The following is a 144,179-nucleotide window of genomic DNA, read 5'->3' as shown; positions in this document are numbered from 1 at the left end:
GACATCACAGTGAAAAAACGGTACCCTCTGCCGCTTATCACCGAGTTGTTTGACTGCGTCAGTGGAGCCACCATTTTTACAAAGTTAGATTTAAGGAGAGCTTATAATCTCATCCGAATCCGAAAGGGAGACGAGTGGAAGACCGCTTTTAACACCCGTGATGGACATTATGAGTACCTTGTCATGCCCTTTGGACTCACAATGCTCCAGTGGTATTTCAACACTTCGTGAATGAAATCTTTAGGGACATTCTCTATCGACACGTTGTGGTTTATCTCGAGGATATTCTTATCTTTGTGAATGATCTGGAGGAACATCGGTTCTGGGTGAAAGAAGTTTTGTCCCGTCTTCGTATCAATCATCTGTATTGCAAACTGGAAAAGTGTGTCTTTGAAGTTAAATCCATCCCATTCCTGGGGTATATTGTGTCCGGTTCTGGCCTGGAGATGGATCCCGAGAAGCTTCAAGCTATCCAAGATTAGCCGATTCCTGTAACCCTCAAAGGCATCCAGAGATTTCATGGTTTCGCCAACTATTACAGGAAATTTATTAGAGACTTCTCCACCATCGCAGCACCTATTACTGCGCTTACAAAGAAAGGTGCTAATCCTTCCAAGTGGTCAGAAGAAGCCGTTCAAGCCTTCCATCAGTTGAAACAGAGGTTCGTCTCAGCTCCAGTATTAAAACAGCCAGATACTAGCTCACCCTTTACCCTAGAGGTGGATGCCTCTTCTGTTGGAATGGGCGCAGTCCTGTCTCAAAGAGCCAATGATGGTCATCTACATCCCTGTGGGTTTTTCTCTCTGAAGTTTTCCCCGGCTGAGCGTAACTATGCCATTGGTGACCAAGAGCTTTTGGCTATCAAATTTGCACTGGAGGAGTGGAGATATTTGTTAGAAGGCGCTTCTCATACCATCACCATTCTGACGGATCACAAGAACCTTTTGTATTTAAAAAACGCTCAGTGTCTTAACCCTCATCAAGCCAAGTGGGCACTCTTTTTCTCCAGATTTGACTTCAAACTTCAGTTTTGTCCTGGGTCACAGAATCGTAAGGCTGATGCCCTCTCCCGCTCTTGGGAGCAAGAAAATGAGTCTGAGTCTACTGACAAGCATTACATTATTGATTCGGTGGCGTTCTCCACAGTGAGGATGGACTCTATGCCCCCATCAGGGAAAAGTTTCGTAAAGCCGGCTCTCAGAAGGAAGCTCTTGCATTGGGCACATTCCTCCCGCTTCGCTGGACACACAGGCATTCAGAAGACCTTAGAATTTGTTTCCAGATCATACTGGTGGCCGACCCTGAAGGACATTACTGAGTTTGTTGCGTCATGTCCAAAATGTGCTCAACACAAAGTGCCCCGCCAGTCACCCATTGGGCAACTGGTTCCGTTATCTGTTCCTCATCATCCGTGGACTCACTTATCTATGGATTTCATCACGGATCTCCCCATGTGTAAGAAGTTTAACACCATCTGGGTGGTAGTTGACCGGTTCACCAAGATGGCTCATTTCATTCCTCTCACCGGTCTTCCATCAGCTTCGAAGTTGGCACAAGTCTTCATCCAAGAAATTTTTTAGATTACATGGTCTTCCAGAGGAGATCATTTCCGACAGAGGTGTTCAGTTTGTGGCCAAGTTCTGGCGAAGTCTCTGCCAGGCTCTCCAAGTCAAGTTGAAATTCTCTACAGCCTATCACCCCCAAACCAATGGGCAAACTGAGAGGGTGAATCAGGACTTGTAGGCCTTCCTCCGTATCTATGTATCATCTTCCCAAGATGATTGGGTTCAACTTCTGGCTGAATTTTGCCACAACAATCAGTACCATTCTTCATCTTCCTCTACACCATTCTTCACCAACTATGGGTTTCACCCAAAAGTTCCAGAGTTCCAACCGCTTCCAACAACATCAGTGCCTGCAGCTGATATCACACTTCGGCAGTTTTCAGATAACTGGAAGAAGGTTCGAGTAGCTCTTCTGGAAGCGTCCTCCAGGTACAAGAGGTTTGCGGATAAGAAGCGTAGGGCAATTCCTGCTCTTAAAGTTGGTGATCGTGTCTGGTTGTCTACAAAAAAATCTAAGATTGAGGGTACCAAGCATGAAGTTTGCCCCCCGCTATATCGGACCTTTCCTGATTGAACTAATTAATCCAGTGTTTTACAAACTTCAGCTACCTCCATTTCTGAAAGTTCCTAAGACAATCCATGTTTCTTTCCTCAAGCCAGTAATTCTGAATCGCTTTCACTCAGCGCTTCCCTCTACTCCTAAAGTCCAGACTCAACGTGGTGTTGAGTATGAGGTTGCCAAGATCCTAGATTCACGCCTCAGATATGGTCATCTTCAATATCTGATTGATTGGAAGGGCTACGGTCCTGAGGAACGTTCCTGGACGAATGCATCAGATGTCCATGCTCCTAAATTGGTCCGGGATTTCCATGCCAGATTTCCTCGGAAACCTAAGAAGTGTCCTGGGGCCACTCCTAAAGGAGGGGGGGGGGTGCTGTCACGATCCGGGTGTCTGGTCGCCATTTTCTACCAGTTAGGTGTCTCCTGAGATTGGCTCAGCATGCCAGGCCCGGGTCATAACTATGTTTTGTTTTACATTTAATTTTTATGTTACCTGCAGTGCCGGCTCAGCGGCTTCTTAGTGTTTTCACTTAGCTGGATATGGCGCTCTTAGCCCCGTCACGGCCGTCACCGCCGCACCCGCGATCTTGCCGCATGGAGACTCTTTCTGCAAGCAGGTGAGGATGTGGGCCTACGCTTGGGCTCCATAATGGTCCAGATTTCGGCCGTGTCCATTTTCTTCCAGAAACAATTGGCTGCTCTCCCTAAGGTGCAGACATTCTTGAAAGCGGTTCTGCACATCCAACCACCCTTTGTGCCTCCTTGGGATCTTAATGTGGTGCCGCAGTTTCTGCAATCGGTTTGGTTAGAGCCTTTACAGGAGGTGGACGTCAAGTTTCTTACTTGGAAGGTGGTCACGCTGTTGGCATTGGCATCTGCTAGACATGTCTCCTAATTGGGGGCATTGTCCTGCAAGAGCCCCTACTTGATTTTCCACAAAAATAGAGCTGAACTCAGAACGCGTCAACAATTTCTTCCAAAGGTTGTGTCAAATTTTCATATCAACCAACCTATTGTGGTGCCAGTGGCTACTGACTCCTCAATTACCTCAAAGTCCTTGGATGTTGTGAGGGCTTTGAAGATTTATGTGAAAAGAACTTCTCGTCACAGGAAGTCGGATGCTCTGTTTGTCCTTTATGATCTGTCAGGTCCGGGTGTTTTTGTGAATCCGTTAACCCGGGACCAACCACAGGTGTAGGTGCTGGGGTATGAAGAAAGCAGGGAGGACGAAGAAAGTTCCGTTTCATATATTTATTAAAAATAACAATTCAGTAAAGAGTTAAATGACAAGTTGTTAATCATCATATTATACTGAAGTATTGCAGGAATGGCAGAAATAATATGCAGGATAAATCTCAAAAACAAATAAAAGAAATGTTCATGGAACTGTATATAAAACAAGCTGATGAATAAATGTTGAATTGTCCAAATATAAACAAGCTTTGATGCTGAACTGCAGAATGTGTTTAACTGGGTAATGCAGACATGAAGAAATAACTGTAAGGATTTGCAATGAAGTTTTGAGAGTTAACTGAGAGGCTGTGAAGAATTGTCCTTGTTATGGTAACATAGAAAATAAAAGTACTGAATTGGGTTACTTGCGGGTTCCGGAGATCACTGTGAAAACTGTAGTAGATGACAAGGTGATGAACGGGTTAAATGCAGAGTAGAACAAACGAACAGCTGAGGGTAGTGGAAACTTTGTATGGTTGATGGCAGGCAGACAAGGTAACCTCATGCAAGACTCTGGGAATCCAACTGTTTCCAGTAGGTGTGCAATTAACTGACAGCACAGCGGAGAGCCGGTGAATCTTTAGCAGTGAAGGCTGCAGACGGACCTCTGGGAACGGAGGCGATATCTGGACCACGGGAATCACACAGGAAGGCACGGAGAGAGCTCAGAGCTAGAGCACAGCGTTGAAACAACAAAGCACTGGCCCAGAGTAACATAATCCCAGCCTACTTAAAGGCAGCACAAGCACGGGATTGGCTTACACCTGCCCACAGGTGTTTTCACAAGTGCTCTGTATTACCTATTTGGTCTCCAACATGGCCACCTCCTATACAGCAGACACACCGCAGTGCCTTAGGCCATTTGGTCCCCGCACTCTCAGTTCCCAGAATCTGCATTACCTGTGCCACTGATCACGCCGCGTCCCCACACGGGCACACAGCACCGCGAGCAACCGCACTGGCAACGGACGAACCCCAGAACCCACAGAGGTGAGAGACCGGTTCGTGACAGTACCCCCTCTTCTAAGGGTGGTCTCCGAACACCTTTGAACCTTATCAGGATTTTTGGAGAAGTATTTCTGTACCAGTCTTGGAGCATGAACATCTTCAGAAAAAACCCAGGATATCTCCTCCGGACCGTAACCCTTCCAGTCGACCAAAAACTGTAAACGTCCATATCGGGAACGTGAGTCCACAATCTCTTTAACTTCAAATTCCTCATCCTGCAAAGAGTGAACTTTAGGAGATTTGGACTGGGTAAGTATGGAATTTATTGAGAATCAAAGGTTTCAATAAAGATGTATGAAAGGCGTTAGGAATTCTCAAAGACGGTGGCAACTTGACTTTGTATGACACAGGGTTGAGTACCTTTACAATGGGAAATGGACCAATAAACTTGGGAGCAAATTTCTTAGAAGGAACTTTGAACCTGAGATTGCGCGTAGAAATCCAAACTTGGTCTCCCACCTTGTAATTCGGTACAGCTTTACGTTTTCTATCTGCAAAAGATTTATAACGAGCGGAAGTTTTGACCAACGACTTACGCACACAACTCCAGATTCTAGATAGACGTTGAAGCTCTTGATCTGCTGCTGGAACCTCTAGGGCTGGCACTGGATGGAACTCTGGCACACGAGGATGAAAGCCGAAATTAATATAAAAGGGCGTAGATTCTGAAGACGAATGGAAGAGATTATTATGAGCAAATTCTGCCAATGGAAGATAATCAACCCAGTCATTCTGTGAAGACGATATATATAGCCGGAGAAATGTTTCAAGGTCTTGGTTTACTCTCTCAGTTTGTCCATCTGTCTGAGGATGTTATGCAGAAGAAAAATTCAACTTGACATTTAAAGGTGAACAAAGCGACTTCCAAAACTTGGCCACAAACTGTGTTCCCCAATCAGAGATGATCTCTCGAGGAAGGCCATGCAACTTGAAGATTTCAGAGATGAACAATCTGGCTAGTAAAGGGGCTGATGGTAACCCAGTTAATGGAATGAAATGTGCCTTTTTCGAAAATCGATCCACTATCACCCAAATGGTATTTCGCCCTTTTGATGGAGGTAGATCGGTCACGAAATTCATTGAGATATGAGTCCATGGTTGTTTGGGTATGGATAATGGATGTAATAAACCTGGTGGAGAACTTCTTGGACTCTTATGTTGGGCACATTTAGGACATGCTGCTATAAACTCTTGGACATTGGCTTTGAGACGTGGCCACCAATAAGACTGTTGAATAAATTTGAGAGTCTTTAGAACCCCAGGATGACCCATGAAGGAAGAGGAGTGAGCCCAGGTAAGCAGCCGTTTACGAAGATTTGTGGCGACAAAGGTCTTGCCAGGCGGAGGAACTGGAGAGGTTCGAGTCATTAAAAAGGACGTAGGATTCACAATGGCTTGATTCGTGGTAGCATCATTTAATTCAGAAGAAGCAAAGGACCGAGAAAGGGCATCTGCCTTTTTGTTCTGAGACCCTGGTCGATAGGTGAGCTTGAAATTGAATCGTGTGAAGAAAAGCGCCCATCTAGCTTGTCGTGGATTTAAGCACTGAGCTGACTGCAGATATAGAAGATTCTTATGATCAGTATAAACTGCAATGCGATGTTGTGCTCCTTCTAGAAGGTATCTCCACTCCTCAAATGCCAACTTGATGGCAAGTAATTCTTGCTCACCGATTGCATAATTACGTTCGGCCGGGAGGAACTTACGGGAGAAATATCCGCAGGGATGGACCTTTTTATCTTCAAAGACTTGTGACAACACAGCTCCTACTGCTTCTGTAGATGCATCCACCTCTAGTAGAAAGGGACGATTCAAATCAGGCTGTCGAAGAATGGGGGCTGACACAAAGGCTTGCTTTAAATCAAAGAAGGCTTTGATTGCTTCAGAAGACCAGTTCGTAGGATTTGCTCCCTTGCGAGTTAGGGCTGTAATGGGAGCAGCTAACGTAGAATAATTCTTAATGAATCTCCTATAGAAATTAGCAAAGCCAAGAAATCGCTGAATCCCCTTGAGAGTCGTAGGAGTGGTCCAATCTCGGATAGCTTGTACCTTACCGGGATCCATACATAGCTCTGATCCAGAAATGATGTAACCAAGGAACGGTATGGAAGATACTTCAAAGGTGCACTTCTCTAACTTACAATAAAGTTGATTTTTCCTCAGACGTGTCAGTACCTCTTTAACTTGGTGACGGTGAGACTTTAGATCCTTAGAGAATATTAGGATATCATCCAGGTACACTACTAGACACTTGTAGAGAAGATCACGAAAAAGTTCATTCACATAGCTTTGAAAAACTGCAGGTGCATTACAAAGACCAAAACGCATTACAAGGTATTCGTAATGCCCATCCCGGGTATTAAAAGCAGTCTTCCACTCGTCCCCTGCCCGGATGCGGATTAAATTGTAGGCCCCTCGGAGATCCAATTTTGTAAACACAGTAGCTCCCTTTACCCGATCAAATAATTCTGGAATTAAGGGTAATGGGTACTTGTTTTTCACAGTGATCTCATTGAGTCCACGGTAATCTATGCATGGTCGTAACCCACCGTCCTTCTTCTTAACGAAAAAGAATCCGGCTCCTGCAGGTGAAGAAGATGGTCTGATAAATCCTTTGGTTAGATTTTCCTGTATATAATCAGACATAGCTTGCGTCTCTGGGATGGATAGCGGATAAATTCGTCCCCTAGGAGGGGTTTTGCCCGGAACCAGGACGATTGGGCAGTCCCATTCGCGATGAGGAGGTAGAGAGTCTGCTGCTTATTTACTGAAAATATCCGCAAAGGATTGATACACCGGAGGTAGGTCGGGAAGGCTAATTGACCGGAGAGGTACAATTGAGGCTAAACAGTCCTTGGTACAAGATTTACCCCACGAAAGGACTTCCATGGTTTGCCAATTAAGTTGAGGATTATGTTTCTGCAGCCAAGGTAAACCAAGTATCACATCTTGAGAGGCTTTGGGAATCACGTAGAAGGAGATGTATTCGGAATGGAGCACACCAACTTTCATCTTGAGACATACGGTTCGATGAGTAATTATACCATCTGGAATTCGACTTCCATCCACTGCTGTAACAGCAAGTGCTGCTTCCAGAGGCATGGTTTGAACTTTAGACCGTGAGACAAAGGCTGAGGAGATGAAGTTCTTGGCTGCCCCGGAATCTAGGAGAGCTGAAACTTTCACTGTAGAACTTGGAACTTCTAATTGAATAGACAAGGTCGGCTCTTTCCCAGAACGTGATTCTAAAGTAACTCCTAGCTTAACCTCTCTTGAATAAGCTAGGAGCGAGAGTTTCCCGGTCGGAGTTTGCAGAATTTAACTAAATGTTCGGAGGACCCACAGTACATGCAGAGGTTACCCTGTCGACGACGAAGTCGTTCCTCCTCTGTGAGGCGAGAGCGCCCAATCTGCATAGGTTCTTCTGTCGTTACCGGAGACTGTGATGAATAATCTTGTCGAGGCCTAGGATGATAACGTGGACTGGATCGCTCTGCCCTGGATTTCTCTAAACATCGCTCCCTGTAGCGTAGGTCAAGTTTGTTACAGAGAGAAATCAATTCATCCAGTGTAGTTGGCACATCCCGGATAGTTAAATCATCCTTGATTCTCTCTGAAAGTCCATTCCAAAACGCGGCGATCAGGGCCTCCTCATTCCAGTTTAACTCTGAAGACAACGTGCGAAACTGAATAATATATTGACTGACAGGACGTAAACCTTGACGTAGACGGAGAATCTCCAAAGATGCTGAGGTGGTCCTGCCTGGTTCGTCAAAGATTCTCTGGAAGGATGATACGAACTCCTTGTAATTAGAGAGGATAGGATCACCTCTTTCCCATAATGGTGATGCCCACTCCAGAGCCTGACCGGAGAGGAGGGCAATAATATATGCAACCTTAGAACGAGCTGATGGGAAACTGGCGGACAACAGTTCGAACTGGATCTCGCATTGATTCAGGAATCCTCTGCAAAGTTTTGGAGTTCCGTCAAACTTACTCGGAGAGGGTAACTGCAAGCGGGACGTAGGCAGCGTCACAGGAGAAGCTGTAGTGGTAACTGGGACAACCGGAGTTGGAAACTGGACTTGAGACGTTTTAATAGCCGTATGAAGAGTCTCTAAACGGTCTGCCATAGTTTGCATAAACTGCACTATTTGTGTCTGTATAGACTCCTGGTTTTCCAGACGGGAAAGGATATCTGACGTAGCACCGCCTCCTGCGAATTGGTCACTTGACGGATCCATGTGGCCAGTGCTTACTGTCAGGTCCGGGTGTTTTTGTGAATCCGTTAACCCGGGACCAACCACAGGTGTAGGTGCTGGGGTATGAAGAAAGCAGGGAGGACGAAGAAAGTTCCGTTTCATATATTTATTAAAAATAACAATTCAGTAAAGAGTTAAATGACAAGTTGTTAATCATCATATTATACTGAAGTATTGCAGGAATGGCAGAAATAATATGCAGGATAAATCTCAAAAACAAATAAAAGAAATGTTCATGGAACTGTATATAAAACAAGCTGATGAATAAATGTTGAATTGTCCAAATATAAACAAGTTTTGATGCTGAACTGCAGAATGTGTTTAACTGGGTGATGCAGACATGAAGAAATAACTGTAAGGATTTGCAATGAAGTTTTGAGAGTTAACTGAGAGGCTGTGAAGAATTATCCTTGTTATGGTAACATAGAAAATAAAAGTACTGAATTGGGTTACTTGCGGGTTCCGGAGATCACTGTGAAAACTGTAGTAGATGACAAGGTGATGAACGGGTTAAATGCAGAGTAGAACAAATGAACAGCTGAGGGTAGTGGAATCCTCCAAACTTTGTATGGTTGATGGCAGGCAGACAAGGTAACCTCATGCAAGACTCTGGGAATCCAACTGTTTCCAGTAGGTGTGCAATTAACTGACAGCACAGCGGAGAGCCGTGGATCTTTAGCAGTGAAGGATGTAGACGGACCTCTGGGGACGGAGGCGATATCTGGACCACGGGAATCACACAGGAATGCACGGAGAGAGCTCAGAGCTAGAGCACAGCGTTGATACAACAAAGCACTGGCCCAGAGTAACATAATCCCAGCCTACTTAAAGGCAGCACAGGCACGGGATTGGCTTACACCTGCCCACAGGTGTTTTCACAAGTGCTCTGTATTACCTATTTGGTCTCCAACATGGCCACCTCCTATACAGCAGACACACCGCAGTGCCTTAGGCCATTTGGTCCCCGCACTCTCAGTTCCCAGAATCTGCATTACCTGTGCCACTGATCACGCCGCGTCCCCACACGGGCACACAGCACCGCGAGCAACCGCACTGGCAACGGACGAACCCCAGAACCCACAGAGGTGAGAGACCGGTTCGTGACATGATCCCAACAAGGTTGGGTGTCCTGCTTTTAAGCAGACGATTTCTCGCTGGATCAGGTTCACTATCCAGCATGCATATTCTACGGCAGGCTTGCCGTGTCCAAAATCGGTTAAGGCCCACTCTACTCGTAAAGTGGGTTCCTCCTGGGCGGCTGACCGGGGTGTCTCGGCTTTACAGCTTTGCCGAGCAGCTACTTGGTCAGGGTCGAACACGTTTGCCAAGTTCTACAAGTTCGATACTTTGGCCTCTGAGGACCTAAAGTTTGGTCAATCTGTTCTACAGGAACCTCAGCACTCTCCCTCCCGTACTGGGAGCTTTGGTATATCCCCATGGTACCAAATGGAACCCCAGCATCCTCTAGGACGTAAGAGAAAATAGGATTTTAATTACCTACCGGTAAATCCTTTGCTAGTAGTCCGTAGAGGATGCTGGGCGCCTGCCCAGTGCTTCGTATTTCTGCATTGTTACTTAGTTGTCACGATCCGGGTGTCTGGTCGCCATTTTCTACCAGTTAGGTGTCTCCTGAGATTGGCTCAGCGTGCCAGGCCCGGGTCATAACTATGTTTTGTTTTACATTTCATTTTTATGTTACCTGCAGTGCCGGCTCAGCGGCCTTCTTAGTGTTTTCACTTAGCCGGGTATGGCGCTCTTAGCCTCATCGCGGCCGTCACCGCCGCACCCGCGATCTTGCCGCATGGAGACTAAGTATGGCGTCTTCTGTGAGCCGCGGCCACCGCTGTCATCTCTGTGGCCGCTGTGCGTGGAGTTTTCTGCTGCTGCAGCCTTCGCCGCCTTTGTTGTTTGGCACATGGTTATTTCCCCTTCAAACTCAGTCATGGGTGCAGCCATGTTGGATAAAGTCACGTGTCATTCTTCTTACCAATCCGCAGCGCTGCTGGTGCCTGTGTCAAGCTGTCAGCCAGCCAATGCCTGTTCACCAGTGGGTATAAATATCCTGTTTCAACATCCAGGAAGTTGTCAGTGCTTCAATTGTCTTTCCAGTGATTCCAGTCTTCAGCTTCACTAGAGACTCCCCAGTGTCTACACTCTGCAGTACAGCTTGACTCCGTTGTGTTTACTCTCTGTGGTGCAGCCTGCTTCTCCTGTGATAACTCTCTGCGGTGCAGCCTGCTTCTCCTGTGATAACTCTCTGCGGTGCAGCCTGCTTCTCCTGTGATAACTCTCTGCGGTGCAGTCTGCTTTTCCTGTGATAACTCTCTGCGGTGTAGCCTGCTTCTCCTGTGATAACTCTCTGCGGTGCAGCCTGCTTTTCCTGTGATAACTCTGCGGTGCAGCCTGCTTTTCCTGTGATAACTCTCTGCGGTGCAGTCTGCTTTTCCTGTGATAACTCTCTGCGGTGCAGTCTGCCTCTCCTGTGATAACTCTCAGTGGTGCAGCCTGCTTTTCCTGTGATAACTCTCTGCAGTGCAGTCTGCCTCTCCTGTGATAACTCTCAGTGGTGCAGCCTGCTTTTCCTGTGATAACTCTCTGCAGTGCAGTCTGCTTTTCCTGTAATAACTCTCTGCGGTGCAGTCTGCCTCTCCTGCGATAACTCTCTGCGGTGCAGCCTGCTTTTCCTGTGATAACTCTGCGGTGCAGTCTGCCTCTCCTGTGATAACTCTCAGTGGTGCAGCCTGCTTCTCCTGTGATAACCCTCAGTGGTGCAGCCTGACTTTCCTGCTATTTGCACCCTGTGTTAGTAGAGTATATGCTTTGGCTATGTCACGAACCGGTCTCTCACCTCTGTGGGTTCTGGGGTTCGTCCGTTGCCAGTGCGGTTGTTTGCGGTGCTGTGTGCCCGTGTGGGGACGCGGCGTGATCAGTGGCACAGGTAATGCAGATTCTGGGAACTGAGAGTGCGGGGACCAAATGGCCTAAGGTACTGCGGTGTATCTGCTGTATAGGAGGTGGCCATGTTGGAGACCAAATAGGTAATACAGAGCACTTGTGAAAACACCTGTGGGCAGGTGTAAGCCAATCCCGTGCTTGTGCTGCCTTTAAGTAGGCTGGGATTATGTTACTCTGGGCCAGTGCTTTGTTGTATCAACGCTGTGCTCTAGCTCTGAGCTCTCTCCGTGCATTCCTGTGTGATTCCCGTGGTCCAGATATCGCCTCCGTTCCCAGAGGTCCGTCTGCAGCCTTCACTGCTAAAGATCCACCGGCTCTCCGCTGTGCTGTCAGTTAATTGCACACCTACTGGAAACAGTTGGATTCCCAGAGTCTTGCATCAGGTTACCTTGTCTGCCTGCCATCAACCATACAAAGTTTGGAGGATTCCACTACCCTCAGCTGTTCGTTTGTTCTACTCTGCATTTAACCCGTTCATCACCTTGTCATCTACTACAGTTTTCACAGTGATCTCCGGAACCCGCAAGTAACCCAATTCAGTACTTTTATTTTCTATGTTACCATAACAAGGATAATTCTTCACAGCCTCTCAGTTAACTCTCAAAACTTCATTGCAAATCCTTATAGTTATTTCTTCATGTCTGCATTACCCAGTTAAACACATTCTGCAGTTCAGCATCAAAGCTTGTTTATATTTGGACAATTCAACATTTATTCATCAGCTTGTTTTATATACAGTTCCATGAACATTTCTTTTATTTGTTTTTGAGATTTATCCTGCATTTTATTTCTGCCATTCCTGCAATACTTCAGTATAATATGATGATTAACAACTTGTCATTTAACTCTTTACTGAATTGTTATTTTTAATAAATATATGAAACGGAACTTTCTTCGTCCTCCCTGCTTTCTTCATACCCCAGCACCTATACCTGTGGTTGGTCCCGGGTTAACGGATTCACAAAAACACCCGGACCTGACAGTAAGCACTGGCCACATGGATCCGTCAAGTGACCAATTCGCAGGAGGCGGTGCTACGTCAGATATCCTTTCCCGTCTGGAAAACCAGGAGTCTATACAGACACAAATAGTGCAGTTTATGCAAACTATGGCAGACCGTTTAGAGACTCTACGGGGTATATGCAATTGCGGTCGAATTCCCGAAATTGTCGCATTTCGGGTCATTTTCGCCCCAAAAAAAAATTCGCCTATGCAATTCAGTGCTTTCCGACCAAAAAACGGACTTTCAAAATTCGACTTTTTGAAATTCGAATTTTTGCAAATTCGACTTTTCTGCAATGAAACAAGTGCTGCAATTCGACAAAAGCATATTCAATTCAAGTTTGGAAATTCGACAGCAGTGCTTTTAGACAGCAAATTCGTCATTTTCAATCCGCCACACTTTGGAGGGTGAAAACAATAAAAAAAAATTTAAACATGTTTTTTTTTTTAGGAATAGCATATCTATTTATATTAGAAGGGATTAGGTATTTTTTTTTTCTTTTTGGAGGCACAAATATTATTTATATATTTTTTAAAATATTATTTATTTATTTTTATTGCTGGAACGGTAAAATCCTTAAAAAAAATGGCGTGGGGTCCCCCCTCCAAAGCATAACCAGCCTCGGCTCTTCGAGCTGGTCCTGGTTCTAAAAATGCGGGGGAAAAATTGACAGGGGATCCCCCGTATTTTTAAAACCAGCACCGGGCTCTGCGCCTGGTGCTGGTGCCAAAAATACGGGGGACAAAACGAGCAGGGGTCCCCCGTATTTTTCACACCAGCATCGGGCTCCACTAGCTGGACAGATAATGCCACAGCCGGGGGTCACTTTTATGCCGTGCCCTGCGGCCGTGGCATTAACTACCCAACTAGTCACCCCTGGCCGGGGTACCCTGGGGGAGTGGGGACCCCTTCAATCAAGGGGTCCCCCCCCCAGCCACCCAAGGGCCAGGGGTGAAGCCCGAGGCTGTCCCCCCCATCCAATGGGCTGCGGATGGGGGGGCTGATAGCCTTTTGTGATAATGAAAAGAATATTGTTTTTCCAGCAGTACTACAAGTCCCAGCAAGCCTCCCCCGCAAGCTGGTACTTGGAGAACCACAAGTACCAGCATGCGGGAGAAAAACGGGCCCGCTGGTACCTGTAGTACTACTGGGAAAAAAATACCCAAATAAAAACAGGACACACACACCGTGACAGTAAAACTTTATTCCATACGTCGACACACACATACTTACCTATGTTCACACGCCGACATCGGTCCTCTTCTCCATGTAGAATCCACGGATACCTGAAAAGAAAAGTTCAATATACTCACCTCAGCCATGGACCAGAGATAAATCCACGGACTTGGCAAAATAACAAATTGCAAATACCCGACCAGCGGACTGAAAGTGGTCCCATGCTGACACATGAGACCCCTTTCCACGAATGAGACCTGTCAGTGACAGCTGTCACAGAAAGGTCTCTAAAGCCAATCAGGAAGCGCAACTTCGTTGCGCTCACCTGATTGGCTGTGCGCTGTCTGTGCTGTGACAGCGCATCGCAAAGCCGCTCCATTATATTCAATGGTGGGAACTTAGCGGCTAGCGGTGAGGTCACCCGCCGGTCAGCGGCTGACCGCGGGTAACCCCCCCGCTAGCCGCTAAGTTCCCACCATTGAAACTAATGGAGCGGCTTTGCGATGCGCTGTCACAGCACAGACAGCACACAGCCAATCAGGTGAGCGCCACGGAAGTAGCGCTTCCTGATTGGCTGAAGGGACTTCAGTGACAGGAGTCACGTGATGTCCCGGCATTCGGGAGAAAGGGGTCTGATGTGTCAGCATGGGACCCCTTTCAGTCCGGTATGGAGCGGGTGTTCGGTTTGTTTTTTTAACAAGTTCGTGGATTATCTCTGGACGTGGATGTACCTCTGGACGCTGGAAGGTGAGTATAATTTTTTCACAGGTACCCTCGGATCGTCGGAGACCGTGGCAGTCGGCGTGTCAACATAGGTAAGTATGTGTGTGTCGGTAGTGTGTAATAAAGTTTTACTATCAAGGTGTCTGTGTCCTGTTTTTATTTGGGTATTTTTTTTCCAGTAGTACTACAGGTACCAGCGGGCCCGTTTTTCTCCCGCATGCTGGTACTTGTGGTTCTCCAAGTACCAGCTTGCGGGGGGGAGGCTTGCTGGGACTTGTAGTACTACTGGGAAAAACAATATCTTTTTATTATCACAAAAGGCTATCAGCCCCCCCATCCGCAGCCCATTGGATGGGGGGGGGGGACAGCCTCGGGCTTCACCCCTGGCCCTTGGGTGGCTGGGGGGGGGACCCCTTGATTGTAGGGGTCCCCACTCCCCCAGGGTACCCCGGCCAGGGGTGACTAGTTGGGTAGTTAATGCCACGGCCGCAGGGCACGGCATAAAAGTGACCCCCGGCTGTGGCATTATCTGTCCAGCTAGTGGAGCCCGATGCTGGTGTTAAAAATACGGGGGACCCCTACTCTTTTTGTCCCCCGTATTTTTGGCACCAGCACCAGGCGCAGAGCCCGGTGCTGGTTTTAAAAATACGGGGGATCCCTGCCCAATTTTTCCCCGCATTTTTAGAACCAGGACCAGCTCGAAAAGCCCGAGGCTGGTTATGCTTTGGAGGGGGGACCCCACGCCATTTTTTTTCTGGGTTTTTCCCGTTTTTTTAAATCGCGGCAAAATCCGCCAAATCGGCCGATTTTCGCCCGCGGGTCTGTCGAATCCTTTTTTCATTGAATATGGTGAATTCCGGCAGCCACCTGCCGGAATTCACCTGTCGAATTGAGTCGAATTAAAAAACGGCGAAAAATTGCCGCGATTCGCCGTGAATTGCATATACCCCTACATACGGCTATTAAACCGTCTCAAGTCCAGATTCCAACTCCGGTTGTCCCAGTTACCCCTACAGCTTCTCCTGTGACGCTGCCTACGTCCCGCTTGCAGTTACCCTCTCCGAGTAAGTTTGACGGAACTCCAAAACTTTGCAGAGGATTCCTGAATCAATGCGAGATCCAGTTCGAACTGTTGTCCGCCAGTTTCCCATCAGCTCGTTCTAAGGTTGCATATATTATTGCCCTCCTCTCCGTTCAGGCTCTGGAGTGAGCATCACCATTATGGGAAAGAGGTGATCCTATCCTCTCTAATTACAAGGAGTTCGTATCATCCTTCCGGAGAATCTTTGACGAACCAGGTAGGACCACCTCAGCATCTTTGGAGATTCTCCGTCTACGTCAAGGTTTACGTCCTGTCAGTCAATAGATTATTCAGTTTCGCACGTTGTCTTCAGAGTTAAACTGGAATGAGGAGGCCCTGATCGCCGCGTTTTGGAATGGACTTTCAGAGAGAATCAAGGATGATTTAACTATCCGGGATGTGCCAACTAAACTGGATGAATTGATTTCTCTCTGTAACAAACTTGACATACGCTACAGGGAGCGATGTTTAGAGAAATCCAGGGCAGAGCGATCCAGTCCACGTTATCATCCTAGGCCTCGACAAGATTCTTCATCACAGTCTCCGGTAACGACAGAAGAACCTATGCAGATTGGGCGCTCTCGCCTCACAGAGGAGGAACGACTTCGTCGTCGACAGGGTAACCTCTGCATGTACTGTGGGTCCTCCGAACATTTAGTTAAATTCTGAAAACTCCGACCGGGAAACTCTCGCTCCTAGCTTATTCAAGAGAGGTTAAGCTAGGAGTTACTTTAGAATCACGTTCTGGGAAAGAGCCGACCTTGTCTATTCAATTAGAAGTTCCAAGTTCTACAGTGAAAGTTTCAGCTCTCCTAGATTCCGGGGCAGCCGAGAACTTCATCTCCTCAGCCTTTGTCTTACGGTCTAAAGTTCAAACCATGCCTCTGGAAGCAGCAGTTGCTGTTACAGCAGTGGATGGAAGTCGAATTCCAGATGGTATAATTACTCATCGAACCGTATGTCTCAAGATGAAAGTTGGTGTGCTCCATTCCGAATACATCTCCTTCTACGTGATTCCCAAAGCCTCTCAAGATGTGATACTTGGTTTACCTTGGCTGCAGAAACATAATCCTCAACTTAATTGGCAAACCATGGAAGTCCTTTCGTGGGGTAAATCTTGTACCAAGGACTGTTTAGCCTCAATTGTACCTCTCCGGTCAATTAGCCTTCCCGACCTACCTCCGGTGTATCAATCCTTTGCGGATGTTTTCAGTAAACAAGCAGCAGACTCTCTACCTCCTCATCGCGAATGGGACCGCCCAATCGTCCTGGTTCCGGGCAAAACCCCTCCTAGGGGATGAATTTATCCGCTATCCATCCCAGAGACGCAAGCTATGTCTGATTATATACAGGAAAATCTAACCAAAGGATTTATCAGACCATCTTCTTCACCTGCAGGAGCCGGATTCTTTTTCGTTAAGAAGGACGGTGGGTTACGACCATGCATAGATTACCGTGGACTCAATGAGATCACTGTGAAAAACAAGTACCCATTACCCTTAATTCCAGAATTATTTGATCGGGCAAAGGGAGCTACTGTGTTTACAAAATTGGATCTCCGAGGGGCCTACAATTTAATCCGCATCCGGGCAGGGGACGAGTGGAAGACTGCTTTTAATACCCGGGATGGGCATTACGAATACCTTGTAATGCCTTTTGGTCTTTGTAATGCACCTGCAGTTTTTCAAAGCTATGTGAATTAACTTTTACGTGATCTTCTCTACAAGTGTCTAGTAGTGTACCTGGATGATATCCTAATATTCTCTAAGGATCTAAAGTCTCACCGTCACCAAGTTAAAGAGGTACTGACACGTCTGAGGAAAAATCAACTTTATTGTAAGTTAGAGAAGTGCACCTTTGAAGTATCTTCCATACCGTTCCTTGGTTACATCATTTCTGGATCAGAGCTATGTATGGATCCCGGTAAGGTACAAGCTATCCGAGATTGGACCACTCCTACGACTCTCAAGGGGATTCAGCGATTTCTTGGCTTTGCTAATTTCTATAGGAGATTCATTAAGAATTATTCTACGTTAGCTGCTCCCATTACAGCCCTAACTCGCAAGGGAGCAAATCCTACGAACTGGTCTTCTGAAGCAATCAAAGCCTTCTCTGATTTAAAGCAAGCCTTTGTGTCAGCCCCCATTCTTCGACAGCCTGATTTGAATCGTCTCTTTCTACTAGAGGTGGATGCATCTACAGAAGCAGTAGGAGCTGTGTTGTCACAAGTCTTTGAAGATAAAAAGGTCCATCCCTGCGGATATTTCTCCCAAGTTCCTCCCGGCCGAACGTAATTATGCAATCAGTGAGCAAGAATTACTTGCCATCAAGTTGGCATTTGAGGAGTGGAGATACCTTCTAGAAGGAGCACAACATCGCATTACAGTTTATACTGATCATAAGAATCTTCTATATCTGCAGTCAGCTCAGTGCTTGAATCCACGACAAGCTAGATGGGCGCTTTTCTTCACACGATTCAATTTCAAGCTCACCTGTCGACCAGGGTCTCAGAACAAAAAGGCAGATGCCCTTTCTCGGTCCTTTGCTTCTTCTGAATTAAATGATGCTACCACGAATCAAGCCATTGTGAATCCTACGTCCTTTTTAATGACTCGAACCTCTCCAGTTCCTCCGCCTGGCAAGACCTTTGTCGCCACAAATCTTCGTAAACGGCTGCTTACCTGGGCTCACTCCTCTTCCTTCATGGGTCATCCTGGGGTTCTAAAGACTCTCAAATTTATTCAACAGTCTTATTGGTGGCCACGTCTCAAAGCCAATGTCCAAGAGTTTATAGCAGCATGTCCTAAATGTGCCCAACATAAGAGTCCAAGAAGTTCTCCACCAGGTTTATTACATCCATTATCCATACCCAAACAACCATGGACTCATATCTCAATGGATTTCGTGACCGATCTACCTCCATCAAAAGGGCGAAATACCATTTGGGTGATAGTGGATCGATTTTCTAAAATGGCACATTTCATTCCATTAACTGGGTTACCATCAGCCCCTTTACTAGCCAGATTGTTCATCTCTGAAATCTTCAAGTTGCATGGCCTTCCTCGAGAGATCATCTCTGATCGGGGAACACAGTTTGTGGCCAAGTTTTGGAGGTCGCTTTGTTCATCTTTAAATGTCAAGTTGAATTTTTCTTCTGCATATCATCCTCAGACAGATGGACAAACAGAGAGTAAACCAAGACCTTGAAACATTTCTCCGGCTATATATATATATATATATATATCGTCCTCACAGAATGACTGGGTTGATTATCTTCCATTGGCAGAATTTGCTCATAATAATCTCTTCCATTCGTCTTCAGAATCTACGCCCTTTTATATTAACTTCGGCTTTCATCCTCGTGTGCCAGAGTTCCATCCATTGCCAGCCCTAGAGGTTCCAGCAGCAGATCAAGAGCTTCAACGTCTATCTAGAATCTGGAGTTGTGTGCGTAAGTCGTTGGTCAAAACTTCCGCTCGTTATAAATCTTTTGCAGATAGAAAACGTAAAGCTGTACCGAATTACAAGGTGGGAGACCAAATTTGGATTTCTACGCGCAATCTCAGGTTCAAAGTTCCTTCTAAGAAATTTGCTCCCAAGTTTATTGGTCCATTTCCCATTGTAAAGGTACTCAACCCTGTGTCATACAAAGTCAAGTTGCCACCGTCTTTGAGAATTCCTAACGCCTTTCATACATCTTTATTGAAACCTTTGATTCTCAATAAATTCCGTACTACCCAGTCCAAATCTCCTAAAGTTCACTCTTTGCAGGATGAGGAATTTGAAGTTAAAGAGATTGTGGACTCACGTTCCCGATATGGACGTTTTCAGTTTTTGGTCGACTGGAAGGGTTACGGTCCGGAGGAGAGATCCTGGGTTTTTATCCTGATAAGGTTCAAAGGTGTTCGGAGACCACCCTTAGAAGAGGGGGTACAGTCACGAACCGGTCTCTCACCTCTGTGGGTTCTGGGGTTCGTCCGTTGCCAGTGCGGTTGCTCGTGGTGCTGTGTGCCCGTGTGGAGACGCGGCGTGATCAGTGGCACAGGTAATGCAGATTCTGGGAACTGAGAGTGCGGGGACCAAATGGCCTAAGGCACTGCGGTGTGTCTGCTGTATAGGAGGTGGCCATGTTGGAGACCAAATAGGTAATACAGAGCACTTGTGAAAACACCTGTGGGCAGGTGTAAGCCAATCCCGTGCTTGTGCTGCCTTTAAGTAGGCTGGGATTATGTTACTCTGGGCCAGTGCTTTGTTGTATCAACGCTGTGCTCTAGCTCTGAGCTCTCTCCGTGCATTCCTGTGTGATTCCCGTGGTCCAGATATCGCCTCCGTTCCCAGAGGTCCGTCTGCAGCCTTCACTGCTAAAGATCCACCGGCTCTCCGCTGTGCTGTCAGTTAATTGCACACCTACTGGAAACAGTTGGATTCCCAGAGCCTTGCATGAGGTTACCTTGTCTGCCTGCCATCAACCATACAAAGTTTGGAGGATTCCACTACCCTCAGCTGTTCGTTTGTTCTACTCTGCATTTAACCCGTTCATCACCTTGTCATCTACTACAGTTTTCACAGTGATCTCCGGAACCCGCAAGTAACCCAATTCAGTACTTTTATTTTCTATGTTACCATAACACGGATAATTCTTCACAGCCTCTCAGTTAACTCTCAAAACTTCATTGCAAATCCTTACAGTTATTTCTTCATGTCTGCATTACCCAGTTAAACACATTCTGCAGTTCAGCATCAAAGCTTGTTTATATTTGGACAATTCAACATTTATTCATCAGCTTGTTTTATATACAGTTCCATGAACATTTCTTTTATTTGTTTTTGAGATTTATCCTGCATATTATTTCTGCCATTCCTGCAATACTTCAGTATAATATGATGATTAACAACTTGTCATTTAACTCTTTACTGAATTGTTATTTTTAATAAATATATGAAACTGAACTTTCTATGTCCTCCCTGCTTTCTTCATACCCCAGCACCTACACCTGTGGTTGGTCCCGGGTTAACGGATTCACAAAAACACCCGGACCTGACAGGCTATCAGTAGCTTCTCCAGCGGAACTCTATTCACATTAACCTCAGAATTCAACAATACAGCTAAGTGCTGTTCCTGCGCTCTCTAGCATAATTCTACTATTTCACCAACGATCTCAAGCATCATTAAATACCCTAAATTAATTCCCAAGTTACTGGTTTCCAACCAGTAGGAATCCAGAGACTCTCCTAATAGTTCTTGTTTTGTCCTTTTTCATGACTTTTATTATTTAAAGAAAACCCTCAAAGATACCTCTAGTTGTCGTGGTCACGCCTTCGGGCATTGGTGCTGCAGCCTCTGCGCATGTTTAGGAGTCCTATCTCACCTCCTAAGTTTAAGTACCCGTCAGCCCCTACAACTGAGGCTTCCCGCTACCAACACCAGCCCTCAGTTGTGACATTGGTTAAGTATTGTTGGTTCAGTCGTTGCTGAATCGTTTCAAGTTGGTTAGCTTGGCTTTCCTTTTGTTATGTGTGAGTTGGTGTGAATCTCACCACTATCTGTGTATTTCCTTCTCTCAAAGGGTGGGATGTACTAAGGGAAAAATGCGGTAAAACCCCTATTATCGGGGGTTATACTGCATTTTCAAATGTACTAAGACCCCACTGCCCATTTTTCACCGCCCAGGGTATCACCATCTCTGGATGGCGATAACCTATAGAAGCCTATGGGCTTATCGCCGGCCGCCGCCCCCTCCTCGGCATACCTTCCTCCAGGCAACCCTGGTCCCGGAAGGTAATCTCCTCCTCCCCCTAGCAACGCAGCTGGAGGTCCAGCCTGCTGCCTTTTTCCCGGCAGCTCAGCAGCTGAAATGAGAGCCGGGGGAGGTGACGGAGACCCCCCCCCCCCACACACACACACACACACCACCTTACAGGTATCGCGGGGAGCCCCATCACCGCATTGCAATGTTGATCACATGTTAGTACATATGCTATCAACATCGCTGCGATGGACAGTGATGTATGTTAATACATCCTGCCCGAAGTATGTCCGTCTCCTCAGGCAGTTTCTAGACTGTGGGCGGGATGTACTAAAGGGAAAATGCGGTAAAACCCCCGTTTTCGGGGGTTTTACCGCATTTTCATATGTACTAAGGCCCCACCGCTGGGATTACGCCGCCGGGGGTATCACAATCTTTTGATGGTGATACCCCATAGAAGCCTATGGGCTTCTTACCACCGCCGCCGACCTGCGCCGCTCACGACGATCTCTCTACCCACGGGCCCCCTCCTCCTTCTTCCCCGTAGCACTGCCTTGTCTCCTTTCAGCTGCAGGGGGGAGAAGGAGGATCACGGGGACTCCCTGCACGTCACCTCCCGGGGCTGGGAGGCGACGGAAGCTGCCACAAACCTTGTCCTGCGGACCATCACTGATCGCAGGACACCCCTGGCATCGCTCTGTGATACTAATCGCATGTTAGTACATATGCGATTAGCATCATTGCGTTGACCAGCGATGACCCGCGATCAGTGACAGTACATCCCACCCTGAGGGCGGGATGTACTAAGTGGAAAATGCGGTAAACCCCGTTTACAGCATTTTCCTGATGTACTATCCCCCGGCCGCCAGGTCAGCGCGGCGGTTCGCCAGCTTTAGCTGGCGATAGTCCATAGAAGCCTATGGGCTTCTCTCTGCGGCGCTGTGTGAGGGAGGATCCCTCCCAGCATGCCCTGCGGCCGCCCCCGTCACCCCGCGCATGCGCAGACTGACTTCTGGGGCCGAATCCCGGAAGTCAGGCTGCCGCTGTGCATCGCGGAGGACAGCTCTTATCGGAAGAGCTGTCCTCCGCAATGCTGATCGCATACGTTAGCACATATGCGATCAGCATCGTGGCGCAGGGCGGCGATGTACATTAGTACATCCCGCCCTGAGTCTGGTAGGAGGGGCATAGAGGGAGGAGCCAGCCGACACTATTAAACTCTTAAAGTGCCCATGGCTCCTACTGGACCCGTCTATACCCCATGGTACTAAATGGAGCCCCAGCATCCTCTACGGACGAGAAAAGGATTTATCGGTAGGTAATTAAAATCCTATTTTTGGTTCTAATTGCATACATCATTGCTCTGTAATAAGTGCGTGCTGCACTCCAGATTAGCTGCTGGCCCACAAACTGCGATTGGCTCTGGCAGCGCCAACTTCAAAATGCAGCTGCTGTCTCTCAATGGCTGGCTGCTGGTCCATGATCTGGTGCACAGCTCCACCAGGGTGCGGGCCTACGACTTCAGTCCTTAGTAGCCCGACGCCTACCTGTCTCCTCCCCAGGACTCCAGGCTTGGTAACCCCTCCGGGACTCCCAGCCTGGCAGCTCCCGCCTCCCTGTCCCTTCCCCGGGACACCCAGCCTGGCAGCTCCCGCCTCCCTGTCCCTTCCCCAGTACACCTAGCCTGGCAGCTCCCGCCACCCTGTACACTCCCCGGGACACCCAGCCTGGCAGCTCCCGCATCCCTGTCCCTTCCCCAGTACACCTAGCCTGGCAGCTCCCCGCCTCCCTGTCCCCACCCCTGGACTCCCAGCCTGGCAGCGCCTCCCTGTCCCCCTCCCCGGGACACCCAGCCTGGCAGCTCCCGCCTCCCTGTCCCTTCCCCAGTACACCTACCCTGGCAGCTCCCGCCACCCTGTACACTCCCCGGGACTCCCAGCCTGGCAGCACCTCCCTGTCCCCTCCCCAGTACACCTACCCTGGCAGCTCCCGCCACCCTGTACACTCCCCGGGACTCCCAGCCTGGCAGCTCCCTGCCCCCACCCCTGGACTCGCTGCCCGGCAGTTCACGCCTCCCTGTCCCCTCCCCGGGACTCCCAGCCTGGCAGCACCTCCCTGTCCCTCCCCGGGACTCCCAGCCCGGCAGCTCCCCACCTCCCTATCACCGCCCCTGGCTTCCGGCGGAGAGACCTCCCTCCCTCTGTCCGTCTCTCACCGACACCTAACAGAATCCTGGGGTGATGCGGCCGGACAGTGAGCCAGACCCGGGCAGAACAGCAGCAGCAGCAGGTGAGGGGGAGAGCCGGCTGCACTCATTACACTCATACACTGCAGTATTGTCCCCATTCATTCCCTTAGCGCCATGTACCAAGGGGCTTGCATGTTATTCCTACTGTATTCCTGCATTATAGCAACTCTACCAGCTATCATCTCCCATCAGTGTATATACAGCATCTATATGCCTCACATAAGGGTACATACAGCATCTCTACCAGCGATCATCTCACATCAGTGTGTAGCTATATACAGCATCTCTACTATCCATCATCTCACATCAGTGTTTATACAGCATCTGTATGCCCCACATAAGTGTATGTACAGCATCTATACCAGTCATCTCACATCAGTGTATAACAACATACAGCATCTCTACCAGCCATCATCTCACATCATTGTATAACTGTATACAGCATCTCTAATATCCATCATCTCACATCAGTGTTTATACAGCATCTGTATGCCCCACATAAGTGTATGTACAGCATCTCTACCAGCGATAACTACATACAGCATCTCTACCAGCGATCATCTCACATCAGTGTATAACTACATACAGCATCTCTACCAGCGATCATCTCACATCATTGTATAACTATATACAGCATCTCTACTATCCATCATCTCACATCAGTGTTTATACAGCATCTGTATGCCCCACATAAGTGTATGTACAGCGGCCCTCATTCCGAGTTGATCGGTCGCAAGGCGAATTTAGCAGAGTTACACACGCTAAGCCGCCGCCTACTGGGAGTGAATCTTAGCTTCTTAAAATTGCGACCGATGTATTCGCAATATTGCGATTACTAACTACTTAGCAGTTTCAGAGTAGCTTCAGACTTACTCTGCCTGTGCGATCAGTTCAGTGCTTGTCGTTCCTGTTTGACGTCACAAACACACCCAGCGTTCGCCCAGGCACTCCCACCGTTTCTCCGGCCACTCCTGCGTTTTTTCCGGAAACGGTAGCGTTTTCAGCCACACGCCCCTGAAACGCCGTGTTTCCGCCCAGTAACACCCATTTCCTGTCAATCACATTACGATCGCCGGAGCGATGAAAAAGCCGTGAGTAAAATTACTTTCTACATAGCAAAGTTACTTGGCGCAGTCGCAGTGCGAACATTGCGCATGCGTACTAAGCGGATTTTCATTGCGATGCGATGAAAAATACCGAGCGAACAACTCGGAATGAGGGCCAGCATTTCTACCAGTCATCTCACATCAGTGTGTAGCTATATACAGCATCTTTACTATCCATCACCTCACATCATTGTATACTATATACAGCATATATACTATCCATCATCTCACATCAGTGACCCACATAAGTGTATGTACAGCATCTCTACCAGTCATATCATATCAGTGTATAACTATATACAGCATCTCTACTGTCCATCATCTCAAATCAGTGTATATATAGCATCTGTATGCCTCACATAAGTTTATATACAGCATCTCTACCAGCCATCATCTCACATCATTGTATAACTGTATACAGCATCTCTACTATCCATCATCTCACAGTGTATATACAGCATCTGTATGCCTCACATAAGTATATATACAGCATCTCTACCAGTCATCTTGCATTACTGTATAACTATATATGGCAACTTTACTATCCATCATCTCACATCAGTGTATATACAGCATCTGTATGCCTCATATGATTGTATATGCAGCATCTCTACCAGTCATCATCTCACATCAGTGTGTAACTATATAAAGCAAATCTATTATCCATCATCTCACATCAGTGTATATACAGCATCTCTACCAGCCATCATATCACATCAGTGTATAACTATATACAGCAGCTCTGTCAATCATCTCACATCAGTGTATATACAGCATCTGTATGACTCACATAAGTATATATACAGCATCTCTACCAGTCATCTTACATAAGTGTATCACTATATATGGCAACTCTACTATCCTTCATCTCACATCAGTGTATATACAGCATCTGTATGCCTCACATGAGGGTATATCCAGCATCTCTACCAGCCATCTCACATCAGTGTATAACTATATACAGCTACTGCACTATCCATCATCTCACATCAGTGTATATACAGCACCTGTATGCCTCACATAATTTTATATACAGCATCTCTACCAGTCATCAGCTCACATCAGTGTGTAACTATATACAGGTTGAGTATCTCTTATCCAAAATGCTTGGGACCAGAGGTATTTTGGATATCGTATTTTTCCGTATTTTGGAATAATTGCATACCATAATGAGATATCATGGGGATGGGACCTAAATCTAAGCACAGAATGCATTTATGTTTCACATACACCTTATACACACAGCCTGAAGGTCATTTAATACAATATTTTTAATAACTTTGTGTATTAAACAAAGTTTGTGTACATTGAGCCATCAGAAAACAAAGGTTTCACTATCTCACTCTCACTCAAAAAAGTCTGTATTTCGTAATATTCCGTATTTCGGAATATTTGGATATGGGATACTCAACCTGTACAGCAACTCTACTATCCATCATCTCACATCAGTATATAACTATACAGCATCTATATACTATTCATCATCTCACATAAGTGTATATACAGCATCTGTATGCCTCACATGAGTGTATATACATTGTCTCTACTATCCATCCTCTCACATCAGTGTATACCTATATACAGTGCCTTGCTAAAGTATACACCCCCCCCCCCCCCCCTTTGCATTTTTCATGTTTTGTTGCCGCACAACCTGGATTGTTTGAAGGTTTACATCATTTCATTCACAGAACATGCCTACAACTTTGAAGATGTGCTTTTTTTAATTGTGAAGCAAACAACAAATAGGGCAAAATGACAGAAAACTTCAGCGTGTATAACTATTCACCCCCCTAAAGTCAGTACTTTGTAGAGCCACCTTTTGCTGCAATTACAGCTGTAAGTTACTTTGGATAAGTCTCTATGAGCTTGCCACATCTTGCCACTCTAAAGCATCTCTATTATCCATCATCTCACATCAATGTATATACAGCATCTGTATGCCTCACATAAGTGTATATACAGCATCTCTATCATCTCACATCACAGCATCTATATACTATTCATCATCTCACATCAGTGTATATACAGTATCTGTATGCCTCACATAAGTGTATATACAGTATCTCTACTATCCATCATCTCACATCATTGTGTGGCTATATACAGCATCTGTATGCTTCACATTAGTGTATATACAGCAACTCTACTATCCATCATACCACATGAGTGTATATACAGCATCTATACTATCCATCATCTCACATCAGTATATAACTATATACAGCACCTATATACTATCCATCATCTCACATCAGTGTATATACAGCATCTGTATGTCACATCTCACATCAGTGTTTATACAGCATCTGTATGTCACATCTCACATCAGTGTATATACAGCATCTGTATGTCACATCAGTATATATACAGCATCTGTATGTCACATCAGTGTATAGACAGCATCTGTATGTCACATCTCACATCAGTGTATAGACAGCATCTGTATGTCACATCTCACATCAGTGTATAGACAGCATCTGTATGTCACATCTCACATCAGTGTATATACAGCATCTGTATGTCACATCTCACATCAGTGTATATACAGCATCTGTATGTCACAGCTCACATCAGTGTATATACAGCATCTGTATGTTACAGCTCACATCAATGTATATACAGCATCTGTATGTCACATCTCACATCAGTGTATAGACAGCATCTGTATGTCACATCTCACATCAGTGTATATACAGCATCTGTATGTCACAGCTCACATCAGTGTATATACAGCATCTGTATGTCACATGTCAAATGTAAAATGTAGTAAAAAATACAGAAGATCCTGTTTTATGGGTTTTTACCACATTTCGTATTTTCCGATCCAGAATGCGATGAATTCGGGAGCTTGGATCCAGTGGGTAACGCCATCTTTGGGTGGCATTACGAGAGGGCATCAAGAGAGGAGGAGACACGTGTCACCTCCTCTCTAGCTGGCAGAGCAATAGACTCTGGGCAGTAGGGTCACTAGGAGGCCGTAGCGCTTTCCTAGAGTCTAGTGCGCATGTACAGGTCTTCGGGGAAACGATGTGGCGGCCATTTTCCCAGTGATTTTCCTACTGCGCATGTGCAAAACACCAGGAGAATGTATACCACACCATTTTCCCAGTGGTCCCGCTGCTGCTGCCGACGCAGGACTCTGGAGAGTATGTATTAATAAAATAGGTACAGTGTGGGCCCCCTGGACCCTGGGTGCCCATATGCATCGCACACACTGCACCCATAATAGATACGCCAGTGGGCGTTCCCCAGTAAAAGCCTGTGGACTTCTTTCCGTGATTTCCCTGAGAAGAATCCAATTGGATCCCTCCCAGCACCTCCCGCAGCCGCTGAGACACTCTGCACATGTGCAGAGGGATTCCCGGGGCCTAAACCAGGAAGCCCGACATCGCAAGGGGCAGATCTTATCGGGAGAGCTGTCCTTTGTGATACTAGTCACATATAAAAGTACACATGCGATTAGTATGTCCACAGTAAGTGGCAGGTTGCACCGCGTTGCGGATTGAGGATGCGGTGCTTAGTACATCCCGCCCAATGAGTGGTAATTATAATAAAGAATTAGTTTGTGAATAAACTCTATTTTCTAATGTGTCTAAGTAAAGAAAATAGCGCTGTTAGCTACTGAGCATTATAACAGCGCTATCAGTAACATTCGCAATGAGTTTTATATAGCTTAAACTCATCGCTATATGGGCCCTTTTGTCAGTTATGTGTAATACCACTTTCAGACAGAAAAGTTCCGGGTCGTTTTGCCGGGACCTGCCTGACGACTTCCCCCCCCCCCTTTCACACAGACATGCAAATTACCGGGTCGAGAATTTCGACCCGGTAATTTGTAGATCAACACAGGTATTTTGTCTGTGTGAAAGGATCAACACGGGTAGATTCCAGGGTCGAAGTCCCGGGAATTTCAACATGGGTTGATCCTTTCACACAGAAAAAGAACCCATGTGTTTCATGAAATTACCGGGTGGAACTGCTTCACCCAGTAATTCCAGTTTCTGTCTGATACACCTTTCAGACAGAACATGAAATTACCGGGTGAAGCAGTTCCACCCGGTAATTTCATTAAACACACGGGTCCTTTTTCTGTGTGAAAGGGTCAACCCGTGTTGTAATTCTCGGGACTTTGACCCTGGAATTTACCAGGGTCGGAGACACGGGAATTATGACACGGGTTGACCCTTTCACACAGACAAAATACACGTGTTGATCTGCAAATTACCGGGTCTAAATTCTCGACCTGGTAATTTGCATGTCTGTGTGAAAGGGGGGGGAGTCAGGCAGGTCCCGGCAAATCGACCCGGGACTTTCACACTTTTCTGTCTGAAAAGGGTATTAAAGGGGTATTAATCAGCCAACACTGGGACCAATTTATCGACAGGTTTTAACTATTTTAAAATCGTTGCAAATATTATCTGTAGCTTTTCCAAAGTCTCTCTGCTCACTATAATATATGACTGTGGTTGTCATGGTAATCACTGTGCAGAAATCTAGATCTTTAATAGCCTGAACTATACTATATATAGTGCTTTTGTTGAATGGCCTCGGTTGGTGTCCTCTTGTAAATTATTTCAGGCAGCTATCACATTTTCTTACATGGATATTACACAATGGGGGTCATTCCGAGTTGATCGCTTGCTAGCTACTTTTAGCAGCCGTGCAAACGCATAGTTGCCGCCCACGGGGGAGTGTATTTTCGCTTTGCAAGTGTGCGATCGCATGTGCAGCCGAGTGGTACGAAAAAGTTTTTTGCAGTTTCTGAGTAGGTCTGGACTTACTCAGCCGCTGCGATCACTTCAATCTTTTTGGTCCCGGAATTGACGTCAGACACCCGCCCTGCAGACGCTTGGACACGCCTGCGTTTTTCCAAACACTCCCAGAAAACGGTCAGTTGACACCCATAAACGCCCTCTTCCTGTCAGTCTCCTTGCGATCGGCTGTGCGAATGGATTCTTCGTTAAATCCATCGGCCAGCAATGATCCGCCTTGTACCCGTACGACGCGCCTGCGCATTGCGCTGCATACGCATGCGCAGTAGTAACCTGTTCACTGCACTGCGAAAAACGTCAGCGAGCGATCAACTCGGAATGACCCCCAATATGGGCAATGTTTATGATTTGCAATGATCTTACAGTAATAGGCTTCTGAGTTAATAGCTGTGAGCAGGATTTTATTTATTGCTACAGAATATAAGGACATCATCAATAGATTACATGGGAACGCGTTTATTATAATGTGCACCACAAGCCTTAGTAAATGTCTGCACACAAATGGTTACTTTTTCATATACTGTTCCAGTATTGAGGATTCATTTACATTATTTTTCTTCCTCAGAGCGTGGACTTTGCCATGGTGCATCCAGTCTATGGATTACTGCCACACATTTTCCTCATTGCCATTCTAAATAAGTCTGTGTCTGCTGTCGGCCATGGCTCCCCACTGTCCTGTGATTATCGAAGGATCAATCTCCCAGCCAATCACCTGCCATACTACCTGCACAACAACCGACACGTGGCTGACGCCTGCCGACAAGACCCGCTCTGTCCTTTTGGAGTAAGTTCTATAAAACATACAGAAGCTGCTAGCCTGTATCTATGCGTGTTCTGTCAAATGTACGGTCCAGTGACGAATATACCATGTGTCACGCTGGCGTGCTTTCACACATATTACTCTGTAAACTAGTGTTCATTTACCTCATGGTTGCATCGATGTAGCCATTGGCACCAGTTGTGAATTTAGGGCGGTCTTTGGATCAGAAGAGCCAATATTAAGCAGGGTTATATCTCACCATGAAAGCTGCAGTGGGGGCCACGGTTATGGGGCCCAGAGGAGATGGGTGAACATCAGGAGTTCTGCTACCGCCTATACCCTCTATCAGGGGATGGGATTGATATCTTGGCATACAGGATGCTGGCGGTCAGAATACCAACCGCGGCACCCCAATGATCAGAGTCCCGATATACTTACCCTCCCCCAGTGGTCCCCTAACCCTAACCCTCCCTCTCCGAAACCTAAACTTAACTGCCCCCCCCCACCAGCACCGCAGCATAACCCTATCCCTTTGGGTGCTGCCTAAACATATCCCCACCTACCCTCAGCCCAAACCTAACCTTCCCCCTCCCTGCATCCTAACCTTTACCCTTAGATGTATCCTGGATCTAACCCCAGCAGCCTAAGCCTATCCTCCCCGGTCCCACAGCCTAACCCCAACCCTCTCCCCGCAGCCTAACCCTAACCTCCCCATCCCGCAGCCTAACCCTAACCACCCCAATCCCACATCTTAACCCTCTCCCCGCAGCCTAAACCTAACCCTCTCCCCGCAGCCTAATCCTAACCTCCCCGGTCCCACATCCTAACCCTAACCTCCCTGTCCCACAGCCTAACCCTAACCTCCCCGGTCCCACAGCCTAACCCTAACCTCCCCATCCCACAGCCTAACCCTAACCTCCTCGTCCCACAGCCTAACCCTAACCTCCCCAGTCCCACAGATTAACCCTCTCCTCGCAGCCTAATCCTAACCTTCTCCCCGCAGCCTAATCCTAACCTCCCCAGTCGTGCAGGCTAACCCTAACCTCCCCGGTCCCGCAGCCTAACCTTCTCCCTGCAGCCTAAATCTAACCTCCCCCGCGCTGCGGATTACCTCGACCCAGCAGTGTATCGATGGGGATCCCGGGTGTTGGGTTGCCAGCGCCGGCATTCCGATCAGTGTGGGGATTCCAGCGTCGGTATTTTGACAGCCAGGATCCCGACCGCTGGGATCATGACTGGATCCCCTCTATCAGTGGGGAAGACGTATGGCACTTCATATGCTGTGTAAGTACATATGCCCTGACAGAATGTTAGCATGCCCTAAAAGCAAAACGGTGGCAGGGCATGCTGGGATTTTTAGTTGCATTGAGGACCAGTATATAAACTGATATCAAATGTTCCAGCGACATAATATGAACGCAGAGCAAATAACATGTGTTTGCCAAGGTGTTGTGGACCTACGGCCTTGCCCTGCCATCTGGCTGTTAGGTCATGCTGGTACTTACAGTTCTTCAGCAGCTAGACATGTTGCCTATACTTCCTTTCCTCAGCCTATTCTTATTTGTGACCACCAGGGGGCAGTGGGATATTGGTTTAAATTGGAGGATACATTGATCTGTGATTACAAATATATACATAGTAAAAGATCTAAAATTCATTTATGTTTTTAGGAATACCTGACGCAGCTAGACTCTTGCTGGGGTTATGAAAAATCTTGCAAGAAAGAGAAGAGCTTCAGTTACCCGATATGTGACAAGGTGGACTTTGGTTGGTAGGTTATCATTTTATAGTGGAAGACTTTAAACGTTTCTTACTTTTTGCTTAATAAGAGACGGATATAATAAATGTTTTTATGCCTTATGAGCTGTAAAACTTTACACTGTTCTGTAATCTCTCTTATCTTCTCTCCTTTCTGTAGTTTTATTATATTTATGGTATTTATACTGGGCATTTGTTGCTATGTTTTACTGTATCTGTGGGCTGCTTTAGTTTTGAGATGGACACTTGCAGGGCTGCCATCAGGGGGGACTGGTGTCCTGGGCCCGGATAGTGAGGGGGCCCGCTCTTGGCAGTGTCGGATCCAGGGTGGAGTGGCCATACACAAAGCCACAAGTTAGTGAAGTAGTCACCCAGCTGCAGCTCCGGGCAGAGGGGTGAGCCCAGGGAGCTGCCGCTGTAGCCACATACACAGTGAGAGGAGCCTTTGGCACCCCTGCAGAAGCAGGAGCATTCTACTGATGACACCCCCCATCACAGCTTCTTCCAGCTCCTGTCCGCCTGCATGCATTGCTTCATACTGTCCGGCAAATGCTCCAGTGAAGCAGCTCCCCGCCTTCGAAACCCGCCAGCCTGTTAGCTCAGCAGTGAGGGATAGAAGAGCAGGACAGAGTGCATTGGTAAGAGACGAGAGCGGGAGAAAGGTGACCCACTCAGAGGGGCTGCCTATTTGGTTAGTCCCGGGCCCAGCAATTTCTGAGGGCAGCCTGGTCACATCGTAACCTGCCAGACTATGGTGCGTGCTATACGAGCCATCGCTTGATATCCAGCTGTGTATAAAGTGACCGATAAAGCAAACTTTTTCACATCCCCCAGTGCTTAAGTGGAAGTGGTGCTGCGCTGGTGCTTTACATTGGTGCTTTTATAATTAACAATTACCGTTTAATTGAATGGATAACCTGTTTTTCTCTAACGTCCTAGTGGATGCTGGGGACTCCGTAAGGACCATGGGGATAGACTGGCTCCGCAGGAGACATGGGCACTTTAAGAAAGAATTTAGGTTCTGGTGTGCCCTGGCTCCTCCCTCTATGCCACTCCTCCAGACCTCAGTTTGATACTGTGCCCAGACGAGCTGGGTGCTTTTCAGTGAGCTCTCCTGAGTTCGCTGAGAGAAAGTATTTTGTTAGGTTTTTTATTTTCAGGGAGCTCCGCTGGCAACAGACTCCCTGCATCGTGGGACAGAGGGGAGAGAAGCAGCCCTACTCTCTGAAGCTAGGTCCTGCTTTTTAGGCTACTGGACACCATTAGCTCCAGAGGGATCGTACGCAGGATCTCACCCTCGCCGTCCGATCTCAGAGCCGCGCCACCGTCCCCCTCGCAGAGCCGGAAGACAGAAGCCGGGTGAGTATGAGGAGCAAGAAGACTTCAAATCGGCGGCAGAAGACTCCGTTCTTCACTGAGGTAACGCACAGCACTGCAGCTGTGCGCCGTTGCTCCCACACACCTCACATACTCCGGTCACTGTAAGGGTGCAGGGCGCAGGGGGGGGGGGGGGGGGGGGGGGGCAAAAGTAAACATATATACAGTTGGGCACTGTATATATGTATGAGCCCCCGCCAAGAAAATGCATATTTAAGCGGGACAGAGGCCCGCCGTCGAGGGGGCGGGGCTTCTTCCTCAGCACTCACCAGCGCCATTTTTTTCTCCACAGCTCCGCTGAGAGGAAGCTCCCCTGCATATTCACGGTAGAAGAGGGTAAAAAGAGAGGGGGGGGCACATAAATTAGGCGCAAAAACACAATATAAACAGCAGCTACTGGGTTAACATTAAGTTACTGTGTTATTCCTGGGTTATAGCGCTGGGGTGTGTGCTGGCATACTCTCTCTCTGTCTCTCCAAAGGGCTTTGTGGGGGAACTGTCTTCAAAAAGGGCATTCCCTGTGTGTGTGGTGTGTCGGTACGCTTGTGTCGACATGTCTGATGAGGAAGGCTATGTGGAAGCAGAGCGGGAGCAAATGAATGTGGTGTCTCCGCCGCCGACACCGCCGGCGATCGCGTCGGCTTGGATGTGTAGTGCTGTAGCAGCGTGGACGGACACCCTGTCTGAGGAACTTGATACCTTAGACAAGGATACTATATTATTGACCCTGGGGCACATTAAAGACGCTGTCCTATATATGAGAGATGCTCAAAGAGACATTAGTCTACTGGGTTCTAGAATAAATGCTATGTCGATTTCTGCCAGAAGGGTCCTGTGGACTCGGCAGTGGACAGGTGATGCCGACTCAAAAAGGCATATGGAGGTTTTACCTTACAAGGGTGAGGAATTGTTTGGGGAGGGTCTCTCGGACCTGGTCTCCACAGCTACTGCTGGAAAGTCAAATTTTTTGCCATATGTTTCCTCACAGCCTAAGAGAGCACCGTATTATCAAATGCAGTCCTTTCGATCACAGAAAAACAAGAAAGTCCGAGGTGCGTCTTTTCTTGCCAGGGGCAGGGGCAGAGGAAAGAAGCTGCACAACACAGCTAGTTCCCAGGAACAGAAGTCCTCCCCGGCCTCTACAAAATCCACCGCATGACGCTGGGGCTCCACAAGCGGAGCTAGGCCCGGTGGGGGCACGTCTTCGAAATTTCAGCCACAAGTGGGTTCACTCCCAGTTGGATCCCTGGGCAATAGATATTGTGTCTCAGGGATACAAGCTGGAATTCGAGGAGATGCCCCCGCACCGATACCTCAAATCGGCCCTGCCAGCTTCCCCCCACGAGAGGGAAATAGTGTTAACTGCAATTCACAAATTGTATCTTCAACAGGTGGTGGTCAAGGTTCCCCTCCTTCAACAAGGAAGGGGTTATTATTCGACCCTGTTTGTAGTCCCGAAACCGGACGGTTCGGTCAGACCCATATTGAATTTAAAATCCCTGAACATATACCGGAAAGGTTCAAGTTCAAGATGGAATCGCTGAGAGCAGTCATCGCAAGCCTGGAAGGGGGGGATTTTATGGTGTCTTTGGACATAAAGGATGCATACCTTCATGTCCCCATTTATCCACCTCATCAGGCGTACCTCAGATTTTTGGTACAGGATTGTCATTACCAATTTCAGACGTTGCCGTTTGGTCTCTCCACGGCACCGAGAATATTTACCAAGGTAATGGCGGAGATGATGGTACTCCTGCGGAAGCATGGAGTCACAATTATCCCATACTTGGACGATCTCCTCATAAAAGCGAGATCAAGAGAGCAGTTGCTGATCTGCGTAGCACTTTCTCTGGAAGTGTTACGGCAACACAACTGGATTCTAAATATTCCAAAGTCGCAGTTGGTTCCTACGACTCGTCTGCCTTTCCTGGGCATGTTTCTAGACACAGACCAGAAAAGGGTTTATCTCCCGATGGAGAAAGCTCAGGAACTCATGACACTGGTCAGGAACCTATTAAAACCAAAACAGGTGTCAGTGCATCACTGCACTCGTGTCCTGGGAAAGATGGTGGCATCATACGAGGCCATTCCCTTCGGCAGGTTCCATGCGAGGACTTTTCAGTGGGACTTACTGGACAAGTGGTCCGGATCACATCTTCAGATGCATCGGTTAATCACCCTATCCCCCAGGGCCAGGGTATCACTCCTGTGGTGGCTGCAGAGCGCTCACCTTCTTGAGGGCCGCAGATTCGGCATTCAGGACTGGGTCCTGGTGGCCACGGACGCAAGCCTCCGAGGTTGGGGTGCAGTCACACAGGGAAGAAAATTCCAAGGTCTGTGGTCAAGTCAAGAGACTTGCCTTCACATCAACATCCTGGAACTAAGGGCCATATACAATGCCCTACGTCAAGCGGAGACTCTGCTTCGCGACCAACCGGTTCTGATTCAGTCAGACAACATCACCGCAGTGACTCATGTAAACCACCAAGGCGGCACAAGGAGCAGAGTGGCGATGGCGGAAGCCACCAGAATTCTTCGCTGGGCGGAGAATCACGTAAGCGCACTGTCAGCAGTGTTCATCCCGGGAGTGGACAACTGGGAAGCAGACTTCCTCAGCAGACACGACCTCCACCCGGGAGAGTGGGGACTTCATCAGGAAGTCTTCGCACAGATTACAAGTCGGTGGGAACTGCCACAGGTGGACATGATGGCATCCCGCCTCAACAAAAAGCTACAGAGGTATTGCGCCAGGTCAAATAGCTGTGGACGCCCTTTTGACACCGTGGGTGTTCCAGTCGGTCTATGTATTTCCTCCTCTTCCTCTCATACCCAAGGTGCTGAGGATAATAAGAAAAAGAGGAGTGAGAACAATACTCATTGTTCCAGATTGGCCAAGAAGGACTTGGTATCCAGATCTGCAAGAAATGCTCACAGAGGACCCGTGGCCTTTTCCTCTAAGACAGGACTTGTTGCAACAGGGGCCCTGTCTGTTCCAAGACTTACTGCGGCTGCGTTTGATGGCATGGCGGTTGAACGCCGGATTCTAGCAGAGAAAGGCATTCCGGATGAGGTCATTCCTACGCTGATAAAGGCTAAGAAGGACGTGACAGCTCAACATTATCACCGTATATGGCGAAAATATGTTGCTTGGTGTGAGGCCAGAAATGCTCCTACGGAGGAATTCCAGCTGGGCCGTTTCCTTCACTTCCTACAGTCCGGAGTGAATTTGGGGTTCCATTAAGGTCCAGATTTCGGCCCTATCCATTTTCTTTCAAAAAGAGTTGGCTTCTCTACCTGAAGTTCAGACGTTTGTAAAGGGAGTGCTGCATATTCAGCCCCCTTTTGCGCCTCCAGTGGCACCTTGGGATCTTAACGTGGTGTTGAGTTTCTTGAAATCCCACTGGTTTGAACCACTCAAAACGGTGGAGTTTAAATATCTCACGTGGACGGTGGTCATGCTATTAGCCTTGGCTTCGGCTAGGCGTGTGTCAGAGTTGGCGGCTTTGTCACTTAAAAGCCCCTATCTGGTTTTCCATGCGGATAGAACAGAATTGCGGACCCGTCCACAATTTCTGCCGAAAGTGGTTTCATCCTTTCATATAAACCAACCTATTGTGGTGCCTGTGGCTACTACTGACTTGGAGGATTCCGAGTTACTTGATGTGGTCAGGGCTTTGAAGGTTTATGTAGCCAGAACGGCTAGGGTCAGGAAAACAGAGTCTTTGTTTATCCTGTATGCTTCCAACAAGCTTGGTGCTCCTGCTTCAAAGCAAACTATTGCTCGCTGGATCTGTAACACGATTCAGCAGGCTCATTCTGCGGCTGGATTGCCGCTGCCAAAATCAGTTAAGGCCCATTCCACTAGGAAGGTGGGCTCTTCTTGGGCGGCTGCCCGAGGGGTCTCGGCATTACAGCTTTGCCGAGCGGCTACTTGGTCAGGTTCAAACACTTTTGCAAAGTTCTACAAGTTTGATACCCTGGCTGAGGAGGACCTTGTGTTTGCTCAATCGGTGCTGCAGAGTCATCCGCACTCTCCCGCCCATTTGGGAGCTTTGGTATAATCCCCATGGTCCTTACGGAGTCCCCAGCATTCACTAGGACGTTAGAGAAAATAAGATTTTACTTACCGGTAAATCTATTTCTCGTAGTCCGTAGTGGATGCTGGGCGCCCGTCCTAAGTGCGGAATTCTTCTGCAATACTTGTATATAGTTATTGCTTCAATAAGGGTTATGTTATGGTTGCATCAGGGTTGACCTGATGCTCTGTTGTTTATCATACTGTTAACTGGTTGTTTTCACTTGTTATACGGTGTGATTGGTGTGGCTGGTATGAATCTTGCCCTGGATTACCAAAATCCTTTCCTTGTACTGTCAGCTCTTCTGGGAACAGTTTCTCTAACTGAGGTCTGGAGGAGGGGCATAGAGGGAGGAGCCAGTGCACACCAGGTAGTACTAAATTCTTTCTTAAAGTGCCCATGTCTCCTGCGGAGCCCGTCTATCCCCATGGTCCTTACGGAGTCCCCAGCATCCACTACGGACTACGAGAAATAGATTTACCGGTAAGTAAAATCTTATTATGTCAATCTTAGCATTAATCTTATTGCACATTTTAATCACTATAACCACATTCTCACTATAAATAAAACAGTAGTTTTACTAAACAACTCTACGAAAGAGGCATCTGCCAAAGTCATAGTATTCACAAGAGAAGTTATTTACTAAAACTGTGGGTTTGTTTAAATATTTGTCACTTTTTTTTATTAGCAGTTACGTAATGAATAATACAAATGTCTAATGTAGAAACACTTTAAGATCCACAAAACACAATTTATTTTCTCCAATAAACTTGGGAATGTAATAATGATTCTTTAGTCCTGACGTGTTGCAGCCCTGTACCATACCATTCCGCACTGCCCCCACCCTCCGGTAGCTACTTCCAGGCAAGAAGTTATTCCCCAGGGGGTGGGGGCATAGAAGTCGGGGACAGAATGTTTAAAGTGTTTTTGAAGAATTTTATTAGCTACTAAAATTGCAAGTATTTCACTTTCACGTTAATGTGATTCTATTTTTGCAGGGCCAAAAACTTGGAAGGCGCTCAAGAAATATTTTGGAGGCAAGCGGACTTCGGTTATGTGAAAGAGAGACTGGGTGAAACACAAATGTTATGCCGTCCTAAGGAGAAGGTCTGTATCCCTATGTGCGTCCTTTTGTTCTCTGTGTGCTGGCGATATATCTTCTAACCATTATTTATCAATATTACCCTAGGGAGATTCCATGTTGGCCTGTTCCACCAACCTCCAGCACTGCAGGGCAACCAACTTTTACCTGGACTTGAGAAATCCTAAAAGAAGCAACGACAGGTTATAGATGTTTAATATTTCATAAAGGAATTTATTAATACTTGGTGATGTAGTGCTAGGTAAAGAACGCTTCGCTTACTGCCCGCCTGCTACTGGTGTAGTGTAAATAGTTGTTAAAGAGTTACCTGCTCACTGAAATTACAGATGCTTGAGTCCTACTACTGCCCATCCTCCTTTTTCAAGAGGATCATAAAGAAATGTCTAAAACTGCTCATCTGTCAGTAGTTACAATACTTTATAGAGCTTGAAGATACTGCATTAGAGAGGACATAGCCTGCAGACAACATGGATACTACACTGCATGGTGTGGGTCCCTTATAAATATATATTAATATATATAGTAAATACTGAGAGTTCATACAGCATAATCCAGCGGATTCCATTGTGGTGAATGCACCATAGTCCTGGGAATGCAGTATAATGTAACATATGTATAATAATAAAACATATGATGGTTATCCTGTCTATAAAGATGTGTACACTGACATCTAGCCTCCCTGCACATTAAACAGCCCTTCTGGTCACGCCATGCTGTGGCATGAATCGGTAGAGCCGAGCGTCTTTTCTTGGACTTTTTCAATTAAAATGCGTCTTATTTACAAAACTATGGGACTATAATGCACAAGCAGCTTTTGCTGACTTAAATGATATGTAGCATGCCTATATTCTATGTGTGACCACGGCTGTATCTGCATACAAAATGGTACTCTATTGTGTTTTCCTAGAAAGTAACGTAGCATTTCGTATGCAGATACAGGTACGGTCGTGTATTATTTTAATCAGCAGAGTCCGCTTGTGCGTCCTATTCGCATTAGCAATGCGTATAAGACGCATTATTGGCATCTCCCACTACGTTGCGTATTGAGGCAAGATATATGAGGGCACATCTGTATATACTACACTAACGCTTTGTGCATGTGATGTACAACCCCTGTACGCATCAGCCACTGTCTTAAACGCAATTAGAACTGCATTCCGTCTTTTAAAGACCAGCTGCATTTTGAAAACAACAATACATTATATCTGTGACCCCGACTGTTCATTTTGATTGGCAGGAGGGTGAATCTTGTTGTAGTTTTATAGAAACAAACCAAGCACCCATATGCATATATGTTCCTGCTCTACCCGCTTACACACCCTTTAATAGAGTGACAACATATTGGCCCTCATTCCGAGTTGTTCGCTCGGTAATTTTCTGTGCATTGCAGCGATTTTCCGCTAATTGCGCATGCGCAATGTTCGCACCGCGACTGCGCCAAGTAAATTTGCTAAGAAGTTAGGTATTTTACTCACGGCATTACGAGGTTTTTTCTTCGTTCTGGTGATCGTAATGTGATTGACAGGAAGTGGGTGTTTCTGGGCGGAAACTGACCGTTTTATGGGAGTGTGTGAAAAAACGCTGCCGTTTCTGGGAAAAACGCGGGAGTGGCTGAAGAAACGGGGGAGTGTCTGGGCGAACTCTGGGTGTGTTTGTGACGTCAAACCAGGAACGACAAGCACTGAACTGATCGCACTGGAAGAGTAAGTCTCGAGCTACTCAGAAACTGCACAGAGAAATCTTTTCGCAATTTTGAGAATCTTTCGTTCGCAATTCTGCTAAGCTAAGATACACTCCCAGAGGGCGGCGGCTTAGCGTGTGCAATGCTGCTAAAAGCGGCTAGCGAGCGAACAACTCGGAATGAGGGCCATAATTCATAAGGTCTAGAACCTGAAATTAGTGGAGGGGGAGGTGCTTTCAGGTATTGGGGCAAATGAGTTTTTCTCCTGTACGCCTGTGTACCAGTCCGACCCCTCGTATAGAACCCATTACTCTAAGAAGAACCCGCACAATGTCCAGTATAGCCGTGGAACTCCTCCCTGGCCCGCAGCCCTGCAAACCTTGCTGTACTCACTGCTGCCTCGGTCAGGGATTAGCAAACTCCTGAAATGTGAGTACAGTGAGCACTACAAGGGTACAGAGAAACCTGATCGGTGTGATCGCCATGACATCCCATTAGTGTTCTCAACAACCTTGCGCTGTTCACTAAAAGTCCTGTCTTTATAGGGTAGCTGCTCTGAAGTCTTATAGTGTCGCTGCCATCGTGCCTTCCCTCGTTTCAGCTGCTGGATTAAAAGAACTCACCTGTATTTGTATTTAATATTATTGCCCCTTTAAATCAAGCGTCGAATACTGCCAGAGACGTGACAGCTGCGAACAGCGCCACTTATACCTCTTTCATACCAAAAATGCAGGGTCTTACGCGGGAATACGGTCCCCAGATCATGCAGGGACATTCCCGGGTAAGACGCCTTGCACACCGCAGTCAGCAGCCCAGCATATTGCCGGGTTGCTGATGTCAGCGGTGACGGCGCTAGAGATCACATGATCTCCAAGCACCGCCTGTACATAGAGAGTGAACGGGAGCCGGGGCGCATTGACCCGGCTCCCGTTCACACCGCAAAGTGAGCCAAGTTGAACACGGGTTCAACCCTGGTCAAGAGCAGGGTTGAAATACTGGGTCACTGGACCCGGTATTTCAACCCCGGTACCCTTTCATACCGCACATGAACATGGGTTATGCGCGTTCATGTGCCAATAACCCGTGTTCAGAGGTGCTGGTGTGAAAGGGGTATTAGTAAAGTTAGCCCCAAGGAGCCAGTAAAAGTTGGATGAGATGTGGCAGGCAACTTTCATTGCAGGAATGGTCCCTTTATTGGTCCTTTTTAGGAATAGCTAGGAAAGGTAAAGTAAGGGCCGAGCACATTCTGCTCCATGACCCCCAATGTTACACATTTAGGGGGTAATTCCAAGTTGATCGCAACAGGAAATTTTTTAGCAGTTGGGCAAAACCATGTGCACTGCAGGGGAGTGCACATGGTTTTGCCCAACTGCTAAAAATATTCCTGCTGCGATCAACTTGGAATTACCCCCTTAGGGTGGTGCTGTTTAAATGTACTTAGGACAGGATATATTTCCGGGGAATGGACAATTCTTGAATCTGAGAGTGGCGTGAAAAATGGAATCAGAGTATTCTGTAATTTCTAAGGATAATTTATCCATTTGGGACAATGTTTTAGATTGGAGCCTATTTATTTAACCTTACTTTGCCCACAATCTTGCTTGTCTTCTGTTGATGTTAATTGATGTTCATTTGCATAGCTGCATATTTATATCAAACAATTTTTTTGTGCATAATAACTTTTACCTATATGTGATACTGATCATTTAAAGCGTTTCTCTATTTTAGATTTAAGGAGGACTTCTTACGAGAAGGTGAGATTGGAGGCCATTGTGACCTTGACTCACAGAAGTTGCTGTCTCAAGGTCAACGTAAGAGCCCTCTACAGTCCTGGTATGTTTGGTCCTTATCTTTGCATTCTCTTCACCCTATAGATAGATTTTTAACTTGGGCTCACCCAGCATTATCTTAAGGCCATTCCTATCCTCTATAACAGTGGTTCCCAACCTCGGTCCTCTAGTACCCCCAACAGTTCATGTTTTCCAGGTCACCTAGCAGTTGAACAGGTGTATTCGTTACTCACTGACACATTTTAAAAGAACCACAGGTGGAGCAAATTATTTCACTTGCAATCCTGTGAGGAGACCTGGAAAACATAAACTGTTGGGGTACTTGAGGACCTAGGGGGTAATTCAGACCTGATCGCTTCTGTTCGTTTTCGAACAGCGGCCGATCAGGTCTGTACTGCGCATGCGTATGCACCGCAATGCAACGGCTCCTCGGACGACTGCACCGGGCATCAGTGCATAGCGAAGGGATGGTGTGAAAAATGCGATTGCACGGGCGATTGCAAGGTGACTGACAGGAAGAGGCCGTTTGTGGGTGGCAACTGACCATTTTGTAGGAGTGTCCGGGAAAACACAGGAGGGACCTGGCGTTTGGAGGGAGGTATTCTGACATCAGCTCCGGCCCCGATCATCGCAGTGGCTGAGTAAGTCCTGGGCTGAGCAGAGACTGCACAAACTCATGTTTGTTCAGCTCTCCAACTAATGCGATCGCACACCTGCACACAGCAAATACCATCCCCCTGTAGGCGGCGACTACCTGATCGCAGGAATGCAAAAACCACACCCTAGGGATCAGGTCTGAATTACCCCCTAAGTTTGGAAACCACTGCTCTATAATAAAAGGCTAACGCTGATCCTCACCTCTGTGGGGGAATTCAAGTGTTTTGCACACCAGCAGCCACAAGGTGGCACCCGACGGAGCAATTCAAGTGTTACTCCGTTCGGGCATGCGCAGCCACCGCCGCTAACGTTACTGTTATGATGTTCCATCATTTTGACGGTTTGGTAATTAGTTGTTTTAGATTTGACTAATATGTAAATCAGGATTAAGGATTAAACAGTAATTCCTCTATTTGCATTTGCTCATTTGACGCTATTCGTGGCCACCGTACATATGTACTTACATGATCATTACATGGCTTGCTGAACTACCAGAACTCGGTGTGCCGGTACCGTTAGACGTTGACCTAATTGGCACTTACCCTTTAACAGTGTTTTTTTATTTTATTTTTTCATTCTTCCCTCCCTTAAAATCAAAAGAAAGACACTTGTAATTAAACACCAGAGGTATAAATCAAAGTCGGTCCTGAGAAGTTCTAATTAATTTCTTTACACGTACCGTAGACAGAAATCAATTCAAGTCTTTGGAGTTTCAGTTTAGCAGGTTATTGATTGTGTGAATTGCAAACTGCTAAACATGCTTTTGGAAGACAAATATTTAGCATAATAAGAATTGTGGTTGTTGAGTTCTTGCAGAAGGTTTAAGTGTTCTGCAGTTTGTTCTGAAAGTAGATGAAAAACAAACAAACATGAAAACCCCAAAACATGTGAATAAAAGCAGCCTGTACAGGTGGGAACGCTTCTAAGATTAAACGTTCCTGGGTAACGTTACCTTTAAGATGCAAATTATATTTATTATTTAATAAGATAATAGTTAAAAGCCCATCTGGCCCAGGTACCTGGGTGAGAATATGGTGAGCTGTGGGAAGGGGGGGTGTCATTACTCACACAGCAGCTGCCAGGTTTCTCGAGGCTCTGTGTTAGAGAGAGAGAGAGAGAGAGAGAGAGATAGATAGATAGATAGATAGATAGATAGATAGATAGATAACCCGTATATCTGTAATGGACAGGCTATAATGATGCTGCACTATATACACCGGTACTGTGACATGTAAGCTCACCAGTCCCCTCATAGTTCCCAGCCAGTCTGGGGGTAGAGGACACCAGTAGCCACCAGCAGCTGGCCGGAGGGGTCTGGGCATGGCCTATGGGAGATGTGGCAGGGGTGAGCACAGGACCCCACTCCTTCTCCAGCGCGCAGTATATATAAAGCAGCTGAACCAGTTATCTGCCCCCTCCTCACTTGCATTATCTGCAGCCGCAGCACTGACCCCTCCTACTCCTGATCAACGCACTGCTCACCACACAGGGTCTCGCTTCTTCCTGCTGGACTGATTCACCTTCTCCCCGGCCAATAGGTGGCCACACGTGTCCCCGGTGCCTCCTCTCTGACCGGCTGCGGTGGCTCCTGTATCTGTTTTCTGGTTACTGCTACTACTTGTTTGCGAGTCCCGTTATGGCAATTAACCTGGGGTTGCAGCATAGTATATGGAGGAGGGGGTGCAGAGTATGCGGTATATGGCAGGAGCAGTAAATGGTGGGGGGTGCAGAATATGGAAGAAGATGGGGGTGCAAGTGTATATAGGGGCAGTATGTGGTGGAGGGTGCAGTTTACATAGGGTGTGTGTCGTCGTCCCCCACGAAGGGAGCTCCATTGGGTACCCTCCACCAGCGGCACCACAGAGGTGAGGAGCAGTGTTAGCCTTTTGTATCGGTCATTATAAATGGTAACTACCACCCAAAAACCTACCTGACTCCCTCTCCCCAGCACCCTCTCTATATGCAGCAAGAGTGAAACAGTGAGATCGGTATTTTTAATTAATTAGCAGCAGGCTGTAACATCTCTCTGCATTATCACTTTCACCTGTGGTGGCCTCTAGTGGTGAGGTGAGGAGCAGTCTAGCCTTTTATTATATAGGATTTATATAGCACACATACATTATGCAGCATTTTACAGAGAGAATTTCAGACATTCACATCTGTTCCTGCACCAGTGGAGCTTACAGTCTAAATTTCCTAACAAACAGACGTGCACACACACTGGTGTTAATAATTAACCTACCTGCATATTTCTGAAGTGTGGAAAGAAACCAGAGCTCCTGGAGGAAATCCATACAAACACAGGGAGAACATACAAACTCCACATAGTGCTTTGGTCTGGAAGTGAACTCATGGCCTCAGTTATGTGACGCAGTAATGCTAGCCACTACGCCAACTGTCCTGCCCAATGTAAAACATTTTTAGGCGACTTCTCTTTTGCGCACCCATGTTTTGCTGACGTAGTGCTCCCAGTATAATGGAAAAGAACCCAATAGCATCTCACTTGACTCGTTCTACTTTATATATAAAAAAAACAAGTATATAATAAAAAGAATTTAATTTAAAAAAAGTTGTTGTTTTTTTCTCCATTCCAGACACTGACTTCTGCACTTTATTTTATGTCGCAGTAAATTAACATTGTTCTCTTCTGACAACTAAGCTTTGGGTGCGGCTACTATCTCATATTTCTTTTATAGCTGTACAATGGACTGCGTTGAGCTCTGAGGGATGCTCAGTACCTTTGTAATGGAGCTTGTACCTGTCTCCGTCTATAACATACTTGCCTACACTCCCAGAATGAAAATCGTGTGGCACTCCCATCTCTCCAGAATAGTGGGCAAGTCTCCTGAAGCTGTGTGAAGTGAGAACACCCGGTGGATGAGGGCGCAATTCGCGCCGAGTCACGTAATCTCGGAATTTCATAATGTGGGTGTGGCCACGATGATGTGATCCTCAGACACGCCCTCTGCATACCCCCTTTTTCTGCATCACACCCCTGCACCACCCCTTATGTTAAGCCATGCCCCTACACCGCCTCCCGGGCCTTCTCTCTCACGTGTTGGAAATGCTCTTTTGTCTTCAGTTTGAGTTATTGCTTTTGGAAAGTCTCTTGCCTGCTGCAGGGGGTTGGATATGAAATCCCAGCAGTCGGGATCCCGACAGTCAGAATCCCGGCGGATCGCATTATTTTTACCTTAACTGACCCCTCCTGCAGCCTAACCCTAACCTTCCCCCTAGTGCCTAACCCCAACCTCTGTACTTCCATCTGGGGTCCTTTGGGATCTGTCTGTCTGTATTCTGAGCCTCATATAGAAAGTGGTTTCCTGTCTATAGACAGACAGTTAAAAGATAGACAGTCATTAGTTAGACACTATATGATAGACTAAGGGTGGGCAACATGCGGCCCGCGGGCCAGATGCGGCCCGCGAACCGATCCTGCCTGGCCCGCTGTCCCCCACCAGTGCGCAATGACAAGCGGCCCGACTGGCTGAGCCGCTTCTCATTGCGCTACAGCAGCTCCGAGAGATGCAGCGCCGCTGAGGAAATCCCGGTCACGTCACAGGGGCTGCTGACCGGGATTTCCTTTCCGACGTCTCAGGCGCTGGGCGGTGCGGGGGGCGGATCCACATCAACAAGAGTGTGGATCTGTACAGTGGCCAGCGGATCTCTCATGCGGGCAGCGTGCAGCGGGAGCTGAGCTCTCCAGCGGGCAGCGGATCATCTGGGCAGCGGGAGCTGATCTGTCCTTAAAAAAAACAAACTCAAAGGTTGGTAGATTCATAGCTGGTGCTGCCTGTTGAGGGGGGCTGGGGTCCCGAGTAGGGGGAGGAAACAGCAACCTGTGTCCAGGGAGGGAGGGAGTCTGTTGTTTAAAAGCTGCTATATGGGTCCAGGGGAGGGGGGTGGGCGGCATAGAGACTACCATATGAGTTCAGGGGAGAGGGGGGGATAGAGAATGCCCGATCCCACCCACTCTGCCGCCAGAGCCCAGACACCACCCCCTCAGGTAACACTGAGCGTCCCAACAACAGGTGCGCAGTTTACAGTGCAGCCTGACCAGTGACCACCCCCTACCCCTGATGGAGTGTGAGCCGCGGGCAATACTGCCCGATCCTCCTGTTGCCGCCGGAGTTAATGGTGAGCCGCGGGCTGTAATGCCTGACCCCCCTTCCCATATCCATGTCGCTGCTGCAATTTAAAGCCGTCCTCCTGATCTTGAGCATGTGACCCACAGGCTGTAACGCCCTATCCCGCCGCAGGAGTTTACTGTGAGGTTGAGCCGTTATGCCCGAGCCCACTCCCCCTCTCACTGCCAGCACAGCATCTTAAAATCCAACCCACCCCAAAAGCTTATAGTGACCTGTGGGCTGTAATGCCCCACACCCGCCCCCACTCCTCCCTGCCACAACTTAAAGTCTACCCCCACCAAAGCTGACAGAGAGCCATGTCTGTAACGCCCGATTACCCCCCTCCTCTCAAAGTTGTGTGTAAAAGGGGGCTCTGTCTGCCGTAATATGTAAAAGGAGGGACTCTGCCTGCCGTAATGTGTAAAAGGGGGCTCTGTCTGCCGTAATGTGTAAAAGGGGGCTCTACCTGCCGTAATGTGTAAAAGGGACCTCTACCTACTGTGCAGAGTAATTTGAATAATAGAGGCTGTTGTGCAGCCTAATATGAATCTGTATTGTTTTGTGGCCACGCCCCTTCCCCATGAAGCCACACCCCTATATTTTTGGCACATGCCTATGGCGGCCCTCGAATACTCATTGGAAAATGTTAAGTGGCCCTTCAGCTGAAATAATTGCCCACCCCTGTGATAGACAGTCAAAAGTCAGACAGGTTTAAAAGTCAGACACATAAGTCAGGGTTAAAAAAATTTAAAAACACAAAAAAACAAATAATTTTTTTTTGTGACGGACTTTTGACCCTGTCGGACTTTTGACTGTCGACCGTATAGTGTCTAACTAATGACTGTCTATCTTTTAACTGTCTATGAGCTATACCACACCCATAGAAAGTTACAGGTGATTGGGTTTATACAGTATAAGAATGAACAAGCGGTAATACACTTGTCTGTCACACAGGTATTGGGAATAAACAACTTGTCAGACTCTTGAGGTATTGCATTGCACTAAATGTAGGCTTGCGATTACATCAGCCATACATGTTGTTTCTTTTCTATTGTTTAGGAGTTGAAATATTTCAGTTTTTCATGTTTAGTCATTTAAGGAAAGGTTGCAAAATATTTTTTTGATTTGACATAGGACTTACAAATGGTTCAGGCCATAGCCGCAACCATTGTGTACAATATATTGGATGGTTCCTGTGCTGGGGGTGGTAGGATATATGTGTTAGTAACACTGCAATGGAATTCAGAATCAGGTGATACACCGCATATTAATTCCCTGCTTTACCACACTCCTACATCCTATTATATTACCTGCTAATCTCCAAGGCTTCAAGTGTGTCCTCTAATATCACATCTTCATTCAAGCCTATCAACCCTTGTGATTCCACTGCCTTTGAGGTCATCTCTCCTCTCCAAATAGTGCCACCCTGTTTGTGTGTGACCCCTCCCTCTGGGATAGTGGCTCTAAACCTGGGCTACACACTGTGATGTTCAGGGGCACAACAATACAGGTAGGGCAATGGGTTGGCGCTCCTACACCACATAGGATATGCAAGTATTGACCAAAGAATTACTTAAATGACCAGAATAGGTTTAAATGTTACACAAAATGTATTTTACAGCAATGTACTTACAGATAAAACAGCATAAAATCATATTAATGAGGTGATCACTCCTCATCTCGCCATATTAAGGTGCTGCGGTGGGCAAATGCCAGCAAAGCATGTGGGCTAGGTAACTCTGTGCCACTGCAGAAAGTCCCCCTTGTAGCATGCAGTCCATGCAACACGTTTCGGTTTATAGCAAAGTACTTCTTCAGGTACAAATAGCATGCTTCTGGTTTATTCAAGTATTTATACCCTGATACAGGAAACTGGAGAACACTCCTATCTGAGGCTGATTTTGCGGTTCTCGGACCAGAAGTGACGTTTGCATTTCAAAAGATGTCAACTTCAAGTAATTACAGGAAGTTTGTGCATTCCATTTGCTGGCCATTTTGATAATATGCGTTTCACCTCATGTACTTAACAAAGTGGGATTGTGTGCTCCAACTGGCGGCTATCTTTAAAACTGCGTTCCGGAAACCATTGTGTGGTACTTTTTTCCTGGCAATTACAACAAAATGATGAGTTCTAACTGGTGGCCATTTTTAGGGTTTGCGTTCCAAAAACCCATTCTACTGTATAGTGCTAACTTTTGAAATGTAGGAAATGCAATTTCTTCATTCTGCCAGCATATATTCAGAAAGGTCTCTGATAAAAAGTGTTTTCTTCCACCGATTTTTCCACATAATGCGCCTTTGTGACTATGGACCTTATTCAGAGATGAACGCAGATTGCTGCATACGCAGACAGATCTGTGTCCATCTCCTCACATGCTGGGGGCCACCCAGCATGTGTGATGGGCCGCCACACAATGAGTTGCAGACGCATCAAATTAAGGTTAGGGGTTGTGGGGCGCTGTCAGGCGGTCCGCCACCATTTTTTAAATCAGAGCAGCTGCGTGTGATGTCATGCAGCCGGCCTGGAAACTCTCCCTGCCCACCCCCGTTCGGCCCACCCCCGATCAGCCCACCATGCCCCCCCCCCAACACCGCATAACTACCCCACCGATGTCAATCACATTGCAGCAGCATCCTTCCGTGATGCGGCCGTGTTAGCTCGCGCAGGCGTGATGTGGCCACAGCACATGTGCAGTTTGCCAAAGAAGACGAACTGCGCTTCAGGCTGCATCAGTGACGAACTCTGAATCGGCCCCCATGACTTCAGCCTACGATATTGCCCGTATTCCTGTAACTGGAAGACCTTAACAGAACTTTAAAAAAAATACCAAGAAAGCATATGTATACCATACTTTTATTGTTTATTTATTATTATTATTTTTCCTTAAATTGTAATATGGGACAAATATATATTTCGTTTATTCTATTCTTGTCCAACGTTTTAGGAGTGAGTTACAGCTCTGACTTCTTTTACTTCTAGGTTTGCAGAGCTGCAGATATACACCTCCTTAGCATTCAGACCAGTAGAAGATGGACACTGTGACCTTATCATAGAAAAACCAACTTATTTTATGAAGTTGGATGCAGGTAATATCTTTTGTGAATAATTTATAGCCAATATCTGACATCTATATAGGCTTTCTAAGTATATAGTCAGAGGTGAAGCTATGCTGAAAAAAGAGGTTAGATGTATAGGGGTATATTCAATAACTGTCGGAAAGACGGCAGCTTCCGACAGTTTTAGGTCGGAAGGGGTTCCGACCTATTCATTAGGGCCCTGTTTATTCCGACAAGTCTGGAAACCCGACTTGTCGGAATGAACGCTGATCAGCGTGCATTGTTGGAAGCGGGGCCAAACCCAACAGGTTTTAGCCCCGTTTCCGAAATCTCAATATGACTTTAAAAAAAGTCGGATTGAGATGAGGGATCTGAGAGCAGGAGACAGGGGGGGGGGGGAGCAGTGTGGCAGCGGGGAGAGCAGGAACCCAGCGGCAGCGTCCACCCGGCTCCAGCAAGCGAGGTCCCGCTTGCTGGAGCCGGGTGGACGCCGCCGCGAGCCTCCGCTGATGCATCCGCTGCTCGCCCCGTCTCCTCCTCTCCGTCTCCCCTCCTCCGCTACTTTCCCGCTGCTGCCCCCACTGCTGCAAACACGGCAGCCGCTTACAGCTCTCCCCACCCCCCACCCTTCCCGGCGCCGCTGCTGTCAGCGCACCCGGCAGCCGCTGACAGCAGCGTCAGGACAAGACACCGGGAGCGGCCAAATCCGACAGTCGGATTTGGCCGCTCTTTGAATAGGGGTTGTCGGGTCCATTCCGACAACTGCATGTCGGAATGGACCCGACTCTTATTGAATATACCCCATAGTGTTCATTCCATCACCCTGCACCCAAAGGTGAGGAGGGCATATTTTAATTAAAATTGTAAGCCGGGTACACATTGGAGCAACAGGCAACCAGCCTGATTTAAGGAACAATTTCATTTCAGCCTGCTTGCCACTACACACTACACGATTTAATGACCATTGGAACGATGCATCGTTCCATCCTTCATTAGCATACACCAAGTCACATTCCACATTATCTGGTTGGCAGTACAGCATGGCCAAGCGGGCGATATCGCATATGACCACCGGAGCGCACAAATCACCCATAGACACTTGGCGATGTAGACTATTTGTTGTTACACAACGCCAAATCGTCCCAATATCACTCCAGTGTGTACCCAGCTTTAGACGGGATTTATCGCAACAGCTGCTGTTGCTGAAATGATACATGAAGTATAAAATTTTGCCCTTAAAAAATATACAATTTTGCCCTTTCAAATTAAAATATGCCCGCCCTCACTAATTAGGCACAGGGTGCTATAATGAACACTAGATGTACGCTTTTAGCGTATGGTTTCACATGCATATCACGCATACACTAATGAGCCAAAACATTATGACTACTGCCTCGTGTGCTTATCCTTTCTTAATTTAATAATCTTCAACTGTACCACATCCAGCAGTCTTCTGCCACCTGATACTTATTCCAGTGTCGTCTGCTGATGTAACTATGTTTATTTACCCTGTACTTGTCCTATATTGTCGTCAACTGAAAGTTGCTGTTTTCCTGTTTATGTACTCTGTAATTGGGCTCTGCGGAACCCTTGTGGCGCCATATAAATAAAGGATAATAATAAAATAATAATACTGCACTATGAAGCAAATGACATTGACTATCTCATAACAACAGTGCATGTCAGGTTTGGGGATATATTAGATGGTAAACTGACAATAGGTACTTGCAGTCAATGTGTTGAGTACAGAAGATATGGCCTAGGGTAAAGAGTTGAGTGACTTTGATGAGGATTAAATCATAATGGCCAGATGATTGGGTCAGAGCATTTCTGAAATGGCAAGTCTTGTAGGGTGCTTAAGATCAGGCATGGTGAGTACCTGCCAACAATGGTAACAGGAAGAAAAAAACAGAAAGTGCTGTCTGGGTGTTGGGCATCCAGTACTCATTAATGCAAGAGGTCAGCTATCCATACTATCCAGTCTGGTATTGTGACACTCTAAACTGGACCACCTTAATTTGTACTACACAGGGTATGCATTGCAGGCAACTGTCGGACTGGATAAGACATGAGTAAGGTCCCCTAATTGTCCCCTTGCTGAGCTTCGATTACTACCCATCCTGTTAATGCTGAAGGGGTTAACACTCCCTTCTGCTGTTGCCTGGGAGACGCCGGCAGGACCAGTGAGCAGACAGGCACTAGGACCTTTGGACTTACATATAATGGAGGAGGGAGTGAGAAGGCTGATGGAGTTTTGATTGACTGTGGCAGAGCGGGAAAAAGAGGAGGCGGGGTTCGCACCAGTGTGTATGAGAGGAGACACGCTGTGGAGAGCGGAGCTGCTGCTGAGGAGACCGCTGTGAGGAGACACGCTGTGGAGAGCGGAGCCGCTGCTGAGGAGACCGCTGTGAGGAGACACGCTGTGGAGAGCGGAGCCGCTGCTGAGGAGACCGCTGTGAGGAGACACGCTGTGGAGAGCGGAACCGCTGCTGAAGAGACCGCTGTGAGGAGACATGCTGTGGAGAGTGGAGCTGCCGCTGAGGAGACAGCTGTGAGGAGACACGCTGAGGAGACCGCTGGGAGGAGACACGCCGTGTTGAGCGGAGCTGCCGCTGAGGAGACCGCTGTGAGAGCCGCCAGCCGCTGCAGTGACACCAGCCTGCCCGGTACTGAGAGAAGCTGCCGGGAAAGGTCTCAGGTGATAGAGGGGAGTGGGTGAGGCCGCTGATAGCAGGTACCTACCTCTGACGCACAGACACTCCAGCTAATACCCCCAGTTAGAAACCTAGTCACCCAGCTCCGCATACACAGCTGAATAGGGGTCAGGTGAGAGAGAGAGAGAGAGAGACGCTCTTCCTTTTACTTGGCAGACACAGCTATCAAGAGTACTGGACAGGGGGTGTGGCCTAGCTGCAGATCTGGGCAGACGTGTTGCATTGGAGCTCCTGCCTTACGCCCATATAAACTGATATCCTGCTGCTCTTTAGTGATCTTGGGGACCCCCCTTTATCAGCTGGGGTATACCTGCATCGGGCAGTGAGGTCCGCGGAGCCGGCGGGCGTCTCCTACACCCGTGCGGGTTGCGGCCTTCTGACCCAGGTGAAGCCGGGACCTCCATTTTACTGCTGCCCCGGAGGAGGAGGCCTTGGTTGACTGGAGTTCGCCGCAGAGGGTGCCCCCACACATCGGGACTCTACTCCCTGAAAGACGCCTCACTTTATTGCTAGGCGGGAGGTGAGTGTTACCCGCTGCGCCCTTACCTTGGACAGAGGCCCGCCGGACACCGCCGTTGCGCTGAGGGGAGCCGAGGGCGGGTGGACTCTGCCGCTCTCTCCAGCCGAGGCTGCTTCGCCCGCTCACCGACGCCAGGACTGGGGGATCCCGGCCTGGGCACCGCACGGCGCCAGCCACTGCACCAGATCCTGTCTGCTCGATTGGCGGCCTCCGGGGGCCTAGACGGCCGGGAGCTTCCACGGAGGTCTGGCGGCGCCATTTTGATTACTGGCATTGCGCCCACACCTGGACCCCACTGCTTCTACCGCTGCCTGGGGAAACTTTATTAGTGCCTTTGTCCCCCGGACACTCTCTGGGGCCACACCAGCTACTCTCTTCAAAAAACAAACAAACAAAAAAATAATAATAAAAATAATAATAAAAAAAAAAATTATTATTACTTAAAATAAATAAAAAGGAGGCGTGGCTTAGCGGTGAAACAGGTCAGGGCTACAACACCTACCCCCGTTGCAGCCCCTACAACCCTCCTGCTACTGCACGTGGTACTGGGGGACCCCAGGGAGGCCCACGGCACTCTTCATACCACAGTCTACAGTGCATGGGGAGAGCCCGGCCCTCTGATCCTGCGGCTGCTTCCACACTCTCCATTAGGTCCACTGGGCCCTCTCTGCTGAGAAATTGATGACATCTACCCACAGGAGTCGGGCACGCTGCTGTACCCATAAGATGTAGGCACCTTTTCAATGTATCTCCCCCGAAACTCCCCGCAATCATTTTAGCTGATACAATCACGCACGTGGCATAGAGGATATATACCGTTCTGGGCCTTAGACGACATCCTCCTTTCTACTGGGGTTCTTCTACTTTCTCAAGGTGATACAAGATGGCTCCAAAAAAGAATAAAGCCTCCAAGTCAATCTCTCAAGTTGCATTTTTCAAGCCCTCCCCATATCGTAATAAGTCTCAAGGGTCTGGGGCTTCTGCCACTGGATCGGATCCCCCACCTACGACTTCCTCACCCTCATCTCAGGATTCCCCCTCCCCCCCACACCTGGAGGACAGCGAAGCCTTAACGGTGGGCGCCATGAAGCTTTTGTTACACCAGTTTAAAGATGAAGTGGCGTCAGAATTCCGTACTATGCTGCAATCCTGCCAGCGCTCCGTTGAAGACTTGGGCGAGAAGACCGGACATTTGGAAACAAAGATGGGAGAGGTGGTGGGCTCTCATAATACCCTTATCGACTCTCATGATTCTCTTGAGGGGGAAGTGGCGGCTCTGCGGGATAAAGTAGCAGACTTGGAGGACCGCTCACGCAGAAATAATCTCAAGCTGAGAGGGGTTCCTGAATCCGTATCTAATAGCAGCCTGCAGGACTATACAATCGAAATATTCAAGAAGCTGCTACCCTCAGCTACATCTGCGGACTTGTTATTGGACCGCATTCATAGAGTTCCGAAGGCCCGCAGCGCTCCTGAAGGTGCGTCGAGGGATGTCTTAATGAGAATCCATTTCTTCCATATTAAAGAATCCCTGCTTAAAGCGGCTAGACCTGCCTCTGACACGGTGAAAGCTTTGGGCCAGCTTCAACTTTTTGGAGATCTATCACAATACACCCTGATCAGGAGGCGTTCCTTTCAGCCCGTCACCACGGCCCTTCGGAAAGCTGGAATCATATATAGATGGGGTTTCCCCACGCGTTTATTGATTTCTAGAGAAGGTTCAACTATTGTGGTGTCTTCGGTCGAGGACGGTATGAAACTTCTTCATAAATGGAATATTGCTGGAGATCAAAGAGCTGGCTCCCCTGACCGCCGACTTCAGCCGGACTGGTCGACGGCTGGGAAGTAGGCCCTCCCCACTGCGGTACTTTCCCTGCCAAGAATGGCCATCTATAGGACTTGCGTTGTCTCTACAAGATAGTTAGTTGTTGGGTCACGGGTTTCGGGTCTGGTTTGTAAGCTCCCCTTTGAGCCGTCTTATTGCTGTAATTACAGTATTACTCTTTGCCGGTTCCGGGACCCTGTGACTCATTACAAATTAGTCTATCATTCCATTCTTAACGACATCTCTTTGTTATGCCATGTGCGATTGTCTGTTTATAATGTTTACACAATTTTGGTTATTTGATTGCGGGGAGGTTGGCCACTAACCCCCCAACCTCGCTGGGTGAGGCGCTGTATGTTTTGGCGTCTTACTATGACTTCGTCTCTACACGAAGTCGGCTTTCTTTGTTTCTCTAACGTCCTAGTGGATGCTGGGGACTCCGAAAGGACCATGGGGAATAGCGGCTCCGCAGGAGACTGGGCACATCTAAAGAAAGCTTTAGGACTATCTGGTGTGCACTGGCTCCTCCCCCTATGACCCTCCTCCAAGCCTCAGTTAGATCTCTGTGCCCGAACGAGAAGGGTGCACACTAGGGGCTCTCCTGAGCTTCTTAGTGAAAGTTTTAGTTAAGGTTTTTTATTTTCAGTGAGACCTGCTGGCAACAGGCTCACTGCATCGAGGGACTAAGGGGAGAAGAAGCGAACTCACCTGCGTGCAGAGTGGATTGGGCTTCTTAGGCTACTGGACATTAGCTCCAGAGGGACGATCACAGGCCCAGCTTGGATGGGTCCCAGAGCCGCGCCGCCGGCCCCCTTACAGAGCCAGAAGGCAGAAGAGGTCCGGAAAATCGGCGGCAGAAGACGTCCTGTCTTCAACAAGGTAGCGCACAGCACTGCAGCTGTGCGCCATTGCTCTCAGCACACTTCACACTCCGGTCACTGAGGGTGCAGGGCGCTGGGGGGGGGCGCCCTGAGACGCAATAATAAACACCTTGGATGGCAAAAAATGCATCACATATAGCTCCTGGGCTATATGGATGCATTTAACCCCTGCCAAAATACATAAAAAAACGGGAGATAAGGCCGCCGATAAGGGGGCGGAGCCTATCTCCTCAGCACACTGGCGCCATTTTCCCTCACAGCTCCGTTGGAGGGAAGCTCCCTGGCTCTCCCCTGCAGTCACTACACTACAGAAAGGGTTAAAAAAGAGAGGGGGCACAAATTAGGCGCAGTATTAACTATACAGCAGCTATAAGGGGAAAAACACTTATATAAGGTTATCCCTGTATATATATAGCGCTCTGGTGTGTGCTGGCAAACTCTCCCTCTGTCTCCCCAAAGGGCTAGTGGGGTCCTGTCCTCTATCAGAGCATTCCCTGTGTGTGTGCTGTATGTCGGTACTTTTGTGTCGACATGTATGAGGAGAAAAATGATGTGGAGACGGAGCAGATTGCCTGTAATAGTGATGTCACTCCCTAGGAGGTCGACACCTGAGTGGATGAACTGTTGGAAGAAATTACGTGACAGTGTCAGCTCTGTATAAAAGACAGTGGTTGACATGAGACAGCCGGCTACTCAGCTTGTGCCTGTCCAGACGTCTCATAGGCCGTCAGGGGCTATAAAGCGCCCGTTACCTCAGATGGCAGATATAGACGCCGACACGGATACTGACTCCAGTGTCGACGGTGAAGAGACAAATGTGACTTCCAGTAGGGCCACACATTACATGATTGAGGCAATGAAAAATGTTTTACACATTTCTGATAATACGAGTACCACCAAAAAAAAAAGGGGTATTATGTTCGGTGAGGAAAAACTACCTGTAGTTTTCCTAAATCTGAGAAATTAAATGAGGTGTGTGATGATGCATGGGTTTCCCCCGATAATAATTTCTAAAATGTTATTGGCATTATATCCTTTCCCGCCAGAGGTTAGGGTGCGTTGGGAAACACCCCCTAGGGTGGATAAAGCGCTCACACGCTTGTAAGGGCTCTATCCTCTCCTGAGATGGCCGCCCTTAAGGATCCTGCTGATAGAAAGCAGGAGGGTATCCTAAAATGTATTTACACACATACTGGTGTTATACTGCGACCAGCAATCGCCTCAGCCTGGATGTGCAGTGCTGGGTTGGCGTGGTCGGATTCCCTGACTGAAAATATTGATACCCTAGATAGGGACAGTATATTTTTGCCTATAGAGCATTTGAAAGATGCATTTCTATATATGCGTGATGCACAGCGGAATATTTGCCGACTGGCATCAAGTCTAAGTGCGTTGTCCATTTCTACCAGTAGAGGGTTATGGACACGTCAGTGGTCAGGTGAGGCGTATTCCAAACGGCATTTGGAAGTATTGCCTTATTAAGGGGAGGAGTTATTTGGGGTCGGTCTTTCAGACCTGGTGGCCACGGCAACAGCTGGGAAATCCACGTTTGTACCCCAGGTCGCCTCTCAACATGAGAAGACGCCGTATTATCAGGCGCAGTCTTTTCGTGGATAAGCGGGCAAAAGGTTCCTCATTTCTGCCCCGTGACAGAGGGAGAGGAAAAAGGCTGCAGAAATCAGCTAGTTCCCAGGAACAGAAACCCTCTCCCGCCTCTGCCAAGCCCTCAGTATACGCTGGGGCTTTACAAGCAGAATCAGGCATGGTGGGGGGGCCCGTCTCAATGAATTTCAGCGCGCAGTGGGCTCACTCGCAAGTAGACCCCTGGATCCTTCAGGTGATATCTCAGGGGTACAAATTAGAATTCGAGACGTCTCCCCCTCGCCGTTTCCTAAAGTCGGCTTTACCGATGTCTCCTTCTGACAGGGAGACAGTTTTGAAAGCCATTCACAAGCTGTATTCCCAGCAGGTGATAATCAATATACCCCTCCTGCAACAGGGAACAGGGTATTATTCCACACTGTTGTGGTACCGAAGCCGGACGGCTCGGTGAGACCGATTCTAAATCTAAAATATTTGAACACTTACATACAGAGGTTCAAATTCAAGATTGAGTCACTCAGAGCAGTGATTGCGAACCTGGAAGAAGGGGACTACATGATGTCTCGGGACATCAAGGATGCTTACCTTCATGTCAAAATTTACCCTTCTCACCAAGGGTACCTCAGGTTTATGGTACAGAACTGTCACTATCAGTTCAGACGCAGCCGTATGGATGGTCCACGGCACCCCGGGTCTTTACCAAGGTAATGGCCGAAATGATGATATTCCTTCAAAGGAAGGGAATTTTAGTTATCCCTTACTTGGACAATTCCCTGATAAGGGTAAGATCCAGGGAACAGTTGGAGGTCGGTGTAGCACTATCTCAGGTAGTGTTGCTGCAGCGCGGTTGGATTCTCAATATTCCAAAATCGCAGCTGGTTCCGACGACTTGTCTTCTGTTCCTAGGGATGATCCTGGACACAGTCCAGAAAAAGGTGTTTCTCCCGGAGGAGAAAGCCAGGGAGTTATCCGAGCTAGTCAGGAACCTCCTAAAACCGAGCCAAGTCTCAGTGCATCAATGCACAAGGGTTCTGGGTAAAATGGTGGCTTCCTACGAAGCAATCCCATTCGGCAGATTCCACGCAAGAACTTCCCAGTGGGACCTGCTGGACAAATGGTCCGGGTCGCATCTTCAGATGCATCAGCGGATAACCCTGTCACCAAGGACAAGGGTGTCCCTCCTGTGGTGGTTGCAGAGTGCTCATCTTCTAGAGGGCCGCAGATTCGGCATTCAGGACTGGGTCCTGGTAACCACGGATGCCAGCCTGCGAGGCTGGGGAGCAGTCACACAGGGAAGGAATATCCAGGACTTAGGGTCAAGCCTGGAGACATCACTTCACATAAATATCCTGAAGCTAAGGGACATTTACAATGCTCTAAGCTTAGCAAGACCTCTGCTTCAAGGTCAGCCGGTGTTGATCCAGTCGGACAACATCACGGCAGTCACCCACGTAAACAGACAGGGTGGCACAAGAAGTAGGAGGGCAATGGCAGAAGCTGCAAGGATTCTTCGCTGGGCGGAAAATCATGGGATAGCACTGTCAGCAGTATTCATTCCGGGAGTGGACAACTGGGAAGCAGACTTCCTCAGCACGACCTCCACCCGGGAGAGTGGGGACTTCACCCAGAAGTCTTCCACATGATTATAAACCGTTGGGAAAAACTCGACAGGTATTGCGTCAGGTCCAGGGACCCTCAGGCAATAGCTGTAGACGCCCTGGTAACACCGTGGGTGTACCAGTCAGGGTATGTGTTCCCTCCTCTGCCTCTCATACCCAAGGTACTGAGATTGATAAGATGGTGAGGAGTAAGCACTATATTCGTGGCTCCGGATTGGCCAAGAAGGACTTGGTAACCGGAACTTCAAGAGATGCTCACGGAGGATCCGTGGCCTCTACCTCTAAGAAGGGACCTGCTCCAGCAAGGACCCTGTCTGTTCCAAGACTTACCGCGGCTGCGTTTGACGGCATGGCGGTTGAACGCCGGATCCTGAAGGAAAAAGGGCATTCCGGATGAAGTCATCCCTATCCTGATCAAAGCCAGGAAGGATGTAACCGCAAAAACATTATCACCGCAATTGGCGAAAATATGTTGCGTGGTGCGAGGCCAGTAAGGCCCGACGGTGGAAATTCAACTGGGTCGATTCCTACATTTCCTGCAAACAGGAGTGTCTATGGGCCTGAAATTGGGGTCCATTAAGGTTCAAATTTCGGCCCTGTCAATTTTCTTCCAAAAAGAACTAGCTTCAGTCCCTGAAGTTCAGACGTTTGTAAAAGGAGTACTGCATATACAGCCTCCTTTTGTGCCTCCAGTGGCACTTTGGGATCTCAATGTAGTTTTGGGTTCCAAAAGTCACATTGGTTTGAACCACTTAAATCTGTGGAGTTACAATATCTCACAGGGAAAGTGGTCATGCTGTTGGCCCTGGCCTGAGCCAGGCGCGTGTCAGAATTGGCGGCTTTATCCTGAAAAAGCCCTTATCTGATGTTCCATTCGGACAGGGCGAAATTGAGGACTCGTCCTCAGTTTCTCCCTAAGGTGGTTTCAGCGTTTTCACCTGAACCAACCTATTTGTGGTGCCTGCGGCTACTAGGGACTTGGAGGATTCCAAGTTGCTGGACGTAGTCAGGGCCCTGAAAATATATGTTTCCAGGAGGGCTGGAGTCAGAAAATCTGACTCGCTGTTTATCCTGTATGCACCCAACAAGCTGGGTGCTCCTGCTTCTAAGCAGACGATTGCTCGTTGGATTTGTAGTACAATTCAGCTTTCACATTCTGTGGCAGGCCTGCCACAGCCAAAATCTGTAAAAGCCCATTCCACACGGAAAGTGGGCTCATCTTGGGCGGCTGCCCGAGGGGTCTCGGCTTTACAACTTTGCCGAGCTGCTACTTGGTCAGGGGCAAACACGTTTGCTAAATTCTACAAATTTGATACCCTGGCTGAGGAGGACCTGGAGTTCTCTCATTCGGTGCTGCAGAGTCATCCGCACTCTCCCGCCCGTTTGGGAGCTTTGGTATAATCCCCATGGTCCTTTCGGAGTCCCCAGCATCCACTAGGACGTTAGAGAAAATAAGAATTTACTTACCGATAATTCTATTTCTCATAGTCCGTAGTGGATGCTGGGCGCCCATCCCAAGTGCGGATTGTCTGCATTACTTGTACATAGTTATTGTTACAAAAATCGGGTTATTATTGTTGTGAGCCATCTTTCAGAGGCTCCTCTGTTATCATGCTGTTAACTGGGTTCAGATCACAGGTTATACGGTGTGATTGGTGTGGCTGGTATGAGTCTCACCCGGGATTCAAAATCCTTCCTTATTGTGTACGCTCGTCCGGGCACAGTATCCTAACTGAGGCTTGGAGGAGGGTCATAGGGGGAGGAGCCAGTGCACACCAGATAGTCCTAAAGCTTTCTTTAGATGTGCCCAGTCTCCTGCGGAGCCGCTATTCCCCATGGTCCTTTCGGAGTCCCCAGCATCCACTACGGACTATGAGAAATAGAATTATCGGTAAGTAAATTCTTATTTTTGTGTACTGTATCTCTTTCCTCTCTCTCTTTGTCCTCCCCTGTGTGTCTCCCTTTGTGTCTCGCCCCTTCCCCCCCCCCCCCCCATGCTTTTTTTTTTTCTTTCACTCTGTGTTCAGGGTACTGTACCTCTTTATTGGTATTTTTTGGCTTCAGCGGATGCTCCTCCTCCTGGTTAATTTATCATGGATAATTTGGTATCACTGAATGTAAAGGGATTGAATTCCCCACAGAAGCGTAAATTGGCCTTATCTTCCTTCTACAAACTGAAGGCAAAGGTGGTCGCTGTCCAGGAAACTCATTTTAGGAAATTAGACCCCCCCAGATTCTGCGATAATCATTTCCCCACCTGCTATATGGCTAATGGTCCTGTAAAAAAGGCCGGAGTGGCTATACTGTTCTCTCGTGACTGCCCATTCACTCTCGAATCCCAACTAGTAGACCCCGAAGGCAGGTATTTAATATTAATTGGACAGCTCGAGGATACTACTGTTACCTTGGCTTCCTGCTACGCACCTAACTCCGGTCAACTCTCATTTTGTAGAAAACTATTCTCCCTGATACAGAAACACGCTAAAGGTGCCGTCATGCTTCTGGGGGACTTCAACTTAGTTGTAGACCCTTCTGTAGATAGATCTCTCCCCACTAGAAGCCCCTTAGCTAAACCCAGAACCTCCCCTGTTTATACCCTTGGGCTTCGACAATTGCTAGGAGAGTACGATCTCTACGATACGTGGAGAACTAAACATCCTACAGTTAGGGATTACTCCTTTTATTCGCATGTCCACTCCTCATATTCTAGAATCGATCTAGTTCTGACTGACAGAATGTCACTGCCGGCCATCATGAAAATTGATATATTACCAATGACATGGTCGGATCATTCTCCACTGAGGGTGGTGTGGAAATTTGGGGACCGTAGAGTCTCACCGGGCCCTTGGAGACTAGGAAATTTCCTGTTATGCCATCAGGAAGCTTCACTTGCCATGCAGCAAACCTTAAAGCTATATTTAGAAACTAACAAACCCGAAGATACTTCGGTCTTTAATAATTGGTGCTCTTGTAAAGCTGTAATGCGGGGGGCTGCCATTCAGGCCGCTTCACGATTAAAACGCTCCCAAAATGCTGAACGTCTTTCGGCTGAAAGAGAGGTTGCAAAATTAGAATTAGCCAATAAAGCTGACCCGCAGAATAGAACTGCCTTTAAGCTTTTGCTTGCCGCAAGGGAAAGGGTGAACATTTTTTCGCTTCGGGAAGTACACCGCAATCTTGCCCGATTAAATCAGAGATTTTACGTATTTGGAAATAAGGCAGGGCGTCTCTTGGCATGGAAACTGCGAGGCCAGCGAGCTAAGGCCAGACTTCATTTTGTCTATTCCCCTACGGGCTCTAGAGTCTCTGACCCTTATAATATAGCAGACACCTTTGCAGAGTATTACTCCCGACTCTACAACCTACAGGCAGATACTAATACTCCCCAACCCATTGAAGCTGAAATCCAGTCCTTTCTAAAAGACCTGTCCCTACCGACACTGAACTCCGAGGCCTGCCTGTCCCTCAGCTCACCCTGGACTATCCCTGAACTTGAGGCAGCTATTGACGGTCTTCCACGTGATAAAGCGCCTGGGCCAGATGGATTTCCGTCTAATTTCTACAAAACTTATAAAGCAGATTTGGCACCAGTGTTATTGGCGGTTTTCAACGAGGCGTCGGAGTCTGGGAGGTTCCCGAGAGAAATGCTTGAAGCGCGGATAGTTGCTATCCCTAAGCCAATTTTAGTGATCCCATTGATGTGGCAATTCTAAACTCTCCACAATCTGATAACACTCATTCGTAACAGATGCCCTATATCTATTTATCTACATACCTTTATGTTACAATTTCTGAGTGAGGTATTCCCCTGCATATAGGGTTTTTTCTTCTTTTTTTGACACATGGGCTAACAGCAGAAGGGATAAGTCACGTATACACTGTGATTTACTGCACAACTCCTTGGTACTTTCCCATGAACAGCATTGCTCTATAATTAGTACTACAAAGGGAAAATGTCTCTCCAAATATGTTACTAACTGTTTTTCATTGATATAATTTCCCCCATTTGTGGGCACAATAAGAATTAATGAGGCCTTGATTTTTTGGTGTATAGCTGAGAGTGCTATCATTGTGGTTTAAAGGCTTTTTCTTTATTACCATTATTGCAACCACTCTGTGGAACATGAATTAAGGAGTTATGCTCTCCTCGTATACAACTGAAAGTGTTACCATTGTGGCTGAACGGTCTTTTACTCTTGCTACTATTATTACTACCACTCAGTTGAAGTTGCTACATAAGGGCCCTCATTCCGAGTTGTTCGCTCGTTCTTTTTCATCGCATCGCAGTGAAAATCCGCTTAGTACGCATGCGCAAAGTTCGCACTGCGACTGCGCCAAGTAACTTTACTATGAAGAAAGTATTTTTACTCATGGCTTTTTCTTCGCTCCGGCGATCGTAATGTGATTGACAGGAAATGGGTGTTACTGGGCGGAAACACGGCGTTTCAGGGGCGTGTGGCTGAAAACGCTACCGTTTCCGGAAAAAACGCAGGAGTGGCCGGAGAAACGGTGGGAGTGCCTGGGCGAACGCTGGGTGTGTTTGTGACGTCAACCAGGAACGACAAGCACTGAACTGATCGCACAGGCAGAGTAAGTCTGGAGCTACTCTGAAACTGCTAAGTAGTTAGTAATCGCAATATTGCGAATACATCGGTCGCAATTTTAAGAAGCTAAGATTCACTCCCAGTAGGCGGCGGCTTAGCGTGTGTAACTCTGCTAAATTCGCCTTGCGACCGATCAACTCGGAATGAGGGCCAATATGTAGTTTTTCCCACATATTGCAGCTACAACTATTCATTCTGGCAAAATTACAAAAATTGTATCTTTTTGTATAAAAAGGGTTATGAGACATAATACCTGTAGACCAACCTTTTCTGTTACAGTTGTTGCTTTCAAAAGGGTTACGAGACACAACACCTGTAGATCAACCCTTTCTGTTGCAATTATTGCTTTCAAACCAGTGAGACACCTGGATAAGCAGGCTGCCCATATGAATTGATGAATTGTTATGAAAGAAAAAAAACAAAAGTATATATACCTCTCATGCCGTTTCATGTGACTGCTGCCACGTAACCAGTGTATTTCTGAGAAAAGACACATGTGACTTATACTACAAAATCCATTGAGGATCCCATATATATTATTATAACATCAATGTGTCAGTATATAACCTCTTTCTGAAATGCACTGTCCACAATTTGTTGGAAATGTAAGTATTGTATTCTCGTACTGAGCTATTTAATATTTAATATTCAGTTCCTACAATTAATAAGTTTTATTAAAATGTAATAAGGAGTACTGATTATTAATTTACTCCTTTAAGGAATATACATGCATATATATATAAAAAGCATTATTCCTTTCTTCACAAATACTATTGTTTAATACTGTTACACTTTTTTTAAAGAAAATATTTAATAAAAGTTATGTTTTAATTAACTAATTTTTCAAATTCAACAAAAGAGTGCACCACAAAGAAAGCCTTCTTGGAGCAGGTCTTTCTTATTACCTGCTCATTAGCTCAAATTCTACATTGTAGTTTGCTTTCTGGTGCACCTCCAGCATAAATAGAATACAGAGTATCTTACTGGAAATAACTTTCTAAAAATTGCTGGTTAATAAATCTATGTGACTGAATCACATCATGTGCATAATCTACCCAGGGCTCACCCCCTATTTGTTGTACTAATATTAATATAGCCTGCAACTGCCAGCTGTGCTTAAATTCTTACGGCTTTGACTGAAACTGATCTTTAGTTGCATTCTCATTGCTGCCTGTATGTTATCGGTCCTCTGACCTACTCATCTGCAATCACCTGAGTGCATGTTTCACACCTACCTGCTTTTAAGTTGGAGACTGCATGAATTTGTTAAGCGCCTCCCACTGTGACTGCTTTAATGTTGGCAGTATAATCGACAGAGTTCTATGCTTGCTGCTTGCAACCAACTCACTTACCTGTCTGTTTGGATACGTTATCACATACTGACTGAATTTAGTTGAGTACTTGCATACCCCGTCCGCTTTGCATGCAACAGTACTCTTCATACTGGGCCTCAGTTACTGACTGCCAGCAACTAACTTTTAACGTTGAGCCTGCAATTAATATCTTTTACGCTTCTGAACTTTAGTATATTCCTACTGCTTCTGAACTTGAACTTTTAACTATGTATAGACATTGGTTAGGATAACTTGTATCTTGAGAAGGGTTAAACTGCTACCCATAGGATGTTTAGAGTCACTTCACGTGATTAATATCTTAGTGTAAAGGAAATTTCATGCTGATATTTGCAATACTACTGTTCAAGTTTGTATTTGCCTCTTAACTAATTAATTCCACAGCGGTGACCATTCTGATCCTGAGTAATAAATCTTTCTGTCACCGTCCTAACGTGTGGTGACTATTTTGTGTTGGGTCATCTGGGGTGGGGTTTCCTCGTCCCTCTGCCTAGGGTACCCGCAGTGAGATCCGGTTCAGGAGGTGATTCCGGGTGAAGAATCCAGGTACGTCCACTGACACCTGCACTCGCAACAACACTCCACCGATACTTACCTGTTACAGTATGAACCAACAGAAGGGGCTTCTGTGGCACAAATCGCAGAAAACTTTACTGATGGGGATGTTAAGCCGCTGGTCAGTCACAATGCTCATGCTGACACCTGTGAACCAGCTAAAGTGACCTACATGGGCATATGAGCATCGCAGTTGGACCTTGTATCAATGGAAGAAGGTCATCTAGCCTGATTGCCCCTTTTCTGTTGTAGCATGTGAATGGGGTACATGTGCCTTGTTACCTAAAGAAGGGATGGCACCAGGATGCATTGTGGGAAGAAAACAAGCTAGTGAAGGGACTGTGGTGCTTTGACATCCTGGGAAACCCTGGGTCCGGCCATTCTTCTGAACATTAATTTGACGCTTCCCACTTACCAAAACATCGTTGTGGACCAGGTACATCCTTTCCTAAAGGTGGTAATCACTGATGGCAGGACACTGTGCCTTTGCCACACTGCACGGATTGTTCAAGAATGGTTTGACGAACACAATGAAGGGTTCAAGGTGGCCTCCAAATTCACCACCTCTCAGTTCAAACAGGCATCTCTGGTATGTGTTGAACAACAAGTCCAATCTGTGGTAGATTTACCTCACAACTCACATGAGTAAAAGGGTCTGCTGGTAACATCCATGTACCGGATACCACAAGATGCCTGGTATCCGTTCACATGGTCGACCATGTTATGGTCGACAGTCATTAGGTCGACCACTATTGGTCGACATTGACATGGTCGACATGGACACATGGTCGACACATGAAAATGGTCGACACATGAAAGGTCGACATGAGTTTTTTTACTTTTTTTTCTTTTGGGGAACTTTTCCATACTTTACGATCCACGTGGACTACGATTGGAACGGTAATCTGTGCCGAGCGAAGCGGTAGCGGAGCGAAGGCACCATGCCCGAAGCATGGCGAGCGAAGCGAGCTATGCGAGGGGACGCGGTGCACTAATTGGGGTTCCCAGTCACTTTACGCAAAAAACTACACCAAAAAAAGTAAAAAAAAAACATGTCGACCTTTTCATGTGTCGACCTTTTCATGTGTCGACCTTTCATGTGTCGACCATGTCAATGTCGACCAATAGTGGTTGACCTAATGACTGTCGACCATAACATGGTCGACCATTCATACCGGAACCAAGATGCCTTCAGCGGTCTTCTAGAGTCTGTGATTTTGCGGATAAGAGTTGGTTTGGCAGCACACAGAGGAGCAGTGGCATATAAGACTGTCTGTCAATCATAATGCTTTGGCTCATTACTGTGTAAGCAATACATACTGTATTTCCTTCACGTTTGTAGCATATCTAAATGTACACCCTGAAGTGTCATGCCGATTTATACCAGTTGAAAAGTAGAAGTTTAAGAGTAAAGGGTTAAACAGTTATGGTAAGACCCTCAACTTTTGGTGATTATTGCAACAAAACATTTATCTGTAGAAGTTCATATGTGTAAACACCTATTAATTATTATTCTTATTTTTTTTATTTACAGGTGTGAATATGTACCACCACTTTTGTGACTTTGTAAATCTTTATATAACGCAACATATTAACAACTCTTTCAGCACGGACGTCCATATAGTCATGTGGGACACTGTAAGTAGATTGTCTTTATGTGTAGGAAAATGTGAAACAGAGTTTATGCTGTGACAAATGTGTAGTTCAGTTTCAAACAGTGAAAGCAACAGTGTCTCTCTTCAGAAGTTGTATTACTGTTATGTTGCATGCTTGTACATAAATACACTAGGCTAGGGAACAGCAACTGAAATAGCACAATCAAACAAATATTTGGATTCTTATACTGCGCACAAAGCAGTTACACAGGTCTTTTAGTGAAATTGTATCACCCAATACTACAAAATACAACAACGATGGTAAAAGGTCACCGACAAAATCTGTAAGCGCCTATGGATTTTATCGGTGACTTTTTACCATCGTTGAATATAAAATAGGTTAAAGTGTAAATAGTGTCATAATATAGAGGTCTAAAATGACCTCATGTATGGGGAATATGTACTAAGCCTTGGGAAGTGATAAAGTAGAGAGAAATAAAGTACCAACCAATCAACAAATCCTTTAACCTTTAAAATAGAAGTTAGGAGCTGATATTTTACCTCTCTCCACTTTATCACTCTCCAAAGCTTAGTAGTACATCTCCCCATAAAGAGAACATATATACATAAAAGAGACTGTCATTGTGCTAAAATATATATAATTAATTAATTTGTATTTATTTGTGCTAATGTGTAGAATATAAAATAATTTAAGCTTTCACGCTTCAGACAAATAGTGGGGGCAGCCATTTTGTTGGCTATACAGATGTAGCCATGCTTGTCTTTGCTGCGATTCAGCATGCTGCAACACGGCTTGCTGCATGGCATGCCAGACTGCGACTATTCGCAGCCATCAATAGCTCCATTAATTCCTAATGGAATTAATGAAGCGATCACCGGCTGCAAATAGCCATGCTATGCAGCAAGCCGTGATGCAACATGCCGCATTGCAGTAAGAGGAGCATGGCTACATCTGTACCACCATTTAGTCCAGCGGTTCTCAAACTGTGCCGTGGCACCCTAGGGTGCTGCAGCTCACTTATAGTGGTGCCGCAGCCTTATTGGTTTTGTCAAGACCCAAATGAAATTATTTCAGTTAACAAGTTAGCCATAGCTAGTACAGCATGCAGCTTCAGCTCCACCCCCTCCATTCTTCTCCTGCTGCTAGCGACCAAAGAGACGAGGCGTCAGGTGAGCGAGCCTCTCCCAGTCATGTGAGTATTGACTGTAGCCAACATGGAGGATGGGAGCTGCGGAATCTCTATGTGAGCCCTGGGGTTAATGCATATGGTTCACACTGTCTGACCCCTGAACGGCTGTCATGAGGCACCATTCCAGGCTTCCAGCACCGCCGCCTATCCAGGATGTGTAGTAGCCTCCGGCTCCTGCTCTGATATCCTCCACTTCTATGTCGGAGCTAGGCACACAGTGCACCTGAATAAAAAGACCACCCCCCATCAGCAGTAAGCAAGGCTGCCTGGCGTTTGAGTTTGGCATAACAGCACAAGCAGCATCAGCTACTAACCTTCACATTCTACAGCAGGAAACTGGCAAGGGGTACTATTATGCCATTGTAGGTTATTTATGTGGGGCACTATTGTGTGGGCATATCCAGTACTATTTTTCTGGAAAAATAGGTTCAGGAACTACGGATCTGGGGGTGGAGCTATTGAATAAAGCTATATATAATTAAGATGACAGAAATAAAACTTATCATATGGAAAATCCATTTTGGCCCAGGGGAGGTTAAGGAACTCTGAACCCTATTCCGGTTGGATCGCAACTCGCACTCCAACCTCAAAAACTACAATGATGATGCAGGCGCCCCTGAGTAAATGCGAACACCTCGGCCTGCCAATCAGGCAGAGGCGTTCATGGGGCGGGAGGGGGGCTGCAACGCACTGCTTGTCCTAGTCGAAACCTTTGCGGGGGCGGCGTTAGTGGAACGGAGGCATGACAGGGCAAACGGGGCACGGCATGGCCGTGATCAGGGGCGGCTGTGCGACATCACACGCAGCCGCTCCGATCACAACGATGGCGGCAGTCCAGGAGTCATCAAGAAATTCTGCGATAATGCTGAAATTGCGAGGCGATTGCAGTTTCAGCGTGGTCGCAGGGGGGGGGGGGGGGGCGACGTGTTAGCATGCTGGGCGACCTTGCCCTGCGATTGGCGGCCCCCAGCACATGCGAACATAAGGATTGCAGCTTCTGATAATCCTTACTGAATAGGGTCCTCTGTTCCTGATTATGTCATATTTATTAAGAGGTCCAGGAACTGAGTTCCTGCTGTAGAATAGCACTGGGCATGTCTATGTGGTATGACACTATGGAGCCCATGTTGGGTATTTCTGGGGCTGGGGCTGTAATGTGACCATAAAATTAAATTAATAAATGTATTATTGAGTATCTCAATAGGATATTTTTTAGGGGAAGATTCTATTAAATGCTACACTCATAAGACCTTTATCTTATTTTTGCTAGTGCTACATTAGCGTGAGAATTTAAAATGGAACCTCCGTACTAATTGAATTTACCCTTTGGTCTAGGGGCGCCACAAAATAATTAGGAGATAATAAGGGTACCATGAACTGAGAAAGTCTGAGGAACACTGATTTAATCTACTAATGAACTAGGAACGAGTCTCTCACTGAATCAGAAAGGACATATGGGCCAAATACCTTTCTGCTGCGGGGTACACTGGGCTCCACAAGGATAGACATAGGGGTGTAGAGTAGGATCTTGATCCGAGGCACCAACAGGCTGAAAACTTTGACTGTTCCCAGAATGCATAGCGCCGCCTCCTCTATAACCCCGCCTCCCTGCACAGGTGCTCAGTTTTGTAGTTGGTGCCGCAGATAGCAGGCACATAACAGAGGGGCTGCTCTGGGCAGCCCTAAGAAGAGCTTTTTGAGAAGAAAAGTGAAGACTTCAAGGGCTGCAGCAGTGTGTATATGTCTTTTGACATTCAGTGCTGCAGCTCTATCTCTCCAGCGGCGCTGTACACTCCCGAGCCCTGGTTTCCGGGTAACTACAGCAGGAGGCTCCGGTTTTCTTCCATGGTCAGGCACACACGACGGGGGCTCTCCGGGATCGCGTGGCCGCGCTTCGGGAGGTAGTGAGTGGGTCCCGCTTGCGGGACCCGTACTTTATCACGATCCGACGCGGTTAGTGGAAGGCAGGCCGCGCTTGCGGTGGTCACTGGCAGTAAAGGCGATCCCACTAGATCACCAGGGCATGGGTGCAGGTCAGGTTTTCCCTCAAATCCGTTTTAATAGTAGCCCACAGGGGTTCACTACGGCTGGCCGGCGGTCGGGCTCCCGGCGACCAGCATACCGGCGCCGGGAGGCCGACCGCCGGCTTACCGACAGTGTGGCGAGCGCAAATGAGCCCCTTGCGGGCTCGCTGCGCTCGCCACGCTACGGGCACGGTGGTGCGCTACGCGCGACACACTATTTTATTCTCCCTCTATGGGGGTCGTGGACCCCCACGAGGGAAAATAAGTGTCGGTATGCCGGCTGTCGGGCTCCCGGCGCCGGTATACTGAGCGCCGGGAGCCTGACCGCCGGCATACAGAAGACCACCCGCCCACAGTACCCGGTGGTTTTGCCAGCAGGGGGATAAGGCTTAGACCTGGAGCCTCTCCCCCAGCCCCAGGGCGCCATTTCCAGCAAATGTTCCCGCCCTGGAGCTGCATATCTGTCTCTCCCTCACTCCCTGTCAGTGTCTGGGCGCCATTCTCTCAGCTACACTGTTCCTGGGACTGCTTGGGCAAATCCTCCTGTGTAAAGCCGCCTGGTTGTCAGCGCTGTGACTTTACATGACACTTAAGTATTCTACCTGCCTATTTGACAGTGTTAGTTAAGAAAGAGTGCACTTAGTCAGGGTTTTCTAGTACAATTACCCTGTGATATACATCCAGTTCTTACTGTGCAGTGTTATATCTACTGACTACATAGCTACATAAGGTGGTCCAGTGCAGTATTATTGTTAGTAATAACCTGTGCATTGTACAACTGTGACTATATGTGTGTGCATTAGATAGCTGAGTGGTTTCCATTTCGTGTCTCTCACTCAACTTGCTATCCCTATATTCTATAATCTGAGGGGGCTTGGTGCGTCAGGTTTTATATTTATGTAGGATTTTCACAAGATATACTTTAATACGTATTTTTCTCTGTGATTTTAGTCACCACATCTCTCCTATATCTCTGCTTGTGCTGACTACACTGCGCACGGGTTTGGGTAAGAGGTATTGTGCTGCTGCCAATTGTACTGTGTTACCTGATACTGCAAGTTATATCATGTCTGCTTCTGAAGGTAACGGTTCTGGGGCGGAACACACTGCAGGTGTTGCTGAAGCCACAGATCCATATGAGGAGAATATAGCAGCTGTGGGCTCTGGTTCTGGGGGCTCCTTGCCCCCCAGTGGGACTGTGGCAACGGAGGTACATAATGACCCGCCGTGGGCTGCTTTTTCCACGCTTCTGCATACGCTAGTAAATAAACGAACACCCCCTATGGGACCCCCTATGCCGGTGCAACCGTATGTGGTCCCTGCAGCTAACCCGCCGTGGGCGGACAATTTATCTGCTCAATTGAAGAAGTTGAACCAGTCCCTGACTACTAAAAAGTCTGACCCTCGCTTGCCAAGCCCAAGGGGTGCTCTAAGCGAGCTCTTATATCCTCACAATCCACTGCTGTCACTGACACCTCGTCTGATGAAGATGGCACTTACACTGACCCCACAGATTCTGACACAGATACTGCTGATGGGGAGGGTAGTTCACATGTGGATGTTCCTGATCTTTTGGAGGCTATTAAGTTGATTTTACAGATTACGGATGATCCCGAGCCATCCGTCCCTCCTAAGAAACCAGATAGGTTCAAGCGTCAGAAGGTGGTTAAACAAGTTTTACCTCACTCTGACCACCTAGTGGATATATGTCAGGAATCCTGGGAAAACCCGGGTAGGAAGTTTGTGCCTCAAAAGAAGATGCTGGCTCGCTATCCCCTCGCGCCAGAACTGTCTAAAAATTGGGAAACGCCTCCTCCAGTGGACTCACATGTGGCTAGGATGGTGGTTTCCTCAGCTCTACCTGTCACTACCGTCACGTCTCTAAAAGAGCCTATGGATAAACGTGTGGAGGGTTGTCTGAAAGCGATTTACACCCTCACGGGTGATGCGCAAAGGCCCACTATTGCAGCTACATGGGCTGCAGAGGCTATTGAAGCATGGGCCTTGGAGTTAGAATCTGAAATCTCTTCTGACCATGCTAGACAATGCTTGTCATATATTGTCACAGCTTCTCACTATATTAAAGAGGCGGCTTCTGATGCCGGTATCCTAGCAGTTAAGGCCTCTATTACATCAGTCCTGGCTCGCCGGATATTGTGGCTGAGATCCTGGTCTGTGGATCTGGACTCTAGAAAAACCCTGGAGGTACTCCTTTTCAAGGGAGATATTCTGTTTGGGGAGGACTTAAATAAGATTGTGGCTGACTTGGCTACTGCCAAAACTGCCTGTCTGCCAAGTACCGCTCCTTCTGTGTCAAAGGCTAAAGGTACTTCCTTTTGCCCCTTTCGTCCTTCAGGTAAAGCAAAAGGCCAGGCGTACAACAAGCAGGCCCGCACTTCCAAACCTGGTAAGCCAAATCCCAAAAGAGCCTGGGCGGCCCATCAGCTAGCTTCCAAGACCGATAAGCCTACCGCATGACGGGGCGGGCCTCCCCCTGGGGGATCCCAGGGTGGGGGCCAGCTTCTAGGGTATACCCAGGAATGATGCCTGGGTACGGGAAGTCGTCACTCGAGGTTACGCCATAGCCTTCAAAAACTGACCCCCTCATCGATTTTGCCGGACAGACGCCACGTTGGACCAGACAAAGGCAAACACTCTACATTCGGTGGTACAGACCCTCCTGGAGTCATAGTACAGTTGCCTCTTGCGCAGAGGGGCCAGGGGTACTATTCTCCGCTGTTTCTAGTCCCGAAACCGAATGGGTCCTCCCGGCCCATTCTCAACCTCAAGGAATTGAACAGGTTTGTGAAGGTTTCCAAGTTCCGTATGGAAACCCTTCGCTCTATAGTTCTGGCCTTGGAACCTGGGGACTACATGGTCTCCCTGGACATACAGGATGCTTACCTGCATATTCCTATAGCAGCGTCACATCAGCAATACCTGAGGTTTGCGATTGGCAACCTCCATTACCAGTTTCGGGCGTTACCTTTTGGTTTAACTACGGGTCCGCGAGTCTTCACCAAAGTTATGACGGTGGTACTCCGCCGTCAAGGGGTCAGGATACTGCCGTATCTGGACGACTTGTTAATCCTGGCAAATTCCTCAGAACTTCTTCTACGTCATCTGGATATGACTGTCCGGTTTCTACAAGCCCACGGGTGGCTCATCAACTGGAAGAAATTCTCCCTGGTCCCTGCTCAGAGCATGGTGCACCTGGGAGCGCTATTGGACACTCACAACCAGAGGTTGTTCTTGTCTCAGGAGAAAGTCCTGAAGCTTCAGGACAGGATTCGTTGCTTCCTTTCTCGTCCGCAAGTGTCGATACATTCGGTGATGCAGGTGCTGGGCCTCACGGTATCAGCATTTGACATGGTGGAGTATGCTCAATTCCATTCTTGCCCCCTCCAGAGGCTGATTCTAGCCAAGTGGGACGGCCTGCCTCACCGGATCAGGTCTCACATGATCTCATTGACTCCGGAGGTCCGTCTGTCGCTGCTCTGGTGGCTCCAGGACCGACAATTGTGCAGGGGCCATCCCTTCTGGATATCCAACTGGGTCCTGTTGACGACAGATGCCATTCTAAGAGGTTGGGGCGCGGTGCTGGAGCAACACTCCCTTCAGGGTCGGTGGACCAAGGAGGAATCCCTCCTCTCGATCAACATTCTGGAATTGCGGGCGGTCTTCAATGCGTTGAGTCTGGCCCAGCATTTAATTCAGAACCGTCCTGTTCAAGTACAGTCGGACAACGCCACCACAGTGGCTTACATTAATCATCAAGGCGGCACTCGAAGCCGTTTTGGCAATGAAGGAAGTCTCACGGATTCTACATTGGGTGGAACGCCATCTACCGGCCATATCGGCAATATTCATTCCGGGAGTCCTGAATTGGGAAGCGGACTTTCTCAGTCGTCAGGACGTACATGCCGGCGAGTGGGGCCTCCATCCAGAAGTGTTTCAACTCCTAGTGGAAAAGTGGGGCCTTCCAGACGTAGATCTGATGGCGTCTCGACACAATCACAAGGTTACGGTCTTCAGAGCAAGGACAAGGGATCCTCAAGCAGCATTCGTGGATGCGCTGGCGGTGCCGTGGAGGTTTCGGCTGCCGTACGTGTTCCCTCCGGTGTCACTCCTGCCCAGGGTAATTAGGAAGTTCAAGCAAGAAAAAGGATATCTGCTTCTCATAGCTCCAGCGTGGCCCAGACGGCACTGGTTCTCAGACCTGCAAGGCCTATCGTCAGAGCGTCCAATTCTAGTTCCACAACGCCCAGACCTCCTCGTTCAGGGCCCCTGTGTCTACCAGGAACTAGCCCGGCTGTCTTTGACGGCGTGGCTCTTGAAGCTTCCGTCTTAAGGGCTAAAGGGTTTTCTGAGGCGGTCATTCAAACTATGTTGCGGGCCCGGAAACCGGCTTCGGCTCGGATTTACTATAGGGTCTGGCATTCTTACTTTGTTTGGTGCGCATCTAACGATTATGACGCTTCCAAGTTTAGTATAGCCAAGTTGTTGGCTTTACTTCAGCAGGGCCTGGACTTAGGCCTGCGTCTGGCCTCCCTCAAGGTTCAAATATCTGCCTTGTCAGTGTGGTTTCAGAGAAATATTGCGACCTTACCTGATGTGCATACCTTTACTCAGGGTGTGTTGCGTATCCAACCTCCATATGTCCCGCCTGTGGCTCCTTGGGACTTGTCGGTGGTTTTAGAGGTGTTACAAGAGTCTCCGTTTGAACCTCTTGGTTCAGATGATTTAAAGTGGCTTTCCCTTAAGGTGGTGTTTCTGCTGGCTATTGCTTCAGCTAGAAGAGTGTCGGATTTGGGTGCCTTGTCCTGTAGTTTCCCATATCTGATATTTCACCGTGACCGAGCGGTTCTTAGGACTCGTCCCGGATATTTACCTAAGGTGGTTTCTTCGTTCCACCTTAACCAGGAGATTGTGGTTCCGGCACTTGTTTCTCCTGATCTGTCTCCGAAAGAGTGGTCTTTGGATGTGGTACGGGCTCTCCGTATCTATGTGAAGAGAACTGCTTCTATTATAAAATCTGATTCTCTCTTTGTGCTGTTTGGATTTCACATACGGGGCTGGCCTGCTCACAAGCAAACTTTGGCCAGATGGATTATAATGATTGCACATGCTTATGTGAGGGCTGGTCTCTCGGCTCCTGCTCACATTACGGCCCATTCTACTCGGTCTGTTGGACCTTCTTGGGCGGGCCGTCGTGGTGCGACCCTTGATCAATTGTGCAAGGCGGCTACGTGGTCCTCAGGGAACACGTTCATAAGGTTCTATGCCTTCGATACTGCCGCTTCCCAGGATGCTTCCTTTGGACGCAGGGTTCTTGTGCCCGCTACAGTGCGTCCCCTCCCATAAGGAACTGCTTTAGGACATCCCCTATGTCTATCCTTGTGGAGCCCAGTGTACCCCGCAGCAGAAAACGAGTTTTATGGTAAGAACTTACCTTTGTTAAAACTCTTTCTGCGAGGTACACTGGGCTCCACAAGGCGCCCACCCTGACGCACTTAGCTTCTTTGGTTTGGTATGGCATTAGCCGCTGACACTTCTCCTGTCGTGAGAGTGTGGTGTATGTGGCTACTAACCGTTGTCGTCTCTTTTCCTGCTACTGCATTGGGCTGGTTAACTAAAAACTGAGCTCCGGTGCAGGGAGGCGGGGTTATAGAGGAGGCGGCGCTATGCATTCTGTTAACAGTCAAAGCTTTTCAGCCTGTTGGTGCCTCGGATCAAGATCCTACTCTACACCCCTATGTCTATCCTTGTGGAGCCCAGTGTACCTCGCAGAAAGAGTTTTAACAAAGGTAAGTTCTTACCATAAAACTCGTTTTTGTGATGTTATTAGTTGAACCAGTTTTCTCATGAATATTGCTTCAGCCCACAACATGGATGCTCCCATTTTGTAAAGTGCAATAGATGCGCTTTACACAGTCTGAGTAAAATAGAAAACTTTTAATGACAAGACCACAGTATGTAAAATAACAAAACCTGCAGAACAAAGGGCGTGATTGAGGTTGGATTGCAAATTCTGCTAAGTAGCAGAATTTGCAATCTTTGTGAACGCACGCTGGTGGCCGCTCATCGCAGGGCAAGACCACCCAGCAAGACCGCCTCCCCACCTTGATCAAGTAGACATTACGATCGCGCTGCAATTTCTGCTTGATAGCAGAAATTAAGGTTGCCTCCTGCCAGCATATCCTGGCTGCGCCCGCAGGAGGCCCGCTTCCATCTTTCTGATCGCGGCAACTGCGCGTGACGTCAAGCAGCTGCCGCGATCACGCCCATGCCACGATCACGCCCGTGCCATACCCCCGTTTTGATTATTCCGCCCCCATTTCCCCGCAACGCTCCATCTCCGCCTAGTAAACGGTGTGTTGCCACCCCGCGATCGTAGGCAGAGGCCCGCTTCCATGTTTCTGATCGCGACGGTTGCGTGTGACATCACACAGCTGCTGTGATCACGCCCATGCCACGATCACGCCCATGCCATGCCCCTGTTTTGATGATGCAGCCCCCGTTCCCCCGCATCCGCCCCCGAAACGCTCCGTCTCCACCTAGGAAACGGAGCGTTGCCACCCAACGATCACAAGCAGAGGCGTTCGCATTTTCTGCAGGCAGACGCAGAAAATGTGGTGCATGCACAGGATGGGCGCTGAGCTTGCGCCCACATCCTTTTTGACGCTTAATTCGATCCAACCTGAATCGGCCCCAAAGTCTTTATTAGACATCTAGTGTTCACTCTAGGAGTGAAAAGGGGCAGGGCGCCGGACTCCGGGGGCACATGTGCGCGCGCGCAGCGAAGCCGCGCAAAACTCTCATGCGATGCCTGTCATGTTTAAACTCGATTGGCACTATTCTTAGTAAATGTAACCCTGCGAGTATGTACTGTTTACACCAGTGCATCCTCTGTATAAATGTCACTCTACAGAGTGATTATCCAGTCAAACAACCCTATCACACCCCAGCGGTAGATTGCTGTACTATGGCTGCTCTGCCCAAGTGGTGAACATTGGTGGTCATTCCGAGTTGATCGCTAGGTGCATTCGTTCGCTGTGCAGCGTTGAGGGGGAAAAAATCGGCACTTCTGCGCATGCGCATGTGGCACAATGCGCAAGCGCGACGTACTATTAACAACGACCGATGTAGTTTCACACAGGGTCTAGCAAAGCTTTTCAGTCGCACTGCTGGCCGCAGAGTGATTGACATGAAGTGGGCGTTTCTGGTTGTCAACTGACTGTTTTCAGGGAGTGTTCGAAAAAACGCAGGCGTGCCAGGAAAAATGCAGGCGTAGCTGGGCGAACGCAGGGCGTGTTTGTGACGTCAAAAAACAGGAACTGAACAGTCTGAAGTCATCGCAAGCGCTGAGTAGGTTTTAAGCTACTCTAAAACTGCACAAAAAAACTTTGCCGCCGATCTGCGATCCTCTCGTTCGCACTTCTGCTAAGATAAAATACACTCCCAGTAGGAGGCGGCATAGCGTTTGCACGGCTGCTAAAAACTGCTAGCAAGCGAACAACTCAGAATGACCACCATTGTGCAGCCCGGTTGGATAGTATCCCTGTTGCCCAGCAGCAGTAATTGCTGCCGGCATGTTTTTTAGACACCATTTGCGTTCTGTGTGTGGGGCTATTAGAAGGCAGATCGTTTACCATTTGTTTAGTACCTTTCTATTATCTGTTGTTGTGTACCAGTTTCCTGTCCATTAGCTGTGGTAAATTGATGTTACAGTTAGGGCATTTAACCACTGAGCCGCTGTTTACATTACACAGTGGCAGTGCTTTGATGGCTCATCTCGCTGTTGATGCTGGTGATTTGTGAAATGTTTGGACGGAATGGTATTATTGAGGCCTGGTGCTGTGACATACTGGTAACGGAGTCTCTGTGCCTTCTATAGAAGACTGTGTACAAACATGTAAGTGGCAGAGTGTGTTACATTTGCAGTATTGAGTCTGCAGTATTAAAAAAACAAGTACGTGACGGCTTATTCTTAGGCGTGAGAAAAGGAAACAAAGTCTCCTGTGTGTTAGTGAGCGGACAAAGCATAGAAACCAGGCTGGTGACATGCCAAGTGTCAAGGGTGGCACAAGGAGCAGGATGTACTGTTGCAGGGGAGACATTCTTACTGGAGAATGTAAAGGGGGTACACACAGAGAGATCCGTGTTTAAAATCTAAGCAATCTGACCAGATTGCTTAGATTTTAAGCACGGATCTGCCCTGTGTATGCCCCCCAGCGATAGTGATGCGCGGCCCCATCACTATAGCCGGTGCTAGATTGAGCCTGCATGCAGGCTCAATCTAGTGGGTCGCTCACTTCAGCGCTGTGTGAAGTGAGTGGCCCCCCCGTCGTTGGTGTGTGTGTGTGTGTCCCCCTCGCAGGTTTTAGAAGTTTTGCAAAAATGGCAATTACATGGTGACTTAAGGGGGCTACTGACGGGAGAGATGTGTGGTGAGTGACCCGCTAGATTGAGCCTGCATGCAGGCTCAATCTAGCACCGGCAATAGCGACACGCGGGGCCGCGCATTGCTAACGCTGGGGGGCATACACACGTTAGAACCGTGCTTAAAATCTAAGCAATCTAGTCAGATTGCTTAGATTTTAAACACTGATCTCTCCGTGTGTACCCCCCTTAGTTATATGTGCAGCTATTCTTTTTCCTTTTCATCATATACATATTTAAAGTGTCCCATTTTTTTTAGTTGTATAGTACTTTTCCATAGGACAAAATTTGAGCCAAATTCTGTTCATCTCCGTCAAACATGAATGCTCCCAAATGTGACTACGTTTCAGTGAAGGGGACATTTCTGAAGCATACTAGCGTAGTGACTTTCTAAATGCCCACCCAGCATACACACAAGGGTGCAATCCTTCTGTCTAGACTCTAGACTCTAGAGCCTCCTCCAAACAATCTGTCTGCGCTTACTCTTTGGGTTTCTGTCTATAAACGTACATGTTGGAGAAAACAAATATGTCACCTCTTGCCACTTTAGAGTCCTCAGTTTTAATTGAATTAAACTTTTTACTGTTTATGTCCTAAATGTTCATGCTCATATGAGTGATGGGACATTAGGGCTAATTCAGACCTGATCAGGTTTTAACAGCACATGCGCCGGCGCATGCCAGACAGCAGACGGCTGTCTCAGCCCTGCGATCGCCTCTGCCTGATTGACAGCCACCGTTTAGGGGGCGTGGTCTGGGCAAAGCAGGCGTGCCCGCACCGTGCAGGGGGTGGGCTGCGGCTGCTGCATGACCAGAAATCAGGAGCTGCGCTGGCAGGGAGCTACTCTTCAAGTACAAAAGCATTGCCGCTGTGTGATGCTTTTGTACTTGTGCAACGGGGTAGGGCCTGACATGCGGGGCGGACTAGCCCAGTTCTGGGTGTTCCCCCACATGTCAGTATGCCTGATCGTAGATATGCTAAATTTAGCACATCTACGATCAGGTCTGAATTAGCCCCATTGTGTCTTTATTACATATGAAACTTTATGTGAACTTTTTAAAAAAAAATTTAGTTACATTGCTCAGAGTGCACCTAAAAATCCTTTTCTCTACCAAAGTACAACATAAAGGTAGAAAATGAGTCCTATTCACACTTTATTCCGTTTCTAATCTGGTTCTGCAAAATCCAATTTTTGCACCGCTCCACAAAAGTTGGTGCCTAGTTCTATCATTAGGAAGGAGCCCCCTCCCTCTTCTAAACTCCTCCTCTCCGACTGCACACCTATAATCCAGGTGCACCTGCCCACATCACGGAGCACAGTGGGACCACTGCTGATTTTAAATTGTGCTTCCTCTGAATTTCAGAAATCACCTCCACCAGATAGGCAGCCATGAGCGATACTCTCGTATCTCTTCTTCTCAGTCACGTTATTTATTATCTCCCACCTCCGCCTCGGATACAGGCAAACACTTCTACCGTATATGTTTGGCGCTGCGGACCACTTGTGGTGCCTTATAAACTTCATGTAATAATAATTAATTAATATCTTCACTTGGAAAGGGTGACAGCATAGACTTGGATCTTTATTGTAATGCCTCAACCAAGCTCTTCCTTGGTGTAAATCCATGCGTCCGAATGGGAAAGGACTGAATCGTCCACTTGCAGTGTCTATAGTTGCTACATCTCTGTGTGTCCCATTAGACCCCCCTCTGTTACCTCTCAATTACCATCTAATAATGCTCCTTAGATTTCTACTACTATGTGTCCATTTTTTCAAAGCACAATCATTTACAATACAAAACCAGGTTGGCTTTGGCATGTAAATGATTGCTGCTTTAAAAAAAAAATGGACAGACTCGCACAAAGTCCCGCACCTCCGGAACTCGTGGGCTATTACATTTAACTCTTTGTGTTCAAACATCTATGGGAAGAACTTAATTTCTGGCGATGGATGCAACTCAACGTTCTAGAACGACAAATCACATCTATCTACATTGCAATTTGTGCCTCGCATGGGAGTGCTCAGGAAAACCTGTGATTCTGGGGCTACTGTAATTGTCAACACTGCCCCTATAATTCCATTAGATGTCTCCTATGAAAAACATTTTTTAGAGCACAGAGGATGCAACATGGTAAAAAAAAAGCATTTTCTGGGGTATCCAATGGTCACCAATAATGCATCTGAAAATCAGCAAAAAGGGGTAATCTCGCCACTTTCATTCGTTCTTGCTTCCATTCTTTCTGTCTTTCTTTCATAGTAACACCTGCCAGTGTCTCTGGGGATTGGGTGCATGTATTGGCCGTCCAGTAGGATATGGAAGAATCTTATCTCCTGCGAACAGTTAGTTTGTGGTGAGGAAGGATATCCTCCTACTCCACCTGCTATATTCTGGGCCAGACTGTGTCAATGGAAAGGATACTGATTTATAATCCGCTGCAATCTCTGGAATTACTGAGGTGTGCATCCCCAACTCCATCCTGACTCTTTAACAGCTCTCCTGTTGTGTGAGAGATTACATAGACCATTATAGGAACCGAACGGGCTATTGTCCTCTCCCTAGGACCACGCACGCCCACTCCCTTACATCCAGAACGGGGCATTGTTCAGCCTGACACACAGCTTTAAGACTGATTATTTTCCAGGTCAGACAGTTTAGTGTGTTGTCAGATTTGTCACCTCTAGAACTTATTATTACTAATTATTGTAATTAGATTTTTTTCGCTGCCACAAGAAAAAGGTGCATTGTCTAGTTTTTCTTTGTAGCCTTCAACAGTGATGGAGTATGATGTTCCGCCCATTTTAAAAATGTATGCTGTGAAATGACACGCCGTGCCAAGGGGGCCGTTTCTGTGACATGCGGCACAGTCTGGCTGGGTGATGTGATATTTGTCTGTCTCCCCTGGCGCCGCATGTGCCATTTTGCAATGCTATTTCCATGTAGCACCGCTCAGACTCTGTATGTCATTTTATTTGTAAGTGCAGTGACTGTAATAATAGATGCGGATGTCTCATTCATCATACATACATCTTGTGTACTTGCAATATGCCTATGCTGTAACCTGCTAGTCTGAATGTAAGATGGGTGTTACCATGGTAATTTGGTTATTCACCATGGTGATCCTGTGGGCCTGAGAGAGACAGTGGTGTACAGCTGCAGGTTGATGCGGCCTCCATTTTGTGTGTAAAGCGGGTGCGCTTTAAGGCTAGTTCCAAATACGTTTTCTGTTGCTATCAATGGCAACTTGGGCAACGGGGTCAGTGCCCCATTTATTATTTCCATGTCAGAGAATGTTCAGCCCAGTGACTGGTAATTCTTTCCATTTATCACAGGAGAAAATAATTGTTTAAAGCCAGAGTTTCCCAAGCTCCGCCATTATTGTACAGTCCAGGTTTTAAGGATACCCATGCTTCAGTCCAGATGGTTAAATCAAATTTACTGAGGTATTATTATTATTACCAGATATTTATATAGCGCATACATATTCTGCAGCGCTTTACAGAGAATATTTGGCTATTCACGTCAGTCCCTGCCCCAGTGGAGCTTACAATCTAGATTCCCTATCACAGACACATTCACACTAGGGTTAATTTTGTTGGGAGCCAATTAACCTAGCAGTATATTTTTGGATTGTGGGAGGAAACCCACGCAAGTACGGGGAGAATATACAAACCCCACACAGTTAGGGCCATAGTGGGAATCGAACCCATGATCTCAGTGCTGTGAGGCAGTAATGCTAACCCTTACACCATCTATACTGCCCCAAGTTAATAATTAATCACCTGAGCTCAAGTATGAATATCCTTAAAACCCTGACTTTAATGGAGTTTGGGAAACTCTGGTTTAGACTATTGTAGTAAGATCATTATAATATGTAATAACCAAGTTAGATGCATGAAATGTGATTATTGTACTGACGTGTTTGACATCACAACCTTACTATGCTTTGCGCTGAACTGTTTAAAACTACACATGCGGCAGCTTTTATTTCATACTTAGGGGTCTATTCATGAAGCAGTGAAAAGAGTGGAGAAGTGTCCAGTGAAGTTGACCATGGCAACCAATCATCTGCTACATATAATTTTATTGCATGTACTTGACAAATGTTACGTAAAAGCTGATTGGTTGCCATGGGCAACTTCTCCACTGTCTCTCTTCTCCAATCTTTTCACTGCTTTGTGACTAGACCCCTTAGGGCATGGTAGACACAAAACGGATTAGTTTAGGATGGCACAGGATGGATGGTTTACATTTGAGAGAAGCATATATAGTCCTATCATAGCCATACTAAGTGGGAGATGTGTCAAGCAGTGTAGAGAGTGGAGACATTGCACATAGCAATCAGTTTCTACCATTATAGAATGTGCTTGGTGAATGCTACCTCAAAGTTGATTGGTTGCTATGGGCAACTTGTCTGCTTCTCCACTCTTTACACTGCTTGATTGGTGCATCTCCCCCTAAGTATTATGGGAGTTGTAATGTAACAGGAGCTGGATTTCCAAAAGTCACCTGTGCGGAAACCTGGTGATGGGGGGGGGGGGGGCTGGGATTTGTATCTGTTTTTATTAAACCCTAAAATTGGCATTCATGTCTTTCTGCTGCAGAGTGGCTATGGTTATGGTGATCTGTTCGTGGAGACATGGAAAGCTTTTACGGACCATGAGGTCATACACTTGAAAGCCTACGATTCAAAAAGGGTGAGAAAATGTCCTGTATTTTATCATCACCTTTATTTAATATATTTGTCTGCTAAACTACCTCTCGGTTCAGCTTCAGCTACGTGTCACATTAATCATTAGCTAAAGGGGACGTTGAAGCTGTATATGTTGCATGCGTCACTTCTGTGTGTTTTTGAAGTTTGTTACTTTTGTCATAGTGCACCAAGAATTGCTGTTTCAGCAGAAATGCCACATTGCATTATAAACTTAGGATGAGCCCCAATCTAGGGCACCTATGGGGTAATGAAAGGCCTTTTTCAAGGAGAATAAGCCACCCACAAGGAAGATTATTCATAGACTGCTAACAATATAACTTACCTATGTTTAGAAGAAATATTAGTGTTGAAGTGCACTATACCCCTTTTTTGTAGTTTATTGCTTATTGGTGTTTTTCCTTATTTAAATATATGTTGGTGCACAACTGCATTATGGCTTTTGCTTACTTTTCTGGTCTTGCTGGTAATGTAACTAAAAACAAACAGTAAAACTTTAGCTCACACCCCTCATTAGTAACAGTTTTTATAGTTTTGCTCATTATAGTCTATTTTAAGTTATAACTATAATAATGGGTCTGAGACATCAGAAGTCTTTGAACATTTTCATCACATGAATGTTTGTGCACATATGAAAAGGAGAGTTATGGTTGACTTACCATTGTTAACTCTCTTTCTGCGAAACATTGGGGTGTAGAGTAGAGATGAGCGCCGGAAATTTTTCGGGTTTTGTGTTTTGGTTTTGGGTTCGGTTCCGCGGCCGTGTTTTGGGTTCGACCGCGTTTTGGCAAAACCTAACCGAATTTTTTTTGTCGGATTCGGGTGTGTTTTGGATTCGGGTGTTTTTTTCCAAAAAACCTAAAAAACAGCTTAAATCATAGAATTTGGGGGTCATTTTGATCCCAAAATATTATTAACCTCAAAAACCATCATTTCCACTCATTTTCAGTCTATTCTGAATACCTCACACCTCACAATATTATTTTTAGTCCTAAAATTTGCACCGAGGTCGCTGGATGACTAAGCTAAGCGACCCTAGTGGCCGACACAAACACCTGGCCCATCTAGGAGTGGCACTGCAGTGTCACGCAGGATGTCCCTTCCAAAAAACCCTCCCCAAACAGCACATGACGCAAAGAAAAAAAGAGGCGCAATGAGGTAGCTGTGTGAGTAAGATAAGCGACCCTAGTGGCCGACACAAACACCGGGCCCATCTAGGAGTGGCACTGCAGTGTCACGCAGGATGTCCCTTCCAAAAAACCCTCCCCAAACAGCACATGACGCAAAGAAAAAAAGAGGCGCAATGAGGTAGCTGTGTGAGTAAGATAAGCGACCCTAGTGGCCGACACAAACACCGGGCCCATCTAGGAGTGGCACTGCAGTGTCACGCAGGATGTCCCTTCCAAAAAACCCTCCCCAAACAGCACATGACGCAAAGAAAAAAAGAGGCGCAATGAGGTAGCTGTGTGAGTAAGATAAGCGACCCTAGTGGCCGACACAAACACCGGGCCCATCTAGGAGTGGCACTGCAGTGTCACGCAGGATGTCCCTTCCAAAAAACCCTCCCCAAACAGCACATGACGCAAAGAAAAAAAGAGGCGCAATGAGGTAGCTGTGTGAGTAAGATAAGCGACCCTAGTGGCCGACACAAACACCGGGCCCATCTAGGAGTGGCACTGCAGTGTCACGCAGGATGTCCCTTCCAAAAAACCCTCCCCAAACAGCACATGACGCAAAGAAAAAAAGAGGCGCAATGAGGTAGCTGTGTGAGTAAGATAAGCGACCCTAGTGGCCGACACAAACACCGGGCCCATCTAGGAGTGGCACTGCAGTGTCACGCAGGATGTCCCTTCCAAAAAACCCTCCCCAAACAGCACATGACGCAAAGAAAAAAAAAGGCGCAATGAGGTAGCTGTGTGAGTAAGATAAGCGACCCTAGTGGCCGACACAAACACCGGGCCCATCTAGGAGTGGCACTGCAGTGTCACGCAGGATGTCCCTTCCAAAAAACCCTCCCCAAACAGCACATGACGCAAAGAAAAAAAGAGGCGCAATGAGGTAGCTGTGTGAGTAAGATAAGCGACCCTAGTGGCAGACACAAACACCTGGCCCATCTAGGAGTGGCACTGCAGTGTCACGCAGGATGTCCCTTCCAAAAAACCCTCCCCAAACAGCACATGACGCAAAGAAAAAAAGAGGCGCAATGAGGTAGCTGTGTGAGTAAGATAAGCGACCCTAGTGGCCGACACAAACACCGGGCCCATCTAGGAGTGGCACTGCAGTGTCACGCAGGATGTCCCTTCCAAAAAACCCTCCCCAAACAGCACATGACGCAAAGAAAAAAAGAGGCGCAATGAGGTAGCTGTGTGAGTAAGATAAGCGACCCTAGTGGCCGACACAAACACCGGGCCCATCTAGGAGTGGCACTGCAGTGTCACGCAGGATGGCCCTTCCAAAAAACACTCCCCAAACAGCACATGACGCAAAGAAAAATTAAAGAAAAAAGAGGTGCAAGATGGAATTGTCCTTGGGCCCTCCCACCCACCCTTATGTTGTATAAACAGGACATGCACACTTTAACCAACCCATCATTTCAGTGACAGGGTCTGCCACACGACTGTGACTGATATGACGGGTTGGTTTGGACCCCCACCAAAAAAGAAGCAATTAATCTCTCCTTGCACAAACTGGCTCTACAGAGGCAAGATGTCCACCTCATCATCATCCTCCGATATATCACCGTGTACATCCCCCTCCTCACAGATTATCAATTCGTCCCCACTGGAATCCACCATCTCAGCTCCCTGTGTACTTTGTGGAGGCAATTGCTGCTGGTCAATGTCTCCGCGGAGGAATTGATTATAATTCATTTTAATGAACATCATCTTCTCCACATTTTCTGGATGTAACCTCGTACGCCGATTGCTGACAAGGTGAGCGGCGGCACTAAACACTCTTTCGGAGTACACACTTGTGGGAGGGCAACTTAGGTAGAATAAAGCCAGTTTGTGCAAGGGCCTCCAAATTGCCTCTTTTTCCTGCCAGTATAAGTACGGACTGTGTGACGTGCCTACTTGGATGCGGTCACTCATATAATCCTCCACCATTCTTTCAATGTTGAGAGAATCATATGCAGTGACAGTAGACGACATGTCCGTAATCGTTGTCAGGTCCTTCAGTCCGGACCAGATGTCAGCATCAGCAGTCGCTCCAGACTGCCCTGCATCACCGCCAGCGGGTGGGCTCGGAATTCTGAGCCTTTTCCTCGCACCCCCAGTTGCGGGAGAATGTGAAGGAGGAGATGTTGACAGGTCGCGTTCCGCTTGACTTGACAATTTTCTCACCAGCAGGTCTTTCAACCCCAGCAGACTTGTGTCTGCCGGAAAGAGAGATCCAAGGTAGGCTTTAAATCTAGGATCGAGCACGGTGGCCAAAATGTAGTGCTCTGATTTCAACAGATTGACCACCCGTGAATCCTTGTTAAGCGAATTAAGGGCTCCATCCACAAGTCCCACATGCCTAGCGGAATCGCTCCGTGTTAGCTCCTCCTTCAATGTCTCCAGCTTCTTCTGCAAAAGCCTGATGAGGGGAATGACCTGACTCAGGCTGGCAGTGTCTGAACTGACTTCACGTGTGGCAAGTTCAAAGGGCATCAGAACCTTGCACAACGTTGAAATCATTCTCCACTGCGCTTGAAACAGGTGCATTCCACCTCCTATATCGTGCTCAATTGTATAGGCTTGAATGGCCTTTTGCTGCTCCTCCAACCTCTGAAGCATATAGAGGGTTGAATTCCACCTCGTTACCACTTCTTGCTTCAGATGATGGCAGGGCAGGTTCAGTAGTTTTTGGTGGTGCTCCAGTCTTCTGTACGTGGTGCCTGTACGCCGAAAGTGTCCCGCAATTCTTCTGGCCACCGACAGCATCTCTTGCACGCCCCTGTCGTTTTTTTAAAAATTCTGCACCACCAAATTCAAGGTATGTGCAAAACATGGGACGTGCTGGAATTTGCCCATATTTAATGCACACACAATATTGCTGGCGTTGTCCGATGCCACAAATCCACAGGAGAGTCCAATTGGGGTAAGCCATTCCGCGATGATCTTCCTCAGTTGCCGTAAGAGGTTTTCAGCTGTGTGCGTATTCTGGAAACCGGTGATACAAAGCGTAGCCTGCCTAGGAAAGAGTTGGCGTTTGCGAGATGCTGCTACTGGTGCCGCCGCTGCTGTTCTTGCGGCGGGAGTCCATACATCTACCCAGTGGGCTGTCACAGTCATATAGTCCTGACCCTGCCCTGCTCCACTTGTCCACATGTCCGTGGTTAAGTGGACATTGGGTACAACTGCATTTTTTAGGACACTGGTGAGTCTTTTTCTGACGTCCGTGTACATTCTCGGTATCGCCTGCCTAGAGAAGTGGAACCTAGATGGTATTTGGTAACGGGGGCACACTGCCTCAATAAATTGTCTAGTTCCCTGTGAACTAACGGCGGATACCGGACGCACATCTAACACCAACATAGTTGTCAAGGCCTCAGTTATCCGCTTTGCAGCAGGATGACTGCTGTGATATTTCATCTTCCTCGCAAAGGACTGTTGAACAGTCAATTGCTTACTGGAAGTAGTACAAGTGGGCTTACGACTTCCCCTCTGGGATGACCATCGACTCCCAGCAGCAACAACAGCAGCGCCAGCAGCAGTAGGCGTTACACGCAAGGATGCATCGGAGGAATCCCAGGCAGGAGAGGACTCGTCAGAATTGCCAGTGACATGGCCTGCAGGACTATTGGCATTCCTGGGGAAGGAGGAAATTGACACTGAGGGAGTTGGTGGGGTGGTTTGCGTGAGCTTGGTTACAAGAGGAAGGGATTTACTGGTCAGTGGACTGCTTCCGCTGTCGCCCAAAGTTTTTGAACTTGTCACTGACTTATTATGAATGCGCTGCAGGTGACGTATAAGGGAGGATGTTCCGAGGTGGTTAACGTCCTTACCCCTACTTATTACAGCTTGACAAAGGCAACACACGGCTTGACACCTGTTGTCCGCATTTCTGTTGAAATACTTCCACACCGAAGAGCTGATTTTTTTGGTATTTTCACCAGGCATGTCAGTGGCCATATTCCTCCCACGGACAACAGGTGTCTCCCCGGGTGCCTGACTTAAACAAACCACCTCACCATCAGAATCCTCCTTGTCAATTTCCTCCCCAGCGCCAGCAACACCCATATCCTCCTCATCCTGGTGTACTTCAACACTGACATCTTCAATCTGACTATCAGGAACTGGACTGCGGGTGCTCCTTCCAGCACTTGCAGGGGGCGTGCAAATGGTGGAAGGCGCATGCTCTTCACGTCCAGTGTTGGGAAGGTCAGGCATCGCAACCGACACAATTGGACTCTCCTTGTGGATTTGGGATTTCGAAGAACGCACAGTTCTTTGCGGTGCTTTTGCCAGCTTGAGTCTTTTCATTTTTCTAGCGAGAGGCTGAGTGCTTCCATCCTCATGTGAAGCTGAACCACTAGCCATGAACATAGGCCAGGGCCTCAGCCGTTCCTTGCCACTCCGTGTGGTAAATGGCATATTGGCAAGTTTACGCTTCTCCTCCGACAATTTTATTTTAGGTTTTGGAGTCCTTTTTTTACTGATATTTGGTGTTTTGGATTTGACATGCTCTGTACTATGACATTGGGCATCGGCCTTGGCAGACGACGTTGCTGGCATTTCATCGTCTCTGCCATGACTAGTGGCAGCAGCTTCAGCACGAGGTGGAAGTGGATCTTGATCTTTCCCTAATTTTGGAACCTCAACATTTTTGTTCTCCATATTTTAATAGGCACAACTAAAAGGCACCTCAGGTAAACAATGGAGATGGATGGATACTAGTATACAATTATGGATGGACTGCCGAGTGCCGACACAGAGGTAGCTACAGCCGTGGACTACCGTACTGTGTCTGCTGCTAATATAGACTGGTTGATAATGAGATGTAGTATGTATAAAGAAGAAAGAAAAAAAAAACCACGGGTAGGTGGTATACAATTATGGATGGACTGCCGAGTGCCGACACAGAGGTAGCTACAGCCGTGGACTACCGTACTGTACTGTGTCTGCTGCTAATATAGACTGGTTGATAATGAGATGTAGTATGTATAAAGAAGAAAGAAAAAAAAAACCACGGGTAGGTGGTATACAATTATGGATGGACTGCCGAGTGCCGACACAGAGGTAGCTACAGCCGTGAACTACCGTACTGTGTCTGCTGCTAATATAGACTGGTTGATAATGAGATGTAGTATGTATAAAGAAGAAAGAAAAAAAAAACCACGGGTAGGTGGTATACAATTATGGATGGACTGCCGAGTGCCGACACAGAGATAGCTACAGCCGTGGACTACCGTACTGTACTGTACTGTGTCTGCTGCTAATATAGACTGGATGATAATGAGATGTAGTATGTATAAAGAAGAAAGAAAAAAAAAACCACGGGTAGGTGGTATACAATTATGGATGGACTGCCGAGTGCCGACACAGAGGTAGCTACAGCCGTGGACTACCGTACTGTACTGTGTCTGCTGCTAATATAGACTGGTTGATAATGAGATGTAGTATGTATAAAGAAGAAAGAAAAAAAAACCACGGGTAGGTGGTATACAATTATGGATGGACTGCCGAGTGCCTACACAGAGGTAGCTACAGCCGTGAACTACTGTACTGTGTCTGCTGCTAATATAGACTGGTTGATAATGAGATGTAGTATGTATAAAGAAGAAAGAAAAAAAAAACCACGGGTAGGTGGTATACAATTATGGATGGACTGCCGAGTGCTGACACAGAGGTAGCTACAGCCGTGGACTACCGTACTGTACTGTGTCTGCTGCTAATATAGACTGGTTGATAATGAGATGTAGTATGTATAAAGAAGAAAGAAAAAAAAAACCACGGGTAGGTGGTATACAATTATGGATGGACTGCCGAGTGCCGACACAGAGATAGCTACAGCCGTGGACTACCGTACTGTACTGTGTCTGCTGCTAATATAGACTGGATGATAATGAGATGTAGTATGTATAAAGAAGAAAGAAAAAAAAAACCACGGGTAGGTGGTATACAATTATGGATGGACTGCCGAGTGCCGACACAGAGGTAGCTACAGCCGTGGACTACCGTACTGTACTGTGTCTGCTGCTAATATAGACTGGTTGATAATGAGATGTAGTATGTATAAAGAAGAAAGAAAAAAAAAACCACGGGTAGGTGGTATACAATTATGGATGGACTGCCGAGTGCCTACACAGAGGTAGCTACAGCCGTGGACTACCGTACTGTACTGTGTCTGCTGCTAATATAGACTGGTTGATAATGAGATGTAGTATGTATAAAGAAGAAAGAAAAAAAAAACCACGGGTAGGTGGTATACAATTATGGATGGACTGCCGAGTGCCGACACAGAGGTAGCTACAGCCGTGAACTACCGTACTGTGTCTGCTGCTAATATAGACTGGTTGATAATGAGATGTAGTATGTATAAAGAAGAAAGAAAAAAAAAACCACGGGTAGGTGGTATACAATTATGGATGGACTGCCGAGTGTCGACACAGAGATAGCTACAGCCGTGGACTACCGTACTGTACTGTGTCTGCTGCTAATATAGACTGGATGATAATGAGATGTAGTATGTATAAAGAAGAAAGAAAAAAAAACCACGGGTAGGTGGTATACAATTATGGATGGACTGCCGAGTGCCGACACAGAGGTAGCTACAGCCGTGGACTACCGTACTGTACTGTGTCTGCTGCTAATATAGACTGGTTGATAATGAGATGTAGTATGTATAAAGAAGAAAGAAAAAAAAACCACGGGTAGGTGGTATACAATTATGGATGGACTGCCGAGTGCCGACACAGAGGTAGCTACAGCCGTGGACTACCGTACTGTACTGTGTCTGCTGCTAATATAGACTGGTTGATAATGAGATGTAGTATGTATAAAGAAGAAAGAAAAAAAAAACCACGGGTAGGTGGTATACAATTATGGATGGACTGCCGAGTGCCGACACAGAGGTAGCTACAGCCGTGAACTACCGTACTGTGTCTGCTGCTAGTATAGACTGGATGATAAATAATGATATAAAAAATATATATATATCACTACTGCAGCCGGACAGGTATATATTATATAATGACGGACCTGCTGGACACTGTCTGTCAGCAGAATGAGTTTTTTTAGAATAAAAAAACACCACACAAGTCACACGACGAGTGTTTAACTTTTTCAGGCAGACAATCACAATATACTGGTGGTCAGTGTGGTCAGGTCACTGGTCAGTCACACTGGCAGTGGCACTCTGGCAGCAAAAGTGTGCACTGTTTAATATGTACTCCTGGCTCCTGCTATAACCTATAACTGCTCCCCAGTCTCCCCCACAATTAATCTGTGTGAGCACAGTCAGATATTATACATAGATGATGCAGCACACTGGGCTGAGCACAGATATGGTATGTGACTGAGTCACTGTGTATCGTTTTTTTCAGGCAGAGAACGGATTATATTAAATAATAATAAAACTGCACTGGTGGTCTCACTGGTCAGTCACTAGTATAACTAACTAACTACTATCAGCAAAATTCTGCACTCTCTGAGTACTCCTCCTAAGCTCCAGTAAATGAAGTGTCTCACTCTCGCTCTCCTATCTATTTCTAAACGGAGAGGACGCCAGCCACGTCCTCTCCCTATCAATCTCAATGCACGTGTGAAAATGGCGGCGACGCGCGGCTCCTTATATAGAATCCGAGTCTCGCGATAGAATCCGAGCCTCGCGAGAATCCGACAGCGTGATGATGACGTTCGGGCGCGCTCGGGTTAACCGAGCAAGGCGGGAAGATCCGAGTTGCTCGGACCCGTGTAAAAAAACATGAAGTTCGGGCGGGTTCGGATTCAGAGGAACCGAACCCGCTCATCTCTAGTGTAGAGTGGATCTTGATCCAGAGGCACCAACAGGCTAAAGCTTTAGGCTGTCCCAGGATGCATTGGGGCTTCCTCTATAACCCCACCTCCAGGCACTGTGAGCTCAGTTTCGTTAACCAGTCCAATGCAGGAGCAGGTAAGAGAGAAGGTAGATGTTAGTCACATAGAACCACATTCTCACGACAGGAGAAGGGACCAGCTGCTAATGCCATACAAACCCATAGAAGCTAGGTGCGTCAAGGTGGGCACCCTGTGGAACCCAATGTACCTCGCAGAAAGAGAGTTAACAATGGTAACTCTCCTTTTCTTCAGCAAGTTACATTGGTTTCCACAGGGAAACAACGGGGATGTCCTAAAGCAGTTCATGAGAACCCAGCGTCCAAAGGAAGCATCCTGGGAGGCGGAAGTATCAAAGGCATAGAACATATTAAACGTGTTCACAGAGGACCACATAGCCGCCTTGCACAATTGTTCTGCGGCCGCGACACGGCGAGCCGCCCAAGAAGGTCAAACAGACCGAGTAGAATGGGCATTAATAGCAGCAGGAACTGGGAGACCAGCCTGCGCATAAGCTTGTGCAACCGCCATTCTAATCCATCTGGCCAAGGTTTGCTTATTCACAGGCCAGCCACGTTTGTGAAAACCAAACAAGATAAAAAGGGAGTCTGACCTCCTGATAGAGGCAGTCCTCTCCACATATATACGGAGAGCCCGTAACACATCCAAAGACCGCTCTTTGGAGGACAAATCAGAAGCGATAAAGGCCAGAACCACAATCTCTTGGTTAAGGTGAAAAGATGACACCACCTTAGGTTAATAACATGGACGAGTTCTTTGAACTGCTCGGTCACAATGAAATATTAGAAAGGGTGGCCGACAGGACAATGCGCCTAAGTCCAGCACCCTTCTAGCAGAGGCAATAGCCAGTAAAAACAAGACAGTGGCCATCAGCAATGTAAAGTCCACCATATCAAGAAGTTCAAATGGAGACTCTTGCAGGGCATTCAGGACAACAGCCAGATCTGATGGAGCCACAAGAGGGACATAGGTAAACAATCCGTAAGACACCCTGGGGGAGATTTAAATGTTTGAAAAGTCGGTTGGGTGTCTGTTTTTTCCTGTCTATTAGATAGGAAAAAACAGACTCCCAACTGACTTTTCAAACATTTGAATCTCCCCCTGATTGAATGTATGAATGTCAGGTATAGATGCAATTTCTATTACGCCCTTGAGGATGTTGGGTACACCAAAAGAACCATGGGATATAGACGGATCCGCAGGAGACATGGGCACTTTAAGACTTTCAAAGGGGGCGTGACCTGGCTCCTCCCTCTATACCCCCCCCCCCCCCCCCCCCCCCCAGACTCCGTTTAGAAAATGTGCCCTGCGAGATGGAGGCACTCAGGGGAGCTCTTAGAGTTTCTCTGAAAAGACTTAATGTTAGGTTTTTTATTTTGGGGAGATCTGCTGGCTACAGACTCCCTGCTTCGTGGGAAAGAGGGGAGAGCAGTCTAGACCCACTTCTAATGAGTTTCAGGGCTCTGCTGCTGCTGACAGGATGCCTTCAGCTTCTGAGGGGAGATGAACGCCGGGCTCTCCTGGATGCTCGCTCTCACAGCTTGCCGTCCCCCCTCTTCAAGCCAGAAGTCAGAAGACAGGTGAGTATGTGAGGAAAAGACATCTTCTCTTCAACAAAGATGGCATATAGAGGTATCGCGCAGTGATTTGCTAAGTGCGCGCCAGGCTCCCGGACTGTACACACCGCTGGGTGCAGGGCGCTGGGGGGGGGCGCCCTGGGGAGCTAAAAATACCTCATTAATAAGGCTGGCATATCTGTACTGTGCCCTGGCACTGCCCGCAAACCCCGCCAGGATAAACATGTAAAAATAAGCGGGAAGAAGCCCTCCATGTTGGGGGCGGGGCTTATTCCTCCAGGCTCACTCGGCGCCATTTCCTCCAAGCAGCAGCGCTGGTCCTTCCTCACAGCAGCAAGTACCAGGGGCTATAAAACGAGGGGGGCAGATTATTTACATACATATTATAGTGCTGCAGCTCTGTGACACTTGAGGGTGTTTTCAGACCTGCACTTTGGCGCTGGGGTGTGAGCTGGCTCCTTTCCTTTTGTTCCCTCACAGGCTTTCTTTTGGGTGCTGTTAGGGAGACAACATGTCTGAGGCAGAATTTTCCTCTCAGGGGGATCATTTATTGGGGACACCAAATGTTTTGGGGGTCCTGTCGGCACCGCCGACTGCTGATTGGTTAACTGCTTTAAATGCTAACGTTACTCTATTAAATCAAAAGTTTACTGAATCTGACTCTCAACTGCAGATTTGGAAGAGAACAGTAGATGACGCTTTATAACAAGGGTCACTAAAACGTGGTGTTGACCAATTAGATGACACAGATACCGACACGGACTCTGATACCGGTGCCGATTATGCTGACTCTGTATTAGATCTTAAATTGGCTAAGAGTATTCAATATATGATTGTGGCTGTCAAGGACATATTACGTATTGAAGAAGATCCCTTTACACCAGAAACGAGGGTCCTTATTTACAAAGAAAAGAGACGCTTGGTTTCTTTTCCTCCTTGTTTTGAACTAAATGACCTTTTTGATGGCATTTGGAATACACCTGATAAGAAATTTCTCATTCCTAATAGGATCAAGGTGGCATACCCCTTTCTCGCAGCGGATAGGGATAAGTGGGAAATATCACCCACAGTAGACAAAGCCGTAGCACGCTTGTCTAAACAGGTAGCGCTCCCTGCGGCTCAGTCGACGACTCTTAAGGAGTCGGCTGATCGTAAGCAGGAGGCTACTTTAAAAGCTATTTTTACTACCACAGGGACGCAGCTTAGACCGCTTATTGCGTCAGCGTGGGTTAGTAGCGCCATTTAAAAATGGGCTGAAAGTTTATCTGCGGATTTAGATACTCTGGATAGGGATAGCATCCTAGTGACGCTTGGTTATATCAGGGACGCAGCTGCGTATTTGAAAGAGGCTGCAAGAGATGCTGGCCGCCTGGGGGCTAAGGCTAATGCTATGTCAATTGCGGCTAGGCGTGCGCTATGGACTCATCAATGGAATGCTGACGCTAATTCCAAGAAAAATATGGAGTCCCTTCCCTTTAAGGGTGGGGAACTGTTTGGTGACGGCCTTACTGATTTAGTATCAGCGGCCACAGCGGGTAAATCTACTTATTTACCTAATGCTCCTGCGCAACAGAAGAAACCGCACTATCAAATGCAGTCCTTTCGGCCCAATAAATATAGAATAGGCCGAGGTAACTTCTTCCTCGCTACCAGAGGTAGAGGAAGGGGCAAGAGAACTCCCGTCTCCTCGAGTTCACAAGAGCAGAAGTCCTCCCCGGCTTCCGCCAAATCCACCGCATGACGCCGGGTCTCCCTTACAGGAGACCGCACCGGTGGGGGCACGTCTAAGGCTTTTCAGTCAGGTTTGGGTTCGCTTGGACCTGGACCCTTGGGTGTTACAAATTGTGACTCAAGGGTACAAACTGGAATTCCAAGACGTTCCCCCTCGCCGTTTTTTCAAATCAACCTTACCAGTTTCGCTTCCAGACAGGGTTCTAGTCTGTGGAGCAATACAAAAATTATGTCAAAATCAGGTTGTGATCCCGGTCCCCCGGGCGCAACAAGGGGAAGGGTTTTATTCTAGCCTATTTGTAGTGCCGAAGCCGGATGGCTCGGTACGACCAATCCTCAACCTAAAATCTCTAAATTTTTTCCTGAAGAAATTCAAGTTGGAGTTTCTCCGAGCGGTGATCTCCAGCCTGGAGGAGGGGGAATTCAGGGTGTCGTTGGACATAAAGGATGCCTACCTTCATGTTCCCATTTATCCCCCTCATCAGAGTTATCTCCGGTTTGCAATCCAGGATACTCATTACCAATTTCAGACGTTGCCGTTTGGCCTGGCCACGGCTCCGAGGATTTTCACAAAAGTCATGGTAGAAATGATGGTTCTCCTCAGAAAAAGAGGAGTTACAATTATCCCGTACTTGGACGATCTCCTGATAAAGGGGAGGTCCAAGGAAAAACTGGTACAAGACATTGCACTGTCTCTGTCGCTTCTACAACAGCACGGCTGTCTCTTGAACCTGCCGAGTGTATCGACACTCTGGGGCAACAAAGGAAGCACCTTATGCTGTCTTGAAGTCTCAGGACTTTTTCTGGAGACAAAAAATAAGAATTTACTCACCGGTAATTCTATTTCTCGTAGTCCGTAGTGGATGCTGGGAACTCCGTAAGGACCATGGGGAATAGCGGGCTCCGAAGGAGGCTGGGCACTCTAGAAAGATTTATGACTACCTGGTGTGCACTGGCTCCTCCCACTATGACCCTCCTCCAAGCCTCAGTTAGGACACTGCCCGGACGAGCTGACATAATAAGGAAGGATTTAGAATCCCGGGTAAGACTCTTACCAGCCACACCAATCACACCGTACAACTCGTGATACTATATCCAGTTTGACAGTATGAAAAACAACTGAGCCTCTCAACAGATGGCTCAACAATAACCCTTTAGTTAACAATAACTATTTACAAGTATTGCAGACAATCCGCACTTGGGATACGCGCCCAGCATCCACTACGGACTACGAGAAATAGAATTACCGGTGAGTAAATTCTTATTTTCTCTGACGTCCTAGTGGATGCTGGGAACTCCGTAAGGACCATGGGGATTATACCAAAGCTCCCAAATGGGCGGGAGAGTGCGGATGACTCTGTAGCACCGAATGAGAGAACTCCAGGTCCTCCTCAGCCAGGGTATCAAATTTGTAGAATTTTGCAAACGTGTTTGCCCCTGACCAAGTAGCTGCTCGGCAAAGTTGTAAAGCCGAGACCCCTCGGGCAGCCGCCCAAGATGAGCCCACCTTCCTTGTGGAATGGGCATTTACAGATTTTGGCTGTGGTATGCCTGCCACAGAATGTGCAAGCTGAATTGTACTACAAATCCAGCGAGCAATAGACTGCTTAGAAGCAGGAGCACCCAGCTTGTTGGGTGCATACAGGATAAACAGCGAGTCAGATTTTCTGACTCCAGCCGTCCTGGAAACATATATTTTCAGGGCCCTGACAACGTCTAGCAACTTGGAGTCCTCTAATTCACTAGTAGCCGCCGGCACCACAATAGGCTGGTTCAGGTGAAACGCTGACACCACCTTAGGGAGAAATTGGGGACGAGTCCTCAACTCTGCCCTATCCATATGGAAAATCAGATAAGGGCTTTTACATGATAAAGCCGCCAATTCTGACACTCGCCTGGCTGAAGCCAAGGCTAATAACATGACCACTTTCCACGTGAGATATTTCAGATCCACGGTTTTTAGTGGCTCAAACCAATGTGATTTTAAGAAACTCAACATCACGTTGAGATCCCAAGGTGCCACAGGAGGCACAAATGGGGGCTGAATATGCAGCACTCCTTTCACAAATGTCTGAACTTCAGGTACTGAAGCTAGTTCTTTTTGAAAGAAAATCGACAGAGCCGAGATCTGTACTTTAATGGAGCCTAGTTTTAGGCCCATATCCACTCCTGCTTGCAGGAAATGCAGAAATCGACCTAGTTGAAATTCCTCTGTTGGGGCCTTATTGGCCTCGCACCATGCAACATATTTCCGCCATATGCGGTGATAATGCGTTGCCGTAACATCTTTCCTGGCCTTAATAAGCGTAGGAATGACTTCTTCCGGAATACCCTTTTCCTTTAGGATCCGGTGTTCAACCGCCATGCCGTCAAACGCAGCCGCGGTAAGTCTTGGAACAGACAGGGCCCCTGCTGTAACAGGTCCTCTCTGAGCGGTAGAGGCCACGGGTCCTCTGAGAGCATCTCTTGAAGTTCCGGGTACCACGCTCGTCTTGGCCAATCCGGAACCACGAGAATTGTGTTTACTCCTCGCTTTCTTATTATTCTCAATACCTTTGGAATGAGAGGCAGAGGAGGGAACACATAAACCGACTGGTACACCCACGGTGTCACTAGAGCGTCCACAGCTATCGCCTGAGGGTCCCTTGACCTGGCGCAATATCTTTTTAACTTTTTGTTGAGACGGGACGCCATCATGTCCACCTGTGGTTTTTCCCAACGGTTTACCAGCATCTGGAAGACTTCTGGGTGAAGTCCCCACTCTCCCGGGTGGAGGTCGTGTCTGCTGAGGAAGTCTGCTTCCCAGTTGTCCACTCCCGGAATGAACACTGCTGACAGTGCTAGTACATGATTCTCCGCCCATCTGAGAATTCTTGTGGCTTCTGCCATCGCCATCCTGCTTCTTGTGCCGCCCTGTCGATTTACATGGGCGACTGCCGTGATGTTGTCTGACTGGATCAGCACCGGCTGGTGTAGGAGCAGGGATCTTGCTTGACTTAGGGCATTGTAGATGGCCCTTAGTTCCAGAATATTTATGTGAAGGGAAGTCTCCTGACTCGACCATAGTCCTTGAAAGTTTCTTCCCTGTATGACTGCCCCCCAGCCTCGAAGGCTGGCATCCGTGGTCACCAGGACCCAGTCCTGTATGCCGAACCTGCGGCCCTCTAGAAGATGGGCACTCTGCAGCCACCACAGTAGAGACACCCTGGTTCTTGGAGACAGGGTTATTAAGCGATGCATCTGAAGATGCGATCCGGACCACTGGTCCAACAGGTCCCACTGAAAGATTCTGGCATGGAACCTGCCGAAGGGAATTGCTTCGTAAGAAGCCACCATCTTTCCCAGGACCCGTGTGCAGCGATGCACTGATACCTGTTTTGGTTTCAGGAGGTCTCTGACTAGAGATGACAACTCCCTGGCTTTCTCCTCCGGGAGAAACACTTTCTCCTGGACTGTATCCAGAATCATACCCAGGAACAGTAGCCGTGTCGTCGGAACCAGCTGTGACTTTGGGATATTCAGAATCCAGCCGTGCTGGTGCAGCACCTCCTGAGATAGTGCTACTCCCACCAACAACTGTTCCTTGGACCTCGCTTTTATTAGGAGATCGTCCAAGTACGGGATAATTAAAACTCCCTTTTTTCGAAGGAGTATCATAATTTCCGCCATAACCTTGGTAAATACCCTCGGTGCCGTGGACAGGCCAAACGGCAGCGTCTGGAATTGGTAATGGCAATCCTGTACCACAAATCTGAGGTACTCCTGGTGAGGATGGTAAATGGGGACATGCAAGTAAGCATCCTTGATGTCCAGGGATACCATGTAATCCCCCTCGTCCAGGCTTGCAATAACCGCCCTGAGCGATTCCATCTTGAACTTGAATTTTTTTATGTACGTGTTCAAGGATTTTAAATTTAAAATGGGTCTCACCGAACCGTCCGGTTTCGGTACCACAAATAGTGTGGAATAATAACCCCGGCCTTGTTGAAGTAGGGGTACCTTGATTATCACCTGCTGGGAATACAGCTTGTGAATTGCCGCTAGCACCGCCTCCCTGTCTGAGGGAGCAATCGGCAAGGCAGATTTTAGGAACCGATGGGGTGGGGACGCCTCGAATTCCAGTTTGTACCCCTGAGATACTATTTGCAGGATCCAGGGATCCACCTGTGAGCGAGCCCACTGATCGCTGAAATTCTTGAGGCGACCCCCCACCGTACCTGGCTCCGCCTGTGGAGCCCCACCGTCATGCGGCGGACTTGGAAGAAGAAGCGGGGGAGGACTTTTGCTCCTGGGAACCTGCTGTTTGTTGCAGCCTTTTTCCCCTACCTCTGCCTCTGGACAGAAGAGACCCGCCTTTTCCACGCCTGTTTTTCTGGGTCCGAAAGGACTGAACCTGATAAAACGGCGCCTTCTTAGGCTGTGAGGGGACATGGGGTAAAAATGCTGACTTCCCAGACGTTGCTGTGGAAACTAGGTCCGAGAGACCATCCCCAAATAATTCCTCACCCTTATATGGCAACACTTCCATGTGCTTTTTAGAATCTGCATCTCCTGTCCACTGGCGAGTCCATAAGCCTCTCCTAGCAGAAATGGACAATGCACTTACTTTAGATGCCAGTCGGCAGATTTCCCTCTGTGCATCTCTCATATATAAGACTGAGTCTTTTATATGGTCTATGGTTAACAGGATCGTGTCTCTGTCTAATGTGTCAATATTTTCTGACAGTTTATCTGACCACGCAGCGGCAGCACTGCACATCCAAGCTGACGCAATAGCTGGCCTAAGTATAATGCCTGAGTGTGTATATACAGACTTCAGGATCGCCTCCTGCTTTCTATCAGCAGGTTCCTTGAGGGCGGCCGTATCCGGAGACGGTAGTGCCACCTTTTTAGACAAACGTGTGAGCGCTTTATCCACCCTGGGGGGTGTTTCCCAACGTGACCTATCCTCTGGCGGGAAAGGGAACGCCATTAGTACCTTCTTAGGAATTACCAATTTTTTATCAGGGAAAGCCCACGCTTCTTCACACACTTCATTTAATTCATCTGATGGGGGAAAAACTACGGGTAGTTTTTTCTCTCCAAACATAATACCCTTTTTAGTGGTACCTGTAGTTATATCAGAAATGTGTAACACCTCTTTCATTGCCTCAATCATGCAGTGAATGGCCTTAGTGGGCATCAGGTTAGACTCATCGTCGTCGACACTGGTGTCAGTATCAGTGTCGACATCTGGGTCTGCTTGCGGTAGCGGGCGTTTTAGAGCCCCTGACGACCCATGCGACGCCTGGGCAGGCACGAGCTGAGAAGTCGGCTGTCCCACATTTGGCATGTCGTCAATTTTCTTATGTAAGGAGTCTATACGTGCACTCATTACTTTCCATAAGCTCATCCACTCAGGTGTCTGCCCCGCAGGGGGTGACATCCCTTCTAAAGGCATCTGCTCCGCCTCCACATCATTATCCTCATCAAACATGTCGACACAGCCGTACCGACACACCGCACACACACAAGGAATGCTCCGAATGAGGACAGGACCCACAAAAGCCCTTTGGGGGGACAGAGTGAGAGTATGCCAGCACACACCAGAGCGCTATATAATGCAGGGACTAACTGAGTTATGTCCCCTATAGCTGCTTTTTCTATATATTATATACTGCGCCTAAATTTAGTGCCCCCCCTCTCTGTTTTTACCCTGTTCTGTAGTGTAGACTGCAGGGGAGAGCCAGGGAGCTTCCTTCCAGCGGATCTGTGAAGGAGAAATGGCGCCAGTGTGCTGTGAGAGATAGCTCCGCCCCTTTTCCGCGGACTATTCTCCCGCTTTTTTCCATATTCTGGCAGGGGTATTTTCCACATATATAGCCTCTGGGACTATATATTGTGGAATTTTTGCCAGCCAAGGTGTTATTATTGCTTCTCAGGGCGCCCCCCCCCCAGCGCCCTGCACCCTCAGTGACCGGAGTATGAAGTGTGTATGAGGAGCAATGGCGCACAACTGCAGTGCTGTGCGCTACCTTGGTGAAGACTGATGTCTTCTGCCGCCGTTTTTCCGGACCTCTTCTTGCTTCTGGCTCTGTAAGGGGGACGGCGGCGCGGCTCCGGGACCGAACACCAAGGACTGGGCCTGCGGTCGATCCCTCTGGAGCTAATGGTGTCCAGTAGCCTAAGAAGCCCAATCCGGCTGCAAGCAGGCGAGTTCGCTTCTTCTCCCCTTAGTCCCTCGCTGCAGTGAGCCTGTTGCCAGCAGGTCTCACTGAAAATAAAAAACCTAAATCTATACTTTCTTTCTAAGGGCTCAGGAGAGCCCCTAGTGTGCATCCAACCTCGGCCGGGCACAAAATCTAACTGAGGCTTGGAGGAGGGTCATAGTGGGAGGAGCCAGTGCACACCAGGTAGTCATAAATCTTTCTAGAGTGCCCAGCCTCCTTCGGAGCCCGCTATTCCCCATGGTCCTTACGGAGTTCCCAGCATCCACTAGGACGTCAGAGAAACAGTTGTTGACTGTGTGTGTCCAGGAGTTCGCCCAGGTGCACCATGCTCTGAGCTGGGACCAGTGAGGATTTCTTCCAATTGATATGCCACCTGTGGGCTTCTAGGAAGCTTAACGTCAGTTGCAGATGACTGAGGAGGACATCTTGGGAGTTTGCCAGAATCAGCAAGTCGTCCAAATATGGCAGGATCCTGACTCCCTGGCGACGGAGATGGGCCGTCATTACAGCCATGACCTTGGTGAAGATCCCGAGGAGCCGTAGCCAGTCCAAATGGAAGAGCCTGGAACTGATAGTGGAGGTTGCCAATAGCAAACCGCAAATACTGCTGATGCGTCATGGCAATAGGTATATGCAGGTACGCATCCTGTATATCCTGGGATACCATATAGTCTCCGGGTTCCATAGCCAGTACAATTGAGCACAGGGTTTCCATACGGAACTTGGACACTCTCACAAACTTGTTCAGTGATTTGAGGTTGAGTATAGGCAGGAAAGACCCGTTGGGTTTCGGAACTAGAAACAGGGTCAAGTAGTAACCTCTGCCTCTCTAGGTCAGAGGAACTGGTACTACCACTCCTGTATTTAGGAGGGAACTTGCGACTTTAACGGATCCGAAGGGATAACCGTGGTGCAAAACTGGCGAGGGGGACGTCTCTTGCTTGAGACTGCGTGCCCGTGAGAGGCAGCTTCCCGCACCCATGCGTCTGAAGTGGTCTTTAACCAGACTTGGGTGAACTGCAGAAGTCGGCCTCCCACCCTGGGGTCCCCCAGGGGGAGGCCTGCACTGTCATTCGGCAGGCTTGTCTTCATAGTATCATAGTACCTGAGGTTGAAAAAAGACAATTTGTCCATCGGGTTCAACCTATTTGTGGTCTCCTAAGCAGGTTTATTTGGTCAAAAGTTTTGACTGATGCTGATGTCAGCTGTCTTGTTTAGAAGCAGGCTGAAGGACTGCCCAGGACTGCTTTGGCTTGGGCTTAGTGGTTTTGGGAGCACGATTGTCTCGAGTATGCCTGACCTTTTGCTTTCCCTTGATGCTGAAAGGAACGAAAAGTGGTACCTTTAGCCTTCTGTGCAGAAGGATTAGTATTTGGGAGAAAAGCAGTCTTGGCAGCCGCCAATTCAGACACAATTTTATTTAGGTCTTCCCCGAACAAAATGTCCCTCTTAAAAGGGAGTACCTCCAAGGTCTTTTTGGAGTCTAGGTCCACCTTCCATGATGTCAACCACAGAATACGGCGAGCCAGGACAGACGTAGTCGACGCCTTGGCTGCCAACACATTTGCCTCAGAGGACGCCTCCTGAATGTAATAGGCGGCGGTGGTAATATGAGACAGGTATTGTCTGGAATTGTCAGATATATCCTCGGGCAGCTCTTCCTCTAATGCTTGAACCCATGCTTCAATTCCTTTTGCAGCCCAAGAGGCCGCAATAGTGGGTCTGTGTACAGCACCTGTAAGGGAGTAAATAGACTTCAGGCATCCCGCCACACGCTTATCTGTCGGTTGCTTCAGTGAAGTGACAGGCAGAATGGATGACACCACTAGGCGGGTGACATGAGAATCCACCGGCGGTGAATTTTCCCACTTGTTACATAACTCTGCAGGGAGAGGATAGCGAGCCAAGGCCCATTTAGACAGTGGGAATTTCTTCCCTGGATTAGACCAGGGCTCCTGCCTGATGTCCACCAAATGGTCAGAATGGGGTAATAGATTTTTAACCACCTTCTGCCATTTAAACATATCAGTTTTCTTAGCCACAGTACTGGAATCCATATTATCAGTGATTTGTAGGATTTGCTTAATAGCAATAACAAGGGCAGGGACATCAATTTGCAATGAAGAATCCTCTTCAGAAACACCTGATTCAGTGTCTGACAGGACAGTATGCTCCCCCTCCTCTTCAGATGAAACATCTGAGAGATTAGTGGATTGTGAGGAGGAAGCAGCCCGCATAGATGACCCAGAGACATGAGAGTGACCTGGAGTAGATTTTTGCCTGACCAAGGAATGATTTAATTGCTGCAACTGGTTAGACAAATTTCTGCCCAAGGCGGATTAACCATAGGGACAATTTGTGGCTGTAATGGCACAGGTGGTCCCATAGGGGGCGTAAGGCGCTCCACCAGAGTACCCAGTAGGTTTGTAAATGCAGCCCAGGGTGGCTCCTGATTGGTTACAGGAGCTGCGCACTGATTAGGAGATGTATGACACATAGGGGAAAATTCAGAGTTGATCGCAGCAGCAAATTTGTTAGCAGTTGGGCAAAACCATGGGGGCCATTCCAACCTGATCGCACGCTAGCTATTTTTTGCAGCGCTGCGATCAGGTAAAAACTCAGCAAAACTGCGCATGCGTATGCACCACAATGCGCAGGCGCGTCGTACGGGTACAAAGCGGATCGGTGCTGGGCGATGGATTTAACGAAGAATCCATTCGCACAGCCAATCGCAAGAAGATTGACAGGAAGAAGGCATTTATGGGTGTCAACTGTCCGTTTTCAGGGATTGGTTAGAAAAACGCAGGCGTGTCCAAGCGTTTGCAGGGCGGGTGTCTGACGTCAATTCCGGAACCGGACAGGCTGAAGTGATCGCAGCGGCTGAGTAAGTTCAGGCCTACTCAGAAACTGCACAAACTGTTTTTGTACCGCTCGGCTGCACAAGCGTTCACACACTTGCAAAGCGAAAATACACTCCACCATATGCGGCAACTATCTGATCGCAGCGCTGCAAAAAATAGCTAGTGAGCGATCAACTTGGAATGACCCCCCATGTGCACTGCATGTGGGGCAGATATAACATTGTGCAGAGAGAGTTAGATTTGGGTGGGCTGTGTTCAAACTGAAATCTAAATTGCAGTGTAAAAAAAAGGAGCCAGTATTTACACTGCACAGTAACATAATAACCCACCCAAATCTAACTCTCTCTGCAAATGTTATTTCTCTGTCTGGGTCCACAGGATTATCCACAGGATAACATTGGGATATGCCGGAGCGACAGCGGAAATGGCACCAACACGGTCACAAGCTTTCTGGCCTCCCAGGATGCATCGGGGCTTCACCATATAATCCCGCCCACTGACTCAGTCAAATCAGTTTTTTGCTTGGTGCGGCAGGAGCCGGACCATGGTCACAGGGCTGCTGTAGATAAAGCAGCCTGAAGCTTTTTATTATTTTATTTTTATAGTCTTACTATGTTTTTTTGAGCGACTTTTTTCCTAACAGCGTCTTAAACGCATACGGGAAAGAGTCGCTCCAACAACTCCCCACCGGGTCGCAACAACGCTTACCTTCGCGGTACAGTGCTGTCTCGACGGGCATCTGTGTCGGATGTTCTAGCAGGTCCAGCAGACGTAACCAGGCTGTGGCCGGAGCATGGGGGGAAGGTAAGTCTATGGATTTCCTCTTACTAGGGGGTCCGGACACAGCTACACTGTATTGGTGGAGACTACAAACAGTGTGTTGATGCGCCGAACACCTCGAGTGCGACAGCGCTATGCTCTAGGGATCATAGGCGCCAGGACTAGGTTGAGGCCGCGATCCTTAAAGTTTAAGTCAACGGGGGGAATCAGACGCTCTCCTGGCAGTCCCTCCTCCAAGTTCATGACCAGTTTCCGCTCGTCTCCCGTCCATGAACTGAATGACCTCACTTCTGTCTCAGACGCTACCACAAGGGTACTCGGTCGCAGCTTAGACGCTGCGGTTGTGTACACTAGAGATCCTGCCTAGACCGAGTCGCAGGCCTTAGCGTCTGCATACACGTGGAAGTCACTGAGCGTCCGTGTCCTTCATCAGTTATCAGTAGCGGTAGTGTACATCAGTAGCGTCTGAATCCACTCGGCGTCTTACGAGTGCATTTGCTTGGATATGGAAGTGTGGTGAGTCTCCCTGTATCCCGCTCTACGGAGGAAGGGTATACAGTACTAAAAATTCTCTCTACTTGTTAGTATGAATTGTTAATTTTTAGTACATATTGCATATGAGATCTGTATATTACTGTGTTTTCTGCATGTTATGTTGAAAAAGAACCAGTTAAGACAGAAGTACAATTTTCCTACTTACTTGTAAGTTGTTATGGGGGTTGTATTCTCATATGACAATGTCTAATGCCTTAACATGTGACTGACTGCTAGTATGTGTGCTGACTTTTCTATGTCGTCAGTCCTGTTCTGACCGTCAAATCAGGTGCACGGTTGTGGTCAGATTGATCTCACTTCTATATATCCATATATAGGTGATTTTCAGTCACAAATTGTGTAGTCATTAACAGATTATTACCATGTCTGTGAGCGGCAAAAGTGACGAGGAGAATTTATCAGGCACTCCTACATCCCTAACATGCTTATCTTGTAAGATAGGGTTAATTGGTATGAACCCGCTGGTCACTTATGAGGGGTTGCGTGCAAACTGTTTTGCTTTTCAGCAAAGTAAGAAACAGGATTTGGTTCAACAACCAACAGAGCCACCATGGAATATGTTCGCAAAGACTTTGTCTTCAATAGCGGACAGGTTAACTCCGGTAGCACCACCTCAAGGGTTAGGTAACACTATTAACCCATACATGCAGCTCCCTTCCAACGGCTTGGTTCCAGTAGCCTCTACAAGTAACCAAGGGACAGGTAAGACTAAGACAGATGCGTCTATGTGGCAGACTACACAAGATGATACAACAGATGATGATACAGTATATTCAAATACTCTGTATGATGATCAGTCGCAGAGTTTTAGTTCAGAAGATGTAGCTGAACTTATTGACGCTGTGAAGGCTGTTCTCTCTTTGGAAGAGCCAGCCAAGACAGTGTCAAAATCTAAAGCACCTGTATTTAAACGAACAAAGACAGTTAAAACTGAATTCCCAGCGTCAGATGAGCTGACGGAAATGATGGAAGAGTCTTGGGCAACGGCCAGTAAAAAGTATAAGATTCCGAAAAGATGGAATTCTTATTATCCATTTCCAGCTGTGGATTGTTCGAAAAGAGAAGTTCCTCCAAAGGTAGATGCACATGTGCTGCGACTTGTGCATAAATCTGCTTTACCACTGTCATCTACCTCACTAAATGATGTCACAGACAGAAGGGTAGATAGTTTCTTGAAAAATTTATTTTCTCTAGTAGGAGCAGTGGTAAGACCTGCTATGGCTTCTGCCTGGGTAGCAAAGGCAATGGGCGAATGGATAGACGAACTACAGAATGGCCTCTCTTCTCCTAATAGGGAGCAAGAAGATCTTTTTAGCCGTTTAAGACAATCTGCCCAAAACTTGGAAGAAGCAGCAATTGATATGGGTACAGTTGCTTCAAAAGCTTCAGCCTTGACAATAGCCGCTCGTAGAGCAATTTGGCTACGTACCTGGAAAGCGGATGCGGAATCCAAGAAAGAATTGGAAGCATTGCCTTTCTTTTTTTTAAACACATTTTATTGGATGGATCATGAAATAAGTACAATGATAACATAACCGAACACCCGAACATTTAGGGTGCGTAAAGAACAAATGTAGTTACAGTAAATTGTTACAACAACAGAATGGATCCTTTTTTGTTTTTTGTGTTTTCCCATGTTTAGAGATTAAAGTTAAGGCATAAGAGGTGGGAAACTCTCGGCAACGGAGTGGCCTTCCGTCATGGAGAGTCAGCAGCGGAAATGAGAGGAAGAGAGTACTCAGAGGGCGAGCAGAAGGGGACAGGAAAGCATAGGAGGCTGGGCACCTCCGGTCGAGGAAGAGAGGGGGGGGAGTAGAGAGGGGGTGGTGGGGTAGTGGGGTAGCCTTAGGAGGCAAGAGGTGGATAGGACCGTGGCATGCCGTGTCAGGTTACAAATGGGGAGGAAGCCTGTTGTAGGTTTAGCCACGGGGACCATACTTTATCAAATTGCTTCGAGGTGTTACGAATGACTGCGGTCATGTATTCCATTTTGTGGACATACCATATCCGGGAGATTATCACCGGCATTGGTGAGGGGGTCGGGTTCTTCCAGTCTGTGGCAATTTGGCATGTCATTGCCTAAACTATATGTCGGAATAGTTTGTTTTGGTGTCTATTGAGGGTAGGAAGAGTCATGGGGAGCAAAAAGTATTGGGGGTCGGGGGGGATGGAGGTGTCAAATAAGCGCGAAAGCAAAGTGATGAGTTCACCCCATATTTTGTAGATTTTGGGGCAGGCCCACCATATGTGTAAGAACGAACCAATGTCCGTACAGCCCCTCCAGCATCCATCTGGAGTGTCGGGGAACATAGTATGCAGATGGGAGGGGACATAGTACCATCGGTAGAGTAATTTATAGATATTTTCTTTAATTCTCACACAGATGGAGCTGGAAGCCGCATTGTCCCATATATCTACCCAGTCCTCATTGTCTATAGTAAATCCCAGTTCCTTTTCCCATGCCGATTCGTGAGGGGCCCGGGATGTTGTGGGGAGGTCGTCCACGAGGGTGTAAATATCTGATATGAGGCCTTTAGTGTTGGTGCGTTTCCAGCTAATGTATTCGAAGGGGGATAAATGTCTGTGGAGAAGGGTAGTGGTAATGGTGGAGTGGAAATGTCTAATTTGCAGATAGCGAAAGAAGTCCGAAGAGGGGATTACTGTTCCTTCACGGATATCTGCGAATTGTGAGAAAGTAGCTTTGGAGGTGATATCGTTAACATATAGTATACCACTCGAGCGCCAAGATGTGTGCGTGGCTCTACTCATACCTGGCGGGAAGGCTGGGTTGTGAAATAACGGAATTAGCGGGGACGGGTATGGGGCCAAGCTGAACCGTCTGTTTGTCAGGTCCCAAGTCGCTAGGGAGCGACTTACTACAGGGTGCGATAGGGCCGCACGTGGACGCTGGTTCCGGTGAAGCCACAGTAGAGAGGATAGTGTAGCTAGGCCCGTCTCCTCCGCCTCTATCCCCACCCAGACCTTCCGTGTCCCGCCCTCGTTGCACCATTGTGCACATTGAGCGAGTTGCGCGGCATAAAAGTATTTCTTAAAGTCCGGGATACCCAGGCCTCCGCCTCTGGAGGGGCGTTGAAGCAGTTTAAGTCTGACTCGGGGACGTTTATGATTCCAAATAAAAAGGGAGGATTGGCGTTGTAGGGTCTTGAAGACGTAGGTAGGGACGTAAATCGGGAGGGTCTGAAATAAGTACAGGAGTCGGGGGAGCACGCTCATCTTGACGGAGTATATTCTGCCTATCCATGATATAAAATAACTGGACCATTCCACCAGATCCTCCTTGATTGTCTGTAATAAACGGGGATAATTTGCTTGGAAAAGTTGGTGGTGATGGTGGGTCAAGTACACACCGAGGTATTTGATTTTCTTGGTATGCCAGTTACAGGGGAGAATAGTTTGAAGGTCTTGTTTGAGAGCTGCCGGGATATAAAAGTTGAGGACCTCTGTTTTGTTCACATTTATTTTATAGCCAGAGAGCTGTGAGTATGAACTGATCTCAGATAAAAGAGCGGGGAGAGATTGGGCTGGGTCAGTGAGGGAAATCAGGACGTCGTCGGCATATAACGCTATCTTGTGTTCGGATAGGCCTGTGGATATTCCATGGATAGCACTGTTATTACGGATCCTTGCTGCTAGGGGCTCCATGACTAGTGCAAAGATTAAAGGGGAGAGGGGGCATCCCTGCCTGGTGCCATTGGTGATCCCGAAGCTGGAGGAGGAGACACCGTTAACCATAACCTGGGCCGACGGGGAGCGGTAGAGTGCTTTGATTCCCTCTAGAAAGTTTCCGGAGAATCCCATTTTGTCAAGGACTGCAAAGGCAAAAGACCACGATATGCGGTCGAAGGCCTTCTCCGCGTCGAGAGCCAAAATGAGAGAGGGAGGTTTCCGTTTTTGGATTGAGTATATTAGATCTATTGCCCTTCTAGTGTTGTCAGACGCCTGGCGTCCAAGGATGAAGCCGACCTGGTCCGGGTGGACCAGGCCGGGCATCAAGGGGCCCAGACGGTTAGCTAGTATTTTCGCGTATATCTTCAGGTCGACATTCAGTAGTGAGATTGGTCTGTAATTTAAGCAGCTAGTCAGGTCTTTGTCAGGCTTTGGGATTACCACTATGTCGGCCCGGATCGTCTCCGGTAGGAAGGAGGCTCCCTCGAGGATACCGTTAAATAGGGAGGCTAGGTGTGGGGCCAGTTCCTTCGCGAAGAGTTTATAATATTGGGCTGTGAAACCGTCCGGACCTGGAGCGGCCGATGAGCGCATAGATCGTATGGCGGCTATTGTCTCCTCCGACGAGATTCGACTATTAAGGGCTTCCAATTGATTGTCAGATAGGGTTGGGAGGGGGGTATCAGATAAATACGAGCGCACTCCCCCAGATCCGTCAGGAGACAGCAGGGGCGGGTCAGGTAGGTTATAGAGGGAGCTATAAAACAGGCGAAAATCTTCAGCCATCAATTCAGGGTCATATGTATAGGTTCCCCTTTGTGACGAGTACAATTTATCTATTGCACCCAGCGCCTGCTTACGACGTAGTTTGTTGGCTAGTAGGGTATCTATTTTATCCATTTTGTCGTAAAAGCGTTGTTGCAGTTTCCGAAGAATTAGTGCCGCGCGGTTTGATAGAAGGGTGTTGAGTTGTCCCCGGAGGGAATCTATCTGAGTGAGCAAAGAGGGGTCGGGGGATGCTTTATGTTTGGATAGTAAGGTGGCTATTTCTGATTCGAGGGAGGCTATCTCCTGCGCAGCTTTTTTCTTAATTGCCGACGATTTTGCTAATAAGGCGCCGCGAATCGTGGCTTTGTGGGCTTCCCAAAGGATATTAAGTGGGATGTCGGGAGACATATTTTCGGTGAAGTAGTGTGTGATCGCTAGTCTAGTTTCCTCTAGTGCAGAGGGGTGTTGTAGAAGCGAGTCGTCAAGACGCCATTTGTATTTCCTACGAGGCGCGCAGTATATATCTATAAGGAGGTAGACCCCAGCGTGGTCCGTCCAAGTCAGTGGTGTAATGCCCGTATCCGAGATCAGTGGCACTAAGGCAGAGGAGATGTGGATCATGTCAATCCTGGAGTAGTGTTGATGTGGAGCTGAGAAGTGCGTAAAATCTTTGGTGTGGGGGTGTTGGGAACGCCAAGTGTCACAGAGGCCGTGGAGTTTCATGGTGACGGTAAGTGTGCGGGAGGCCCGAGGAAGGGTCGTCATGGAAGCGTGAGGCGGAGGACCGGATCTATCTAGCAAGGGGTCGATTATGGTATTAAAGTCACCACCCATGATAATGCTTCCCTGTGCTTCTCGGGATAGGCGTTTAGAGAGAGAATCAAAAAACAAAGATTGGTCTTGGTTGGGGGCGTAGGTGGAGACCAAAGTGAGAGCCTTAGAGCGGAGGGTACCCATTACCATAAGGAACCGTCCATCTGGGTCTGTCACTGTCCTAGAGTGGATAAACGGGATATTACGATGAACTAAGATGGCCACACCCCGTTTTTTACAGTCTGCCGAGGCAAAATAGGACTGGGAGAACCATTTGCCCTTAAGCCGGGTGTGGGGACCGGTGAGGTGTGTTTCCTGCAGGAATGCTATGTCAACTTTCTCACGTCTGCAAGCACTCAGGAACACGGTACGCTTCCTAGGGGAGTTCAGGCCATTTACATTGACCGAGAATATTTTAAGGGACATGGTTATTTACGTGAGGGAATATGGCATGTTGCCAAGTATAGTCCAGCAAGCTACAATTTGTGCCAGGCGAAGGCCACCCCTCTGGGCCAAGCAAGAGAAGGAGCGGGAAGGTCAAGCAGAGGCCACAAGAAAAGAGAGAAAAGGAAGAACATAGAGAAGAAGAAGAAATACCCCAAACGGGGAAACATCCCTGAGGTTGTAGGTCCCATTCAGGGGCCGCTAGGAAAAAGCATTGAATAAGTAACATTGTAAACAACAGTAAGGGATTATAGGGGGGTAATTGAGCTACCATGTGAGAGGGTGTGAGTCACCCGGGCCACAAGGGCTGAGAATGGCTATGACCATTTTTCATCTCTAGCAAACATAATATAATATAGGACATTGAGAACTGTGTCCAGACAACAAAAATGCAAACATAAAAACAAGAATGGGGAGGGGGAGGGGAGGGGGGGGGGGGATTTGGCAAGAGAGATGGAAAAGAAAAAAAAAAAAAGAAGAAAAAAAAAAGGGGGGGGGGGGGGGGGTTGAAGGAGAGGGAGGGAGGGGGGGGAGGGGGAATACCACAGGGGTGCAAACAATTATAACTTGATTGTAACAGCATTAACCGAGGATAGTTACGATACTGGTTTTTGAACTGAGGTCGAATCCTCCAGTGCTCTCACTCGTTTCGAGTCGTGGAGGCGCCACACCAACAGTTCGTGCACTATCCACATCGGGGGGTTTCCCCAGGTCAGGGAGGATCTTTGTCCACATTGCGCTGTCGGGTCACCCGTGTCCAGTCGGGAAGAGGGGACTGAGGGTGTGGCGGTTTAGATGATGAGGCCGCCATGTCAACTACAGCTGATGTTGGGAGGAGATCTAGCTTTGCCAGCAATTCCTGTCCTTGGGTCAAGGTCTTGACCGAGTGAACAGAGTTATTGACCGAAACGTGTAAGTGGAAGGGAAATCCCCATCTGTATCTGATCTGGTGATGTCGCAGGACCCGGGTGACCGGCTGGAGGTCTCGCCGTTTTTGGATAGTGGAGGGTGCCAGGTCCTGAAAGATCTGCAGCTGCATGCCTTTAAACAGGATCTCCGATGAATCTCGAACGGAGGACAAAATTTTCTCCTTCGAGCGGAAATAATGGAAACGGACAATAACATCCCTGGGCGGTTGGGCGGGAGATGGTTTTGCCCGGAGTGCTCTATGTGCCGTATCGCAGAGGCATTCTTCAACCGTAAGGTCCGGTACCAAATGTGTGAAGAATTCTCTCAAGAATGTTGGTAGCGATGGGCCGAGGACCGATTCTGGAACGCTGCGTATGCGCAGATTATTTCTACGCGAGCGATTTTCTTGGTCCTCTTGTCGCTCTTTGAGGGTCTCCATTTCCTCGTGCAATCTAGCGAGTTCACTGTCAATGCGGTGTTGGGAGCGGCAGAGATCGTCCGTCTTTGTTTCCAATGCGTCCGCCCGGTTACCGAGATCTGTAAGGTCCGATTTAAATTCGGCTATAGCGTTCGAGAGTTCCTGCTTGAACGCGGACTGCACTCCCTCCAGTAGGCTCGACATGACCGCCTGTATCTGAGGATCGATACCCGCTTCCGACGAACACGGAGAGGGGGGGGAGCTTGCGGCCATGGTGGGGTTCTGTGGGCCCTTAGACCTTGAGCCAAAGAAGTTAGTCGGAGCTTGCGTTGCTTTTTTGTTTTTGGACATAGTGGCATATATAAAAAAAAAAGGGAGGGTAGGGGTGGGGGTAAAAAAGAAAAAGGAAAGAAAAATGATTGATGGGGGGACACAGGCCAGAGTCCGTTTAATGAGCGGGTAGAGTGTTATATATGGAGTCCAACCATTTAGCTATGGCACATGTAGTATTTTATTAGTTTGCGTTAAATCATCTTGAGAATAATCTTAAGAATAAGTCTGGGATGTGTGGATCCGAATGTCATAACGCTGAGGCCGTGACTCTTCTAGGCGCCAACTCCGCCGACGGGGCAGATCGCAGCCCAATCCCCTATTCAGTGGCCCGGGCACACATGGTTGGTATTAAAGCACTTCCATAGCCTTCGCCAATGTGGGCGGTAGTGTAAACAGAATCTGTACTCTTGCAGGGGTGAGGAGTGTGTGGTATAGTGCGGCCTATCTTTACCCTGGCTGAGTGCCAGAAAGTAAAATGGCGACTCTGGGCTCCTGTCGTGGGCTTCTATGGAGCAGGGGTGCAAATAAGAAATGGGTGCTGTGGCAGCAGCAGGTACTCACAGTATTCCAGGATGGCTGGGTACTGAAGGCAATGCAGCCTTTTTTGATGTGCTGTAGAGACTTCTAGGGCTGCATACAGGTGTGCACAGCCTTCTCCAGCTAGAGCCCCAGGGATCCAAGATGGCCGCCGCAGCACCTACAGAGCTGCTTCTCTCCCCTTTTTTACCCCCTGTGGGGCTGCCTGTGACACAGAGGCTCCCTGTAAGTGCTATGGGGCGTCCAGCCACACATAGGGGGAAGATCCGGAGTCCCGGGGAGCCCGTCGCGGCCGCGCTCCGATCCCGGAGCTCATGGCCGGGTCGTCCCCAAACTCGAGGTCCCGGCTGCAGGGCGCGTGGTAGGCCGCGGCGGCCGGAGGTAGCAGGGGGGGCGCAGGCCCGTTTCAACAGCTGCACAGCTCCACCGGAGGGACCCGCAGAGGGGATGAGGCCACCATAGGCAGTTACCAGTGGTCCGGAAGGGGGGAGATGAGAGTCCCGGTTCCCGCGGACAGCTCCGGAGCCCAGCCCCGCGACGTGCCGAAATCGAGGCCCCGGCTTCACAGGAGGGGGAAGGCCACAATCCGCAAGGGCAGCCAAGGCCGCCCTCCGACTCCGCAGCACGCTTCCCCTGGCCGGGCCGATGTGAGCAGAGGCAGTGGGGTAAGTGCAGGGGACACCAGGGCACCAAAAAAGGTATTATTTAAAGTTTTTATAGGCCAGTTAGCAGGAGCTCATAGGAAGTGCCTCCTCTCCCATTGCCAGCCAGGCCACGCCCCCGGAAGCATTGCCTTTCATTGGTAATATATTGTTTGGGAAACCATTATTGGATATCCTAGAATCAGAGGCTGAATCAAAGAAGGTCAGATTTCCGACTACTTATAACCCTAAGACTAGGGGTTCAAAGTTTCGCTCATTTCGGTGGCAAAGCAAAGCGAAAGCTAAAGAGGAGTCTAAGCAGCCCCAGTCCAATAGATCGGCCAGGGGTAGGAAGCAATGGGTTAGTAGAAAGCCAGCTTCCAAACCTGAACAGAAACCATCAGCCTGAAGAGACGGGCCTCCGCCTGGAGGATTCCAGGGTTGGGGGCCGACTCCTTCATTTTGCACACATTTGGCAACAGTCGACGACAGATGCTTGGGTGCAGAAGGTGGTATCTCAGGGGTATGGGTTCCCATTCATGAGGCAGCCCCCTCAAAGATTTTATTGCACCAGCCCGTCTCGTATAGAGTCGAAGGCCAATGCCCTGCAAGAAGCAGACCAAAAATTACTGCAGTCAGGTGTGATTGTCCCAGTACCTCCATCACAAATGGGACAGGGGTTTTACTCCAATCTATTTCTGATTCAGAAGCCAAATGGGTCATATCGACCAATTCTCAATCTGAAAATGTTAAACAAATACATTTGGATCCCAAGGTTCCACATGGAGACATTACGCTCCATAATGTTAGCTATGGAACCGGGAGATTACATGGTATCTCTGGATGTACAGGATGCTTACCTACATGTGCCTATAGCACTGTCTCATCAGTGTTATCTCAGGTTTGCCATCCTCCAGAAACATTTTCAGTTCCAAGCCTTGCCCTTCAGGCTAGCAACAGCACCCAGGGTGTTTACCAAGATTATGGTGGTTATGGCATCTTATCTCCGCAAGCAAGGGATAAGAATATTCCCATACCTCAACGACCTGTTAATCCTAGCACATTCGCAGGAGTTACTTCTGAGCCATCTTCAACAGACAGTAGTTTGTTTACAGAGACACGGGTGGCTCATAAATTGGGAAAAGTCATCTCTGAATCCGTCACAGCGGATGGTCCATTTGGGGGCCATATTGGATTCAGACCTACAGAGAGTTTTCTTACCAGAGAAAAAGATGGTCAAGGTGCAGGTCATGACTCAGGAAGCGTTGCACGCCCAGACAATGTCAGTCCATGCAGCATTGCGACTGTTGGGTCTGATGGTATCAACCTTCGACATGGTGGAATATACGCAATTCCACTCCAGACCATTACAGCACCTTATTCTGACCAAATGGAACGGAAATCATCAGACGATAAAAAATCAGATGATAAAGTTTCCAGTAAACGTAAAAAGGTCTCTAGCATGGTGGCTACAGACAGACCATTTAAACAAGGGGAGACCCTTTGGGATAAAAGAACGGCAAGTCCTGACAACAGATGCCAGTCTGCAAGGCTGGGGTGCGGTACTCGGAAGCCTTTGGTTCCAGGGAAAATGGACCGCAAGGGAAAGTCGCCTGCCAATAAATCTGTTGGAAATAAGGGACATTTATATGGCTCTAGTTCAGGCAAAGGACAGTCTGCAAGGAAGACTGGTCCAGATTCGCTCAGACAATGCAACACCAGTAGCGTACTTCAATCATCAAGGAGGAACTCACAGCAAAAGATTGATGGAGGAAGTAACTCCCATTCTAAGATGGGCAGAGCTCCATCTTCCAGCATTGTCAGCAGTGTTTGTCCCAGGTGTACTGAACTGGGAAGCGGATTTTCTCAGTCGACACACCATTCAGGAAACCGAATGGGCATTACACCCAGAAGTGTTTCAGACAATAGTGAACAGATGGGGTCTACCAGAGATAGACCTCATGGCGTCTCGTCTAAACAACAAAGTTCCGAAGTACGGATCGAGAACAAAGGATCCCGGAGCGGTCCTTGTAGACGCACTGTCAGTAGAATGGAAATTTCATCTGGCATATCTGTTCCCTCCAATATCTCTGTTACCCAGAGTAGTGGGAAAAATAAAGCAAGCAAAGGGAGCAATAATTCTAATAGCTCCAGCTTGGCCAAGAAGGCATTGGTACACAGATCTTCTAAGGATGTCCGTGGTAGCACCAATACTGCTTCCTCAACGTCCAGATCTGCTAATGCAGGGCTTGTTGGCACAGCCATCTGGATCGTCTGTCTTTGACGGCGTGGCTGTTGAAACCTCTATCTTAGAAGCTAGAGGATTTTCGAAACAAGTAATCCAAACTATGCTTGGAGCAAGAAAGCCTTCTTCAGCTTGTGTGTATCATAGAATATGGCAAGCTATATTCATTGGTGTACTGGAAAAAGTTTGAATCCAAGATCTTTTAAAGTATCCAGGATTTTGGATTTCCTTCAAGCAGGATTGGATAAAGGTTTGAAAGTAGCTTCCTTGAGAGTTAAAGTATCAGCGTTAACTGTATGGTTTCAGCGTAAGATTGCTGATTTACAGGATGTACGTACTTTCTTTCAGGGAGTTGTACATATTCAACCTCCATTTGTTTCTCCTGCAGCTCCCTGGGATTTGAATTTAGTTATTAAATTCCTCCAGGGTCCTCCGTTTGAACTGCTTAAGAGAGCAGATCTTAAATGGTTAACGGCTAAAGTGCTTTTTTTACTGGCAATGGCGTCAGCCAGAAGAGTGTCAGATTTAGGAGCGTTATCGTGTAAGTCTCCTTTCCTAAGTTTTTTTCCAGACACAGCAGTTCTCAGAACGAGATCTGGTTATCTTCCAAAGGTGGTTTAAAAGTTTCACCTTAACGAAGAGATTGTAGTCCCAGCTTTTGGACTATCTGCGGGAGAAGCGTCGCTGGACATAGTCCGAGCATTAAGAATCTACGTAAATCGTACTAGTGCCATCAGGAAAACAGATTCTCTCTTCATCCTCTACGGATTTCATAGAAGAGGATGGCCTGCTAGAAACAGACGCTGGCGAGATGGCTACGAATGGTAATATCAGAAGCTTATTCTCATGCAGATCTCCCTACTCCGGCTAATGTCTCTGCACACTCTACACGTAAGGTAGGTCCGTCTTGGGCAGCACAACAGGGTGCTTCAGCAGAACAGATTTGTAAGGCAGCCACATTCATTAGACATTATGCCTTGGATACTTTTGCCTCTCATGACGCAGACTTCGGGTGAAAGGTCCTCCTGTGTAATCAGGAGCATCCCCACCACTAAAACTGGCTTTGGGAATCCCAATGTTATCCTGTGGATAATCCTGTGGACCCAGCCAGAGAAATAGACGTTATGGTAAGAACTTACCGTTGATAACGTGATTTCTCTTATGTCCACAGGGGTCCTACCCTGACGCACCTGATTTGAGTATGTTGACAATCACTAAACCTCTTCCCTCTTGTATGGAAGGGTGTGCATGTGTGTTCTTATACCCTAAATAGGTTTCTACCTGATGCTCCTGCCTAATCGCTGTTGAAAGAACTGATTTGACTGAGTCAGTGGGCGGGATTATATGGTGAAGCCCCGATGCATCCTGGGAGGCCAGAAAGCTTGTGACCGTGTTGGTGCCATTTCCGCTGTCGCTCCGGCATATCCCAATATTATCCTGTGGATACCTGTGGACATAAGAGAAATCACGTTATCAACGGTAAGTTCTTACCGTAACGTATATATATGCCACACCTGAAGTGCACATGGTTTTGCCCAACTGCTAACAAATTTGCTGCTGCGATTAAATCTGAATTGCCCCCATAGTACACAGACCTGGTACGATAAAGCCAGACAGAGTACAATACCTGCGAATAAATCCATTAGTATGCGACTGTAGACGCAGTATGCAACACCAGCGATTAAATCCGGTATTATGTGACTGAGTACACAGTAGAATACATGTAATGGGTAAATACTGTGACGCACTATATATATGACCCTGACGCACCTAGTCCCTTAGGGTACAAAATGTAGTGATAGAGCTGGGAAATACTGAAAGTGAACTCACACAGCAGATACAGGCACACACAGTCACAGGCAATGCAGATAATAATTATGACAATAAAACTGCAATGGACTAGTATATGTGCAGATATACATATATATATATATATATATATAAAAACACGACACGATCCTAGACCGGAGGTATATATCAGAATACTCGTACAATATATCCTGTGATAAGTACACTTTTTCTTAACTAACGCTGTCTATATAAAGACATGTAGAATACTCAAGTGTTTGTAAAGTCACAGCGCTGTATAGAGGCGTCTTTACAAGGTACATCTTGCCCTGCAGTCCCAGAGACCAGCCGCAACTACGCTTAGAAAATGGCGCCCAGCATCTCAGTCAGGGAGTGAGGGAGAGTGTTAGGCAGCTCCAGGGCGGGAAAATCTGCAGTAAATGGCGCCCTGGGCCGGGGAGAGAATACAGGTCAAGAGCCAGCTCCCCTATGCTGGACTTCCACCCCAGGTACTAGCGAGCCTTATTAAATGTGCTCTATTGCCCTGGTGGTCTAGTGGGGTCCCTGCTCGATGACGGTGTCCACGCTAGTACTGTGACCTGTTTCCCTAGGTCGCAGACAGAACGCGATTTAATGTCAAGTCCCGCCTGGGGGACCCTCTTACCTCCTCCCCGTAGCAGCCACGCGAATCAGTGGAGCGACTGCAACCGTATGCCTAAAGCCGGAGCGCCTCCGCCGCAAGTACGTCTGTGGTCGGATCCGGCGGCAGTGAGACTGCCGCTATGTGTGGCCCGACACTTAAGTGACCTGCTGCTGCAGACATCAACTGAAAACTGATCTCACAGTGCCTGGATGCGGGGTTATAGAGGAGGCCCCAATGCATCCTGGGACAGCCTAAAGCTTTAGCCTGTTGGTGCCTCTGGATCAAGATCCACTCTACAACCTGATGTTTCCCTGTGGAAACCAATGTAACCTGCTGCAGAAATACTAGTAAAGGCAGAATGCCGGTGCACCTCAATGTCTGGCCACTGATCTGCCTCCCATTCCCTGCCACTCATTCCCCCTGCTCCGTCTCCCGCATTCACAATTCCTCTCCCGCTCCCAACCCCATGCTCACTGTGTTCCCAACAATTCATCCCTCCTCCTCCTCCTGCTAGGATAATTACTGCCAGAGGTTGTGGCCTCTCCGAATATGTAGCTCTCCCGACTATTTTTATTATTATTATTTTTTTAATAAATAAAAGTGAAGTTACATTTTCAGGCATTTTCCTTCTCTTACAAGGTCTGCTTTAAGGATGTCGTGTTTGCACTCCTGCCCAGAATGCGATATGGACTGTTTTACAACACACCGCTGGTAAGATCGTTACCTGGAGATGTGAAGGATGACAGGAGAAGTATTGTTTGAAGACAGGAGATGCGCAGTTTATTGGCGCTGTAAATTTTATCACTTTTCTCTTTTTTTGTGTTCCTTTAGATCTCAAATTGCCACGGCACCGGATTATTCCGAGCCTTTTCCCAACACGTGCTTTACCGGCTGAATGTTTCCCAAGAGACTTTAAAGGTGCGATATAAATCCACATAAGGGTTCTGTTCTGGGCACAGTTCATTAAAGCAATACATTTTTTCCTTTTTAAAAGTCTTCTCTTTGAATAAAGTACTGCAACACCTCTCTAGCAGTAACTTATGTATGTATATTATTATTCATAGACTGACAACTTTATGTGGAGTTCTTGTTTCTGTATACTTTCTGAATAAAGGATGCAGAGGCGTGCAGCATGTACAGAATGTACAATACACATATTAACCATCGAGATAATGTGAGAGAGCCAAGTCAGGTTGTTGGCATATTTTATGTTTTTTCCTGGGCTGTTTGTCTGTACCTATAGGTGGGAGGATGACCAGATTACCAGCCCTGAGAGAGTCTACATACTATTCTATGTTAAATACTATCTTCTAGTCAAGCAGGGTCAGCCTTTCTGTACTAAGGGCCTAATTCAAGGTTGATTGCAAAAGCAAAATCTTCCTCTAATGGGCAAAACCATGTGCAGTGCAGGTGGGGCAGATATAACATGTGCAGAGGGAGTTAGATTTGGGTGGGGTGTGTTCAAACAAAAATCTAAATTGCAGTGTAAAAATAAAGCAGTGAAATGAGCGACCTGCTAGATTGCGCCAATCTAGCTCGAGGGCCATAGCGACGCGCAGGGCTGCGCATCGCTATCACTGTGGGATGTCTAGTCAGATTGCTTAGAATTTAAGCACTGATCTCCCCGTGTGTATTCCCCTTAACTTTAGAGCCCACAGTGAAAAGTAGAAAGTAGCTGAGAAACATTAGGGTGTGACGGCACTGACTGGGGTGTATCTCGGTGATACTTCGGAAGCTGGCAGCCTCTTAGGTAGCAGGCACTGGAGACCATGGGGTGTGAGAATCAAAAAAGTGAGACATTTTGTGAGAGTTCTGTTTTTTTTAAAGTCGCAATCATTTACATGGCGAAGCCAGGTTGATTTTGCCATGTACATGAATGCCACCTTAAGAAAACAGGAGGACTCTCTCAAAATCTCTCACTTTCTAATTCTCACACCCTATTACACCCCCCCCCCCACACACACACACACACACACCTTATGTGTAAATGAAACCCAGAGCCGCATTTGGGTGGTCATTCCGAGTTGATCGCTCGCTAGCAGTTTTTAGCAGCTGTGCAAACGCTATGCCGCCGCCCACTGGGAGTGTATTTTAGCTTAAAGGAAAAAAGGGGGGCCTGGACTGCACACCCTAATACTAGAGATTTCAAGAGGTGCTATCATGCTGAGGCTTCTAATACTATGCTGGAGGAAGAGAGATGCAGATGCACACTCCTAGCACTAAGAACACGGATAGTAAAAATAATTTACCAATTTTACCAATTAAAATGGAGTATAATTGAAGTTCTTAGCACACATTTGCGCAAATATGCGGGCCCATGTACCGCGGCCAGGTGACTTCATCACATGGGTCCCTAACATTCCTAATACTATCACATTATATAAATTTATACAGGACTTACCTCTAAATAGGGCCTTATCAATGTGTGATCTGAAATGCAGGAACCTAACTAATTAAAACACCTGAGGGTAAATGGGAGGGGTGCCAATACCAGAGGAAGGAAGCCTTGCCTTCCAGTGTACAATATATACACAAATACAGAGGAAAAAGGGGGCCTGGACTGCACACCCTAATACTAGAGATACTCCATTTTAATTGTGAGAGTTTATTTAAATAATTTTCTCTGACGTCCTAAGTGGATGCTGGGGACTCCGTCAGGACCATGGGGATTAGCGGCTCCGCAGGAGACAGGGCACAAAAGTAAAAGCTTTAGGATCAGGTGGTGTGCACTGGCTCCTCCCCCTATGACCCTCCTCCAAGCCTCAGTTAGATTTTTGTGCCCGGCCGGGAAGGGTGCAATCTAGGTGGCTCTCCTAAAGAGCTGCTTAGAGTAAAAGTTTGTTAGGTTTTTTATTTTCAGTGAGTCCTGCTGGCAACAGGCTCACTGCTACGAGGGACTTAGGGGAGAGAAGTGAACTCACCTGCGTGCAGGATGGATTGGCTTCTTAGGCTACTGGACACCATTAGCTCCAGAGGGAGTCGGAACACAGGTCTCACCCTGGGGTTCGTCCCGGAGCCGCGCCGCCGACCCCCCTTGCAGATGCCGAAAAGTGAAGGTCCAGAAACGGCGGCAGAAGACTCTTCAGTCTTCATAAGGTAGCGCACAGCACTGCAGCTGTGCGCCATTGTTGTCAGCACACTTCATAGCAGCGGTCACTGAGGGTGCAGGGCGCTGGGGGGGGCGCCCTGGGCAGCAATGATAGTACCTTATTCTGGCTAAAAATACATCACATATAGCCCCTGGGGGCTATATGGATGTATTTAACCCCTGCCAGGTCTCAGAAAAACGGGAGAAGAAGCCCGCCGAAAAGGGGGCGGGGCCTATTCTCCTCAGCACACAGCGCCATTTTCCCTCACAGAAATGCTGGTGGGAAGGCTCCCAGGCTCTCCCCTGCACTGCACTACAGAAACAGGGTTAAAACAGAGAGGGGGGGCACTTATTTGGCGATATGTATATATATATTAAAATGCTATAAGGGAAAAACACTTATATAAAGGTTGTCCCTGTATAATTATAGCGTTTTTGGTGTGTGCTGGCAAACTCTCCCTCTGTCTCCCCAAAGGGCTAGTGGGGTCCTGTCCTCTATCAGAGCATTCCCTGTGTGTGTGCTGTGTGTCGGTACGTGTGTGTCGACATGTATGAGGACGATGTTGGTGAGGAGGCGGAGCAATTGCCTGAAATGGTGATGTCACTCTCTAGGGAGTCGACACCGGAATGGATGGCTTATTTAAGGAATTACGGGATAATGTCAACACGCTGCAAGGTCGGTTGACGACATGAGACGGCCGGCAAACAAATTAGTACCTGTCCAGGCGTCTCAAACACCGTCAGGGGCTGTAAAACGCTCATTTACCTCAGTCGGTCGACACAGACACGGACACTGACTCCAGTGTCGACGGTGAAGAAACAAACGTATTTTCCTTTAGGGCCACACGTTACATGTTAAGGGCAATGAAGGAGGTGTTACATATTTCTGATACTACAAGTACCACAAGAAGGGTATTATGTGGGGTGTGAAAAAACTACCTGTAGTTTTTCCTGAATCAGATAAATTAAATGAAGTGTGTGATGATGCGTGGGTTTCCCCCGATAGAAAATTATTGGCGGTATACCCTTTCCCGCCAGAAGTTAGGGCGCGTTGGGAAACACCCTTTAGGGTGGATAAGGCGCTCACACGCTTATCAAAACAAGTGGCGGTACCGTCTCCAGATAGGGCCGCCCTCAAGGAGCCAGCTGAGAGGCTGGAAAATATCCTAAAAAGGTATATACACACATACTGGTGTTATACTGCGACCAGCGATCGCCTCAGCCTGGATGTGCAGCGCTGGGGTGGCTTGGTCGGATTCCCTGACTGAAAATATTGATACCCTTGACAGGGACAGTATTTTATTGACTATAGAGCATTTAAAGGATGCATTTCTATATATGCGAGATGCACAGAGGGATATTTGCACTCTGGCATCAAGAGTAAGTGCGATGTCCATATCTGCCAGAAGATGTTTATGGACACGACAGTGGTCAGGTGATGCAGATTCCAAACGGCACATGGAAGTATTGCCGTATAAAGGGGAGGAGTTATTTGGGGTCGGTCCATCGGACCTGGTGGCCTCGGCAACAGCTGGAAAATCCACCTTTTTTACCCCAAATCACATCTCAGCAGAAAAAGACACCGTCTTTTCAGCCTCAGTCCTTTCGTCCCCATAAGGGCAAGCGGGCAAAAGGCCAGTCATATCTGCCCAGGGATAGAGGAAAGGGAAGAAGACTGCAGCAGGCAGCCCATTCCCAGGAACAGAAGCCCTCCACAGCTTCTGCCAAGTCCTCAGCATGACGCTGGGGCCGTACAAGCGGACTCAAGTGCGGTGGGGGGTCGTCTCAAGAGTTTCAGCGCGTAGTGGGCTCACTCGCAAGTGGACCCCTGGATCCTACAAGTAGTATCCCAGGGGTACAGACTGGAAATTCGAGACGTCTCCCCCTCGCAGGCTCCTGATGTCTGCTTTACCAACGTCTTCCTCCGACAGGGAGGCAGTATTGGAAACAATTCACAAGCTGTATTCCCAGCAGGTGATAATCAAAGTACCCCTCCTACAACAAGGAAAGGGCTATTATTCCACACTATATTGTGGTACTGAAGCCAGACGGCTCGGTGAGACCTATTCTAAATGGGAAATCTTTGAACACTTACATACAAAGGTTCAAATCAAGATGGAGTCACTCAGAGCAGTGATAGCGAACCAGGAAGAAGGGGACTATATGGTGTCCCTGGACATCAAGGATGCTTACCTCCATGTCCCAAATTGCCCTTCTCACCAAGGGTACCTCAGGTTCGTGGTACGGAACTGTCACTATCAGTTTCAGACGCTGCCGTTTGGATTGTCCACGGCACCCCGGGTCTTTACCAAAGTAATGGCCGAAATGATGATTCTTCTTCAAAGAAAAGGCGTCTTAATTATCCCTTACTTGGACGATCTCCTGATAAGGGCAAGGTCCAGAGAACAGTTGGAAGTCGGAGTAGCATTATCTCAAGTAGTTCTACGACAGCACGGGTGGATTCTAAATATCCAAAATCGCAGCCGTTTCCGACGACACGTCTGCTGTTCCTAGGGATGGTTCTGGACACAGTCCAGAAAAAGGTGTTTCTCCCGGAGGAGAAAGCCAGGGAGTTATCCGAGCTAGTCAGGAACCTCCTAAAACCAGGAAAAGTGTCAGTGCATCATTGCACAAGAGTCCTGGGAAAAATGGTGGCTTATTACGAAGCGATTCCATTCGGCAGATTCCACGCAAGAACTTTTCAGTGGGATCTGCTGGACAAATGGTCCGGATCGCATTTTCAGATGCATCAGCGGATAACCCTATCTCCAAGGACAAGGGTGTCTCTCCTGTGGTGGTTACAGAGTGCTCATCTTCTAGAGGGCCGCAGATTCGGCATTCAGGATTGGATGCTGGTGACCACGGAGGCCAGCCTGAGAGGCTGGGGAGCAGTCACACAGGGAAAAAATTTCCAGGGAGTGTGATCAAGTCTGGAGATTTTTCTCCACATAAATATACTGGAGCTAAGGGCAATTTACAATGCTCTAAGCTTAGCAAGACCTCTGCTTCAAGGTCAGCCGGTATTGATCCAGTGGGACAACATCACGGCAGTCGCCCACGTAAACAGACAGGGCGGCACAAGAAGCAGGAGGGCAATGGCAGAAACTGCAAGGATTTTTCGCTGGGCGGAAAATCATGTGATAGCACTGTCAGCAGTGTTCATTCCGGGAGTGGACAACTGGGAAGCAGACTTCCTCAGCAACCTCCACCCGGGAGAGTGGGGACTTCATCGGGAAGTCTTCCACATGATTGTGAACCGTTGGAAAAGACCAAAGGTGGACATGATGGCGTCCCGCCTGAACAAAAAACTGGACAAGTATTGCGCCAGGTCAAAAGACCCTCAGGCAATAGCTGTGGACGTTCTGGTAACACCGTGGGTGTACCAGTCGGTGTATGTCTTCCCTCCTCTGCTTCTCATACCCAAGGTATTGAGAATTATAAGACGTAGAGGAGTAAGAACTATACTCGTGGCTCCGGATTGGCCAAGAAGGACTTGGTACCCGGAACTTCAAGAGATGCTCACAGAGGACTCATGGCCTCTGCCGCTAAGAAGGGACTTGCTTCAGCAAGTACCATGTCTGTTCCAAGACTTACCGCGGCTGCGTTTGACGGCATGGCGGTTGAACGCCGGATCCTAAGGGAAAAAGGCATTCCGGAAAAGGTCATTCCTACCCTGGTCAAAGCCAGGAAGGAGGTGACCGCACAACATTATCACCACATGTGGCGAAAATATGTTGCGTGGTGTGAGGCCAGGAAGGCCCCATGAAGAAATTTCAACTCGGTCGTTTCCTGCATTTCCTGCAAACAGGAGTGTCTATGGGCCTCAAATTGGGGTCCATTAGGGTTCAAATTTCGGCCCTGTCGATTTTCTTCCAGAAAGAATTGGCTTCAGTTCCTGAAGTCCAGAAGTTTGTCAAGGGAGTACTGCATATACAACCCCCTTTTGTGCCTCCAGTGGCACTGTGGGATCTCAACGTAGTTCTGGGATTCCTAAAATCACATTGGTTTAAACCGCTCAAATCTGTGGATTTGAAATATCTCACAGGGAAAGTGACCATGCTGTTGGCCCTGGCCTCGGCCAGGCGAGTGTCAGAATTGGCGGCGTTTGTCTCAAAAAAGCCCATATCTGATTGTCCATTCGGACAGGGCAGAGCTGCGGACTCATCCCCAGTTTCTCCCTAAGGTGGTGTCAGTGTTTCACCCGAACCAGCTTATTGTGGTACCTGCGGCTACTAGGGACTTGGAGGACTCCAAGTTGCTAGATGTTGTCAGGGCCCTGAAAATATAGTTTCCAGGACGGCTGGAGTCAGGAAAACTGACTTGCTGTTATCCTGTATGCACCCAACAAACTGGGTGCTCTTGCTTCTAAGCAGACGATTGCTAGTTGGATGTGTAGTACAATTCAGCTTGCACATTCTGTGGCAGGCCTGCCACAGCCAAAATATGTAAATGCCCATTCCACAAGGAAGGTGGGCTCATCTTGGGCGGCTGCCCGAGGGGTCTCGGCTTTACAACTTTGCCGAGCTGATACTTGGTCAGGGGCACACCCTGACTGAGGAGGACCTGGAGTTCTCTCATTCGGTGCTGCAGAGTCATCCGCACTCTCCCGCCCGTTTGGGAGCTTTGGTATAATCCCCATGGTCCTGACGGAGTCCCCAGCATCCACTTAGGACGTCAGAGAAAATAAGAATTTACTTACCGATAATTCTATTTCTCGTAGTCCGTAGTGGATGCTGGGCGCCCATCCCAAGTGCGGATTGTCTGCAATACTTGTACATAGTTATTGTTACAAAAATCGGGTTATTATTGTTGTGAGCCATCTTTTCAGAGGCTCCGCTGTTATCATGCTGTTAACTGGGTTCAGATCACAGGTTGTACAGTGTGATTGGTGTGGCTGGTATGAGTCTTACCCGGGATTCAAAATCCTTCCTTATTATGTACGCTCGTCCGGGCACAGTATCCTAACTGAGGCTTGGAGGAGGGTCATAGGGGGAGGAGCCAGTGCACACCACCTGATCCTAAAGCTTTTACTTTTGTGCCCTGTCTCCTGCGGAGCCGCTAATCCCCATGGTCCTGACGGAGTCCCCAGCATCCACTACGGACTACGAGAAATAGAATTATCGGTAAGTAAATTCTTATTTTTACTATCAGTGTTCTTAGTGCTAGGAGTGTGCATCTGCATCTCTCTTCCTCCAGCAGTGTATTTTAGCTTAGCAGAAGTGTGAACGAAGCGATCGCAGAGCGGCTACAAAATAATTTTGTGCAGTTTCAGAGTAGCTTCAAGCCTACTCAGTGCTTACGAAACAAACACAAACACGCCCTGCGTTCGCCCAGCCACGCCTGCGTTTTTCCGAACACTCCTTGAAAACGGTCAGTTGACACCCAGAAACGCCCTTTTCCTGTCAATCACTCTGTGGCTGCCTGTGCGACTGAAATGCATCGCTAGACCCTGTGTAAAACTACATCGTTCATTGTAATAGTACGCCACGCATGCACATTGCGCCGCATGCGCAGAAGTGCCAATTTTTTTGCCTCATCGCTGCACAGCGAACGAATGCAGCTAGCGATCAACTCGGAATAACCACCTTGGATGGAGTCTGTGCAGCAGATTAGACCTGAAGTGAAAGTTAGGAAGCGCTCCCTGTCAGTTGGAACCTGAAGCTGATGGAGATTGACAGCTGTATGGGTAACGCTGGATGTTGCGGTCATCTTTGCTGATGGAAATGATACAGTACAGAGTTAGGTGCGCCAAGTGGACAAGTTCTTATAGTATAAAAGGGGATGATGTTGTTGTAATGACACTCAGACTAATGGTTTTAGCTAACAAAGTGTTTTTTTATTTTAATACTTAATCCAAAAAGGGGGGGGGGGGGGGGTTTTGGGAAATGGATGTTGGAGGGAGAGGGGAAAGATATATATGTTGTATATATCAGATGATGGAAAGACTTCTGCTATCCGCACTAACAAAAATATACGTCAACTTTGTGTGTATGTAGCAAATAAAATAGAGGTGGTTTTGTCCTGTTTCTATCAAAACATTTATGTATATAGCCCAGATAAAGTGGAGTAGTTGTTCAAAGCAACCAATCACTTCTGTCATTTCATAGATAGTGCTAGATAATTGACAGAAGCAGGGGCGTTTTAAGAGAGGAGGAGGTTCGTGTGCAGTCTCCTCCATCTGGGCCCCCTTCTCTCTGCCGGCAGCGATGTAGAGTCTGAGCACTACAGGACTAGTGCTAACGGCGACACAACATTTTTCCGTCAACTTTTCTACTGTGTATGCACAAAAAGCTGGGAAAATGGCCACCGCGCCATTTTCCCGGTGATTTCTGCAGCACTGCTGTCATCGGCACGGGACTCCAAAGGTGTAAGTATTCAAGAAATGGGTTCGGCGTGTGCGGTGTGTGCCCTGCACACTGCACCCATTATAAATACGGCAGTGATCAGTAGCTGTTTGTCACTTTGTTCAACTTCTCCACTTTAGTTCTCTCCAACCATGTAAAATGACAGGAGCTGATTGGTTAGTACTTTACGTCTCTCCAAGATTTGATAAATACCCCTCCCAGGCTTTATACATCTTCCCCCGTGTCATTCTCGTGGGACTGTATATACCTAATGCATTAGTCTGTCCAGTGCTGCTATATTAATATTCATCACTGTAAAGTTCCTGGAAATACACACTGGTGTTGTGTAAGTAATAATCCATAGAATGCATGGGAAGTTTCCGCCTTAAGACAAAAATGAACTGTGATTTGAATATTACTTTTTTTTTTTTTTTTTTTTTTTTATATAATAAATATAATATTTTAAACATTTTGACTGCAGGAGGAAAAAATTCGAGTCACCATTCTCATACGGAGCACAGAGTATCGGAAAATACTCAACTTGGACAAGGTACTTCTTTGTTCTAAATTATTTTTAAAAACCTGTTCAATATTAGAAAGGTAATGCTCATTTTTACATTGGGGGTCATTCTGAGTTGATCGTAGCTGTGCTAAATTTAGCACAGCTACGATCATCTTCCCTGACATTCAGGGGGACACCCAGCACAGGGCTAGTCCGCCCCGCATTTCAGTCCGGTTCCCCCCCCCCCTCCTCCGCAGAAGTGCAAAGGCATCACACAGCGGCGATGCCTTTGCACTTCAAGAGTAGCTCCCGACCAGCGCAGCTTTAGCGTGCTGGCCGGGAGCTACTCATTGCTCTCCGGGCCGCAGCGGCTGCGTGTGACGTCACGCAGCTGTTGCGGCCCGCCCCCCGTTCGGTCCGGCCACGCCTGCATTGGCCGGACCGCACCCACGAAACGGCGGCCAAACGCTGCCGTTCCGCCCCCTTCCGCCCAGCGATCAAGCAGAGGCGATTGCATCCCTGCTACGCCCTTCGGCCATCTGCCATGTGCCGGCGCATGCACAGTAGGGACCCGTTCGCTCTGCTGCGTTAAAAAGCAGCGAGCGAACGGGTCAGAATGACCCCCATGATGCACTTAGGGTAAATGGGGACTGCATTTCACAAATTTTTATTCCAACCCATCCACCACCCAACTCGTAGAGAAGTGGGCATTCTGTGCAGTAAGAGTTTTCATCCAAGTTATTTTAGGAACTCACGTGGAGATTGTTATTTTTTGGTTATTGCAGGGGGGGGGGGGTTTAGTGTGTTTAGTGTCTGGAAGTCTGGGAACCCCACGTTTTTTCTTTTTAGTGTTTTACAGCTCAAATGTTTTGTTGTCAGATGTTTCCCTTTAAAAATGAATTATTTTGTTTAAAAATATTTAGTACCTAAAAGCATCGTTTGGCGTAACCTGATGTGACATTGATAATATAAAAATAAAATAAAAATAAATAAAACCTACAACCAAACCTGCAACCCAGACAGCATATAATTTCTGGCTATTTATTTTTTTCCTTACTCCGTCCTCTGAGTCCCAGTTTGTTGGGAGTCCCCAAGGACTGGGCTTGCTTCCATGTAACCGTGTTGCTTTTTTTCCTCTGCCATTACTTATGCCTGGCACGTAGCTGACGTCTCGGAGACAAGTGTCAGGGAGGGGTACAGAGTTTGTGCCTTGTTTTTTCAACGCATTCCACTTATATATGGAAAACACTGTTAACGGTATCTGTCCATCTGGGGCGGGAAGGCTCTGAATATAGTCCTCATTCCATAAAGCCATATTTAACCACAAAAGCTTCCTGTAGCATGGGAAATAAAGCTGTGGCGACAAAACTCCAAGGAAATATGTGCGGAAAAACATAAGAACAATATTACATAAAGTATTACTGTATTGAAGGGGTTTATTTTTAATTCTTTTTTATAAACTAAACGTTTGATTCAAATGTATTCCAGCTGGTCCTTGCTCTGAAGAATGTTCCGCTGTTTCAAGTGAATGTTGTAGATTACAAGTACAGGTATGTACAGTATATGGTACGAGGACACGTGCAGACAACTGTCCTGCTTATCAATTTACTAAAATGAGTGGTACTGTCACTATATGTACTAGGAAAGGAATATACTGGGTTACCTCAGCGTCCGCCCACTGCTCTGCTCCGCCCACTCTCCATCTGCTGCTCCGCCCTTTGTTCTGCCCTGCCCCCTTCTCTGCCTTTTCATCTGTCCCGCTCCAGTTCCATTCCACCCTGCCCTTCCATACTTGGCGTGTTTTTGACGGCAACGGTCATCATCCTCCTCTTCTCCTGCTAGGCTAGGGAGTTTTACCTCACCTTGTAGTTGGCACAGATCACTTATGACGTTGTAATATGTTTACTTGTCTTCCATGCACACTTTCCACCCGAAAACACATTTTTAGGCACAATGTTATAGAAAAGTCTAGTAAAAAAATAAAATAAAAACGTCAATATTCCCTCTTTCATGACCATAGTGTCATACACCTTTTGTGTGTGAATGCAGCAACTTATACTGAAACTATGGAGGTTCCAACATGGGAACTGGGCTCACTTATGCCCACATGTAAAAATGAGCATTTGTTTTGCTGATTTCCTTCATATGGGGTGGATTTTCTGGCCAGGTTGGAATTATTATTATTTTTTTTAATGTAGCCTTATTGTGCGAGTGGCTGTGGTATATCCTGTCGACATCATGGTTTGTAATGTCAACATTTTGATATGTGCATGATGTCAACTTTAATGTTGATATTCATGACAGCACTCGTGTAATTAGTAGTAGTTATGAAATGTTGACACTGTGCTTTTTTATCTATTTCTATCTCTATTCCTAATGGTAACCCTAACGCTAACCCTTATGGAACCATTTCCGATATTGACATGCTGTCATTGTCGACATTTTGCAGGTGTCTACATTAAAAATGTTGACATCATCAGTGTTAACGTTCTTCTGTCGATATTGTGAATGTCTGCATTTTGACTGCACACAGTGTGAGAAATATAACAGCAGGTGTGTAGCGTGACTGCTAAGACACACCTATTGCGCTGTGCTTTCAGTAGAAAAAAGCAAAGCATGACAGAGCTCGCGGGGATGTCTGTTATTGCACAGCGGTACTCATTTTACAAGGACAGTAGTGCCATCTAATATTGCAATGTATATTTTATATTGTTCACATTGATCACAACATTTCTTTGTACAATATTTGCAGTTCAGGGATTAGCACAAAAAGATGTTTGGGGCTACGAGCAAGCAATGTAAAGCTGACCATGGGAGAAGCAGCTGGTACTAAGATCTATGCCTGCAGTACTGATTGTTTGCCCCTGCGACTTGTTGATCATCATAGTGTAGCAGACGCTTTCAGGAAACTGCAGGCGCTTAAATTGAAAGGGAAAATTGTTGGGGAAAAGGGGTATACGTGGTATGATCACAGTCTCACCTGTGCCACATGGCATTATAGAATCTCTGCCACAATCATGTTCCTCTGCAGAGCAGTCACTTTAAGTCGGGTTGTGTTGCATAATTTGGGCAGAGTCAAGTGCCGCAGAAACATGATTGGAACACCAACTTTCAGAGCGCCGAGTGTCAAGTGTCTGTTTTTTCCTTTATTACTCCTCTCCCTGATGTCACATTAAGATCATACAAACCTCAGTTTCTCTCTAGGTCACTAAGCTTTATAATAGTGAAGAAAAAGCAATCTAAATTCATCCAGTAGTTTTTGTATGATGTCAGAACAAACAGATAGACAGACAAAAAATTCTGAAAAAATGTTTTTCATCTCCATAGTTCATAAACAGTCCCTAGAAGTATATTTCTAAAAATAAATTGCTATGTACAGACACAACATTTACCATTTTATTATATATATGAATGACTGTTTTGCTAGAATTGCTTTAGCTCCAGCAAATTGCAGACTATTACATGATAGCCACAAGTCTGGGAAAACCTGACTTGTTACATATATGTCTCCCTCTTCTTGAGTCCTAATGATAGTCTCTGTCACTGCCACGTTTCTGTCCTGTATTCTTCTTTAGAACCCTCGGATTCCTTGAACAACTGAGGATCACGCACAACTCTGACATATTTATCGGGATGCATGGGGCCGGCCTGACGCACTCACTCTTCTTACCAGACTGGGCGGTGGTCTTTGAGCTGTAAGTCCTGTTTTCTCATTTTATATTTTCCTATTATCTGCTATTGAATCATAGCCCTAAGTCAGGGGCGGATTTGGTGGAAAACCAGCCCGGGAAATTTATGGAAGCAGCCCTAATGGGGGTGTGGTCTGATGGGGGGGGGGTGCAGTTTCCCTCCTCATAGGGTCTGATTATTCGCCGTTGCGGCCTTCCTGGCATCTTTTGCTGCAGTTGTGTCTGAGACCAGGGGCGGATTGTGAACTAACAGTGGGCGTGTAAAATATTGTAGAAGTGGCCCAACATGGGCAGCACAAGAGGAGTATACTGTGTAGCCATGGCAGCAACACTGGACGGCAGAGTTGCTGTACTGCAGAGATGGAATAACAGAATGAATGGGGACAATGCGGTGTACTGAGTGTGGTGGGCTGCCTGTCCTGTGTGGGGTGGGGTCACATGACAACAAACAAAACAGGCCCCACAGACACATCGGCCTACCAGGAATCTTCCTGGTGAGTCCTATGGCTAATCTTCCCCTGGTCCTAGTTCACTTAGCACCTGATTGACTTTTTGAGGCGCTTAGAAACTAAGTTGAAGTGCATTTTATACAGGCGTGATGTCATGTGAAGCTAGCGAATCGACTGGCTGCCTCAGCCTTGCGAGGGCGACACAAAACTTATTTCTCCTTAATTTGCAGGCATGAACTAGACACCATGTAGTCTGACTCTTATTAAATGCAAACATTTATGTACTGGTGGTGATTTCTATGTAAGGAGTTATTGTCCGTCAGCGATCAGAGTTGTCCATACAGTCTCTTATCTGGAAACATGATGTCTCAGAATGGAATTTTCAATAAATATTTATAGACTCTGAAAATAAAAAGCAAAGTTTGGTTCCCACGAGTCCTCTGAGCAAGGTCAGCGCAGCATTCGTGCAGTCCATATCTACATGCGGATTATCAGGATCTGTACATGCTAGCAGCCATTAATCACAGCGACGATGTTACATGCCCATTAATATACTTGTAATTTTGACTTTGTGTATAAATAATGTGTCCCTATCAATCTTGTTCAGTCGACACTTCAGGCCACAAGGGTCATGTAAAAAATATATCCAGAATAGTTCTGGCAGATGTGGTTTGCACATGCCATGTGACACTGAAGATATTTGTAAGACAAGGAAAAGAATCCTGTTCACCATGGGTTCCATTTAAGACCTGTATAATGCATGGGTGTCATGTGACTTGTACCATTGTGTACGTTTCTATCCGTGGAATATATTGGGATAATGGTGGGAAAAGCACGTTTGCTTGTGTTTTTACGATCTAGCTAGACACAAGCAAGTTAGTGCCTCCATTTTGGATGAGGCATATACTTGTAGCCTATGATGCATGCATGAATTACAATTTCTGTAATTCTGGAAACTACTGAGGAGAAAAGGGAACTAGGAGTCACTATTTCAGGTGACTTAAAGGCAGGAAAGCAATGTAACAAAGCAATGAGGAAGGCTAGTCAGATGCTTGGCAGCATAGGGAGAGGAATCAGCAGCAGAAAGAAAGAAGTATAATGCCACTGTATAGGTCATTGGTACGGCCTCATCTAGAATACTGTGTTCAGTTCTGGAGGCCATATCTTCAAAAGGATATTAATACATTAGAGACTGTACAAAGAAGGGCAACTAAAATGGTGCATGGCCTACACCACAAAACATACCCAGAAAGACTAAGAAATCTCAATATGTATAGTACGGAGCAGAGAAGGGAAAGGGGGGACATGATAGAAACTTTCAAATATATCAAGTCCAGAAGGGGAACATTCTCCAAATGAAGAGAAACAATAGAACACAAGGACATGCACTGAGGCTGGAGGGGGGGGGGGGGGTTCGGGAGAAATTAGAGGAAAAATGAAAAAGAAAGGGTAGTGGACAAGTGAAACAGCCTCATATCAGAGGTGGTAGATGCTAAGACAGTGGAGCAATTTAAACATGCATGGGATAGACATAAGGATATCCCTGCAAAGAAATAAGGATCAAATAAGGTTTGAGATACAAACATGGTAAAAAAAAAAAAGGGGCAGACTAGATGGGCCAAGTGGTTCTTATCTGCCGTCAAATTCTATGTTTCTAAATTGTATACTTTTTCCTTTACTCTACTGATCACCTGTATTTTATATTCAGTTGTGTTGCTGATTGAGTGTGAGTGGGAGTCCCTACAGTCCGCAAGTAACCATAAATATGCCATTACTTTCAATTGGAGCATGCTGCCATTTTATAGAGGAATCCCATTAATCCACACAGATAACCCATATATACATACTCGCATACACACATTCACCCGTTGAATGTATGAGCCTCGTTTCACGTGCAGCTGCATCTCTTATTTCTTTGTGCTGCAGATAAATGTTTAGCTACTCTGATGGCATCCGGATGATAGCCTGGCAATGTTTTGGTTGACAGTCAATGGGGTCGATAACATATGGGCGACATGCATTATGCTGACAATGCTTAAGGTCGTCAGACAGTCAACAGGTTCAAAAGGTCGACACAAATAGTGTTTTGATTTTTTTTTTCATTTGTTTCCCCAACATTTGCTTGATTTACTATCCATGTGGACATCTGCTGAAAATAGTAACCTGTGGTGAGAGCAGCGAGCCACCTTGGCCGAAGTGTGGCGAGCTAAGCGAGCCTGCGAGGGTATACGTTTCTACTGATGGTGGTTACAGAACATGAAATATACAAGACGTGCCCCCCAAAAAGTGCGTTGACCACTTGTATGTTGATCATTGTTGTGTCGACCATTGGCATGATGACTTTTTGACCCTGTCGACCTTTCATCTGTCGACCTTTTTATACATGTCGACCATTTAGTGTCAACCTATTGACTGTCAACCATAACATTGTTGATCTAGCAATCTACGCCCTCTCTGATTGGTTGCATGTTGGCCTTGCCCCTCCCATTTCATTCTTGACTATACATGAACAGTTAAGTTCATCTATAGTTTGGTGACAGCTGTCATTAGTATTGGGACATACACCAGCCCCATGCTCACATCCAGCTGAAACAGGCGTCTCGTCTGCATCTGCATTCTACAATCGAGTAAGGAGGTCTGCTTGCCCGCTAATGCCACTCACACAAGACAGAAAAATTCCATACAATCGCATGGTCATCGTCCAGCTACCGCCCCAAAATTCCCATTTCACAGAAATAGTGGTCCATCCGCAGGGATCTCTGTCTGTGAGCAGTTACCCGGATCTGACGCATGCGCAGAAGCCGATATCTTTCTTTGGCGCATGTGTGGCGTGCTGAAATCCACAAGAGACATACGCATTGCAACTTATGTGCGATCCAGAATCAGCCTTTGTTTCTGCATAGTCTTTGTTAAATATAATGCCTCATTAAGATTGCCTGTAACATGACTGAATCTCTGTAGGTACAATTGTGAAGATGAGCGGTGTTACTTAGATTTGGCAAAGCTTAGAGGAGTTCACTATGTCACCTGGGAGAAACCGGATAAAGTCTTCCCTCAGGACAAGGTAGGTGGCATACGGATGTGACCAGCTAGCTGGCAAAGTAGTGTTTTGGAAAATGTTTCTTTAGTAAGTTAAAAAAAAGAAATACAACTTTCCTCTGTACATGTATGAAGGTCGCGTTCTCCTATACCACCATCTGAAATTACCTTTGTCTGCTCCCTCAGACCTTGAGATGGCCCCACGTTTCCTGACAGCCTTCCCTAACAGGTCACTCGTACAATATCCTGTAACAGTCCAATATGTTTCTGGTGTCTAGTGCTTACCCCATTCAGGACATTGCTGATTTTTGGTACATGAAGGGGCTAATTCAACAAGGTACGCAAAACTGCAAAAATTGTGAAAATACGTAAAATCTGAGAGAAAAAATAAAATTTCTGAGACAAAAAATACAACTTCTGAGACATAGCAAAAACTGCGTATGCACTACGAAAACTAGGCGTGTAGGGGGCGTACTAAAGGGCTGGACTCTCAAAAACTACGAGCAGGGGCGTGTTGTGGGCTTATTCAGATTTTAGATAGGTGGAGCATATGCATTTTTTGCAACTGAACGCACATTTATGGGCCCTCATTCCGAGTTGATCGGTCGCAATGCGAATGTAGCAGAGTTACACACGCTAAGCCGCCGCCTACTGGGAGTGTATCTTAGCTTCTTAAAAGTGCGACCGAAGTAATCGCAATATTGCGATCACAAACCTCGTAGCAGTTTTGGAGTAGCTTCAGACTTACTCTGCCTGTGCGATCAGTTCAGTGCTTGTCGTTCCTGGTTGACGTCACAAACACACCCAGCGTTCGCCCAGGCACTCCCACCGTTTCTCCGGCCACTCCTGCGTTTTTTCCGGAAACGGTAGCGTTTTCAGCCACACGCCCCTGAAACGCCGTGTTTCCGCCCAGTAACACCCATTTCCTGTCAATCACATTACGATCGCCGGAGCGATGAAAAAGCCGTGAGTAAAATTACTTTCTACATAGCAAAGTTACTTGGCGCAGTCGCAGTGCGAACATTGCGCATGCGTACTAAGCGGATTTTCATTGCGATGCGATGAAAAATACCGAGCGAACAACTCGGAATGAGGGCCATGGTGTGCAGTTTCTGAGTGACTACAGGTCAACCTTAAAATCTGCACAAGCTGACCTCAGTTGTAAAATGTTGGATGTATATTGCAATCATTGCTTCATTACCTCCAGCTGAAGCAGCTCACACTGCCGACCACAATTCACTTTATTCAGCTGCATTGAAACTTAACAACATGTGAGGGGGCATTAAACTATTTAACACATGTATTACTCTAAAATATATGTTAGTAGTAACCTAATAATTCTTTAAATTAATAACAATGCAGGTTTGTCAGGAACTCACTTGTTTTCCAACAAACATGTACAATAACATTTACAAGCAAGTTTTTTTTGTTTTTTTGTTTTTTGTTTGGTAAATGGCTTTTGGTTTAAAAGCTGAGTTTTTATTATGATTTAAAGCAACAAACAATTATTATCTTCAAAAATCATACCCACGTAAGGATTTTTGTTTTGTTTCCCCCTTGACAAAGAAACATATGTTCAATAACATCACCACAATAATTGTGATTTTGTGAACATTTTAATTATGCACCACTTTTTTTTTTTCACATTAAACAATAACATAAGGAATGTTAATAATAACAAAGAAACATTAATATGTCATGTATGTAAACTTTCAACATAAAAAAAAACATTATTTTTTTTCCTTTATCCGCCTGCGTATGTGGATTCACCAGCGGAAGTAGCTCGTCTTGTTGTTTGACACACCCTGTCAGTAGGCATGGTTGGCTCAATGTTATGTGTGGCTGATGCTAAATTGTGACATCAGAAACCTTTACGCAAAAAATGCAATGAAGTGTAAGTTTTTTCGCAAAAAATGCGGATTTTTAAATGTAATCGCAAAAGTTGCAAATTTGACAGTCCACTTTTTTTGTAACATTAAATTCGTTTTGCAGATTTTCCATTTGGGTGTGCTTTTGCAATTTTGCGATTGGTCGCAGTTTTTGCTAATTTGTACTTTTTACGATCCTTACTGAATTAGCTCCGAAATCCTTTATTGTGTTTGTTCCTTTTCCAGATTCAGGCTCTTGATGCCACTCAATGAATGGGTGTTGGAGCCTGCCATTTATTTTTCATAATAGGTTGTAGTTGATCTCTACGTGGTCCCCATCTGATGATTTGTGCTTCTTCAGGGCACCGATGTCAGCACATTTAAACTGTACATATTATTATGCTGTAGTCCTGATCAGTCAGGAGTAACGCCATAGCGGCCTGTTCTGCAGATCAGCCCTGTCCTGTGAAGGGGTGTGCTATGTTATGTCGGCAATCTGAGCATTGACAGTCAGAATGTCAACACTAGAATGTCAGTGTGTTCTGAATATCGACATTCAGAATGTTGACATAGATGCGTCGCACATGACAAGTCAAAATACACAATATCAACATGGCCGTCGGGTCGACATTGTGCCTGCTGACATGCCGACGCAGCATTATTTCACTATTTAAACATTAACTCTAAATCTAGCACTAAAATGTATTGTTGACATTCTGATGTCGACGTTCTGAATTTCATCCTCATGACTCCATACTCCTACAAAGAACTGACTTGATCAGGGTTCTCAACAAAAAGAGAGAGATGAAATTCTTTCCAAAGCCCATTACAATTAATGTATAAGTTGGGGAGATTTGTTTGTACAAAAAAATATATTTATTTTAAAACATAGATTAATATATTGTCTATAGCAGTGGTTCCCAAGCTGTGTGACATGGCACCCTGGGGTGCTCGGGACACGTGCAGGGGAGCCCTGGGTTGGATGTTCAGGACCAATTCAAATTATTTACGGTCAATATAATAGGCAAAACCAGTGCTTTTGGCTTCAATTCATAAAACACGTGGACAAACAGAAGTGAATCCTGTCCCTTCCCACATAACTCAACCTAAGGACGACTTATAAACACAATTCACTTAATTTGATATTTTTTCTGAATTTATCAACCTGAAACTTTTGGCCTAGAGGTGCCGTAAAATTCTGATACTCTAGGGCGCAGTGACTCAAAAAAAGTTCAGGAACCACTGGACTATAGCAGGCTGACCACTATATTATCATACAGTTATAATAAAAAAACAACACTTCATAAAAGGTAGGTATTCATAATATAATGCAACTCATTTGATAAAACATATTGAAAATTATTTATGTGTTATGTAAAAAAAACACTGCATTGTGTTCTTCCATTCATAGCTCCGCCATTGATTTGTCACACATTGATGGCTGTGGTTGGAGCCAAAGGAAATTAATTGGTCATTAGTTCAACCTGTCAATAATTCCCCCTTGTGTGCCTGCAGAAAATAAGATCAATAGATCCTGGGGGCTTTAGATGAAAGTTGATTCTGTGCAGAGAATGACTTAATTAACTTGTCTCTCAGTAGAGAGAAAGAAAATGTGCCGGTGAATTACAATGCTTGTTATTATTCTGTCTAATTAAGGGGCACCACCCGACTTTGGGAGAACACCCTAAATTCACCAATTACGCCTTTGATGTGGAAGAGTTCATGCGGCTGGTCACCTCCGCGGCAGAGTACGTGTCTCGTCATCCTAAATGGCCCTTTCGGAGACGCCGAGATGAACTTTAAGATCACTGTAGAGACTTCTTCTGTAGAGTTTTATGAAACAGTAACTTATTTATTTATTTTATATTTTTTATTTTTTAAAGTCATCACTGTTGGAATATGAGGTGTTGGTGGTATTTCTGTTTACCTATCATGCCCTGTTTCCATACGTCTCACTCTCGCCGGTTGGCCACATGAATTACTTTTTAGATGTCTTGTTCACAACTAAAGAGCCCGTATTGGAAAACCGGTCACTATAAGCATACAGCAGAACATTCCAGCACTGACAGAAATATAAGCTAATAATAATAATAATTTTATTTATATAGCGCTCTTTCTCCAACAGGACTCAAGGCGCTTTACAGACATCAAAAACAATGCACATAATACAGAGGATTTGAGTAATACAGCAATAGATCAGCCACACAGACATAAAAGAAAACCTTAAGCACACAGAAAGTATAATGAAGGATTGGTGTAGGCATTTTGGGTACTATCTTCCAAGGGTTGTGTATTCCACCCTCACAAGGTACCAGGTGCGGCAGCCATCTTGGGCGCACAGCGTAGGATTACCCAGGATGGAATAGTCCACCCCTAGAAGAGATGACACAAAATGGGGGTGATTTCAGAGTCCTACAGTTCAGAGTAGGGTTCCATCAAAACCATCAGGCCTATGTATTTTTCATCCCATCCACAAGTGCACCATATGGGGCAGCCATGTTGGGCGCACTTTGAAGGTTACACTGTAGGAGGTGAGCCATACAAGGGCCAAGTGCATATATGGGAAAACTGACACTTGTGTAGTAGCATGATGTACCCTGCAGGTAGGGCGCAATGGCAGGGTGTGATATCAGTGGAGGTAACCATTACAGGAAAAGCACACAGTTGGGTGGGAGAAAGGAAAAACAAACAAAAAAAGGGGGGGTGGATATAAAATAGCAGGTAGCCAGTGGCAGAAGGAATATTGGGATAACATTATTTTGATAAGATCATAGTACGGGTGGGTATGAGAATGTGGGGGGCACACTCAGGAGCAATGGGGATGTCCCTGCTGAGCACCAGTCACCTGTGTGCATTACAGGACCGATACTGGTTTTGCATTGCTATTTATTACTGCGTTTTGCTTAAAGATGGTAATTAAGGTCTGTAAACTATTTAACACTGCTAGAAACGAGACTGTAGAATAATGCCTACAACTGTCATCATTTGCAGCCGGACAATAGGATTTTTCCAGCAACCACACTACATAATATCGCTGGTCTCTAATATGAGGTATGGTAAGATGGTACTCTCCCCCATAATTCATTATTTTTTCCTGATGTAGTGAGCACTAATTAAAAATATTTTGTAATATCGTGTTCTGTGCGGCTACAAACCGTTACCACTGTCAGTAAATCCAGGATCTCGCACAGGCGCATTGTGATTTTTGTTAGGTAATAGGCATTCCAGAATAGAGCCACAGGATCTCCTTGTTATGATGTGTATGTACTGTATATGTGTGTGTGTGTGTGTGTATATATATATACACGCACACACACACAGATGTGTCCTCTCACATCTATCCTCCCTGCACGTTAAACAGACCTTCTGGTCACCCCATGCCATGGCGTCATTTGGTAGCGCCGAGCACCTTTTACATGCATTTTTTCCATTGAAATGCGTCTTATTCGCAAAATGATGTGAATAGAATGCACAAGCAGCTTATGCTGATTAAAATGATACACAGCATGCCTATATTCTGTGTGCGGCCGCAGCATTATCTGCATATGAAATGGTACGTTACAGTGTTTTCCATCGTGCCATTTCATAAGCAGTTACAGCTGCAGAGACACAGAGAATATAGGCATGCCGCTTATCATTTTAATCAGCAGAATCTGACTTGCGAATAAGCCCCTTTTTTAGGAAAATGCCAGCTGCACCATTTTTCCAGAGACCTGCACATGCACAGTAGACTTTGGGGCAGTGCTAGTGTCCTCTAGTGACCCTAGAGGGGAAGAGGTCCAGACGGAGTCTGCACATGGGCCTCCTCTGTAGAAGCATCCCTGCTGTCGGCTTACTCACGCCAGGCATTTCCTGCTGCATGGTATATTGAGGCAAGATGTATGAGGACACATATCCATCTATCTATCTAATATGTAGGTCCTGAGGAGTACTGATTGGTATTAACTGTCAACACTTTTTATACTTCACTGAATTGGGTAGTGTATATATATTTCTCTAACGTCCTAGTGGATGCTGGGGACTCCGTAAGGACCATGGGGAATAGCGGGCTCCGCAGGAGACTGGGCACTCTAAAGAAAGATTTAGTACTATCTGGTGTGCACTGGCTCCTCCCTCTATGCCCCTCCTCCAGACCTCAGTTAGAATCTGTGCCCGGCCAGAGCTGGGTGCTCCTAGTGGGCTCTCCTGAGCTTGCTAGAAAAGAAAGTATTTTGTTAGGTTTTTTATTTTCAGAGAGCTTCTGCTGGCAACAGACTCTCTGCTACGAGGGACTGAGGGGAGAGAAGCAAACCTACTCACGGCAGCTAGGTAGCGCTTCTTAGGCTACTGGACACCATTAGCTCCAGAGAGATCGAACACAGGTACCTAACCTTGATCGTCCGTTCCCGGAGCCGCGCCGCCGTCCCCCTCGCAGAGCCAGAAGAACAGAAGCAGCAGAAGCATGAAGACATCGAAATCGGCGGCTGAAGACTCCTGTCTTCACTTAAGGTAGCGCACAGCACTGCAGCTGTGCGCCATTGCTCCCACAGCACACCGCACACTCCGGTCACTGTAGGGTGCAGGGCGCAGGGGGGAGCGCCCTGGGCAGCAATTAAGTACCTTTTTGGCAAAAAGAGACATATATACAGTCAGGCACTGTATATATGTACGAGCCCCCGCCATTATTTTTACACAGAAACGGGACAGAAGCCCGCCGCTGAGGGGGCGGGGCCTTCTTCCTCAGCACTCACCAGCGCCATTTTCTCTCCACAGATCCGCTGAGAGAAGCTCCCCAGGCTCTCCCCTGCAATAGAAGAGGGTAAAAAAGAGAGGGGGGGCATATAAATTTGGTGCAAAAACAATATATACAGCAGCTACTGGGTTAACACTAAGTTACTGTGTGATTCCTGGGTCATATAGCGCTGGGGTGTGTGCTGGCATACTCTCTCTCTGTCTCTCCAAAGGGCCTTGTGGGGGAACTGTCTTCAAATAGAGCATCCCCTGTGTGTGTGGTGTGTCGGTACGCGTGTGTCGACATGTCTGAGGTAAAAGGCTCCCCTAAGGAGGAGATAGGGCAAATATGTGTGTGAGAGGGTGTCTCCGTCAACAACGCCGACACCTGTTTGGATATGTGTAAGTGCTGAGGTGAATTTATTGCACAAAAGATTAGAGAACAGACAGGAAATCTACCCATGTCTGTCCCTATGTCACAGAGACCTTCAGAGCCTCACAATGCTCACTATCCAAAATAATAAACACTGATATCGACACGGAGTTTGGCTCCAGTGTCGACTACGATAATGCAAAGTTACAGCCAAAATGGCTGAAAGGTATTCAATATATGATTATTGTAATAAAAGAGGATTTGCATATCACTGATGACTCATTTGTCCCTGACACAAGGGTACACATGTTAAGGGGAAGAAAGCTGAGGTAAATTTCCCTCCTCTCATGAGAAAAAAGAGCGGGAAACTCCAGACAAGAGACTGCAGCTTCCCACAAAAAATTCTCAAGCAGTATCCTTTCCCCACTAGGGCCAGGATGTGATGGGAATCTTCCCCTAGGGTGTCCCGTTTGCCCAGTAGGTAGCACTAGCTATTCTCAGGGATCCTGCAGATAGCGTGCACATTCTAGTATACTACTCAGACCGGCGATTGTATCGGCATGGGTTTATAGCGCTGTGGCAGCGTGGACAGGTACCTTATCAGCAGAGATTGAGACCCTAGTATGCATATAGATATATATATATATGTATATATAT

The 144,179-nt window shown here is 47.2% G+C and overlaps 1 protein-coding gene across 2 annotated transcripts; it reads left to right on the top strand.

Annotated features, from left to right (window-relative positions):
* Positions 1-23,162: 23,162 nt before the first annotated feature.
* EOGT (EGF domain specific O-linked N-acetylglucosamine transferase) lies at positions 23,163-141,569 on the top strand. Of its 2 annotated transcripts, XR_010186982.1 has the most exons (17): positions 23,163-23,604; positions 30,007-30,225; positions 31,872-31,972; positions 38,411-38,519; positions 38,602-38,696; positions 41,924-42,028; positions 49,750-49,856; positions 67,033-67,136; positions 83,374-83,466; positions 120,100-120,171; positions 120,292-120,378; positions 129,374-129,442; positions 130,883-130,944; positions 132,970-133,089; positions 136,494-136,596; positions 136,758-136,908; positions 140,096-140,174. XR_010186982.1 is itself a non-coding variant. In XM_063940938.1 (16 exons), the coding sequence occupies exons 2-16, from the start codon at positions 30,022-30,024 to the stop codon at positions 140,240-140,242; spliced, it is 1,578 nt and encodes a 525-aa protein (XP_063797008.1). In that variant the 5' UTR covers positions 23,164-23,604; positions 30,007-30,021; the 3' UTR covers positions 140,243-141,569. The 2 variants fall into 2 exon arrangements, 1 of the variants encoding a protein (XP_063797008.1); XM_063940938.1 differs by lacking the exon at positions 136,758-136,908 and having other exon boundaries at positions 23,164-23,604; positions 140,096-141,569.
* Positions 141,570-144,179: the final 2,610 nt, after the last annotated feature.

The sequence above is a fragment of the Pseudophryne corroboree genome, chromosome 9 (assembly GCF_028390025.1).
Source record: "Pseudophryne corroboree isolate aPseCor3 chromosome 9, aPseCor3.hap2, whole genome shotgun sequence".
NCBI classification, from domain to species: Eukaryota; Metazoa; Chordata; class Amphibia; order Anura; family Myobatrachidae; genus Pseudophryne; species Pseudophryne corroboree.
The sequence above is the reverse complement of the archived record's forward strand: the minus strand, read 5'-3'. Positions and strand labels throughout refer to the sequence as shown.

What these genes read in the sequence shown, in the direction of transcription:
- EOGT (XM_063940938.1), top strand. Translation starts at nt 30,022, where the DNA reads ATGGTGCATCCAGTCTATGGATTACTGCCACACATTTTCCTCATTGCC. An exon ending in TATGCCGTCCTAAGGAGAAG is followed by an intron (nt 38,520 to 38,601) that starts GTCTGTATCCCT and finishes ATATTACCCTAG; the next exon opens with GGAGATTCCATGTTGGCCTG. An exon ending in TGTTTTACAACACACCGCTG is followed by an intron (nt 120,172 to 120,291) that starts GTAAGATCGTTA and finishes GTGTTCCTTTAG; the next exon opens with ATCTCAAATTGCCACGGCAC.